We start from the raw sequence: 142,252 nt of genomic DNA, 5'->3' as shown, positions 1-142,252 counted from the left end.
ACTGTCACTCACCTTGGGACCTTTCCCTGGTTTTGGTCAACACGTGAACTTCACACCCTAATCCCATCTAGACCAATACATTGTCATCAGTTCTTGTTGACTACTTCCATATCATCAATCCCAACTCCCACGCGGCTCTTGAGACAAAATCACCTCCAAAATGAACTCGGACGATGAATCCATTGACCAACAAGACCTCCTCAATCAGTTTCTCCAACCAATATCCTCCAATCCAATCTTTGATCCTCATGGATCAGCTCCGGCACTTAATCATTCAGCTTCACCAGTGAATGAAAAGACTTTGAAGTCTCCAGACGTTTCTGATCACGAAAGACTTATTAGTACAGTTTTAAATTTAACTCCGGGATACATTTCAGAATTTCATTTGGAATTGGACTCAGAGGAAGATGATTCAGGATCCAGTTCCGATTCCAGCTCCAAGATCGAGATATGTAATGCTCCTTGCATTGTAAAGGCTTCTGCATTGGTAAAAGACCTGGTTCACTCCAAGGACCAGAAGCCTCATATTTCACCAGACCCAGTTGCTCAGCGCCATTGTGTCGATTGGCTTCTTGAGTGTTCTGAAAGCCTGCAACAAAGCATCATGCAATCAAGGAATGGTAAGCTTTCACATTGTTGAATGAGATATTAATTCAATATGCTGATGTTGATTCACTCATAGCACATGACAATGTTTCACTTGAGAAGAACACTGAGAAAACAACTGATAACAAGGAAACCAGTAAGTAGTTTCTATGCTTCCTGGATTTCATCTACCTGTATTTCTAATGATACAGTTTTACAGAGGAGCAAAAGAAAATTGCTGCAACATCGTGGGCTACAGGAAAAGACAAGGATCCAAAAACCATGGGTAAGCAGGATTCCTTGCATCTTTAATTGATCTCAGAAAGACACAGACTGACCCAAAAGCCTTCTCCAAAATCAACAACTTCAGCAATATCTGATCAACATCAAACCACTTTACATTGTAATCAATCATCTCAAGACTTTCTTCATACTTCTAAGCACTCCAAGCACACCTCCAAAAACACAAGTGGACCAAAAGTCAATCACAAAGGACCAAACAAACCAATTGCTCCAACTGAAACCCATCAACCTGCGGTCAAAGAAGAACAATTGAAAAAGAATAAGCATCATAAGCGCCATTCTTGCGAAAAGAAGAAAAAAGAGCTGTTGTTAGAAGTGAAGGATGAGAAGCCACTGTTGGAGGAAAACAAAGATGTGGTGAAGTGGGATGAGACACTAGACTTTGCTGATGTAGTCAAGAAGTTGAAGTCTTCTCAAGGAGGTTAGTTTCTTCATTCCAGATTTGTTTATAAAAATTGCCAGACTGAATTTTATTGGACTGCTTGATGTTTTAACCAGGGGCTAAGAAGAAAAAGCACTCAGCAGCAAAATCAACTTCATCACACAATGTTCGAAAATCTGATAGATTAATCCTAAAGAAACCAGAAAGGGCAAAAGAAGTCAAACAGAGTCATCAATCAGGTTGTGGGCGCACTGTTAATTTTGCAGGCGCGCCAAGGCGTGTTTTTGTGTAATTTTTCGCGCCGAGGCGCCACTTGGCGCGCCCGGCGCGTTTTCTTACAAAAAAACATTGCCAACAACGGAAATGGTGTTTGTACAATGTCATTTAGTCTATGTTTGTATTGTTAGAGCCATCTACCACCACAAACTTACCTTTTGGAGGTGAGAAAAGCTAAAAAGAGCTGTCTCCAAAGCTCACAGCAAGGATCCAGGTCTCCAATATTGGTGACAGGACGTAGAACACCAAAGATCCGGTGTGTTGTTTGGTAGGGCGCGCCGACCCCAATTTTGGGGATTTCTTCTACACCTGGGCGCGCCGCGGCGCGCCTACAAATCGGCGCGCCAAAGCGCGTTTTTTGCACCGCGCCCACAACCTGAGTCATCAAGCAAAGAAGAAATCAAAAAAAGCTGTTGAAGAATCTTCTGAACATACTGAGTCAGAGTCCAATGAAGGTACCCCTGGAACCGACAGTAGTGAGAAAACCACTATTTGTATTTACACTTCCTACAATGTGGTGATCAATTTAAGGGATCAATCAAAGAATTCATATTTAGTAGTTTACCAGTTTATTAGAAAAGTTTAGCAGTGTAGAAAATTCAAAATGGAGGTTTTTGGATCAATTGAAGCCCTTATAGGCTTATGTATTGGTCATCGGGTTATCATTACATCATTTTATTTCACATTACTTATTAAGATCATTATATTTCATTCACAAAGTTATTACAAAAAGACAGAAAGAAAAACATAAGAAAAATTCAAAAATGTAGGTATACAGGTTGGTAAATGGTTTTTAGGGTATTAATAATAAAGTTATGGGTATTATGAGGTTGGAATATGAAAGAACAACATTATCTTATACTGTAACAATTTTAATCTTGACAGTTGATAAGAGGAAACAGAAGTTATTAGAGAAAAGGTACTTTTTTGAAGTTGGTAAACAAGAGGTATACGTGTAGTTTGCATATGTAATGGTGGTAATAGTGAAATTTAAGGTTGCCAAGAGGATTTTCCGGGATTTTGGAGGCTGTAGAGGATGATTTCATATTACATGAGCAAGAAAAAGAGAGTAGCAGCTGTGAAAAGTGAAGAAAATGGGTGAATTTTGTCAAAAATGAAGGTTTTCAGCTTATTACACATGTCAAATGACGTCAGATAGGGTTGGTAGATAGCTCATTCAACACAGAAGAGTGGATTACATAATGTAAAAGCTTTAAACTAATAGTAGCGGAGGTTTATGTAAAATGTTATAAGACAAATAAGAAATTGGTGTGAATCTTGAATTTACAGTCACAAGTCAACATGTAACACTAAAAACCTTAACTTCACAACTCAATATCTTACTCATCACTCATCAAAAAGAGGTCATATGGGTGTCATAAATGATCAGTAACACAAGGGCTACAAGATGCACTTTAGTAATCAAAAATTGGACCTCATCTGAAAAAAATCGTAATCTCAAAATTTGGTTTTCAGCTAGTTTACAAGGAAAAAATCACCTGTATTCATCATGAGAAGTGCTGTACATCATATTATTGTGTCATTGATCAATTTTAGTTGTGAAAATTACATCATCTATTAGTAACAAAATCATTACATTGCGTCATCATATGGTTTTTAGGGATTTTTGGGCAGATTTGATTGGTTTTGAGGCTGTTGACCATTGTAAAAGTTGGAATACATTGTTATATATACTTGGAGATGATTCTGGGACTGTTGTTCCCCTTTTTGCTTTATCATTTACGCAGTTACTATTTTGTTTATCATCATAAACTTATTTTAATAGTACCTGGTCACTTAAATACGCCCTTTATTATAGCTATACAGAGAAATTTACTTTAGTATTATAGTCAAAAAGACTTATTGGGAATAATATCATAAAGATATTGCTTATTTTTCTTCAGTTATCATTTGGGAATAACACTATAGCAGTGTTGATAGTAATAAAAATTGTGCTTTTGAAGTTAAAATACGTGTAAAAGTTATATTTCTCTGGTGCCTTATCTGTACTCAATACAACAGCGCCTTTTCCTGATTGTGTTGTTTTAGAAGAGCAGTTCTAGACAACTTCTACTAGTCATTATATTAGTAGATTATCCTCTTCCAGCTCTGTATAACCCTTGTTGGGTTATAAGCTCTACAATGATCTTTTTTTTCCAGGAAGAGAAGGCAATGTCAGTATCTCGATCAAAGAAAAAAACAACAACCCCAGTCCTAATTTGGAATAAAGGACAACAAGCAAACTCAGATGCCGACAAAACTTTCTCATTTATTGTGAATCATAATGATGCTACACCCAAGGATTTCAAGGAGCTAGCCCTTCCCAAACTCAACAAAATGCTTCAAAATCTGACCAATTACATCAAGTGATTCACGGCAGATCATTTCACTTGGTATGGTATGGACCGAACTAGTGCTCAAATGATCAAGAAGTGGAACATTGAAGAACCTAGTGGTTTCAAGAAATTTATTGACTTTTTAAATTTACATGGTGATGGTGATGATCATTGGCCTTGTATTTGGCTATCTATGATGGATCCTGGCGCTGCTGAACAAAAAAAAATTCTAGAGAAAAAGCAAGAAGATCGAGTTCAAGCATTTTTGACTAAGGATGGTAATTTGATGGGTCGTGATTGGTTGGATTCATCACAACCAACTATGAGACTCTCAGAAGCAATACAAGAAATCTGTTTAACACATTCAGGTCACGGTGGTTCAGCAGTTGATCATGCATGATATGTTGATCCTAGAAATTCAACTTTCTGGTTCAGATTGACTCCCGACAGACTTGAGGTGTGGGCCAAAACCTGGGTAGGCTTACTTATATTCATCTTTAGATCAAATGAATACTAACTTGATTTGTTACCTTGACCAAACACAGATTGATCACCTAAAGTTGAGAAAAAACAATATTGATGCTGATACTCCACCTAAAACTCCAATGTTCAAGACTTGACTACGTGGTAAGGAACCTTTGGACAATGTTGGACCAATCACAGCTGTCTCAGCTCAATCAACCTCTGATACACAAGAAGATGTCTTCTTTGATGACACGCGAATGAATCAAGAGAGATATTGTGGCAAATTTGTGGATTTCTTAAAGTTTGCTTGTATTCAACCAGACAATGATAAGACTCAAACAACCCTGGACACCTTGGGATTGGATCATTGGAGTGCTTTCAAAAAAACCGAGTTCATGACCCCTATCTATCTTTCAGAGCAAGTTTTGACTATTAGTGCAGCTACTATACTTATCTTAGCATATCCTCTCTTTCAAAGTTGTGTCAGTGGGGATATTGAGCTTGGTGGATTTACCCCAATTGATGATTGATATGCTATTGATCCATGTCACCCAATTTATTCTATGTAAGTATAGAACCCATATATATAAAGTAATTAATTGATTCATTTTGTAGACTTGTGCACACTCTGCAAAGGAGTTTGGCCTTGTGAATATTATTAAATAAAAACCAGGGTTCATGTACAGTTGGGTGCTTCACAGCCTTCTTTGTCAGGTGTTTGTTTGTTTTATTTTTATTTCCAATTTTTACAAATGTGATCTTGGTGTAGTAAGAAGAAAGTTATTTCAAGCGGTCATAGTCTAGTCACTACATGCAAGGTGGTGACGCCTCAGGTGCGGGGTCGCGCTGACCTTGGATCAACCCCCCGCTTTTGCAAGACCCCCCCTTAGGTTTTGTGCGGCGTCACCGCAACCCCGCATCCGCGGGTCAGCACTTTGCAATGTGCATGTAGTGAGTGGTATAGGCTAGTGGCCAAGAAAGAATGTTCCTGGGTTCGAATCCCAGGCTTGGAGCATTTGATTCTGAAAGGAAAACTGGAGCTTTGGCTTGTCTCAGACCACATCAGTATCAAACCTCCAGGGTATCATTGATAGCCTTTGTATAACTTGAAGTATGCCCCATTCTTTTTAAGTTTTTCATTACATCCATCATCTCCTTACTTGCTGTGTATTTTTCATTCAACTCACATATTGTTTCTTTTTCAATCAAGTCCCAAAGGACAAAATTACTTCTTCCTTAGCCACCCTCACAAGTATTCAAACTTCATGGCTCTCAAATCAAGTTTGCTCAGTTATTGGAAATTGACAAGGCAGTGATATGAATATAAATTTTCACATATACAGGAGATTGAGAGAAACATGACTAAATATCGTATGACAAAAACAAACTTCACAAAAGAGGTAAAATTCTGAGATTAATTGATGAAACATAACCATATAAAATATGACAAAAACCGGCTTTGCAAAAGAAGTAAGATACCAAGACATGGAAAAGTGATTAAACTTGCCAGCAATATCACCAATTACTGTTGGATATTGAGATGATTCTGTGTAAAATTTCAGGTTGAAAACAAAGTTATTGTTGGTCAGTTTCATATGAGACACAACCAGAATTAAAACCCAAAAGTACCCACCCTAGGATGTTTCCCTCACAAGTAGACCAATCCTTGATACAAAGACCGCATCAATATTGGAGTGATGACCTCCAAGGCAGCCTCCTCTTCTGCGTTTTGGGCGGTGGTCAAGATTTGTGTACGACAAAGGTGATCTTTGATCACAGCAAAAGCCTTTTTGATTTGGTTGAAATCAGGACTGTAAGGAGGAAGGTAGAGGATCCAAACCCCCATTCAAGAGCACAACAACTCAATATTGCCACCATGATGGATTGATGCATTGTCCATGACAATGCAGCTGTTGTCTTGAGGCCATGGATTGGTCATCAGAAGCTGTATAGGAAGATGGTCAGCATTCATTCAAGTTGAGGTATGAGAGACTCTATCAAGAGCTCACCAGATAGTCGGTCAAGAATGTTCCAAAATCAGCTCAACATAGCAATCCTTCCTGTACCATCAAAGCAAGGCAACCACTGAGTGAGACCGCCGGTAATAAGCTATAACGGTTGGAGAATGTAGGCCGTAAAAGCCTTTTGGTGTGATGTCCATGTTTTGCTCTTCCACGCTTGCAATGCAAACTACGTTTTGCTACTGCACTCTCATCTGTATTCACACAAGAAGGAAGTCAGCTTGAAACGATGTATTCAATTGAAAGTCAGAGAACATACCCAAAAAGATCAATGTGCTGATAGGGATACCAGCCACAATGTGTAGATATTCTGATTGGATGTATCCAGATTGGTTTGGATGGACTGTGCGAGCAATCTTCAAAGTCAATGCAAGACAATCTCACACTTCAATTGCAAGCGCTGATATTGAGATGGTAGTCTGGTGAACTTCAAGAAGTTGCTTGGCCATCTCATCTAGATATAAAGTTGGATTGATATCAAGAATTTTGGCTATGAAGGTTCTGTGGTCGGCGGATAAGATTGTTGGAGCTCCACACTTCTTGTAGAAGTTGGGATCACAGATGACAGAGCGGGTGTTGTGGAAGAGTTTGGCTCCATCAAACAAAGGATTGATCTGAGATATCCAAGCGCAAGGTGAGGTTGATGGAAGGATAAGATTGTCCACTCATAAGCATTCCCATCTTTTTTTGCACACCACTTTCTGAAATGAACTTCCGCCAGGTCCTGCTTCACAACCCTATGAATCAGCTAAGATTCTTTCACAATAATCAGTATCAAATAATGAACCAATTACAGCCATTCCTTAATCAGTTGCTTGTCTTTGAAAACTTTTTTTTTCAACATTTTCAACAAAACACATATCTTTAAATCCTGTAATTAACTCCCAGTAGGTCTTGGACACAGGTACTCAGTTATGCTCTGGGATGGTTGTACAAGCTGGTTTTCAGAGGTTACTTGAGACATATTAAACTTCTTGGTAACTTCACTGAACCCCTTCCAAGACTAATGCTCTACAGAAATCTCAGGTTTTATTGGGTCTAACATAGATAATTCATTGCTACAAGCCCTTATTTTTGCACTCCAACCCTCCCACAGAGTATTCAAGCACTGTAGCAGGTATCCAAGACCCAAGAGCAGCTGACAACAAAACATTTAAAATATAAAAATTCTTCAAACTGTTAAGAAAAGCTTAAAAAAGTCATAAGTCAAGTAACCAATCAAGGAACATCTTTATGATTTAATATGTTTCCTAAATCTTCATTTAATTACTTACAAAAGTTTAAATCAAATTCATCATGAGCCAAAAGATGATCAAAATGAGGTTTTGTTCCCCAAGAAACTTGTTAAAGACTATGATACTTAATCCTATACATTTAAAAATGGAAACTCTATTAACATTTAATTGTTTTCAAACCCAATCATCCATACACAAGTTTTCCTCAGTTACATGATGTGTGTGTACCAAGCTCATTAATCTTCTGAAACTTTCAAATCCTCATTTCCCCGTTTTCTTTGTACAAAACATTCATCCCCTTTTGCAAAATAACAAAAAACACTTCAGTAAAAGAAATCAACTTTTTTATATCAATTTCCAAATCATCCATTTCAGAAAAAAAAAATCAAAAAAAAAGTAACATTCAAAAGAGAAAAACATTCAAAAGAGAAAAAGAGAAAAAAAAGTGTTTTATTGAAATTGCTTTGAAAAAAAATTTAAACCAAGAAAAAAAGAAAATGAAGAAAAACAAAAAACAAAAAACAAAACAGAAAAACTAAATATACTTGTATTCTAAATCTAAATTTCAAAAAAAAAACCTTATAAAACCTTTCTTCTTTTCAAACGCAACATCCGATTCAAATTCTTAAAGGCACCATTTCAAACACCCTAAAAAACCCATCCGTATCTTTAATGACCAAATGAATTCTTCTTTCACCTTCATCAACTTGACCTACCCCGACCCCCCCTGCGCCACCACTCCCATACCCCTGTCCAAGTCCAGTAACATGAACCGTACCATCATCACCTAAACTACCACCATCATACGTACAATTCATCCCATTACCTAAGATCAATTGAACTCTCTTCGAACTCAACGTATTCCAAACTTCTACCAATGTGTTCGAGAACCCAATCACATAAGGTGATGAATATGCCACCGAATTCGGTTTTCCATCCCAATTCATTATACAATCATATTTATCAATCAATGGATCTCCATGTTTATCTGCAAAGAATGCGAATTCTATACCAAAATCATTCGATTCAGTTTGAGCCGTTCTTTGTGGGGATCAACGAGAAAAAATCAATCACTTACCATCATAACATAATAAGAATTCATTTTCACCTAATCTAAACATTCCTAATGGTCTAGACTCATCACATCTTCTTTGTAATGAAACCAATCTAGGATCGATTTGTCGGATCTGATGAAAATCAGGTATACTTGCAGTCTTTAATGTATCTAAATTCATAATCTCAAATCCTCTTGCACAATGTATAGCTAATGTACTACGTAAATATTGAATGGCATATGATTCTGATGGAACGAAAAATTCCTACGAACGAAAAAAACCACAAAACCAAAAACCAAAACCAAAACCAAATCATTAGTGATTTCGTTTCTTAACTAGATTTTTCAATCATCATTAAGAACATCAACATTACTCAACTTTATAACCACGAAATGATTCAGATTTTTGTCCTCCAATCCCAAAGAAACCTCTAGAAGTTGTTGTCTTGGGTTTATCTGTATTCTTTACAGGTTCTAAAGCTTTAAAAACAGTTTGATTCACTCCTCCTTTCTTAACATCTACCATTGCCCCCCCACCACCAAAAAATCATCTTAGTTGTTTTTCAAACATATCTCTTGAGAATCAAGTCACATAAAACTTACAAATCACTAATGTCCTAGGTCCAACTTTCCCACACCTAAAAAACAAAACATCTTTATTCCCACTCAATCGACTAGCAATAGTCCCATTGCCTCCATTCCCACTTCCTCCATTCCCTCCATTTGTACCAGTGATTCCATTTTTCTTAGCTTGAGATAAACTATTTCTAGAAGGAACCAAACTTTCCAAAGGATAAGCCAATAAAATCTTTTCAGCCAAGACCAATAAGAATCCGAATTCTTGTAAAACTGCACATTGTGTGATTGATCTGATATGAATCACTTGTCTAACTGAACTTGGATCACTTCTTAATCCAATCCAAAGTCCATCATTACATCCGATTGCTACTAATTGTTTTCCATCACTAGATTTAAATGGAACTGAACATGTAGGTGTCTGAATTGAAACAAATTGAAAAAAAACGGTATGGTAAATCAGTACGTGTCAAGTGTATGGTTCATAGTGACAAGCTCCAAGACTTACACCGTGCATATTTGAAGCAAGTTCACTACCCGAGACCGACATGCTATTAGAAGATGCACCGACAGACGATCCAGGAGCATGAGCACCATTATTCAAAGACCCACTACCACTACCACTTCCTGCACCATTCGGATTTGATCCAGAAGGAAGATTGGAATTAGAACCAGAAGTATGAGTAGCAGCAAAAGTTTGATCGGTCATAGGATGTAAATCAAACACTTTGAAAGTTTCTAATATTTGGTTTCTCATTCCAATAGCTTCTTCAAATTTCGATTTCCAAGTTTGTCTGAGTCTTTCAGATTCAAGATAAATTACAATCGAATAGGGTTGTCGACCAAGTGAATGGATCGTCAATGGGAAAAGTAACGTTCGATCTTCTTGATTTGAATTCATTGAATTATAATTCACTTGATGATTTCCAGTGGGATCACTATTCCCTCTCTCTAATCCTTGACTACTACTTCCACCACCTCCTAGAGTCCCCGTAATATTTCGTAACCCTCTTGATTTTCGTTCACATGGTTCATTAAAGCCTGATACCCTCAGTAATTCTAACATGATCGGTTGTCTCCAGATTTGATATCTTACATTTGTGTCATCTACCTTTTTCATCTTGGTCATCAAGAAATAATGATCGAATAACATCACATTCAATTCGGTCCATTCTGACAGTCCGGTGCTACCTTCTGGTTTCCTCACAACTTTCCCACTATAGATCAACTGTCGATTGGGCGATAAGAGTTGCAGATCCTGACATATTGAGACCTGCTTGTCAGTGAAAGTCATGTGGGTATAGGTAAATTGTCAACTCACCGGCGTATCTTGCTTGACCACAATTTCATCATTCAGTCTAATCAGATTCAATTTAGCTTGTTGAAGTTCAACTGATAAATTTGCATCTTTACATTGTCGTTTGATCACTTCTATTGCCGTTTCAATATTCGAGCGATCTTCATGTCCTTCTGGTGTTTTCCTCAATAAGTTATCCAACAAAAGTATATATCGTTGTAATCGTACTGATGCTCGTAAATAATAATGTTTGAAATCAGCTCGCCTTGAACTTTGTTTGGGGATTTGCTAAAGAAAACTTAAAACATGTTAATTTCTCATGTTGCTCTTTCTTCAAGCAATTTGTCAAAGTGACCCTGCTTACGTTCAAAAGATCAGCCAATAAGGGGTTGTGCTTCTTCTCTTCATTAACTTCAACCTCTCCAAAGACATGATCATTTGTATACCGAATATAGTCATTACCCCATTCGAGAGCAGAGTTCAGGATCAGATCTCCAATTCCTTTGACAAGTGGATGTTGATCCTGTTGACGTGCGATCAAGGTTTGTAACAAGACTCGGTTATGGTCCCTGATCACTAGTACATTTGAAACCACTTTCTCTAAAAAGCTTTGTACTCGAGCCGGTGGAATAATAGAGACTGTTTTGATAGGATTAATAAAGAGCTACACAAAAAGCATTAGTTCTGAATTCAAAAGTGTAAAGCAAAGTCAAAAAGGATGAACCTTTTCAAACTCATCCAGATCTTGAACATAATCTTGTTCACCAGAGATAATTTCATAAATGATCGATTGACGGGCAATTTCCTTCGAATCTAAAGTTGACAGCAATTCCTTGGGTACAACCGAAGCCCAATCTTGCGTTTGGACTACCGTTGCTGGCTACAAACACAAACTTCACCACATCAGTATTTGACAACGCTGAGGTGAAGATTAGTACTGACAGCAGGTGTATCTGAGACCAAATTATTAGCCAGCAGACTAGTTGTGCGTCCCAATACCTAAATGATCCAACAAAATAACGAATTGTTCTCAACATCAAGACCAAGCTCTCATGAAGAACAGAGAGATAGGTACCCACCGAGTCTCGCTTTTTCCTCATCGGACAATCATAACTATAGCAAGCCCCAATGCCTTCAGATGAAGATCCAATCCCAATACTTTTACACCCAAACGAATAACACTTGGTCAAATTGGTCAAAACACCCTGTGGAAAATAATTCTCTTGACCCGATTGATTATTAGGCAATTCATCATCTGGAAACATATAAACTTCATCAATTTTATCATTCAAGACGATCTCCCGATTCAGGTTGTTCACTTCATGAAAAAATAACTCTGATAATAATTTCCGTGAAAGTGAGAGGGCTAATTTTCGATTCAAGGTGGCTTGTGTGGTGGATTTAGTGGATGGGTTGATGCGATTCAGACAATGTGTGATAGTAGACTGTTGAGCATGATACACAAATCATAAAAAGTCAGTCGCAATTCCTGTTGGAGTTGGATTCCAATCAAGTAAATGACTCACAACAGCCTCTCGACCGGTGAAAGCGAGGGGATATTCAATGCTACCTTTGATTTTAGTACCTTTGGGAACATTATCTTTCAAGAATTTTCCAATATGACTCATGAGAGCTAAATTGAAATTAGGATCCAAGTTGAGTTGTGAAGACCTTGATAGAGCTTCACTTCTAAATCCACTGGCTGAATGACTAACCAACCTTCGGCTTCGATCTACTGATAATCCTCCTAAATAGTTCTGTGATCCTTCATTGTGTCCTGATGCAGAATCTCGTGGGTTTCTTGAATTCGATTCTTGTTGGTCGTCCGGTCTTGAGTATTCAGTTGATGGTCTAGTAGTATAAATATGTAAAAGTGATTGAAGGTCATTATTGTCTTCATCTTCTCCCCCTCCCGTCAGTTTGGGACCATTCAAAAACATATCCCGATCAGCAACATTGATCGTTTTAAGTTGATTGTCAAGATCTTCTTGTGGAGGATGATCTACCGAAATGTATTCTGATTCATCTGCGTGGGGAAATTCTTCCGGACGATCCGGTGATGTGAAATGTATAGGTCGAGTTCCAATCCTAGTGGGAATGGAATGTGGACCAAGAGGTGAATCATAATCATAGGATTTGTTAGTATAAGTAACGTTTGTTCCCATGATAGGAGCCCGCTTTGACTGATATTGTGGGGAATGTGATGAATGTAAAGAATTGGTAGGTGACTGAAGATCGTGACTTGGACGATTAGGTGATTGTGAAGATGATGAGGTAGCTTGATTTGATGAACTTGGATGATAGGAATGAGGTAAGTGAGGAAAGGGCCTTGATGTAGCTGATATCGGTGTTGTAGGCGAAGGAGACAATTGTTCGATGTATTGTCCAGTACTGTTTGGCTGAAGGGTTGAGGCTACAGGAAAAGCGTGAATGGTATGAGCATCTGATGATGTATGAGTATGAGTCGAGTTTGATACATTAGAGCGAGGATTGGGCAAAGGACGTCGAAAGAAATTCAGAGGTGAGCTAGAGGATGAGAGGGATGATGATTGATTAGATCTTCGAGGATGTGAGGATGATGATGCTGATGATGAGGGTTCAGGAATAGATTCAGATCTTGAACGAGATGATAATGATTGATAATGAGTCGAGGTGGGATTTCGTGGAGGCAATGGAGGAAGTTGATTTGAATCATGATTAGGATGATAAGAATGTTGTTGGAGAGGTTCGATGTTATAATTGTTTGGTAATCGTGGAACTGGAGGTAAGTTTGGAATCCGAGAGACTGATTCAGATTTCGGATTGGATGAATGATGAGATTTGTTTGATGAGAAGACAGGCATTGAGATTTTTCGTTGAAATGGTCTGTTTGGAATCTTGGGTGGAAGAGGAGGAGGTGATTTTTGAGCTACTGGAAATGAGATTGATGAAGTGTTAGTAGGTTGATGGTGATTTGGTTCAGATGAGTTTGGACTTGGTGTTCTTGATGCATCCGTCTGTCTCATGGTCTCTTCAATTTCCTTTTTTGAATGTGATTTGAAGTGATTTGGTTTGATGTTGATTTAATGTTGATTTGATGATAAGAGAGATCAGAAGCCGTGAGATGAAGAATGAGTTGATTGAAAGTGGTCAAAGTGAAATCTAGATTTAAAGGGTTTCATGAAGATTGGTGAATTGAAGAAGAACGTACAAGGAGTAAACTATCGAGTGGATAGGAAGTAGAGTTTTGAATGGGTGGTAAAGAAGGACAAAGTGAAGTTGAAGCTGATTGATTGGTTAGTTGGTGATGGTTGAGATGGTGATGACGAATCGATTTCAAACAAAATGGTCAACAGGGTAAGTCAATCAGTTTCAAGATTCCAGTCATTCTCACTCTTCAGATTGGTAAATCTCAATTCCAGATTAGATTTCACAATTCACAGTCACACTCACAATGTTGATGATCATGAATCTGATGGTAGTTTTGATTGAATTCTTGGGTTGGATTTGATTCTGATTTGTTGGATGGTAAATGATGATGATATGATTTGCTTTCTTGATGATTCATGATGTTGAGTATGTGTGATGAGTCACTGGTTTGAATGAGAAAGTGTGAGATATCTTCTTGATGTTTATGTTGTCAACTTGTCAATGCTACTTGAATTCTCTTCAACTTTGATTCCTCGGAGTTTTCGATGGAATCTGATCTTGAACAGCAGGATCGCTGGTGCCCAAAACACATAACCTCAAAATTTCCCAGTTAACTTTCATACCTAGTATTTCAACCCCAGGTTTTGGGAGTGCCGTTAACTAAAATTTGGTAGTACAGCCGTTCCAAGAAAGGTTGACGTTGGTTTTGTTGAGTTTCTTCTTTTCACAAAGTTGAGCAATATGGCAGGAAGAGGTTCCTCCAATGACAATCTTGCATCCTTGTGACCATTCATCTCACATCTTTTGAAATACATCTGCTAAAGCCTTTATGATCGTTTGGCTTTCATGGCTAGCGGTGAGAACAACTTTTTCTAGATTTGACATTGTCAGGCTGTGGCACATCAGGTGCAGTTACAGCCAATTTGAAAATGATGAACCACTTTTGTTTGGGAAAAAAGTTGTTACCACAATGGTCAAAACCAACCAAAAAACAACTTTACAGGGTCTGCATTCTCTGAATTCTCAAAATTAGCCAAGAAACAAAACTCAGTCAATTTGCACCAAGATGCACTTTTCAAAAAGAAAATCAATCATTCTCAATTTGGCTGTAAGTTGATTCTAGAGAAAACTGACAATACCAATCACAGTCAAACCCATGCAATCACATAACTTTGGTGGAAGACTTTTGGTATGCATTTTGACAGATCATGCAATTCTGTTATCAATTTTGGCAGTCAAAAGCATCAAGATTCAGGTTTTTTTCTATGCATCATCACAGGTTATGCAACTGCACACAATACCTGAACCGCACCGCTGTGATCCGCTAATTCTCAATTTATTTGCAACGGTATGAATACCCACTACATGTCAAACACGCTCACGCACCGCTTGAAATGCCGACGCGCTACATGTCCAGCGCAGCGCGGCGGGTTTGAGACACACGCGCGCCCCGCTGCAGAGATTTTCCTGGCCTCAGAGCGTGAAGTGTGTACTATTCACAAATTTTTTATTTTTTTTATTAATATGGACATTTGAAGTAATACATACACAAAGAGCAATATAAGAGCCAAAGAAGATTAGGCAACCATGTTTTCTGCCAGACCGATAAAGAAAAGTTCAAGACATTGATAAACGAGTGACAACAAAACCAAGAAACAAGAGGAGGGGTGTAAAAAGACCGATACAAAAGGTCAAGGAACTTGTTGAACAAGTGAAAATACGACATATAAGTAAGAAACAAGAAGGACATTGACCAGGAAAGTATAACATAAATAGAATTCGAGCAACACCACCGGCGCCCCGCCCAAGATAGTGGCAGCGGAGCGCCCGCGGTGCGACTTTTACAGCGGTATTATCCGGCTGGCACCATAGCGGGTTTTGAGCCCTGCTACCGCTTGCTTCAGTACCCAAAAAAATGTAGCGGTTTTTCTATCCGCCCACTATAGCACATTGGCGCTGTGCTATGACTACATATAGCGCTCAATAGCGCATGGTCAGATCATAGCGTGTGGGCGGTTCATAGCGCCCTGGGGCGCTCATATAGCGCCTTGTATCTGGAACTTCTCCACCTAACCCTTTCAACCACCATCTATGTACTCAACACACCAATCAACGATCTCCTCCGAGTCCAATCATTCATCTAATCAACGATCTCATCCAATCATTCATCTACTCAACACACCGGTAATGTACCCAAGCAGTATTCACCTTCCATCCATCACCACCACCTAATCTTGCTACCAGATCACTTTGACGCCTCTCAGTCTGAGTACCATCCGATTCCGTGGACAATGTTGCTGTTTCCTGGTTGGTCGGAGCCATATAAAATGGCTTCAGGTAAGTTTTTCGAATTGACTAAGGCTATAGAACTCGCCTGTCTTTCTTTACTGAAACCTATCTTCATATTTAGACCAATTCCTTTCAATTCGATCTATAATCTCGACTTCATATTTAGACCAATTCCTTTCAATTCGATCTATAATCTCGATATATTTTCAACTTCAAATCATGTCTTTGAACTCACTCTTCCCGCCTAGTGCATCCTCTATTCGTAACCTTAGAACCCGTAGTCCTGTACGAGCTCGACCTGGGTGTGTTATCCATTCACCAGACTCCCGGCTGGCCCTCCGAGCACCCAGCGAGGACGAAGTCAGTGATTCACCTGATCATGAAGAGAACATCTCTTCGGCACCACCATCACCAACTCAAGCTGGTCCCTTGCAAGTCAAGAAGAAATTCTTGAAAGGGGCTGGGCATCCTTCACGCCGCGGCCAGGGCAAACGCAAAAGTACTGCATCACGTAACTCGTCAGCCTCATCTCCACTCTGCTCCCCAAAGCTTGTGAAGAGGAGAAAGGCTGCCAACTCTGTCCTTCAGGTATGTATACTTTTATCTACTTCATACCTTTTTCTAAATGTTTTGACATATTGATTTTTTCTGATTGATTTTCTGTTTGTATATAATAGGACTATGAAGTACCGGCCGGTCTTGATGTCAATCAAGATTCCGACGTGCAGTTTGAGCTTGAGCCTGGCGTAGTTTGTGCAGCCGGAGCTAGACGAGGTCACCTTGCCCGAGTTGCTAAGCTCCTTGAATACTTTGAGAAGCCGATCCATGTGACAGGAGAGGTATGTAATGACTTTCATCTTCAATCATCACATCTCTCCCATTCCTGTTGAGAGATTGCTAACGTTTTCAACAGGTTGGAGATGACCCTCGTAGGTATCGGTGTCGATGGTGTGGCGAGTATTACACTCGAGGCAAGCGCAGCCACTACAACCTATACACTCATCGAGATGGTGGTAAGGATCGACCACCTTGCCGGAGACGAAATCTCGCCATCCAAAGTGGTCATGACCTGCCTCCAACATGGAGGGAGCAGCAATCGGATATCGTTCAAGTAGGAAACAACAATTCCAACCACACACTCGACTTGTTTTTATCAAAAAGCTCATTCAGTGTTGAGCTTTTCAACACTGTCTTGGTGTTGTGGATTCTACGTCATGCATTACCTTTCTCACGATTCCATGACCCGGCCCTCCGAGCTGCCTTCAAGTTATCAAATCGATCAGCTAATCTTAGAGGAACCACTTGGGTGTCAGAGACAGCCAAAAGTATATACAAAGATCTTTCTTCAACTGTAATCAAACAACTTCAAGTAAGTGTCCACTTCTATCAACATCTTTCTCAAATCCCAGCATACTGATGTGATCCTGGTGTGATTTAAAGTCAAACAGAAGCAAGTTCTGTCTTATATATGATGTCTGGACGACCAAAGGTCGACGCAAGGCATTCATGGGAGTTTCTGCTACTTACATCGACGATGAGTGGATGTTCCAATCCAATCATCTCACTCTTAAATTGATTACCTGGCACCATTCTGGGCGTCTTCTCGCACAGCCAGTTGGTCGATTTCTAATCAGTCACGGGCTACATAAAAAAATAAGTATTTTCACCTTTTTTTGGTCTTATTTAATTTGATATCTCGATTTCCTCATAACTTGTCCTTCATTTAATATACAAGTGCTGACATGTATTGTTCCTTTTTTACATGCTTGCTCAGACAACAGATTCAGGTAGTAACAATAAGACCATGGCAACTGAGCTTTCGTCTATGTTTCAACACGCCGCAACTCCCGTTGATTGGGACTCGGACGGCCATCAGGTAAGATGCTACACACACAAGATTGGTCTTGTGGTTAAAGCGGGTCTCAAAGCTCTCGGTCTGAGTGCTGGACATTTCAAGCCGACCACCGAGCCTGGAGTCACCTTGCCAACACCGACTTTCACTCTCAACGAGGGTGACGACAATATCAACTTTGGCTCTTCTGGCGATGATGAAGACTTGAACAACTCTGACTCTGACGCATCAGACAGAATTTCAGAAGCTGGTCTAGATGATGGAAATGGTGATGAAACCGATGGAAGCATAGCTCGTGCAGTTGCTAAGGTAAGACCCTTTTCCCAGCTCTTTCACACCTTTGGAACAATCACTCATTTGACTCTGAGCTTACAATATAGGCCAAGAAATTCAATGGCTTGTGTACTAGAAGCTCAGCCAGGCGTCACGAATTTGTGGCCAAAGCTGAGCAAATGGGATACAAAGGACGTTCCCCTATTTCCGGGTGGGGGGTCCAATGGAATATTGATGTTGATTATCTTAAACGGTTATGTGATGCTCGGGACGTGAGTATCCTTCTTTACTTACCTATTTCATTCAATCTTTCTCATACTGATTTGGGTTTCCTTTTTTAGGTTATAGATTCTATTCTTCACAGCGATTGAAAGACGAAATATTATCAAGGGATTCAATTCACGGATGAAGATTGGGATTCAATTGAGAATCTTGTCAAGATTCTCGAGGTAAGTCTTTTGTTTTGATCTACATTTTGTTTTCACTGTCTTCTCATCTCTGATTCATTGTTTCCAGGTATTTGTCCATGCTACCAAGCGCATGGAAGGCAACTTCTCCTCTGGCTGTGTATTACTTGCAGAATACTCGCGCATTGTACACGAGGTTGACACCCTTAAAGATGCATGTGATGATCCTTACTTACAGAACATGCTTGGTGTGATGTTGACAAAACTTGAAGGCTATCAAGAAGAGGCCGTGGCCTCCGATGTAGTTGTTTTAGCTACTGTGCTCAACCCTCGTTTCCGTAAACGATTCTTTGATCTCAACTACCCCGATTCAGCTGTCCGAGCCAAGGAACTCTTCATCAATGCTTTTGAAAAAGCGTTGGCTGAGTGGCCTGAAGATCCGATCAATACCTCATCAGAAACATCGGAAATTAATCAGGATACCCCTAACCCTGCACCCATTCCGACTACTTCTTCACAATTTGACATCTTCACAACCGACGTCTCTACCCAGTCACCCTCTGATAAACGGCAAGAAGAACTTGGTGCCTACTTGGAAGGTGCTCACTTGTTGCAAGCAGGCGAGAACGAGCTTCTCTGGTGGAAGGTGAGCTCAATCATCTAATATCTTATTCTCACTCTTGTTCTTTTATTTTTTACTAACAGTATCTTCATCTATAGGAGCATGAGAAACACTTCCCAGTCCTTGCTACATTAGCTCGCGACTACCTTGCATTATCGGCCACCTCGTGCGCATGCGAGAGGACGTTCTCTTCGGCAGCCGATATTGCGGTGCCTGGGCGTGGGTCTCTATCAGCAAAATCAATCACCATGCTGGTTGGTGTTTGTGAATGGTTGAAAGCGAAGATTACTTTAGTTACCGGTAAATTTGTTGAAGCGTGTGCTTATGTTAATGCGTATGAGTCTGACCAACGCAAGGGCAAGGGCAAGGGTAAAAATTAGAGTTATCTGCTTTACTTCACCATTCTGATTAAACACGACCTTAAACCCCCCAAAAAAACTTGTCCTTTTTCATTCAATCTATCTTCTTACTGATAAACAGGAGTTCGTATCAGTTTTAATCAATGTTGTGTGCTTTTCTTTTTTGCTAGTTTCATAAAAAACAACAAAACTTAAAAAAAAAAATTATTTTTCCTTTTCTTACTTTTTTTATCACTTCTACGTCCCCACTCAGCCCTTGAGAGTATTTTATGCAATCAACACGGGCTTTTTTAAAAAAATTGCTCTTTTTGCCGCTTTATTTCGCTATCAAGCCAAAAAAAAATCAACAGCGGAGCGGAGCGTTCACTAAAGCCGCACCGCTCTCAGATCTCATAGCGATCTGTTTTCTATAGCGAAGCGGTAGTGCTTTCTTACATAGCGCAAAACCGCTCTGCCCGTAAATATTGGAAATTTAGCGGATCGGAGCGGAGCGCCGTGGGTGTTGATTCGAGGCAGGGAAATAGAAAAACAGTCAAGAGGAGAATGAACAACTAAACAACGGTCATAAAGTGAGAATAGAATGACCTTGAAATTCAATCTAGACATTGTGTTTCTTCTTCTTCAAGTTGGCAGCAAAGGAGGCGACGTAAGCAATCGCATTGGAAAATCGCCCAATTACAGGAATGTAGGACGGCGATGTCGGCAGCAGATGAAAAGGTACGTTCAACACAGCAGGAGGTGGCTGAAACCGAAAGGTAATCGCGGGCAATGGTTGCCAGAACTGGGAATTGTTCGGCAGCATTCTAATGGAATCAAGTTCAATGAAAATTAGATTGAGCCAAATAAAAAAGAAGAAAATATTAGACAACTTACCTCCCACCAAGTGAGTTCAGATTGCCCTGGTATGATCGGAACAGTGCCTTGTAAATAGATCTCAAGCTCAGATGATCTGACTGAGTCAGAAGATTGAAATGTAGCAGCCGAGGTAAAGATATCAAATTGATCAAATTGACTAGTGGAGCCTGAGGAGGAGGAGGCACCAGGAGGCGGGGTGGAAGGTGGAGTGACGGGCCAACCAGACAAGGCTTTTTGAAAAACAGCTTCTATACGTTCCCTCGCCGTCTCCGCATATTTGGGGTAGTGGAGGTCAAAGAAGCGAAGTCGGTACTTTGGGTTCATGACGGTAGCCAGGATAATCACTTCCAAGGATGCGGCTTCATCTTGGTATACGGAAAGCTTGAGCAGCATGGCGTCGATCATGTTGATCAAGGACGGAAAGTTTGACACATCACGTAATTGCTGGAGGACCTCAGTGACACGCAGGTACTCAGCCAGGAGGACTGACCCTGATGCAAAGTCACCCTCCATCCTCTTGGTAGAGAAGTGGAAGACCTAAGCATGTAGATGAGGAGATTGTGTTAGTTACCACTTTACGGAACATGAGTTAAAGAGAATAAAGAAACCTTACTTTCAAAACATTGCATAGTTCTTCAACCGCATCCCACTCCTCCATAGCCATCATCACACCTTGATAGTACCTCGTCTTTTGATCGGCGATGAGGATCGAATCAATAACCTGCAAAGTGAAATCGTACCCATGAATTTCATAAGAAATATAAGAGTGAAGGATTGAAAAGAAAGAAAAGACTTACATCACGAGCAGCCACCAGATTTGAAAACATTGCTAAGTCAATGTTCCAGCGGACCCCCCATCCCGCAATGGGGGCAGGACCATCATAGCCCATCTGAGCAGCTCGAGCTGCGAATTCACCACGGCGTGCATTGCTTCGAGTTAACAGCGCGTTGATATCCTTGAGCTGGTCGTTATGTTGAAGATTGGGTCAACACACTTGAACAGAACCGATGACAAGGTGAGCAGTTGAATTGGCTGACCTTGAGAGCTCCTTGTACAACTACACAAGTTCTAGCCAGAACATAATCATAATCATGACCATCTTCTACATCCGAGATGGAGTCATCACAAGGGTTTGATGAAGGCTGAGCATATATCTCGTCATCTGAATCATCAGTCTCACATACAACTTCAGTCATGTCATCATTCAGAACAATCGATGGAATCGGAATGGTAGTGTTAGGTGGAGTCGTGGGTTTGATATGTTCAGCAGCCAGTCCAATCAAGTTCAAGCCATGCTTGACAACAAGTCCAAGCTTATGGGCATAACATCGTACGTGATTCTTGCTCGAATCCCATTGGACTTTATCTTTGGACTCAGCAAACATTTCTTCCATCTCTTGGGCCATCGGGTTGTTGTTGGACCCTGAGTCTGTTGTTTGAGCTAGCATGTAAGAAGATAAAGTTCCAATTAGTTTTTTTTAAAAGTACAAGCAGACGCAGAAAGTTCACGTCAGCCCCGGGGCCCCACCCTGCGTGTATTACATATGCTGTAGTGATGTTCCTGGCCCCGGGGGCGACGTGAACTTTCTGCGTCTGCTTGTACAACAAGAAAATGAGAACAACTTATCTTTGTGTGAAGGTTATTACTAATCAAAAATCGTCCAACTGGCCGAGCCAGCAAAAAACCCATCTTGTTCCAGGCTACTAGCTTGAGAGTAAGGTGGACCGAACGATATTTCCAATTTTCGTCGATGAAATTCGCCGAGACGCCTATAAATGTGTACCAATTACCCTTGGTAGTCCAAATGTTGTGGACAAGGGAGACCTTCCCGGGATTATGCTACAATATGTCATAGAGGTCAGTGCTCAATAACGTTTAAGTCATAAGTGAATATGACCAGAAAAACTTACCAAGACCAGTTCTATCACAGATGAACTCAAGTTAAAGTAAAGCTCCTTGGCAATCCCAGCGGCCCAAGTCGGGGTCCTCAAGTCCGCTCGCCTATTGGCGAGCTTGAACGCCGCACGTAGAGGCGCATAATAGAACCGATTGAAGGGCAACGCATGCCACAAGATCCAGATGACTAAGACGGTGTTACAAAGCTCGACGCTGAAGGTTGCTTGAGAGAGGAAAGCATCAAGGGTAGGTTTCCCATTCAATTCGTTCAAGGCTTGGGCGTTTTCGGATTGATCCTGATCCCAAGTGTTAGGTAACTTGACGCCAGCTTGAATGGCACGAGATCGAGGAGGACAGGCAGCCCAACCTTTAGCTCCATCACGGTGAGCATACAGGTTATAGTGGCTACGGGCTCCACGGACAAAGCTGCCTTTACACCATCGACACTTGTAACTTTGAGGGTCGTTACCGGACTTTGAGTTACAAGTTGAAAGGAGAGATAGTTGTGAAATGGAGAAAAGGAAGAAAATCAAAAGATGAAACAAAACATTAGGAGATAGTGAACCAAAGCACTTACCTTGCCTTTAACGTGAGTCGGTGGAAAGTAATACTCCAATAGTTTGGAGACACGTTCCAATTGGGCACGCCGCACACCCGGAGTCTCGACTATCTTGATTTCTGATTCCTGGTCAACATCGATGACTTCAGGAACAGTTGCCTAGAGTGATCAGAGGTTTCTGGTCAGCAAACCCTTCACGATCTGAGGATTGAAACATCAAACTTACCTCAACTCGACCCTTCCTCAATTTTTTGGGAGGGCGTCGAGTTAAGCCAACTGAAGCTCCAGAACCACGGGGACTTCCTCGACGTTTGGCGACATGGACCTTCGCTTTCGACTTACACCCTTTCTTCTTATCCTTGGAAGGAACATGCAAGCTGCTATGGTCGGATTCATCAATCACTTCGTGATTGCTGATGCCATCGGAGGTATCCGATTCACCACTAGTAACCTTGTAAACGCTTTGATCATGGTCAGACTCGACAGGATCTTGATTAGGAGATGGCCGAACGGAGGCTATGCGTAAATCAGGAGATTGGGCAATGAAACCAGGCTTGGGTTGAGTCGGAGTTCTAGGACGCAGAGTAGGACCAGCTGAGGACGGAGCAAGGTAAGAACTTGGAGGTATCATCTTGAAGTCGAACTGTAGTAAAACGGATCAGATGGATGATTTTGGGATAAGAGGCAAGGGATTGTAAGGATTATATGATGATTAGTATATCGATTGAACGTCTTAGCAGAATTTTCAAAAGAGGGAAAATTGGCTGAAAAGGTAAAGGGGACTGGTGATGACTTACCAAATATATAAGATTGTGAACAAGAAGTTCTACCAGGGTCATGGAGTCGGCCATGACCCCAAAACCCGAGAGGGTGAACCCCCACATGAACAGCAAACGTTCTGACGCTGAAATCTTTTATCAATGTAAGCTATGAGAATGAGGTGAGATAACAGAAGTGTCAGCTCAAGCAGCAACAAAGAGACGAAAGAGAAAGATTGAGAAAAACTAACGAGTTTTTGAGGTGGAGGGAAGATTGATGGCGTGACTCAAGGAAAGAGCTTCCTTTCTGATACGAGATATCGAACAATATCTGAAAGGAGTTAACGGTTCCTTTGACGTAGAGAGAACTGAAGACAGAACTTACCCTATCTTGAGATGTATGTTGAGATGTGGTAAGGATTGATGGCGTGGTTTGTGGAAAGGTATTCCTTCCAGATATGAGATATCGAGCGATATCTGAAAGGAATGACCTGGTGGACGGAGGTAGAGGGTACTGACCCGCTGCATGCAAGATGTGACAGTCTGCAGCGTGGCGAGATTGACTGCCGCCCCACTAAATCCGCGCTCCCCTACATCCAAAAAAAATGGAGGGAAGCGCGGGCAGAGCGCAAAGACCCCCTACACCGGATTCCGGGTAGCGCAAGCGGGGCGTCCAGCCCCGCCACCGCCCTGCTTCCGCTTTTTCGGGCGGGACGCTTCAGGTATTGCTGCACAGGTTTGACTGTACATTTGTTTTATCTGCTGCACTGATGAGCTTTTCACAAATTTCCAATCGACCATTCTTGGAACAGCTGCATGTACATACATATATATGGAATATAGCTTTGAAGACCCCTACATACTTTCTATTGGCATCTATCATTTACCTAATGCCTTGTCTTGGCCATTGGCAATAAATTTGGTTGCTTGAGCAAGTTCCCATGTCTTGTCTGGCCTCTTTTCAACTGCTCAACCCCCCCACAGCCAGCATATTTGGCTTGGATGCAAAAACCCAGGGAGTTCTCAGATTTTGACTCCAAGGGAAGCTCCCACCAAGGATCCAATCCAAGGCAGCGGCAATGGCCAAAATTTGCCTTGGAGGTATTCCTTGGGTGCCCGTTTCCTTGGGGGGGCATGCAAGGACTCCTTGGACGTTTGTCAGAAGCCAATATAGTGTCAAAGAAGGTACAGATAGATGATGAGCTTCATTTTTGGGACTATCCTTGTGAGCCAGTTGTTGGGAGGTGAAAAGGTGTCCACAACAATGCAAATTGAAAAACAAAAGTGGTGCATCTGTCTTACGCAAACTTTGACCTGTGTAACTTTTGTGATACCAAGACACAATTACCAAAACAGTGCCAGATTACAATGTGCTTGCATCTGGCTGGTACCTAGAACAAGGGTTTCTGCTGTTGTATGAGCAACTGTCCTGGATATTGAGGATCAGCTAAAACTGAGGGATCAAACATAACTGGGTGAGTTCATGAAATCTTCGGCTAATCTCTGACTTGGGCTACACATTACAAAGGCAAAGCAGTTTGGGCATATTTTTGCTGTGATTGCAAGGCCTTCAGCCCCCCACAATGTCAAGAGGGATCTGATGCTCCTTGTGATCAGATAACTCAATGAGTGCCAGTGAATGTGAATAGTGTTACTCTGACTATCAACATGAGTCAATATTTATCTTCATTTACATCATTCCATTTCACAGTAGGTCATTCCGCAATCCCAAGCTTGATGGAAGATCTCAATGTCATTTTGATGGCCCAAGATCACAGGGATGTCCAGATGTATTTGAAGAGCATTGGAAGGAGTCAATCAAGTTTCTGATTAGAGTTTTTTTTGGAGAAAAGGAAAGTGGCCTGATGAAGGATGAAGATTGAGAACAAAATAGGTTTGTTTTCACAATTCTTATTAATAAACTTCATTTTCAAGAAAAAAATCACTTTCAAGATTTTCTATGCATGAAGTACATGCTTCACTTGCAAAAAATAGTGCGTCAAAATTCAATATCACAGGGAACTTATTTACAATCAAAATGAATTCCGTTCCATCAGAGGAGTTCCGCTAATTCAATGTGTGGTTTCAACTCGTCTTATTGAATTTGTATATTCCGTCTAAATTGTTTGATTAAGGTGATGATGAACCTTTATTAATGACTGCTAAGCCCATTTGGTTATTTGTAGCATCTGTTGCAAAATATACACCCTAAATAAAAGAGACACAAGTGGCATCAGTCACTCATTTCTCATCAAGAGAGAATTGCCTCAACTTACTTTCAAAAATGTATCACCAACGAGCCATTGTCTAGGTCCACCAATCTTACCAGAACTAATCCCGCTGATGCATCTTCCTGCTAAATTCCGACTAACAGGTTGAAAGGTCAAATCCACGGGTTTGATATCCCATGATACACCTCCAAAGGACAACGAAACGATAGACTTAGTAGTACATGGGATGGTATACCGACCTTTTCCATCACTTTTTGATCCAGGTATCTTTGCGTGAACTGCTTCTGCATCAGCTGGTGGTGCAACTATCAAAGTTGTTCCTGTATCTAAAATTCCTGTTCTACGTGTCAAGATTGTTACACCGTCTACCTTTACTTCTGACATCACCCCTTCCCAAAAACCTTTTGTATTGATGTTTGGGAATAGAGTTAGGTCTCCGGTGAACTTGGTGTTATCCACCCCCCCAAAAGTAGCTTGTCCTATTTAGATGATATAAAGGTTAGATATAGTTGATTCCTCCAATAATGAAAAACAAACACAAACCAATATTCTCCCCATCTGAAACTCTACCCAATGCGTATCCGATAAAAGCCCCTGGAAGTATTCCAGAATTTGACATGGCCTCAATGGGTGTAAGGACTTTTTGATTAGCGAGTAAACTTCTTCCGGTTCCCATCAATCCATCAAATGGACTATTGTGTTGGAAATAATTCGATAAGGACATGCAACTCAGTCAATATTCAAATCGGATTTGATATTGATGATCACATACACGTTTTTTCCGGCGAATTCCTTGCTTTCTGATTTAGCTCCTCCAAAGGCGTGATTTGTGAGGATCAAGCCTCCTATAATCAGGGTCTCTTCTACAATCACACCTTTGACTTTTCCTGTTCCTGAAACATGGATAGACCTCAGCTATTGAACAAGAAAACTGAAAAGCGATAAAATTGAAGTACCATAAGTGATTGTGAAATTATCGCTGGTAAGTCGAAGTGTGCTCGATTCACGGTTCAAAGTCGCATGATTGCAGCCTTTTCTCGAGTCATCAATATTGACGCATTCTGGAAGCTATGTGGTTCAATCAAAAAATCACATCAGAACCTTCTCACAAAGTTGAAGAATCGAGCAAAGAGGATGATCATCACTTACTGGAACCCATGTATCGGAAGAGCCTGAATCAAGGATTAGTTTGAATTTTGTGGGTGGAGTTCCAATCCCAATCTCAGCAAAGTATCCAACATCATTAGCTTCAATACTAAATCCAACAGAGTTTGCAGCGGTTGTTTCTCCGGGTGGAGTGATTTTTGAGTTTTTTTGTGCGAAGAAAGCACTTTCAGGATACCCTGCAAGTCTATCTTGTCTCGAAACCAGGCTCGATCTTCGTTGGGGATTTGACTCTTCAGAAGGAGGTCCATATATTTTCGCCCTCTTGCGTAAGTTTTCGATTAGTACTGTTTTATCAATGGGCATTTTTAAAAGACGGGCATGCCTCTGTAAAGCGTGATTAAGATGCTGTTGAAATTGGATTTCTGGATGAAGGTGCATATCACAGTGAGGTTTCTTTGGTCGATAGAGTGGGATGGTGAAAGGTTTCTGTTTGCTGAAAGAGTTCAGATTGATCGGATCTTCGGGTTGTCTGACGGCTTCGTGAGGTAAGAACTCAATGGTTTCAGCTGACTTTATTTCATTATTTGAGAGTGGACTGATAGATGGAACGGTCTCATTGCAGTTTGATTTGTTTTCTAAATTTCCTGGTGTGAAGTCCTCTGATTCAGTGATGACGTCGGGGTTGCTCGTAAGACCCATCCTGATAGAGATCTCCCTCTTTTGTTTCGAAGAAAGCGATCTTCTTTCTGGTGGGAAGTCTCCAGTCATGACATCAGGGTTGGCTGCAAGACCCATCCTGATAGAGATGTCCCTCTTTTGATGCGCGGAAAGTGATCTTTTTTCTGGTGTAAAGTCTCCAGTCATAACGTCGGGGTTGGCTGCAAGACCCATCCTGATAGAAATGTCCCTCTTGCGATTGGAGTTGGTGACCGTCTCTGCTTTTATTGACGTTGCTCGGCCTGAAATCGATATTTCAGCGCTGCCAGAAGCCATCACATTTTTTTGCAGCGATTCTTCATCTTGTACAAGAAATGAGTCTTTCCCCCTTGTGACATGATGTGAATCGGTGCCAATTGTGCCAGTCGTCAGGATAGCGGAGATAACAAAAATTAGTATCGGGGTAAATTTCGGCATGTGGACGAAAAGACCCTCTGGATTTGCAGTGGTAAGACTCTCCAACCTGGCCAGCCAAGGTAGACTAGGGATATGGCGATATCCGAGCAGATCAAAGTATGGACAACAGCGTACTTGTTAACAAACAGGTAAGATATTAGAACCACAGTCCGTCAGCGCCAAAACGAAAGCAAGGTGGTTCTAAGCAGAGAAATGTTGAAAAGGGGGCGAGGAAAAGATTTGGGGAACATTAAGTTTCGTTGAGATAGAGTTGAAAGCAGCATTCATCGAAACATAGCTCTTGGGCTATGTCACAACAGTTTCTTGGATAGATGGCCAGGTCGAGCCCCAAAGCGACCCAGTCGAATCTGGTGTTGGAGACAGACTTTGAGTCGATGGCGACCAACGCATCGAAAGCTCGATGCAGAGCAAACCAAGCGAGGAAATCAAGTTTAACTTTGACCCTCAACTGTAACACCGCCAACCCCTCGCCCCTCACATCAGGTTGTGGGCGCAAGATAAGATACAAAACGTGAGGTCGGCGCGCCTTTTGAGAAATCACACCGAACCTGGGGAATCTGAACCAAAGTTGGATTATGAATGGCTCAGGAGCACTTCTATGGGGGGTGTTTGGGACCAGATAAGCTGGCGAAACTGAGAGCGGTGTTTTTCCTCCCAGCAAGTCTGGCTCGCAGCGCTACGGAGCGCTACCAGCCAGGATAACGATAGCGTGGCGCGTAGAAAAACATATTAAGGGCACCCACTATATGGGTGCGATAACTAGGTGATTTAGCATAACTTTAACGCTACACCACGGGTCACGCTCACACCCGGCGTGTTTTTCGGGGCTTAGGGCATGGCTGGGGCCATGGCCTTACGCCCGATGCGCCCTGCCCTAGCAAAGCCCTGGTGAACAGCGGCAGGGCTTGGGCCAGGGCATGGCGTGAGCCCTAGGCCCCGCCCTGCCCGAAGCCGTGGCACCACATGGCATCAGGGCACCGGGTGTGAGCGTGAACCATGGGTCAACTCTTTGACAGGCCTGATATCGAACCAATCTCCAAATTTTTGATATCGGATTGATCTCAAGTTGAGATCGGTTCGATATCCACTGTGAACATCATTCAACTTCCCCACATTGGAAGAGGAAAATGATTAATAGTACAGTTTGTCATAAAAAGATCCAATACCGCTCACCTGAGCCTCAACACCCACACTACATATGTGCAGTACGCTAAGTAAATAGTTTTCTATCATGTACATACAGGTCTGCTCAGTTTTTTGCCCATCAGAATATATAAATCACATGTTATACCACATGTAACTTTTTTGACTTGGAGAAAATTGTCCCAAGAATTCACTACATATAATTCTGTAGCTGCTCAGGCAATATTTTTGAAGCTATTTCTTAGTAACAGAAAGGGTATTACATGCAGTTGACTTGATGAGATTACACCAAGACGTTGAGTCAGTGTATGTAGTCTATCTTTTGAATGCTTTTGTCAATCTGAAAAAAGTTACAGCATGTATTACATATGAATAACTCATCCTGCTGAGCAGATAACTGAGCAGAACTGTATGTACATGATAACCACCAATTCACTGAGCCTGCTACACATATGTAGTGTGGGTGGTATGGATCAGGTGTGGATTGATAGATCATTTTATGACAAATGATACTCCCAATCATTTTTTCCTGCCCACTTGGGGAGGTTGATTAATGTTTGCAGTGATCGAGACCTGATGATTAGGAAATGTGAATACATTTGACTTACATACAAAATACCAGGTATAAAAATACCATAGCAGTTAAAAGGTTTGGGCAAATCCCAAGGCTAAAAGCCAAGGGTGATAAATTGCTTAATAAACATGTATGTCCCTACAGGGTGGTAGCGGAAAAAATCACGAACACGATAAACAAAAAAAACAATAACAAAATATAAATGCAAAAGAGAATAAAAATATAAAAACTAGTTAAAAAATATCAAACGAACTAGCAACACACATATCTTAGAACAAACTAACATAGAACAATCAAAATAGAACTCTGAACACTGCCTACACAACTTTCTTTTTTTTTAAAAAAATATAGAATAAAGTGAAAACATGAGGAAAATAATAGTCATCTGATAATAAGGGAAGAAGCGCGGGTGGGCTTTGAAAAACCATCTGAATAGATGATAATAGAGTAAAAGAAGATAGAGAAAGTTGATAATGAAATGACAATGGGAATGAAAACGGTGAGTGGAAAGGTAAACAAGATATGACATCATATCTGTAAACCACATAAAGGGAAAACGTATCCAACCCGTTAGCACATGTACATATGTAAATTACAAACCGAGATATCCACATTCCCATCTGTTAATAAGCAAGTTACCAACTACTAGAAATGTGAGTACATTTGACTTACAAAATACCAGGTATAAAAATACCATAGCGGTTAAAAGGTTTGGGCGAATCCCAAGGCTAAAAGCCAAGGGTGATAAATTACTTGATAAACATGTATGTCCCTCTCCAACCCACCTATAAAAAGCCGTAAAGAAGAGTGGTGAAGTAGGAGAAGGACAAAAGAAAAAATTCAAAAATTAAAATCAATTAAACGTCAGCGTTGGACACCAAAAAATGTACGATGCTCAAAAATCCCCAACCAGAAAAACACATAAATAAGGCACAGAGACCCCTGTATATTTCTTTACACTGAAATAAGGAGTATAAAAACTTAAGCATAAAAGCTTCTTTTCACAACCACAGACATGAAAGAGTGTGATCAAATCTTTCTTCTTTAAACATAAAAAGAAGAAACACAAAACAAAACAAAACAAGCATGAGAGCTTAAAAAACCAGCTCTTACAAAAAAGAACACCTGAAACTTACTTTTTAAGAAAATTGAACTCTCGAACCAATGTGAGAAGAATGGCCAATGATATGATTTTGATTCTTGGGTAAATGCAAAGCCATGTGACCCCAAGCATACATTAAGAATGCTTCAGATGACCAACGACCGGCACTTTTGATAAAATCCATGTTGGCACCGGCCTGAGATAAAGCAGTTGCGCCTCCTGAACAAAGAGAATGACCTGAGAATGAAATGTCAAAGTAAACATGGAATTTTGAAAGAAACCATGATTGTGAAGGAGAAGAACCGTCTGAAGTAACAAAAAGTTTGGGAGAAGAAATGATTGAGTCGTCCCTAACACATAAATATGACTTGAGCAGTTTTATTGGACAAGCAGGAGAATTAAAAAACCCTTGAATAATCACAGGAGCTCCTAAAAATCAAGTGTCGCCTTTTGAATAAGGTAAATTAAATTGAATAAATTTCTTGCATTTTGAAAACTTTAAAGAAGATCGTAATATAATTTTTCTTGAATCTCTGAATTTTGAAGAATCCGGCACTGTAAACTCCCCTAATTGGTGAAGACCCCCAAAACCTATGCCTAACATGGCCAAAAACAATTTATCATCGAAAGATGAAGAGCAATTTGAGGTTACCATTTCCAAGTGAGAACCCGATAATGAATTCTTGCTAACGACTGGTTTTGAGAAATTTTTCATACAGAACTTTAAAGTATGTTTGACATCTTGATGCTTTGATCCACAAGTGATTGAAGGAAAATCCAGCCTAAAGATGTGATAAATCCCGATTAAATAAGCTCTAACTGATCTGGGAGAAATCATTCGGCTCATAAATGAAACAAAATCACATAAGTTGCGTTTATTTGGAATTAAAGGAATATTAAAATGAATACAAAACTTTGCAAAAGAGCAAAAACCTGATTTATATTTTTCTAAAGAAATTTTTGCGATAGTCAAATGTTGATCTTGACTGGAAATAAGTCTTAATTCATCTAAAGTAATATTCAACATCAGCTTCCTTGATCTTGTTGAGATTGAAGTAGGTTTGGATTTACCCATAATCGCGAAGAAGGGTCAAAAGATCCTAAATCCACTTCCTGAAATCCAGAAGAAAGAGACGGGTCAATGTTTAAATACAAGATCGACTCCGCGTTAATAGCATGACATAAAATATCAATCTTGTCAGGGGTTAGAATTTTTTGCTGGCAAGAAAGAGCGTCCACAGATGAGTTTGAGTCTCCTGCAATGTGCATTACCTTTACATCGACTCCTGCCTTAACCATTTGCTTGACACAATGACAAAACAACGGCTGAACGATTTGATTTGGAGCATGATTGCTGAAAAGGTCCACAACGTTCCAATTGTCGCAGTGGACAAATTTTTTTCTTGAACCACTCAATATCCCCTTGTCCACCGCTGAGATCACACCTAGTAACTCAGCCCAAAAAATATTTCGGAGAGGAGGAGGAAGAATGAAATAACAGCCAATCTTCAGGCCTGGTTCCCAAACCCCAATACCAAACATCGATGTGTCTGTGTAAAACACTGAATCCGCTTTGGAACAGCCCCAACGCAAAGATCTAAGCATTAATAAACCAGAACTGTTATTGAAATAGTCAATCAATCATCTTAAATCTTTTTGATTTTCTTTATTTAGCGGAATTTGTAAAAATCGGTGGGACTTGTTTCCCGATTTTTCATACAAACTCTGCGGTGCAGATCTACCCCAAGGCATCAATGTGCAGGCCCACAAAGCGTGACCTAGAAGTTTTTGCCAATCATTCAGAGAATGACTAGGTGCTGAAACAAATCGTTGAAGGGTCTTGATTAGATGAGCTTTCTTCTCCGGATGTAAAAACATAATCATTTTATCAGAATCAACCATCTGTCCTATAATCTCAAGAACCGGACCATGAAGTTGCTTCTTCCATATCCAAGGGATGCCTACAATATCAAATAAGGTGAGGAGTTTCACTTGATTTAACGGAATCAAATGATCTTTGAATTTAATGAAATCTTTTGATGACCCAACTGACCACACATTGTCCATCATATTGTTCATTTGTTTGATGTTGAAGACAAACTCAGCTATCCATAGCACCAAGGAAAATACTCCGCACCAAATGTAAGGCAAAGCAGAGGAGCCAAAAGTTAAATTATGACCCACCCTCTTTTTATTACCTTTAATTTTTAGAATTTGACAAATCTGGTATTGAAAGTGTAGAGGGATTATTCAAAAGGCATTCTCAATGCCGGATTTGAAGAGGACTACATCTCCGCACTCTTCTTTTTTGTCAATCAGGTAAGGGATGAAAGTTTTCAAAGAATTGAATGCAACCGGAATACTTTCCTTATCTATAAGATCATTAGGAGAGGGTTGTCCAGCACTCATGTTTGAGTATACTCGCATTTTGTTAGAATCTTTCTTGGAAACCATTAATAACGGAATAACTTTCATTCCTTCAAGTAAAATAGTGAATTCCTCCGAGTATCTTCCTTGTGAAACTTCCTCTTGACATTGAGACTCCAAAATTTCTTGATGAAGAAGGCATGATTTGTGATTTGGACCGTTCACAATGGTCAAAGAAGGAAGCAAAGAACATGGCCAGAATCTGAGTCTCAGACCTTTCAGGGCTGAATTTACAAAAGCACAATTAGGATGGTTCACCAATAAAGTCTCCAATTTGTTGACTTTGATTGGAGTAATTATTTTAAATAAAAAAGGGTACTGCTTAATAGTGAAGTCGGTGTCCTTATCAATAGATAACGGGGGTGCGTCTGCAAAAGGCCTTGCATACAAGCTCAATTTGATAGCTGGGGAAGATCCTACAGAACTGACTCTGTCCCAGGCGTAACCCCTCCAAAACTTTGGGGTTGAAAAATCTTTGTCGTTAGTTTCATTAGTCAAAGTTTCCCCTGGCCATCCCGCAATAGTATGGCTACCACAAGGATCCTGCAGACCAGTCCCATCAGACATGGTCACATCAACGGTGGCACGGCTAAGCTAAGTTAGCGCTTAGCGGTGCATTAGCTTAGCGATTTTTTGTCGCTAAGCTAGCGCTAAATCCTTAGCGCACTCAAGCTAAGCTAATCGAATTTTGATTTTTGCTTTAGCGGGTCTGCGCTAAGCTAAGCCAGGAGCTTAGCTATCAAAAAAATGCATGTTTTAAGTGCAAAAAAGGGCCTCTAAGCCGCTATTAGCGGTTTAGCGGCCAATCAATTGGCTTAGCGGGTGTCATTTTACGCCCGCTAAGCTAATGGCTTAGCGTTAGCGGAAATCCGCTAAGATTAGCGTTAGCGGATTTTTCCTTAGCGGCCTCTAGCTAAGCTAAGCCAAGGTGGCAAAAATCCTTAGCTTAGCTTAGCGAGCCACCGTTGGTCACATCCTCTATGATCTTGTCGGCAATTTTTAACGTTACAACGGTGGATGCGAGGGCATTTCTTGAGTTTGCAACCTGCACCAGGGAGGTTATGTGCAAAAAAAATTGCTCTTCCACTCTAAGACCCTCAGAGCCTTCCACCTCGTGAATACCTTTGTGTTTGAAGTTTGAGTTGTAATAGTTTGGCAATTGATGAGTTCTGGATGCATGCGCTTGATTCTGAGAATTTTGTCTCAGCCGTTGAGAAGCCATTTGCGGATGGGGATGAGAGCTTGATGAAGCCAAAGGAGGCTTTTCGTCGTAAGCCTTCTGCATGTACCGAGTTCTGATAGTACCCAAGCTCTGATGATTCCAATCAGCAAATGACACATCACGTCTGATTGCAAACTGAATTCTAAGAGCTGTGTCGTAATTAGCAACACAAGTCCAATCAGCCCTAAAACCATCAGACATAAATTCTTCCTTAATGAACGATGCATATTGAAGAAAAAAATTAATGACTATGTGGGAACACTTCTTGATACGCTTGCTGGAGAATTTCAAAGTAATAAAACCATTCTTGGGAATCCACCAAACTAATAGAAACCTTCTTGTTCTGAAACTCCAGATCTTTATCCTTTCCTGCGACCATAAGATTAGTCGCCATACCTTTCTTTTCCGCCAACAATTCACCTTTAATTTGTCGTAAGTCAATATATTTGCCTTGTAAGAGTTCTTTACACAAGTTAGATGGAAAATTAGGGGGTTTGGCTTGATCAATATAACCTTTGACCGCTTTTGCCAAGTGCGGAGCATAACCTCGGACTGCCTTCAAAAACGAGATAGCACTTTTGGAGCAATTTTCTCTTGAAGCTGGTCCTGAGTCCACTCTTTCCATCCATTCCCAATTTTTCTGGAACTTCTTTGTTTTAGCATCCAGCTTGTCGTCATTAGATGCTGAATCACTACCAACGCTCTTATCTTTTCCCTCTTTATTTTTAGAAACAAAAGGGGAAGGAGATTTAGACCGGTGCAATCGTTGACCGTCCAACATGTCATGCGCTTTTTGAGCATTGTTAATTAGCTCTTGAGTAAGGATTTGGACTTCATTTCTATTACTTCTTTGAGGAGATGATCTGTTACTCCTATCAACATTGGCCGGGAATGTTGGATTTGAATTAAGGTCAAAGACATAAACCTGTTCCTCATTAGATGTAAGGGGTCTAGTAGGAATGGGCCCTTCATTCTGATAGATTGGCCGGTCTGCAAGTCTGTCTTTTTCAATAAGATCTGATGCAAATTTTGACCATTGTTTAAACCAATTTTTCGATGAATATGGAACAATTTCAGCATAGGCCAATCAAACTTGAGACATCAATTTACCGTTGGAACCTCCAGCTGTTTCATATTCAGCTGATAAGGCTGCCAACTTTTTGGTAACCACTGCTGCAGCAACAAAGTCAAAACTGCCATGATCACTCATAGAGTTCTTTTTGTTAGCAGAGATTAATTTTTTGAGATAACGATTATTTGGATGAGTGAGTGAACTTCTCTTCTTTAAAAAACTGTCTGAATAGATGATAATAGAGTAAAAGAAGATAGAGAAAGTTGATAATGGAATGACGATGGGAATGAAAACGGTGAGTGGAAAGTTAAACAAGATTTGACATCATATCTGTAAACCACCTAAAGGGAAAACATATCTGACCTGTTAGCACATGTATGTATGTAAATTACGAACCAAGATATCCACATTCCCATCTGTTAATAAGCAAGTTACCAACTACCCATCTCCCCGCCGATATGTATAGCGATGAATTCAAGGCTTCTTTACTACCAGCTGAGTATTCAGAGCTGAAGATGAAGCACTCCATCTTACCAGAAAAGCTCACACGATCCAGCGGTCACCGGGCCGACTTCAATCAACGCCGAGAAAGGGCTAATGAACAACGTAACAGTCAACAGAGCTCTGGCGTTCCTCACACCTGCTGGGGCTGGTGAGGGCTGGTGATACCGACATAAAATTGATATTGACAATTTGTATATCAAATTGATATCAAATCAATATCAAATGGACATTGGGGAAGATGACCTCAAATTGATATCAGCACTGACCCGTGGTGTAAAATACAGACGTCCGTACAACTGCGTCAAGTCTTGCACCCCGCTTGTTCAAATCTAAGCAAGCCTGCGAGTTGATTTATCATAAGACTTGATGCATCCAATCCGTCCAAACTGCATTTTTCAAGACTTCAAACTTCAAAACTTCACACTTGAAGGCTTTAAATCTCAAATTTCAACCCTCAAAACCTCAACTTCAAAGTTTGAACTTCAAAATTCATCCTTGAAAGTCAGCATCAAGACATCACACTCCAAATCAAAAGAGTTGCTGACCACAAGCAACACAGTCTTGATCTATGTGTATAGAAGTATGAGGGTGTTAGAGAGGTGGAGGGAGCCTGTTGAAGAGGCAGTCAAAGACCAGTTGGTCATAATCCTGCTGCTCATCATTGTCATTTGAAGACTTCAAAAGGACATTGAGTTTTCTTTTCAAAGAACTTGTGGCAGACATTTCATGGATTTTTTGGATGAAAGTTATGAGAGATAAGGTATTTCATTTCAAAATCATACCACTGTGGATCTGTTTGATTCACAGTGATTTATTGTAGTTGAATCATATGTTACAGTGGTTACATCATTCCATAGTGGATTTCATGTGGTTACATCAACTTAGGTAAAACACACATGATTAAATTTTGTGCTCAGGAACACAAAATTTACAATAAATCACCCCCATGATAGTGAATGCTCTAAGCTTGGTAGCTCTAGCAGTAGTTGACAAAGTTCTTTGTGCAAAGATGGTAGCTCATAGTGTAATTTTTATTCACAGTGCCTCTTGGTGTTACAGGCCAAGATATATATTTTTGTGCCAAACATGAAAAATAATAGAAAAATAACTTGTGATTTAAAGGAGTGCCAAGAAAATGTTAAGCAATGTTGTAATCAATTGTAATTAAAAGGAAAAAGATATAAGAGAAAGGAAAAAAGAAAAATCTTGATTAGGGAAAGAGACCAAGAAAATCTCAATGATATTTCTTTCTGACTTTCTTCATGACTTCCTTCTTGGCAAAATCAATTACCTTGCCAACCTCTGCAGAATCCTTAGTCAGAGGGGTATCTTCACCCATCCATAATGTACTACAGACCAACATTTCAGTCATTTAAGGCTTCAATCCACCTTGCTTGTCAGTGCAAATCCCGCTAGCCACTGAGAATGATCTCTCTGGGGAAGATGGCACTGCTGGATTTGCAAGGTCAAGCTAATACAGATAGAACAGAATATTCACCCCCATGACACTGTGAAGCAATGATGATCAGTAAGGTGATCATAATGAATGACAATGTTGCAAAGAAGAATTGGACTTACTGTCAGCCCTGAGCCCTAATTACAGGACCACAGGCTAACAGTAACACAGGTAATATTATATCATTGTATAAATCCATAAGTACATCTCAAGGCTCAGTGTCAAGAGACACATAAACACATGTACATGATGTATTAAATACGTAACAAACCTAACCCAAGCGTCAACCACAAGTGAGACAAGAATCACACGCCAACCACAAGTTGACACTTGAACTGTGAATATATAAACCCCCCTTCTTCCCTTGATTCATCCCCCATCTTTTTAACACATCACAACTCAGAATCACATTATACTTGAAATCCTATTCAGAGGATCCTTGAGTACATGATTAGTTGTGTAGTCCAAAGACCAAACTTGAGCATTACAGGTTCCATTGCTGAACACCCCGGTATTGATTTCTACAAGCCTTGGACCATCATATCCTCTAAAAATAAACTGCAAAGCAGCAAAGCTTCCTCCCTTAGCCGGAGTCTAAATTAGCCTTCAGGATCTTTGGTTTGCAAAAGTGTAAATCCTGCCCCTTGCAGTCTCACAAGGTTAGAGCATACTAGCTCTTTATTGCCCTTGATCTCTTTCTCTCTTCCTTAAATCCTCTTCTTAGAGGTCAACTAGCTCTAGTCTTCACTTGGGTGTATCACATGAAGGATGTGCTTTACCTTTATCACCAAATTCTTAGTGCAGAGTACGCCAAACAGGCACATACTCCTCACACTTACCCTCCACCAATCCAAATCATGTTGAGGATTGTTGACATTCAGTGATTTCATTGGATAAATTCCTTGAATGTATTGCTCAAGCTTGTTGAGGTTATTTTTGGTTGAAACTTCATTATAGAACTCAAAGAAATCTGGAGAGAACATTTTGGGAGGCAGATCACCTTGTACTGAAGAGGTGGTGACTGGTTCCAGTGAGTCTTGAGCTTCAGCTGCTTGATGCTCACACTTGGATGTGAATGATACTTGCAGTGAGGCATTGGCTTGGATGTGTTCAGGAGAGCCCTCTCTAAAGGCACAAGAAAAGAATTGCACATGTAACCTGGGGTGAAAAACAGCGGCAAGACCTAAGGTATCACAGGTGAGTGCCTCTTCAAGATACAGTTTGATCTTCTCTAGCATGATGTCAACCATTGGGTAAAGAGGGAAATTCAAGCGCATTGTCTTCAATTGATTGTACATGGACAAATTAACCTGTACATACTTTACCAGCACCATACACCCTGTAGATATATTGCCTTCCATCTCACAAGTTAATATCTTGTAAGGCTATGAGGTAGATATCCAGGAGTCAGTATAGAATTTGAAGTTTTGATGTTGAAAGACTTACAGTGAGAATATCAAGCATATCTCTCATTGCTTGCCAATATGCAGCTGAAAAACTACTGCTTTCAAGTAACCATGCTTCTTATCATCCTTTCTTGCATGGCCCCTCTTGCAGTGGACATCAGCTAAATCCTCCTTCACCACTCCATCAATCAACTGCAGAATAAATTTCTTTGGTCAGCACATCACTTCACAATAAAAGTTTCTGAGTATTGATAGAAAACTTACATCCCAAGCCTCCCACATAAGGTCCCATTGCTCAGCACAAATACCCCAGCATATCCCATGTCCGGATAAGAGGGCCTTGAAGGGAGGCAACTTGTCTTGCTTGTGTTGGGCATTAGCTCTTTCATGTTGTTGATTGAAGTTGGCACAATGGCCACTAGATCAAGTGAGATTTTTGTTCATGGTGTCCATCTAGTTATCAATCACAACCAAATAAATTAAATCAGTGACTTAAAGTAAACCAGGACTGGGGATGATTGAAACTACTCATGTCTTCATTTAGCTGTTTCAGGCATAAGGTTGTCTAGCCTATCAAGGCATCACATTATTTCCTGGACCCAGGATGCTTAAATCCATAATTGCTGTGTAGGATTTGGTTTGAAGTCAAGATGTGCAGAGGATATAGGAGGATATTCCACCTCAAAAGCCACCTCTGAATTGTCAATTCAACCATTCAAAGTTTGATGGTTGACAGTACCCAAAGGCACACTGTATTGGACTGTGGTTATGTGGAAACTTAACCCTAGAGTAGGGTAAGTTTCTCCCAACACATACAAGGGAAAATGTTGCATTGAAAATCTCTTCACATTTTCATGTTACAGCTGCCCAAAGGCACAACAGTATATTCAGAGAGCCTTGAGTAGAACATGCAGGGTTCAAAAGTCAACTTGTCTCAACTTGGATATACTGTGCAGGTCACGTTTGAAGGATTTCCATATTTGTCTATCTATTATAAGTGACTGTGTGGATGCTTGATGTGATAATGTTGCAAGGCAAATGGCACCATGCATCTTGTCCTAAAGGCTCACAGTAGGATATGTTGAGGTACGAGTAGATTACTTGGTTTAGTTTCAAAGAATGTTACATTGATACAAACAGGTTCTTAAATCGTGAAAACGAAAAAGACTGGAGGAGCCACCAGGGCGGATTAGGCCGTTGTAAAGGGATACAAGTCACATAGTACATCAACAGATTTACAATTACAGATGACTATTAATTTCTTGGAGATTGACTACAATACTACTTATCCTTTAGAAGAGACCTTTTTGAGAGCCGCCATTCCCATCTCATCGTGGGTTGCATCGGTCGCAAAATACACATTCTAACAACAAAAGATGGTGCCAAAAAGATGATGCGGGTTGAGTGATACGACAAAGTTGGGCTTTAAGGGAATCTGATAGTAAGAACTTGGAAGACTGACTTTCAGAAATGTATCACCAAGCAACCATTGATTAGGTCCTCCAACTGTACCTGAACTGATTGCACTGATACAATTTGCAGATAAATCGGTCGTTGTGGGTTGAAAGGTCAAGTCCACCGGATTGATTTCGAACGGAACTCCACCAAAACTTAATGCTACCTTGGCTTTGCTGGTGCAAGGAATAAAAAATCCTCCTTTTCCATCGCTCGATGCCCCAGGTATATGGGCGTGTAATGCTTGAGCGTCAGCTGGGGGCGCGACGATCAAAGTGGTGCCAGTATCGAGGATTCCTGTTCTCTGTCTTAGTACGACTTGACCATCTACCATGATGCTCGCCATTTCTCCTTCCCAAAATCCCTTTTTGTTGACATTAGGAAACATAGTGAGATTCCCCGAGAATTTGGTCTGATCCACGCCACCAAAGGTCGCCTGACCTACATATTGCAATAATGCGATCATCGAGATTCAACTCAAATCTCCTTGTTGAATGATTATAATGACGTAAACACACCTATGTTTTGATTGTCAGAGACTCGACCCAAGGAATAACCAATGAACGCTCCAGAAATAATTCCAGCTTTGGCCATGGCTTCGATCGGCGTTATGACTTTTTGACTGGATAGGGAACTTTTAGCAGTTCCCATCAAACCATCGAATGGGCTATAACTCAAAAGTATTCTATCAACGAGCGGTCCAACTTTCAAGACATATTCGAAGAAAAACCGACATAGTTGAACCAGCAAATTCATTGCTTGCTGAAGTGACGCCACCAAAAGTGTGATGTTGGAGCAGCAGACCTCCAATGGTGATGTCTTCTTGCACAAGCAACCCTTGAACATTTCCGGTACCTTTTCCAACATTTGGTAAAAGTATCAGTTGAAGATTAGATCATACTAGGCTCAAATTGAAATATGACACACCGTAGCTAACGTTAAATTTGGTGTCAGTAATATGAAGGGTACTGGAATCGACATTCAAAGCTGGGTGATTACATCCCAGAGCCGGGTTTTTTGAATTTCGGCACTGTGGAAGCTAAAAGAGACCCATGCGCAGACAAAAGCAAGGCATCATTCAGCTACGCCATGTGTATAGTAAGCTGAAAGATTGAATGATTCTGACCATAACCCATGTATCAGCTGAGCCTGAATCGAGGATGACTCTGAATTTCTTGGGAGGAGTTCCGATGTAAATTTCGGCCAAGTAGCCAACATCATTAGCTTCGATGCTAAGCCCTATCGAGTTTTTAGCGGTCGGATGATCGGCAGTAGTAATAGTCGAATTATTTAACGCATGAAAAGACGATTCAGGAAAGCCATTTGGCTTGACTTGTGCAAGTGGTAGTGGATGATCTCTTCGACGGAGACTTGATTGATCGAAAGGTAGTGACAAGCTCTCCACTCTCTTTCGCATATTTTCCACCAGTTCCGCATCATCGAGCGACGTGTTCAAGAAATTTGCGTGCCTTTGCAATGCGTGATTTAAATGCTGTTGGAATCGAATCTGTGGGTGGACATCGTCGTCATAATTAAACGTCTTGGGTCGATAGAGAGGTAGAGTGAAGGTCTTCTGTTCTTCTGATGAGACGGAGCTTAGCTGAGATAAGCTTAAAGGTTGGCTGTAGGTAAATTCCAATGCTTCAGAGAGCTTTGCGTCAGTGTCGGAGTGATCATTAAAAGGATGTCTATCGGACTGTGAGGGCTTCATTCGATGTTTTGTATGAATGTCTTCAGTAAGAACATCGGGTTTCTCTGTAGAACCTCTGGGAAGATCCCCTGAGTACAAGTCGAGTGATCGCTTCCGGAAACGATGAATGTTCGGGTCCTTGGTATCCTGGACCTCTCGTATAGGATCTCTTTTACTGTGATACGACGAGGATGGCCATCGATGGACGAGTCCTAGCAGCTTGCCAGTTATAAAAGCGAACAGTTTGCTTTCAGTACGTTTTGGAGGTATGTCGAACCTGTTATGTACGTGCCCAGATAGGAAGCTCTGTCTTTCATTGGTGTGTCGGATGATTGAGAGCCGAGGTAAACCACCTTCGAGATCTTTACCGTATGAGAGGACGTTGGATGGTACATCGCCCTTTTGATCTTGAGGTCTCAGAGTGGATAACGGGGGTGACAGTCTTCCAGTCGCACTGACATGATCCGATTTCGCTTTGCTTTGGATTGAAAATCTTCTTTCCCTTCCCCAAAACAGAGGCTGGCGTGCGTTGTTCGACCCAAAATTTCTTTGGTGACGAAAAGATATCCCAGGCGGCGAGGGATCAGGAATCACATCTGCAAGTGTTCTGTTGACAAAAAGGAAGATGGCCAGCAGAGTCGACCTGATCATTTGCGCAGGTACCTTGCCTTTAGCTTGTCCGGTGATATTATGAACGTAAGTCGGCCAACCTGCAAAAATCACCTGCCAATATCTTATTATTATGCTTTAATATATGAAAGAAGAGAAGGTATGAGTATGAAGGAACATGTGAATAAAACCGTAATCTGTAAATCAAAGGAACTCCAGCACCGCGAAGGAGGCAGGAAAAGTGTTTACCTTTTATGCAGCTCGGAAATATCAGGGACTCGTCGTCACGACCCGTTGCAATCCTGTTTATTCGAAAGACACCGTTATCAGGGATGGAGGCGATGCCCAAAATGGAGGAATCTTGATTTAATGGTGAAAGCGGGTCCTTGAGATTATCGACCGAAGTAGAAGAGCGATGTACTTGCAAAGTACACGGCGGCTTCCAATTATTCTTGGTTTGTGGCACTGCCAAAAGGATACAATTGTCTCGCTCGGTGGAATTCAATTCCCTACAAAAATGAATAATGATATGGATAATGAAGGGACTGTTCATCCAAAGAAGGGTGACTATCATATGTGGCACCGCTCTTAGCCATAGTAGATTCCGTTATGGTGCCCGATAGATCACGTCTGTTCATGATTTGAATGTGGACCGGCGAGGCAATAATCAGGGGGAAGCGGATGCATTACCTGGATATAATTTTGAAGTCTTGAAGTTTGCAAACAACGGTTGCCCTTCCTCCAGCAACCTAGACGTCGATTGACCTCGTTTTGACGCCAAAATGATGTTTTGATCCATATCGGATTGGCCCCTTACCATTTGTTGAGCCCTGGTGTCGACGAACAAACATGTTGTTGATCCGAACGGGGAAACATGTAGCTCTTAATACACAGTCCTCCTCAGCACTTGAAGTTTGGTGCAAGCGGCCTGTATGAAAAAGGTAAATTGAAAAAGTCCCTCTCTCAGAAAAAGGTCGATTTCACGAGCTGTAAGGGGGTGCGGAAGGCATTGCGTGGACTCACCGGCCGGCCGCTTGGATGCGAGATACAAGGCAGTTGGCGATCTCGATCACCGCACATTGTTTTTTCATCAAGCTCCACATCGAGATAACAAATGCTGACTTCGAAGCTCGAAACCAGCTTGCGATGCGTTCCTCTATGTAGACTCTAGGCTGATCGACTGGTCTAAAGAGAGTCAGGATCACTATACATAGACCCAAGAGTAAAGACGAGACTCCGAGTCAGGGAGAGAAAGAAAGTAAAACACCCTCACCTTCTCTCATTGACCGTTCTCTCCAAGTGTTCAGTCGACTCGGATTAGCCAATGATATCTTCAAGCTATCGATCATATCATTGCTGGCGAATTCTGGGTAATCAAACATTTCATTTGGTTATCAATTTAGTTGATGACCAATGACCATGTATGACTCGGTACCGCATCTCTTGTGAACTCGATGTATGCGGCACTTGATGTCATCTCTAATTGACCAGTGATATCATATAAAGGTAATCAAGAATCATCAAAGATTCAGACCAGCATTCTCAAGAAATGGAAATCGATGAACCGTTCGATACATTCAAACAAAGACAAAGACGTAGGATCATACCCATGGGACTTTCTTATGAAGAACACCACCATGAGTCACTGAATCGTCAAGATACTCATGAACAGGTGAGTAGGACAATTATGGCAAGACCTTTACTTCTCTGTCTGTCTATTTTCTTCTACATTGCAAAATGCTGGCTTTTCAAGATAGGATATGTCTCATACGCCTTCAACGCCGTTGACACCCTTTGATGGAATTGTTTAGAGCTTGTAACATATTTTCAAACATTCTGAAGAGATAGTCTGGACGTGATCAATGATCCTGATAATGAAGAACTTATACTGATTCGATCTCCGCTTATGCAACCAGATATCTCAAAGCAACACAACAAGTGCCAAGCGTAAGTATACTGCTTGAGCTCCATTGTCCTTCTCTGGAGATTGAGCATCGACACATTGGAATTGTATGTCCCCTCAGGACCGTCACAGGCTCCTACGAGAAAAGCGAGCGCAAAACGCATGAAGTCAAAGTCATTTGATAGTGAAAGGCTTACTTCAAAACCCTTAAAGCGCCGATTATTACGGTTTAGTTCATTAGGCATCAGAAGGCCTCCTGCAGCGTCGGTGGGTGCTCATCATCGTCCGGAACCAGAGGTATTAAATTCATCTTCACAAGACCAACAACCAAATGATGAACAAATCTCGCAACCTATACTTCATCAAGGTTTAATGCGACACACCGTACCAGTGACTTTAGTACCACACAAAGAACTGATTCCAATCTCAAAACTCTCTCTCAGTTCAAAAGATTATACTTATCTACAAACTCTTGCACCACTCGCTTTCTATCGCGAAGAAAGGTATAATTGGGGTCATGTTAAGCTTACTAACCTCCGAACCAGATCACAATTTCCATGTCTCAAAATGACTTCCCAAGCCTTTCCTCAAGAACCTACAAGACGACGTGCTGAGTCAGCGTATTCTACTTTCCATTCAATGTGTCCCAAAAAAAATTCTGATATCTGTTTGTTTTTTCCTCAATACAAAGCCATAAATCCATCTCCAACAAATCAGCTCCAAGGGGAAGATTCAATGCTTTGACGCGTTTGAAAAAAAATCCCGTGATCTTGCCAAAGTGTAAGAACGTGCGGCCACGACGTGGAGGCTCAGTCTTGATGCGATGTCCAAAGCCACTCAGATTCATTGGCGACAGTAATGTTAAAAAATCTCAACTTGAATCAGCCGATTCTTTGAACAAGAGACAACTTAAAGTCACGTCCAGTCTCACCAGACCATCGACAATCCGCGACGATCAGATACTTGCAACTTCAACCGCTTCTCCCGTCCAGATCACCTCACCTGTAAGCCTTGCCAATATAAGCACGGAGATGGAGCAACAAGTGGCCAAGAATATAAAACTTCCCGATGAATGCAACAATGTCAATGGTTGCTCTGTGTCTATTCCTTCATCAGATGATATCCCCTTAGCTAGGCATGTAGATTTTCAAGTTGAGAGATCACTCCAACCCACTCCTCGTCATCTCTCCGAGATATCAACACACAAAAACCCAGCTCAATCCTCCACCCTGGCCGTTCCGCTTTCACTTTCGAACGTAACTTCAAACCATAGTCAAGTATCACAATCTGGTAAGGAAGTTTATCCTTTCACACCATAAAGAGTTCAAATCCTCTTATTACCCGAACGCTAATCTCTTTCCATGTTTCTAATGTCCTCAACAGAACCCAAACCTTCAAAGTTGAACCATACTCAATCTTATTTTGGACAATTACTTCATCACTTAAGTGATATTTCTTCCGTCCAACAATTCTTTTCAAACCATCGTACCTTTACGTCAAATAAAGCAACAAGTTTGACTGTTCCACCTGAAAAAAAATGGACCATCATCAAATCAGAAATCAAGGCGAGAATCGATACTGAAGAATGTCAAAAAAATTTTGTTTCTGAACCGACCAAGTCTTTCACGAGAGAAATCAGTCCTTTTCTAGAGAATTATCGGCCGAATGATACAGTTGATCAGGTTTCTGGTATTCCTGATGCGTTACATATTGCTGAACAGAACGAAATAAGAGATATATCTATCTTTTCAGATTCTGAAGTCTCGGAAGATAAAGTAGATGGTGCCACCACATATATCACTCCCGATGCCAGGGTACATAAAGATGATAAGGATACTGAACGTGTTGCTGAGACTCAATCTAGTGATTCCTCATTACTGCCTAATCGTCTTCCGATACTCGAATCATCAACACTCGACTCATCACTAGCTCAACGACCCAAAGCCCATGAAGTTCATGAAGAAAACCTTATCCAAAGCTACACTAGTGTCTCATCTTCAAATGGAGAAGAATCGAAGACGTCTCCTAGTTCGATCCTTGCACCTGAAACCCCACCTATAACACCTAGATATGATCCATCAACTCATCTTATGACAAACCCACCAAATTCGAATGATTCAATATGGTCATCTTTAGGAATAAACTCAATATCATCACCAAGTAAAAATAAAAAATTAACCAGATTATCTAGTGATCAATCTTTAATTGATTTTAAGAATTCAATATCATCCAAATCTATGTCTACAATTTCAAAACAATCAATTAAACCTCATCCTTTTTTAGGTAAGAGATTATTCTATTGATTAATAAAAATGATGTCGATTTTTTTTTGATCAACTTGACAAATTATTCTGATTGATAGGTAAAAAATGTCAAATTCGAAATAAAACTCTTCAAAAATCTCCTAAACTTAAGATCTGTATTAATGGAATACAATCTTTTAAAAGAAAAGGAAGATTGATTGGTAATATCCCAAGTTATTTTGCTGGTCAACATTATTAAAATAACATTCTATTTTCAACACTCAATTAAAAAGTGAAATCTTAATACCTTGAGCCTTCAGTATACAAAAAAAAACATTTTTTAATTTTAAAGTGTAATATTATTTGTTGAGAAGAGATTATGTGTATCATTATCATTATCATTATCAAGTTTATTAAGCATGTGTATGTAAAATTAATTTAAAAAAGTGAAAAAAGTCCAACTTGAGAATCTGTCGAAACCCATTAGCATCATTAAATCGAAAGTGATCCGATGATTGTTAACTAATAATCAGTCGAATCCTTCAAGATTTCTTTTTATTTCTGGTCAGAAACCAAAACATGTAAAAGTGCATCATTCAATTCATAAGGAATTATAAATCTTTCAGTATACAAGGCTTTGTTGTTCTACAATTCTTGATTTAGGTTCATCAAGTCTATAAATCGAATTTTAATAAATTCAAGTTGATGATTTATTAATAAATTCAGTTACACTTTCAAGAAACTCTTTTGGTTTTTGAGCATGAACTAAAAAACCAAACCAAAAAAACCCACATTCAATTCTCAAACGATCATTCAAAAAAAGAGCAGAACACTATAAACTTACCCCAATGACCAACATCAAATTCGATAAGTTGATGATTAGGAAACAATTTCTTCATAGGATCCAATGAATGACGATTAATATATTTAGATGATTTACCTTTAATAAACATAGTAGGGTTTTGATATGTAGAAATTGGTGTTGGATTAGTAGTCAGATCGTATGGAAAATCTCCTACTTCATTACTTGTGATTTGTTGGGTTAAAGCTTCTAGTGATAATTGGATTTGATATTGATGATTAAGTTTTTTTAAATTAGTTAAAAGGAATTGACGAATCTCGATTTCCTAAAAAAAAAAAGTCACCAATCAATCAAAAATCATCAGTTTTACAAAAAACCAAGTTATTGATAGTTTTATAAAATTCACTTTTTCAAATCGACTTAAAATTTCATCTGCTTCTTTTCTCGTTCCAACTTTCCTTAAATTAATTTCTTTCATTCCATTTAAATAAGTTTTAAATTCATCTGAAATTTTTCCTTTCATTGGAGAAATATCCACAACGATTAATTTCTTAATCGTAGTTGAACCATTAGGATTCAAAGCTACTGTCATGGCTACTTTACCACCCCTTTAGAAAGGAAAATTCAACAAAAAAAATCAAATGATAAGTTGTCATGAATTTGTTTTCAACTTTTTTAAACGAATTTAACTTACATTGAATGACCAATTAAATTCACATTCTTTAGTTGGTTTTCATTAATAAAGGCTTCAATATCAGAAGCGTAATCATCATAAGTTGTGTTTCCAATCGTAGCAGGACTTTCACCATGATTCCTTTGATCCTAACCCGAAAAAAAAAACCAAAAACCCAAAACCCATAAGTAAGAATAAACTATTTGATGAATCATTTTTTTTCTCAAACTCAACTAAAACAAATACTTCACGATTGGTATTCTGAGAGATCCTTTTAGCTAAAGTTCTCCAATTCTGACGTGAACCGAATAAACCATGTAAGATGATAATAGGATCTTCAATAATTGATTTCTTGATGATTTGATCTGATTGTAATTCACCAGTTGGTAAGAAATGATCAAAAGCTAATGAGACTGGTTTAAGATTCTTGTTGGATGAATAGAATGATCTTTTAATGATTGGTTTTGATTTGAATGATGATGATGAGATGAATGGTTTTGTGAATGAATAGTTCCTTGAAGTAATCAGACTTAACATCTTTTCTTGATGAGTTGATGCAATTCACATTTCCGATCAACTCATGATGGCATCCTGAATGAGAATACAGTCCGACGAGCTGACCCGGTCCGATCCTACTACTACTTCTAGCTGTACTGTTACCCACCCAAACTTGAAGACTTCTTACCATCGAACCATCAAACTCAACCAAATCCACAAAATGAGATCACCCATCAACATTAGAACATTAAGAGACATAGCAAGACGTGAAGAATTCGAAAAAACTGAAGTACTAAGAAAAGCTTATCTATACGTATCAAGAAACGAAACCTTACCAGTCAAAGTATGTCTCTAACTCTTATCACCAAAAACAATCAATCAATTGATTTATATTTTCGATCTTTTCCGTTCAAAAAGATTAGAGCTCAAGCTCAATTATCTTTAAATAATTTACCTTCAAATTCTCATCCAACTAAAATTCATGAACGTTGTATAGTTTCAGGTAAAGGTCGTGGTGTGATTGCTAAACTAGGACTTTGTAGAGTCAGTTTTCTTTTTTCATACATTCGAATTCAAACCCAAATCTAATCTAACACTTGTTTTCTTTTTTTGGTTGAAATAGCATCAACTTAAATTAAAAGCAACTAGAGATAAATGGATGGGATTTGAAAAAGCAATTTGGTAATCAAATCAAAAACCTAGCTCTTTACTTTTTCCCCAGTTGGTTTCCCCGATCAAGTTGTGTCAATTCGATTCAAAACAAAAACTTCATAAATAGTTTGATTATAATCTCTTTTCTATTTGTTCAAATCAGATTTGTCTACATATTCGCCTTTGTTCGTTTTATATATCCTCAATCTTCAATTTGTTCACCAATAGTACGTAATAAAAAAAGTATGATTCCATGATAAAATACCAGACAATTGCCATTCCAGTGCCGTAATGGTAGTCTCTTCTCTCGAAGGACCTCCCCAACCACTTGAACATCTATACCTCCAGCCTGATGACAAGCCGAAGTTAGACTCTTTCCATAGACCGTGACGCAAGATCACTGAGGGATCTCTCAAAGCAAATCTAACCTCGTCATAGATATAAACACACATGTCCACAAGACCAGCATATAATTTTGTATTATATAATCAAAAAACTAAATAAAACAATTCAACCAAACCAAACAAATAAAAACCAATGCCAAATAATATATATAGTAATAGTCAACTTTGGAAAAAAAATCTCACAAACAAACATAAAAATAAAACACACATAAAGAATAAATCAATTCACTAAGAGGAAAAAAATATTTTTGAATAAACTTTTAACTTTTAACAAACGAACAAAAGAACTTAAGAAAAGGAATATAAAGTGATTTCTTTTTCTTTTTTCTTTTTGAAGATTTCTTATACATAGTTTTTTGGGGTGTCCTTCTTATCTTTTGTCTTTTGAAGTTCTTTTGTATATAATAATTCTTTATAAACTATCGAAATTCAAACAAGATACCCAAACCCCTATGTATCAACTCGAATCCGTTCAAACTAAACAAATCCAATCAAAACCAAAACCAAAACCTTTTCAAATCTATGCAAATCCAAATCTCTCTCAAAAAAAAGACAAGAATAAATTCTCAACTTACAAAAGGTATCATATTTTCCCAATCTTGTATAGATTTCTTATACATTGCAATATTCCCATCAGCCAAATCCGAAAAAAGTTCTTTTAATTCTTGTCTTTTACCAGATTGAAAGATCGAATGTTCTTTCAAAACTTCTTCATTAAATCCATCTGACGTTTCATGTGCAGCAGTCACTGCATCTTGAAGCTATTCCAATAAAATCAAATCAAATCAGTTTCAATTCTTCTCTTTCCGGGTTCTTCCTTTCTTCTACCCAAACAAGAAATTCAATCCATTCAAACTTACATCTTTAATCTTACTATCTAATCTATGAATCTTAGCTTCTCGACTCGTATCAGCTTCAGAACCTCTAAAAAGTTCAATCTTATCTTTCAAATATGAACTTAAACCTAATCCTCCATATCCTGCTGCAATTCGATCTCGTTCATTACTAATGTTAGATAGATATGCTGAAAGATCTTCGAAATCTAATTGTTTTTGATCCCTTAATTTTAATACGTTTCTAAAACTATCTGAATAATGAATAAGTGAAACTAATTTATGAAGTAATGGGGTAGTAGTCGCTGTGTTCTAGGGAAAAAAACCAACATATCATTTTCTTAGTCTTTTTTGACATACATTAGTTAAAAGAGATATTGAGTGCGTAATCTACTTACTAAGTCTCTTAGACCAATACTGTAATCGAGTAAAGCGGTTTCAAATCTTGATAAAGGTTCAGTGATACCAGACTCAAGAAACCCAAGTCCTTGAACAGATGCAGCTAATTCTTCATAATCACCAGCCAAATCTATTGATCAAAAAGTTTTGAAACCAAATCACAAAGAAGTAAAAAGATATAGTCATGAGTTTTACATAGAGTTGAAAATCTCAAAAAACAAACCAAGACTCTAGAAATAAAAAAAAATGTCACTCTACTTTCACACTTCATCAAACGTACCAGTGATCCGATTCCTAGACCTTCCTTCAATCCTTTCAATAGCTCCAAGTCTTTCTTCAAACCGATCTAACCCTTCACGAATCTCAAGAAACCGTTCGTCCGGTTTCCTAACTTTCGAAAACGCATTCAATAACGTATCTGAAGCCATCTCTAATAAAGAACTAGTAGGTTCAGACGTAGGTGGATGTGCCAAATGAGTATGCATATCTACATTCCATTGAGTCGATTCGATAAAACATCGTAATAATCTTGATCTTGATAAGATCGGATGTCTAGCTAATCTTTGTAGAAATCTTTCTAAGCTATCAAAAATCATGAAAGTTTAGATCAAGTGTTGGTTTTTAGCGGTTAGGTATTGGGATTGGGTCTTACCCATGTCTACGTCTTTCAACAAAGTCTGCACTAAACCGATCGCCAGTGACATACTCTATAAAACACAATCAAATTGGAAAAATAAGGTAAACAAATCAGTTATAGATACCAAAACACAGAGATTAGGGAATGGTATCAGAGGTACATACTCAATCTAGATTTGTCTGGTAGTGGAGGTACGACAGCAGCAGGAAAGTCTTTAACAAGATGATCATGAAGAAATACAAAGTCTTGAAACCTCCTTCTTGCAGATGGAGACTTGGATTGATAAATTGGAATATCAGTCTATATCGAGTGAACATAAGCAAAAAAAAAAGGATCGAATAAAAAACAAAAAAAAACATGAGTCTTAATCAAATCCAAAAGAACTCAAAGATTTCTAGTAATGATAAAACCAAAATCGTACCTTAGCTGTTACCAAATACGAAACAAAAGTATCCTTAGTTCCTTCAAGTTCACGAACTGGATGTTTAACTTCTACATCTAAATATCCTTCTCTAAGAGGTATAGATGGTGAAGAAAGTTCTCCAGTAGATCTTCTTCTTCTCAAAGACGATGATGATTCGTCTTCTTCTTCTGTTGATTTCCTTGGTGAATATGAATTACGATCAGATCCAAGTGGCATACTTGAACTTAATAAATGTGTCAAGTTTTCATCGGTGTCATCTTCAAATGTAGTTTCTTTTGTTTCATGATTCTTGTACGTCTTTGTACTCGCTTCGCTTGGTTCTTCGGTTGCTGGTGTGTCCCATGCTACTGATGAGAACATATCTTCTTGTAGCATGATGCTTGATTTGATGTAGTTTTATCTCTCGACCACAACTTATGATTGGATTCGAGGTCAGTCACCGTCCAGTTGGTCTGGTTTTGAAATCCGATTGATATTGAAGTTGTTTGAAGTGGATACAATGATAAGGATTTAGTTGAGAATACTTGAGGTTTCTTGAGCTTGGTGTGTTGAGTCAGAGTCAGTGTGAGTCAGTGAGAGTCTGAGTGTGCTTTGTGTGTTTTCAGATCAAATTCAACAAAACAATTTAAATTAAACTGTAGTTTCAAAACCAAAACTGCAGTTCTGAACTTCTGGATGCAAAAAAAACAGCATCCAAGCTGAACTACAACCCGATCTCAAAGACAGGTCTTTGTAAAGCTTGTGAAGCTATAAAAATGCTTTGGGATCATCTCAACAAGTCCAAAATCATAACAACCATGGACCGTCTCAAAAATGGTAGAAACGTGCAGTTTGGCTTGCTTACTTCCAGTTCCAGACACTTATATTTTTTGAGGAAAGCTTACTGGAATTCCTTCAACATAGAACTTACCATACCTAGGAGCAGGAGCAATATATCCTTGTCAAGAGGATCGTGTTGGATGATGAACAGGTCAATTATATGAAGTACTGAACACAGAGAACTTCAAAACTCCATGGCTCTTGAACATGTGGCTTTGAGGTAAATCACCCTTGACCCCACAGGGAAGTGGCATTCAGAGTAGGGCAAAATATATGTCATGGCCTTTGCCACACCAAAAGCAAGTAAAGCTTCAAGGCTTTGAAACATTAGATATGAACAGGAATGAACAAACATCTTTGAAACCCTTCATCAAACTTACTATCCAGCTGCCATTGCCCAGTTTAAATGGGTCATATAAGTGAAGATGCCAAAGCTCTCTCACTTGATGTTTTTCAAAACAATTACCCATGATTATACCACCAAAGCAAGCAAAGTCTATGAAGCCTAATGATGAGTCATATGTTGTAGGTTCCAATACTCAAACATCTCTTGCTATGATATTGTACAAAATATCTACCTTTGTATCTGACTCTGATCTGACTCCAGATAGGTTTTGTGCATTCCTTCAATCTTGAGGTCAACATTAGGATTAAAGTTTGTTTCAAGAGATTCTTGGCTGTCATTGAAGACAACCGGCAAAATTGGGCCAGTTCTGTTGAGTTTGTGTCAAGAGAGTTGATAGTTGAAATTGTCTTAAAAGACAAGTTTATTGGCGATTAGTTTATGTCACTCATTTGTACCACAGATATTCAACTTCTCTCGACAGTTGAAGTTTCGGTTGAGTGTTCAAGTGTTTTTGTTAACTGACTATTACTGGAGAGGCAATCGTCATAAAAGGTTGCAAGCATCTTCCGTGCCAAGCTCAACTCCTAAGGAACCAAGGAACCCTGCACAAAATGTTTGGCTAGGACCGAGCTCAAATACCACGAGTCCTGATTTGATGTGAAGCAAAAGGCTCATGTCTTGAAAATGTCCTCTCTCTCTTACCGAGCGAAAATATTAGGATAAAAAGGATAGAATGATATCAATAGAATAAAATATAAAACGCTAAAGCAATGACAAAGCAAAGAAGTAAAAAGATTTAACTTTTTCTGAAACAACTTTGAAAAAAGAGTAATAAGAGGATTGAAGATATAAATTTCTCAAAGCCAGTTCTAAAAAAAGGATGATTTCTAACAAAAAAAATAAACGTCAACACCATGAGATTAATGGTAGTGATTTGTCCAAGATATTTCAATTCTTGTTTGTACTACTGACTGCACTGATTATCTTTCTCAAAAGAACGAGAAGGACAAGGTACGCATACGTATAACAAAAATACATAAGATGTGTCCACTGGTCATGATTAATCAAGCTCTACACCTTTCACCCATGCTAACGAGAGGAAAACACACATAACACAATCATTTCCTAAAAACAAAGGTGATGTCAATATTCAACACCCATAGAGCAGAAAAGGTGATATCGACATACTTGACAATGACCTCAAACTTCCCGAAGTCGACGGAGCTCATAGCCCAGATAGCTGACAAACCTTCGGCGATAGATGCAAACGGTTGGATCACAACTGCACAAGGAATATGGATCATGATTCTCCACCATTTTTGGCCGTAGTCCAATTCTTGGAATAGTAATCCCCAAAGGTATAGCCAATAGAAAGTCACGAAGCAGAAATCGGCACACGTAGCGATCCAGAGTGGTGTCAATGATTTATCGATCAACAAGAAAGGTATGTTGATGACTGTGACGGCAAGTGTAAAGACACCGACGATCCATAAGTTGACAGCTAAATGTGGTAATCCGTATCTATTCGATCAAAGAGTGACGTCAATGTGTGTTCTGCGCCAGATGGGAGAGCAAGGACCCTCTCGTCTTCCTATGACTTACAATCCTTCAATGTCTCGAATGCCCATGAACCAACGTCGACGTTGTTTCAAGAAATCACGAAGTGTGGTAGGCGACTGTTCACGCACGATCCCATGCACACGCCCACAAGTGAACCCTCTTCTCCAGGCGTCTTGAGAGAATTCGAAATCTTCCGCAAGTCTACAAGGACACATTTGACTTAGCAGCTGTCTTCTCGGTCCAAAGTGCAGTAACGGATGCAAAACTCACGAGCCAAAATCCCAGGTACATTCATTCTCCATCTCCCCATTAGTCATCAAGAACGAACCATGGACACCAAAGACCGGTCGGTGAATGCAGGTATTTTGAAAATGAAATCGAGCCAAATCATCTCCCACACGGATTCCATCAGCAACGGTGAAGTACCAGTTTTCCCAATAACCTTCACCGTTATAAAGAATGATTCCTTGACCGAAATGATGCGGTGTCTGGTGTACACATCAGAGCTTTGTCAACTCTCTGTCGAAGATCCCTCAAATCTTCAAGGCAACACTCACATATCTGATGAATTCCAAACAACGTCGTAAACTCTCACCGTCAGTTACTGATTCTTCGTCCATGTGTAAGATCCAATCGTAAACTCCGAGAGATACATGGTACCGGAAGTAGTCCAAGGCTCGAGCTTTGTATTTGGCTTTACCCAACGGCGATACATACGCTTTGGGACAGACGATGTTTTGCAAGTCGGGATACACGTACGGTTCATCGGTAAGGACGATGACTTTCACTGCATCAAATAATGGATTGTTAGACGTTGCGGAACCTCTTACAAAGATGGTGACAAAAACAGACAAGTTACTAACCAGCTGGATGATACTTCTCCAAGAGCAATAACTTGTTGTAACCACGTCTTACTGCATTCTCATTAGACCCCTTAGTGACAAGTAGAATGAAGAAGTTCCGGATATACTCTCTCATAACTGGCTTCTTGTCCATCGTTGCTTGGCTGGGTGCGAGATCGGGGGTACAGAAACCAGCAAAAGCAAAGAGACAGTTGGGTACCGACATAACCCACAAAAATCTCCACAAAGTAGAGAACTGGTAAGAAAAAGAACGGAATTAGCATTGGATACACGTCGATGATTGATGGTAAACTGTAAATAAACTTACTGTAAAGGCATCGTATGTCCAGGTTCCTGTTGGGTGATAAATGATCCACACGGTGGTCACCAGAGGAATCACGACGATATGGATCATCCAAGTGTACTGTTGAAAAGTAAGAAGCTTAGCAGTCCGAACCGCCTCGGCATCACGACTCATATCGGAAGTCCATCGGGTCGAATGAAGTTGACTGATCACATCAGGATCAGTGGGGTCTGGAATCGGAGGTCGAGTGGTGGGTGTCCGCCAGTTCATGATGGTATGGAGACCTTTGCGGGTGGCCTTGTACTTGGTGACAGAAGTAGTACCGATATAGCGGACAGTATTGCCGGGGGCAGTAAGGATTGCGTTTCCGAGAGCCCGTACCATCTTGGCTGGTAAAGCTCCAGCGGTGCTCGGTTTACTAACAAACAGTCCGTCCCAGATCCATTTACCGAGTTTGAGGCCGATACGATCAAGTACATGATATCCTACCCAGGCAATGAAGATGTTGAAAAGCAAACAGATGATGTAGGTAGGCATGACCATATCCCAATAGCTACGTCCCATAGAGTTGAAATAGATGATTAACGGAGGCATGATGCTGTAAAGAGTGATGAATTGCATCAAGTAAAATCCGTAAGATACTTTGCCAAGCCAAGTGAAGACACCCCAACTAGCAAACCATTGCATGGCGTGACTGATTTCGACCCAGGCCAGGATACAGAGTGGTGGAAGCCAATTTGACATAAACATATACTGTGGCCAGGTAAGACTCTGATCCCATCCGAACTTCCCATCGTAAACCGTGATGTCGCCCATAGCGTTGTTGGCGGGAGTAGCAACGTTGGTTCCTCCAGCGATCATCGCAAGAGCAAGAGCCATGACAGCAAGTTCGACCAGCATAGTCGGTTTCCAGTGATCTTGCAGCTTGCGGATGAAACCAGCAGCGTGTAGGTCACCAAGCCACAGTCCCAAAACATAAAGCATATTCGGACTGTTGACAAACCAAAGAGCGACGCAGACAACAAAATAGATCATGTAACGACCAACCCAGGCAACTTGGGCAACGACAGCAGCAAGGATGTAGACGAGGACGGAACCCCAGAACTGATCGTATGTCGTCCAGAGAGCTGAGCCGACACTTAGCATGTATTGATGTCCTCGATTTGTGAAGAGATCAAGACAGAATTGCAGGAATCCCCAGAAGGAGCCGATTTGATTCCAGGTAGGTTCCCATAGAGAGGAGGGTGCTAGAATCTGTGCAGCTTGGATGGGTTTTTGACCGAGAATGCCAGTTGAAGCAATTTGCCATTGGATAAAACCTACGACAATAGCTGGGAACGCAAGACGGATCGATCGGCGAAACAGAGAAGAAGAAAGAGACAACCATCTAGGACCGGTCCACTTGGCAGCGACTGCACCGGGGATCGGTGTTCCATGCGAGTCTTTGGGAACAATGGGACGAGTGAAAGCCGATCTCAAGAAGGAATGCGCTAGAACACGACCACCGAGAAGGAAATACATGCCGACAGCCAGTTGACCATTTCGTAGGAGACCTTCAACACTACCTTGGCTAAGGGTGTCAGGGTGAGATTGAGCCCAAGTAAGATCGCTGTAGTGATGAGTGAAGATCACCAATGAAGCCAAGCCTCGAATGCCGTCGATCCACTCCAAACGATTCTGTCGACTGACTACAACAGGAGGTGGACTGACAATACCCTCAGCAGGGGCGGCGGGTGCTTTTTTCTCATCCATGGCGGGGCTGGAGGGGGGGATGGGAACATAAGAGGGTCTGGGGCCTTTAAGGTCTTCAGTGATCTCCTTCGTCGGGTAATTCCCTTGCGCGTATTTCTCATCGACGTAATTACCACCATCATGACTTCCATTATCGCTTGTTCGCCACTCGTGATTGAGCGCTGTACGCGAGGAATTATAGGGTAGACCAGGTACAAACCCGGCATCGGTTCCAATGGTAGAGGCTCGTCCAGATTCAAGCCCATCGGCATTGTAAGCACCTTGACGGTATCGTCCATAGGATTGAGAGGATGGCGAGAATGCGTCAGTAGGCATATAGCCTGACTGGCTCGGTTGGCCGTTCGTATAGACATCGTACCCATCAGACTAAGAAAGAAGCAAGTTAGTACCTGGAAAATATCAGGAACAATGATATGATTGAAAAGCTCACCTCTCGATGAGGGTTTCCGTAACCACTCTCAGCACTGCCATCCTTGCCAGCCGGATGATTCATTCGATGAGCACTGGGTGACCGAGACTCTACTTTCGTGCGGTCCCCGCTTGAATGCGACTCGACCGAATGCCGATCTAGATCATCTGGTTGAGCCATCATGGGGCTTCCAGGTTCGCTCATACCCATGGCACCGCCACCAGATGGATCGTTCCTAGGGGCGTAAGCATTGAAGCCACCAAAAGAGCTGAAGTTTTCGGATGTAGGGACGGTGGGTAATGAGTGAAGGTTCTTCATTTCATCAGCGCGTCTAGCAGGAGCAGCTGATGCATTTCGGCTACCACCGGCGTCCATATAAGATTCGATTCGGGAATCGTCGGAGTACTCAGAAGTATAGGTGTTGCGGTTTGTAGGATTTAATGAGTCGTCCTGTTGATCAGGCGGATGATGAGAGTACATGACTGTCTAAACCGCCAGAGAGAGATGTGACGAAAGCCGGAGAAAGGACCACTGCAGGTGAAGAAGTCAAGTGCAGAAGATTGAACAGGGGATGGGGTTTTGAAGGTGTGTCGAGCGACGAGGGGGGAGTGGAGATATTTATGTGTAAGATAAAAGGGGGTAGAGATGAAGTGCGAGTAACACCAGGCAAAGGGAACGGAGTCACAGGAGGAATGGATGGATGAAGGTGGATAATCAAATGAGAGTCAGTGACCCGATCCGACCAATACTCTACTCGAAACACTTGCAGCCAGAGATGACTGAAGCTGAAGGATGAGCAGAAGAGACAGTAACCAATAACGTTCAAACGACAAGACGGATCTGGATCCGGTGGGTTGGGTTGACCGCAAGTAGAGAGAAATGTGAATCAAGATACTGACCAGGAACGGAAAGGCAGTGACAGTCCTTGATGGTTTCACTAGCTCGAAACCAATCGGATTCAAGGAACAGCAGATACTGCAGCTGGTAATAGACTTCGATTCGGTTCTCGATTCTCGCGGTCGTATTCTGATATTGTTTTGGATTGCTGAGGGCCTTTCTGTGATGTTTCGTGAGTGCTTGTTTCTGATGATGTTTTTTAAAATCGTAATCGAGTTGAAGACAGCGTCACCAGGTCAAAGCGAAGCAAAGGGCAGGTCAGTTCGAGCTGGATGATCGTGTAATTTAAAAAAGGTAAAGAACGAAATAGTGGAATCGATAAAAGTAAAGAGCTCTGATGGATGTGATCACTTCAGACTGCCAGGCACACTGATAGACTGAATAGTGATACCGAGAATGAGGTGAGATGAATCAAGAGAGGAAACAAATAGAGATAGAACAGCAAGGTGAGGGAGGTTGTACGAGTATAAAAGAGGGCACTTGATTGAGAAGAGTGAAACCACAGTTGACGAAAATGAGTTGAGATGAAGGAGAATTGGAGTTTTGAACTACCTATAAACGTTATAAATGCCAAAATGCCAATAAAGTGGTTTATGCCCTGACTGCGATTTATGTTGTATTTATGTACATATGAAATTAGGGACAAAATCAAGATAAAAATGGACCTCCTGTAGAGTCGAAGGGCATGGAAGAGTCCAAAGAGAAAAGTGTGTGATACAGCCCTGGGAAGAGTGGTTTACAGAGATTCAAATTCCAAATCGACTCACTTTGTTCACGACCTGTTCAGCTCCCACTGATTTCAAGAGATGACCGATTGAAATGTGATCTGTCTTCTTGGTAAAACGTTTACTTGAGGAGACTGCGATCTTTGAGTGTGTTTTGAAGAAAGAAAGACAAACCCAAAACTGCAGAGAGTTGAGCTCGGTCGAGTCTGTTACGGGTATGGTCCATGGACTGCGGTCAGCTAATAATTACATACAGAGTATGTACAAATGGATCGGTAAGCACTTCTCCTCTCGATAGACGCACGATGAATTGATGATCCACGCAAATACCCGTCAAGTTGATCAAGAAACTTTTCACTTTGACTTTCAAGTTTCTTGTGCTTCGATTTCACGCAGATATGAATAAGCAACCAAACTGCGGAGAGATGACAGCACAGTTGAGTGAGGCAAAAGGCACCGAGTGGAAAAGGTGGGAAAGAAGGATGAAGAAAGCAGATAAAGGGTTAAAGAGCGGCAGGTAAATTCAAAGAAACTGACCCTGATGACAGTCAAAGTATGATGATCAGGAGTCGGATCTTACCTTACCATCTAAAAACTCGTCTCGGTCTGTCTGATTCTGAGTAAGGAGAAACAGCTGATGGAAAAGATGACCAATCTGAGTGTTTTTATATGTGGCTTAGGATGCCATCTGATTCTGATAGACTTGGTTTGCTTGAATTGCAAATCAAACAGGGTACAGCACCTCGGTCATCATTTCTCAATCAATCGCTTCACGGGTGGACACTGGGCCGACCTGCTTCTCAACTCAAACACTTATCAGTTTGGCCACTATGATGATCACCATTTCAGTTGTATATCAAGTTCCGAGGATAAGTAGTTATCTTCAAATCAGATTCCTCCAAACCAAATTATTCCCTCAACAAATAACATCTTCATTCGTTTGTCAATTTCTTATCATCATGGGATTTTCATCGAGTGGCTTTGATAACAACCCGATTATTGCTCTTCATCCACATCTCGATAGACTTCAAATGCACATATATATATGAGTTGTTTCTATGAGCATGAAACCCAAATGAAAAACTCAATTTGTCTATTCTCTCGGTCGAGTTGATCATCACCGGCTCTCTATCCTTGAACAAACTTCAGTAGGACGATCTCGGAAAAAATGTATCCTGATCCAGAGAGATTGCGTTCCCTGGATGCCGGATTTTCAATCAAGCGAAAATTCCTCCTAACCTTCCACTGGTGTACTTGCTGCCACAGACATTAACTAATCACCAAGCCTGTCTATACATACAACACAATCGTGCTTGATGTAAATTGATCCACCCTTGGCCTTCTGAGGATAGACATACGACACCAGGCTCGATGGCTGGTAGTAGTACCAATGTGCCCTCACCTTCTCCGATTCTCTCCGAAAGCAACACCAAGCACACTGTCTAGACACCCAAACAATGCTTGCCGCAGGTATTCACATTGTGCTTCTGGCCAATCAATCCAGTCCATGACATCTCCCTCATCCTGAAATTGATCGGATTCTATCGATATCAATCAGCGCTTCTCTACCTCAAAGCTCGACTGAGCATCCGCACTAAGCTTAATCAGTCCTGAGACAAGTGGTGCAAGTATGACGACCACATGTACAAAAGAAGGGTAAATGAATTTGCTAGTAATGATAGCATAAGAAGCTGTAGGCTGGTTGTTGAAAAAAGATCAGAAAAAATCAAAGGTCAAATTTCAAGCTGAAAGCAATGAGACTCATAAGAGAAAGATCCAGTTTTTTTCTTTGTTTACCTCAAGAATTATTTCTTGATCTGACATCCATTGTGAGAAAATTCACAAATCACTGTACAACAGAAATGTGAGACTTTATGTTGAGGATAGTCATTTGAAGTTTTACTGACTCGTACGTTTTGCTTGTGGTTCATGGGTAGAAAAGCTTGATCTGGATTTGGCAGCCAAGCTTTGTTGAATGCGGGTAAATCATCATCGTCTCTTCGATGTGAATTAACTTTCCAAATGGACATTCGAGATATCTTTTGATTGAATAAGTGTATTTTGCAATGAGCTGATAGTGTGCGTGTGAAGAGGTATTGAGTATTTTGAAGGTGAAATTCTTTTGTTGAGAAAAATAAAAAAAATCGTTGTAGGAGAAAAGTACAACATAGCATGACATCTTTCATTCGAACCCTAGGGTTTTGTTGAGCTGTGTAAACAATTGATCACATGATTGTTTTTATTTTCATCTGAAAGCATCCTGCTCCTCTCTGAGATTATCCTGTAGGCTGTCCTTCATTACTTCAGAGGAAGTTGATGATGGGTCATGATCCCACAGAAATATAGTCCGCAGTCGCCTGTGACCAGGTGTGACCGGCGACTCGCGAGACCCATTCTCGCGTGCCAAGGCAAGTCCCGACGCTCAGGCGTCGAATGCGAATTACAAATTGATGAGCGTTTGAAGAAAAAAGAGCTGTCAGCAAACATACCATACGTGGCCATGATGTCATTGACGTTGACATGTTGTTTGACTTTTTATGAGCTTGACCGCTGTCAAACACAATGATGAGCAACTTTTTTTCCAGAAAGAGAGATTATTAATTTGGTCGAGCATGTTTCAATTCCCACAGAAGCGAAACGTCATACAAAGGATCGAAAAACACTCAATTCGAATAATTAGTTTGAATTTGCATGATTCTCTTGAAAGAAAAATAGGTGAATGGAAACTAGAGGACAACATCTTGTTTGGTTGCCAAAGAAGAGAGGAGGTAGTGTATGCAGATAATTATAAACATATTTATAAACAAGATGAAATTTAGGAGAACAAGTTGCGGTTTTGTGGTGATCTGATATGACAATGAGATTTAATGCATTAGAGAGGTAACAATCAGATGTATTAAATCAAAACAGTAATCTACAGAAAATGATTTTCCAAAGGTCAAAGGGTAGAAAAAGACAAAATTACAGCGTAATATTTAAGAAGTTTTCTTAGTTTTGTCATTTATTTGTTCTCCTGCTCCGGTTCCAGGAGCACTACCTGTACCATATAATACCAATTGACTGATTTGTGATTTAGCATCTGGTTGATTTGCTAGTGCTCGTTCATCTAGGATTGTAGATGTCCGAATGATTTCTCCGAATTCCTCAACTTCGAAAAGTCTCACTCGTCGCTCCCACGTCGCATCACCGGCTGCACCATATCCAGCCGATCCTGCAAAACAGTTCCAAACTCCATCGTGTCTTCTACATGTGTCAGTCAACTGTGAAGAAAATTGAAGTTAATGTCAGAAACCAGATGTACAAGTAGCATGCAGCCCAAAAAGCTAAGGAATTAGACATACGTGAGCATGGCCATTTGCAATAACTTTGACTTCAGTTTCTCCCGCCCCATCGGTGACATTCAAAACACCTCGCTCAAAAAATCCCACACCTTTACTTGGGCACATAGGTCCTTGCCTTTGATTACCATACACAAGTTCACCACCAGTCGCGGTATTCTTATCTGCCTTTTCATAGGCCTCTGGAAGTGGAATATGGAAAAACATGATAGCTGGAGGTTTTCGAATCTTGCGAGGTTTTTGTTGACGACGGACTAGCTTAGTAAGGTGAGGGCTCGGACTTCCGGCTGGGCGGTAAGGTCGTACAAGGGTTGGTTGATGTTCGGATTGGGTTCGGTACCAATCTATTTGGGATTCCTTTAACCAATCAAACTCTGTAGAAGCTCCCATGGCCATGCTCCAGAGTTGAGATACTGACAATGGACGATGATCCTGTATGGAGGCGAAAAATGGTATCAGTCAAGTTGCTCCGAGTGGGATTGACAACGGGCTACGAACATGAGAGTCGAGGAAGTAAAGTGTCAAGGCCTGAACTTGATCTGTCTGGCTACCATTGACACCCAACACATAATTTCCTACACCCATGTCCGATAATTCATCGACTTCTGGGAGACCCTCATCACCGATACCTGGAACACCCGGTCCCGCTTTACCAACAAAGTATGGCATTCGTTTCAAGACATACATCTGTTCTTCCTTGGCAAGAGCTTTATCGGAATCATGATCTCCAAACACCACAGTCCAAGGAACTTGCTTGTCGGCCATCAAATGACCTACCTTGACAAGGGTCGAAAGAGTATCAAACGTCTTGCCATCACCGTCCAATTGGTCACCTGATAAGACGACAAGGTCAGGCTTCTGTTTCTCCATCACATTTGTAAGCCATTTCACCGTGGATGCATCTGCGCCGTCTTTTTCACACGAGGGTAGTAGTTCTGCATTTTTGCATGTACCTCCGGAAGCACTGAGATGAAGGTCGGAGATCTGAAGTTGGAAGGATATTTGAAAATCAGTTCAGACTCGATGATACTATATAGGCTGAAAGCAAAAGGAATAAAAGCAAAAGATGACTGACTTGAAGTATTTTGAATTTCCCTTCTGAGTTAAAGAAAAGGTTCGGTGGAGGCGATGCTTTGACGTTCTCTCTTCGAACAATAATATCACATTGTATCTTGTCCATTGCGTTATCGGCCTTGAAGACCGGGCTACTGAGACGCTCGAAGCCCCACCAAGGTTTTGCTTCCGCTGGATTTCCCCAAATTACGTCTACCTCAATGATCGGTCGAGGTTGTACGGTGCCATTGTAAGTCGTTGATCGAGTGAAATAAAGTTGGGCAGGTTCGATCTTGGCAGGCCAAATACCAGTGCGCATGTTTTCGCCTGCTGGTTCCCAACCATCACGCTCAAGTTCGGCCTTCATCTCTTCAGTTTGTGCTTCAGAATCTTCAAGCACCCTCAGACCGGTGATAGGCTGAACACCTTGGACATGACCTGGTACGTAGGCTGTCTGCATTCGTCGATAATAAATCTCCGTGTAGTAATGTCCAACTCCTTTACTTAGATCACGTGGTACACGGACCCATTTGCCGTATAACGCTTTGTCCCTTGCCGACTGGGTCGGTTCGCAGAATGAGGGAAAAGCCCAAGGAGGAAACATGCAAGGCTTGACGGAGATGTGTGTGAGAGGAGAAGGGTCGAAGAGAAGTGGGTTCCAGTGATGAGGTGGAAGAGGCTGTTGCTCAGGTGGAGGTCTGTTGACTGAGAGCGCGGGTCGGTGAGTGTTGTTGGCTGAAGAAGACGCCGAGATAACGGCAGGTAGATTATCGGCAGCTGAGGAAACGTCATTGATGAGGCTGACGGTAGCATGCGATTGAGCTCCAAGTCCGGTTGGATCTTTGTTCGGTAATGCTGGCCCAATCCAAATCATCACAGCAAGCACGAAAGCAGCAGCAGTGGCCAGCAGGATATAAGACACCGAGTACTTGACTTTCTGGATTCGCTTGTAACGAGTTCCATCTTGAGCTGGTAGCAATAGCTCAGCGTCCTCCTCATCTTCGAGGTCTTGATCGAAGCTGGTTTGGCGATGAATTGGAGAAGAGGATCGAAAGGGCATTTCGAAGAACGCAGCTGAGGTTGATGAAGTTCGAAGCTGTTTAGTTTGTTGGTGGGCGATAGTATTAGAAGTGAATTGAGATGTTTGCTCTGCAGGCTCGGGAGATCAGGTATGACGACGTGGTAGACCGATCCAGCGGAAGTATGCGAGCCAAAATATAAAGTGTTGTGCTTTGAACGATCAAAGACTGGATTAAAGATCTTGAATCGCGAAACGAATTGAGCTGAGTGGAAACACGCTAGTGAATTTAAGCGCAAGTGTTTAGAAGTATAGGTGGCCTTGGTCTTGTCTCAGCTTGAATGGTTTATTTTTGGTTGACTTGGTAGCCATCCTTCGTGATTCACCTCATCGACAAAAGCCCGCATCAGTTCATGAGAGACTTAAACCAAAACAACTAATCCAATCATTTGAATTTCATTTCTCGTCGTCATACATTTGCTGGGCCGCCTCAAACCTTTTAGCCATCGCTTCACGGTAACCATCGTTATGACAGCTGCTGGACCAGACTGATGGTAGCATCTTGAAAATTAGATCGTGGTCAAACGTGCTCCACGTAAATTTCCTTTCCACATGTTCCTTCAGCATTTTGTCTCGGCGGCTTCATATATATCAACTTCAAACCAATTCGTTAAAGCGTTGAGGAGCTTAGTTAAGTTTGAGAATGTGGTCAATTGTTCAACCTTGCGAACTTCAAAGGACAGGAAAAATTGGAAGTTACCGTAATCATGCGTTTCCGGTATGTAAACCCATGTCTGAGGCATGTGGGACTTATTCCTCAATCTGGATTCCTTGCATGAGATTGGAATTTGAGTATAGCAAACCTTGAATCCTCATTTTCTAACCAACTACACTTTGAACGAAGCGGTAGGGTCCAGCACCTACTGTGTACCTTTCAATCACTCTGGCTAAACTTCCAATGCCTTGGCCTAGTCTTTTTGTTTTCTTGTCACTCAAATCCAATCTGGGAACTGGGAACTCTGAAGGTTGATGGAGAACCTGTGAGTCACAATCAGTGATATGTTGATTGGTGAGTTTTGCATATGGAGCCTCATCTTGCACTGGTTCTCAGAATGTACTAACCTTGGAGTGTTAACAGAAAAAAGGTTTAAAAATTTATATCACAGCTGTTCCAACAATGGTTGATTTATTTTTTCAAAAATTCTCTCCCATGCAAAACTCGTAATTCGGGTTTTACTGAGTTTTTTCTTTTCACAAGGTTGAGCAACATGGAACAAAGAGGATCCTTTTACAAAGATCATGTCTCCTTGTGACCATTCATCTGTAGATCTTTTGCCATATGTGTGTGGCCAAATCCCCTATGATCATTATTTAGCTTTCATGGCTAGGGGTGAGGACATCTCTTTCTCATTGGTTAGTAAGAGTTGACATAACCACTCCATGGCCAACATGCACATCAGGTGTGGCTAAGTTAATTCCAGGGGAAAATGGCAAAACTGGTTACAGTCATTTTGTCTGCTGCAATGATGCATTTCTCTGCAATTTTTGGATCAACCAGTCTTGGAATAGCTGTAGATAAATCAAAAAAACGATCCATATAAGCTTAACTGATCCCTTCTTGCAACATGTCCATGTCTGCTCTCAAAGAGGGGCTTATGACTAAAACCCCAGATCCGGCCTGAGCACAGCGGGATGTTCAAGCACTTTTGCTGTGACCCCCATTTTGAGGGCTCTGCTTATGCAACCTCACATAAAATTGAACACAGCCTGTTATAAGCCTTCTACACATGCTTGTGCCACTTTTAGCACAACTTTATTTGAGCAAAGTGGAATAGTTGAGCTGTTGTGTTCTTGTAAATCTAGGTCTTATTCAATACATGGCCATGTGCAGACTTGAACCATCCAGTATCACTTGATCTCGGAGTCCATCTTCCTTGTGACCTATAACATTAGAGATGCAAAAATTGGTACAAGAAGATACAGAAGATCATGAAGAAGAAGCTCCTCTCATATTTTGTGAGGTTGCATAATGTTTAGAGCCCTCAAAAAGGGGGTTGACACAAAATTGAATCCTGCTGTGCTCAGGCCAAACCCAAGGTTTAAGTCATAAGCCCCTCTTTGAGAGCAGACATGGCTGCAGAATCACCATACATGGCTATGAGGATACACTTGTACAATCAAATTTTTCAGAGCCAACTGTGTTACTCTTAAAACATGATTGTTCAAGCATATTGGATTACTCAAGCAAGTTTTGCCCCCAGAGTTTAGATGGACCACAGTGCAGAGCATGTGTTTATGACCCCCTACATCCAAAGATCAAGGTCGGGGGTCTGTTTCAGAGGTTGCACAAGTGGGGCACCACTGTAGATGATCTAGATCTACCACTTTGAAATCAAGTTCCAAAATTGTGATCACAATACTCAAGTCCATGTATGGTTCAAATACTTGGGCACTGGAATCAAGTCAAAGAATTTCAAATATATATGTAATCCCCTAAGCTAGAACAGGCTCAGACTGAGCTCATCTGATTGGGTCAGGTTCCAACAGACCAAGGCTCTTCCTTAGCCCATGTTCCTTGCATGGGATTGAAATTTTAGTACCGGAAATCATGTTTTCTTTTTGTTTTCTATCTTTTTTTTGCTCAGATGGTACACCTCTCCTTTTAAAATCTGTGCCCAGAACCTATATGGTCATCACACATGATATTGGGGGCCCATATCAAGTTTGCACACAAGGAGAGCCCCTCTTGAAGTCTCAAAGTCTGAGGGCTGACAATGTTAAATCCCAGTTGTGCAAGGTCCGCTGTAGAAATTTTGCATGTTTCTACATTGTCAAGAGCCTGCCCAACCTTGGCACTGTTGTGGAGTCTCTTACATATTTACAAGTTGTGCAAACATCAGCAATTCAATTTTTTCTGTTTCAAATTATCAACAGCTATAGCAGCTTCTGTATGGGTGTTGGTTGGAATTCAATTTGAAAAATCACTAGTATGACTCTTGATAGCTACAGAGGAGCTTGAAACCTGGAAAAATCAGACATCAACTTCCATTTGGGGAGAACTTAGTGATAGAATGTAAGAATATTTTATGCAATGAGAGCTTTTGTACATGATTTCCATGTGGTGTAAGATTTATAAGTTTCCTGCTTGAACTTCAAAATCAATTAGAAAACTCTATGCAAGCACCATATTCAAGAACCAAGCCGCTTGACTGAAATGTTGTAAGTCTCTTGCAAGCTTAAGGCTTAACTGTTTTCCTTTTTGAGAGAAGGCAATTCTTGAAACATTTGTTCTGCTCAAACGCTTAAAACACTGACTGAACTAGCTATAAGTATATGAGTATCACTTTGAGTACTCCTACAAGGAGATGGCCATCTGATTGGGCAAAGCACTTTGTTCTGTGTTTTGAGTGAGAGAACAAACATCCTGGGAGAAGATGAGGCAGAGGCTCAGTTCAGATAACAAACTTGCCAAATGATTGGAGATTTCCTCTTGGGATCAGAAATCAGCCTACAACAGGGAGATATTTGAGCACTGCCTTAATGCTCTCTTAATCTTGAAACAGAAAGAGATGAGGATATTAAGGGTATTCAAAACATGCATTGTAGACCAATCTCTTCACAGGCCAGTTGGTGAGCAGCAAGCTTTTTCTGTCCCCTCTCGCAGCCAACTGAGTTTTTAGGCAGATATCCAGATCCTATATTTGCACTTAGGGTATCATATCATTATGTTTTCATCAACTGACTCAAGGAATGGGTACATGATACCATCACTTCAAACATTATTCCACTTCCCCAAGTGGGCAGGAAAAAATGATTGGGAGTATGATTTGTCATAATATCACTCCAAACCTGAGCCATAACACCCATACTACATATGTTTTGCAGGCTCAGTGAATAGGTGGTTATCATGTACATACAGTCCTGCTCAGTTATCTGCTCATCAGGATAAGTGATTCAGATGTAATACATGCTGTAACTTTTTTCAGATTGACAAAAGCATTCAGAAGATTGACTACATACACTGACTCAACATGTTGGTGTAATCTCATCAACTCAACTGCATGTAGCACCCTTTCTGTTACTAAGAAATAACTCCAACAATATTGCCTGAGCAGCTACAGAATTATATGCAGTGAACTTTTGGGACAATTCTTTTGAAGTCAAAAAAGTTACATGTGGTATAACATGTGATTTATTTATTTTGATGGGCAAAAAACTGGGAAGACCTGTATGTACATGATAGACAGCTATTTACTTAGAGCATCCACACTTGTTTGCGGTTGTTAACTTGGTCAAGTGCGGTAACAAACACTACATTAAGTAAAAAGTTACTTAACTCAAGCAAATTTCGCACTCGTTTGCATTAGCCGCGCTGTAACTTTTATAACTTTACAGATAACGCGTGTGCTCCACACCGGTCATGCAGTAAGGTAAAGTTTTGATTTTTTGAGTACAAATCACCTGCTTTCATCGCAAGTTTTCATATGATAAAGCACCGTCCTCTTCTTTGCACTGGAGGACTGAATATACTTTCAAACCCTCCATCTACACATGAGGATCCAATATCATCTCGTTCATCTACTTGATCAATAGATCTTGATTTAAAAGGACAAAGTCAACATGACTTTTGACTTTGTTCAGCTACTCGATACATGAATTCCACTTAAAAAACAAAGGCTTTGCTACGTTGAGAAAGCTTTTAATGAGTGTGAATACACATAATGATTTTGTAAAAGATTTAAAGGTTTAAAACTAGGAAATAACAATGAACAATCTTGTAAACAGATCTAAACTTTTTTCAATTTTTGATTTGTAGCACTTGATCTTAAAAGTCCTCCAATGATTAGTCTTTTAATGTTAATTTTCTCATATATTGACCTCTACATAGCTATATGAATCTTGATATTCTTCATTTTCATCCGAATGGTTTGAAGTCGAGTTGAAGATATCTGATTAACCTATTTTAATTGAAAAAGGACAGAAAAATTGACAATGGAAAAGACATTGATCAGTGTTGAGAATTCTCGAGTTGATTCATGTGACTGACTTTGTTGTAAGTTAGGTGAAAAGGAGGTGTTGGTTGTTGACTTTGGTGTTGGAGGTCGGGTTGATTTTTGTCTTTGGAGTTGAGTTGCCGTGAACAAGTCGTGATGCGGCGTAATTGTATGAGGCACGCAAGGAGATTGCTCTTGTCCATACTCACAGATGTCAAGAATACAGATTAGGAATTCGCGAAGTTCCTTCCTAAAGGGGAATAAGAACCCGAAGAGGAACTTGTAGAGCTCCTAAGATTATGTAAGCTCGTCTGTTTACATAAGATCTCGAGCAGAGCTCTCAGCCGGAGAGAATTCCTACCAAGGAGTGTTATAAGAAGGGAATGGTGACCTACAACCTTTTGTCCCTCCTTCCCTTCGCGCGCTCTTGTTTTCTTGATTCCTCTTGTCTCCTGAGACTACTACCAATAGTCTCGACAGACTCAAGTCTTAAATTTCAATTTCCATCCCTCCCTCCCTTACTCAGTGGACTACCATGGATAATAGGACAGCAGTTCGGGGTATATCACTAACCCCTCACTTCATGCTCTTCCTGTTTATCCTGTAGTCTCATCTAGGTGTCGGCACTCCCTAACCCCTTGTTGCAAATAATTAGGTATCAATCAGCTGCCCTACGTGGCTTCTTCAATAAAGCCTGTATTTGCACTTCGTAGGGTTAGGAAGACCCCCCCACCCAAACACTTGTAGAGTATACAAGCGTACACTTAGCAACACTGTAGTAAAGAAATAAAGAAAGAAGTAGGCGTATCAAAGAGGATACGAAGTAATTGATTAGAAATCTTAAAAGTTCTAATAAATGACAACCCATAGTTAATCACAAAGTAACTAGGGTTAATAGCTCCCTATTGAGTCTGAAAGGAAGTAAGAGATATGGATGTGTGATACCGCATGCGTTAGCCAATCGGTTAATTTACCGATTGGCTAACGCAAAACGATCAAAAATTAAGTACCGCAGGGCTAATTTTCCACCGGTGTGGAAAATACCCTGCGGTTGCGGTAAATTTAACCTTACCGCACCCGAGTTACCGCACGAGTGCGGATGCTCTTAGCTTGCTACACATATGTGGTGTGGGTGTTATGGCTCAGGTGTGAAGTATTGGATCCTTTTATGACAAACTGTACTATTGATCATTTTACTCTTTCAACTTGAGGAATTTACACTCTTCACTACAAGAAAGATAATATTTTCTGGGCAGAAAATTAAATTATTGATACACAAAAATATTGAGAGGCCAGGAGGAGAGCAAAAAATGAATAAAAATATGCATCTTGTTCCCTGCGTTGAGAACTTCACTCTGCATATTTTTCCGTATTTTTACAGTCCATATTGATAAGTGTACTAACAATAAACCTTCACAATCATCCAATTACAACCTGTAACAAGCACTGAAATTGGGCTCATTAGTGTTTAGAGAAACTTTTGATTTCTGAAAATACTCATAACTTTTTCAATTACGGTCCAAAACGCTTGATTTTGGGTGCATTGGTAAGCTGGAATTGTCCTCCAAATAGTTCATAATAGGACCACACAGCATGCTGGTCTGCTAAAAAAGATATCATCTTTTTTATACATTTGTACATACAGATCCATAGAATGATTGTCATACTAGCTACATAGTTCTTGATCTTATGAAAGTTTGAGAGGAAGAGTTCAGCTTTCTAATGCACTTAAAATTGAGTGTTTTGAGGCAGATTTGACAAAGTTATAGGTGTTTTCTGAAATCAAAAGTTTCTCTAAACACTAATGAGCCAAATTTCAGTGCTTGTTACAGGTTGTAATTGGATGATTATGAAGGTTTATTGTTAGTACACTTATCAATATGGACTGTAAAAATATGGAAAAATATGGAGAGTGAAGCTCTCACCGCAGGGAACAAGATGCATATTTTTATTTATTTTTTGCCCTTCTCCTGGCCTCTCAATATTTTTGTGTATCAATAATTTAATTTTCTGCCCAGAAAATATTATATTTTGTGTAGTGTAAATGGCTCAGAACACGGTTGGACCTATCATGTTGGTGCAGAACGTAAGCACCATTCTCCAATCTTACAGGTATGCAGACCTGAGACTAACCTAATCACAAACAAGATAGAGAAAGATAAACAACTAAACGAAAAGAATCAAGATAGAAGTCTAGAAGTGAATATACCTAATATTACGGAGGAAAAGATAAGGTAAAGTGTGAGATGATTTTGTAAGCTTTATAAAGCTTGAGACACAAGTGATCTAATGGAAATCTATCAGCAGGAAGGTATTCAGTAATGATAATCATGAAACACACTGAAAGATAATGAGACACTTTATACTCTATTTCCAAAAGATAGGGAAAGAGAGTAAGAACATGGGACAAAGAGAAAACAAGTATATATCTAAACATCAACTATGAAAAACAGTTTGAAAAGATCATCTGGATAGTTGGTTGGGATTGATCTATATCACAGTAAAGCACAATACGTGATGTCGTCTTAGATGAGAAAAAAATAGAAACCATGATAACAATACCAACACATGACTTAAGCCAAAACCCGCTACTAAGCTACACTTGACCTCAGTCTTGATTGGCTTTCAACACACAGTGCATGTTATTTGTTGTGCTTTGGTATGGGGAGAATATTGGGACAGGGCTTCAGTATCTTATTACAATCTACTGATGTCTGATCCTGAGAGGACATCTCATTGGCTGGTAGTTCTGTACTCTGAACTGAGCCTCTACTTCCTTCCTTGCAAGTTTTCAGTTTTTGGATCATTGAAGTATGTAATGACAGTGTTTAGTGGTCTTTATCAAAACAATTGCAACAAAGAAAGGGCAAAACAAGTAGAGTGTTGGAAGTTTTCATTGTGCGTGCAGAAAAGTTCCCTTGTGTTGGACGAAAAATGTATTGGAAGAAAATGACTTGCCTAATTAATAACTCCCAGCTTGAACACACCATACATTATGTACAGGTTTCAAATCAAAGGGTTTTGTTCAAGAACTGAATACTGGTTTTGTAACAGATAAGCTTTTGACTTGGATTATTGGCATTCCAACTAAGCAAAATCAAGAAAAGCAATACTGACTTGGTGATTTTGTTTCAGTGAGGAGGTCATCATTTGTAGGAGATTTTTGGACCTGTACAGTAGTGTTTGAAATGAACGCCTTTGATATTAAAATTTAATGAGAACAGTGATTCCTGAAAATTCAGATTTATTTTCCTATACCATTCAATACTATCTTAACTGATCTTCCAAAGCATACATCCTCAATATCTCTGTGAATTGAACAGAATATAGACTGATCATGTCCAGGAACCACCTCATACCACATTCTTCTCCTTCTTCCATCTTGCTTTTCATTCTCATAGCAATCTGGATTCCATTTACACATGGAAACATGAGGACTTTGACAAAGGATATAGCATCCAAAGGTCTTGATTCAGACTATGGATCACAAGATATCCCTCATGATGGTTATCAATGGGCACAATTGCCTTCCAAAGAAGTTCATCAAAGTGGGATAATCTTTGGAAAACACAGGAAAACAGTTGCTGCCCCAGAAGCTAAAGGCCTAGATGATTCTCAACACTCTGACCCACATTCAGAATCTTCTTTCATGAAAATACCACATTCAAAAATGAAAGCTATGGCTCATCCTGACAACATGTCCAATAACCATGGAGATAGGACAATCAATGGAGGAGAACTGACAAATGATGGTTTGAACCAAAGTTCAAGGCTGTCTACTTGGGCAAACAAAGAATTTCTTGAAGTTTCAAGGTTGGAAAATAGAGAATCTTGGTCACCTTTGAAATCCGCCCTTACCCCAGTTCTACCAGAAGCTTTGAACTCTTTATCTTGGGTAGCACATTCATCATCCAAGGAAACCAACAGATATATCCAGAATTTAGGAGAGAAGAGGGATACCCTGAATCTGTTCCCAGTGCAAGGCTTAGAGTCCACTGAAAAATCTTACCAAAGCTCAGAACTTCCACACAAGGGAATACTAGATTTGAATGAAATTCCATATGTTGATGGAGAGGATATTGAGAATCATGTGGATTTGTCAAAGAATTATGATGAAGAAAGAAGAACAAACATGTTGGACAGTCTCATCATTTCAATCCCTGACTTTTTTACGCATATCCCAAGTGAAGAACTTGCATGTGCCTCCCAAACAGTTGCACAGAAACTTGTAGACTTGATCATGAAACCTTTGAAGCGTACACTGAAACCATTTGAGCTTACAGAAGCAGAAAAGATCTGGCATCCTAGGACTGTTCTACCTTTTGTTTATTTTGTGATATCACATGATCCACAATCTCAGATTTCACAAAGGGCAATGAACCTTGTTGCAATTGTCTTTTCAGCCTACCATCAAATGTTCTTGTTACCTCATATGGAGATAAAATATGATGATTTGGCCAGATTTTTGGTTTGGACTACAGATATCTTTCATCAAATCACGAATCCCAGTCTTGTCTTTAGTTTGTCAAAGGAAAAAGAAGAAGAGCAGGCAAGGATTATTGGTTCAACACACCATTTACACCCAGTGGCTCGAGTAATACTAGTACTGCATGCACCTCAAAGTTTCAATCAAAGAATATTTTCCCCAAAGCACAATTGTTCCATATATTTCAGCACTTCATTTATTGGTGAATGGGAGAAAGACATGCAGAAACAGAAATGTAAAATCAATATCACACCAGTGGGTAGTCTCTGGAGCAAATGGGACAGTAAATCACACCAGATAATATCACACCAAGGGGAATTAGAAGGAGAATATCTGGATCAGCTTGAACCTGTTGGACATCTTGGAAATTTCAGAGACCGTTCAGAACCAACAATCTTGAAAAATATGCTGAAGGTTGAAATTACATGTGGAGGTTACCAATTGAGCCTTGGTTTTTCATATTTGATGGCTTCAATCACACACAGTGACTGGAAGATATGGGAGGTGAATAGAAATGATAGTACCTGTAAGATCCTTCTTGCATTCCTCAATCAAAGAGATGATGTCACATCAAAGCTTTTTTGGAAAAGCTTTTTGGATTATAGGACCAACAAAAGAGAAATCAGTGAATCAATGAAGTTTTATAGAGCCAACAAAATAACAAAAAAACAAAAAAACATGGCTGGATGAATAATCCAAATTGATTCCAGAAGGTATCTTCATAAGTTATACCTCAAGTGATTTAAGAAGAGGAAATTGTGTGATTGCTGTCATGTGTAGCTATTCAAAGAGATGGGATCTAAAATTTCTGGTTTTTATATTGACCTATCACTAATGCATTGACCCGGCCCTGACCCGGAGATTCTCAGCTCGCCCGAGACCAAGCCAGCTTCAAACCGGGTCGACCCGGTCCGGTAGCTCAAACTCAATGTGCGCTTTGAAAGGAACAAATAACTCACAAAATTGACGCCGGGCAGGCTCAAATCCTGAATCGGGCTTCAGATACCTTTGTAAAAGACTCGTATGGCAGCAATAGTGAATAATAATTTGACTAAATGAAGAAATGATATCATTTTCTGTGGAAATTGCAGATCATTTCACCAAAACTTGCCTGTTTTCCTATCAACGGGCCGGACCGGGTCAGCCCGATCTTCCTTGGAGCCGCGCCGAGACCCGGTCGACCCGGTCCCGGTCCCGGGGCCAACCCGGTTTTTCTGGGCCGGGTCGGTGCATTACCTATCACAACTCATAAGCATGTATTACATTATATATGAATTTACCTGCTCCCATGCATGGATTACATCATAGTGCACCTTGCAGTTGGTTCAATTTTGAAGGAGGTAGGGGCTTGAATTTATTTTCCCTGCGTTGAAGATTGATACTAATGTATATTTACTTGTGACTTGTAGTCTTGCTCATCATTAGTAATAAGCATTGAGTCACTGTCTATAAAAGATCAGTGGTATTGAGTTATAAAAATTAATTGGTGTTAAGCATTGGACTAATATATATGGAACTATTTTCAGTGTCAAATAAATCATGAGTCTTTCTGGAGTCCATTCTCAAGACAGAAGGGTGACATATACACAGAGTATATCACGCAGATGGTTAGACAATATGTGAACTGTTGATACCTATGAGACACATATTTTGGGCAGGTCAGAGAGAAGGAAAATTCCCTCTCATCTCACTCTCCATGCTGCTTGTCAGCCTGAGTTTCCAAATGTAGTTAAAATAGAAAATTTAAGCTGAATAATATGTGCAGAATGTATCTTTCCAGAGTTGTACAACTGTATAGCAACTCTTGAAATTTATTTTTTGATTATTGGTAGGTAACTGAAACTGATTATATTTGTTAGTCATAAATATCTTAGGTACAGAATTTATACTGCTGCCAGGATGCTAATTAAGTACACTTACTTGAATGCCTTCTAAGGTGAACACAAGATTTTGTGGTTATGCCTTGGGCCACACTTTAGTGTTTCATGACCAAGGAGTCATCAAAAAAGAGAGAGACTTTAGTTGACTAGACAACACTTGACAATCTTTGAATAATTCTCAAAGGAGAAAAGATAAAAGAAGAAGAACAATATCTTTTAAGAGATGAAAGAAGGCCTTTACAATGAAACAAGTCTATGTAGTGAGATTTTATTCAAAAGCAAAGAGTTTTTCATGAAGGTACAAGATAGGACACAAAATTTCAAATCATGATTGAGTTTAAAATCAAATGATGGTTTTTTGTAATGTAATGTAATAATGGAATGATTTTCTTGCTTGTTGGCCAAGAATGACTTGTATTTAAATGATGAGCTTTGATCTATGTGGTGGTGATTAAGTATGTTTCTCCAGGGTTTGAATACATTTATCTAGGGTAGTTCTTCAATGATATACTGTGTTTCTTTCAAAGGGCTGGTTGCTATTGTTTTATCCTTAACCTTCCTGAACAGGGTTTTCTTATATCACTCAACCCTTGCCTGGTTGATTAATCATATAATGATGACAGATATGTTCTCAGCTCTTTCTAATTATTGAATGTAATTTTACAATTGAAATAACTAATGTTTTAGAAAATGTACTTTTGAAAATGATACCTTTCTTGAACATTGAGTTTGTTTAGTTTCTATTTTACGCTGTTGCAACTTGAGTGATAGGGATGTGTATTCTTTCTATGTATCCTGTTTTTATATTTGTAGGCTGGTTATTTGGATTGTCAGTAACCTGGAGGTTCTGCTCTGAAGAACCTCTCACTGACACGGCTGACACTGCTAGCTGAAAATCCCACAAGAAAGTTTCTAGACATCCTTCTTTTCCTCTTTGAGAAAAAAACCCACCCACCACGCTGGCGGTTGAGAAGTACAACCCCTGAGGCCTATCCTTGACCCGCAGGCAGATCCTGGGTTTTCCTTTATATACTGAACCTACTGAGCAGTCTTATGTTTTCAAACCTTCTTGGTCAACAACCAAAAGTACTGTGAGGTCCAGGAGTCTGTGTCTATGTCTGATCTTTGTATACTCAAGCTGCGACTACAGTCATTCAAGCTTTAAAAAGATTTTAAGTGATCAATATCCATCAATATTGAATATTGATAGAATTTCAAGGATGTTTTATCAACATTAGAATATATATTGATAATGATCAGAAAATGGCAGCTGGATTTACATCACAAGTACGGTACATTCAGATGTATCCTTCATTATGCAGATGTGTTTCATACAAATTTACAGAAAATATGATTGGATTAAATACCATATTAGGGGAGCTCAGGTCAACAAGTTTTGCAGCTTTGACCGGAAAACAAAATCTCAAATTCATAAATCTTTGTGTAAATTTCATGAATTTGGTATTTCTTTAACATTGTCCCAAATTTTTCTGAGCAGCAAATTTACACAAATCTACAGCAATAAGAAAACTCAAAAAACTATAAAACAAAAAACACTAGACCAACAATGTGAGGTGAAAAAGCAAAGAAAGGTGTCAAAACTGAGACAATAAGTAGCTAGCAAACACCCACAAAAGAAAACATATTATGGATCAATGGCTTCTTGAGCAAGTTGATTGCTGTTGACCACTGCTCACCATGTTGTTTCAAAAAAACAGGAGATCTTTTCACCACCATGTCAGTATCCTTTTAGCACATTGAGGTGCACACACAGAGAGTGTGAAGACAAATTTGGTTGCATCTAGACTGAGATTGTTGTTGAGCCCCCTTTGTGAATCAACATTTGGTAATAGGATTTGTGGCATCCTTTGTCAGCAGCTGGGGTCAACTGAGTGTCAATGTCTCAATTGACAAGGGGAAGACATACCAGTTGTGGTGACATTTTTAACAGGTCTCTTGAGTGTCTATAAAGAGTCCTTGGTGTGTGCACACTGACGTGCTACAAGGCTACAGACACGGTGTACATACAGCACAGTACCGTAAAAAGGTTTCCCCAAATTTTAAGGAAACACCTTGAAAATCTTGACCTGATGCTCTGAGCCCCCCTACATATTTGAAACTAAAAGATGTCTGCAAATATGATACAACAGGTAGATAATATGGCCATTCGAGCACAAAATTGCCCTTCAAGTTTGGATCGTAGGACAATAGGTGCCTTCAAACTAGGGAAAAGTTGAAATGTTGAACAGAAAAATTGGGAACCGTGTACAGTCTAACCCGCGCTAATGCATAATTTGGGGAGACTCACTTTCCTATGCAATTAGACGGGTTATGCTTTTTGACCTACACCCCCAAAATGCATAAAAATATGCATTTAGATTTTGGGGTGTATTGCATAGAATTATGCATTAGTACGGTTATTGTATTACCCCACCCATATGGGACAAGAGAGGGTGAAGGTGGGAAAACTTCAGTAAGAAAGTGTTTAATTTTGAGGACATTTGTTGTCTATTTAGTACGATATGTACAGAAAGAAACAAAAACAATTGTTTTCAAGAACATGCTTTATCAAGTACAATGTGTTACAAAAAACAGTCAACAAACAATAACTTTTGAGGACTTGTGCTTATTTGGTACGACATGTACAAAAAGAAAGAAATTGAAGTATTTTTGAAGGCTATTGATAATCAAGTGTTAGATATAGTCACACGTTGGAAGAAATCAGTTATTGCCACTTGTTTTTTGTTACCAAAAAACAGCTCGGACTCAAGCATCTCGGCATACTTCTGCAAAGAGTTGTCCAATTTGAGACCAGAAGCTGTACCAGTGCCCTCTATGTGAGCTAATTCCTTGTTTTCAGTAGCAGACATGATGAAAAAAGATGCAAATTGATCTAAGGGAGCCGAAGATCGTGTGAGGTGGGTGATATCACTTTGCTGATCATTCCAAAGCACAACTGCTGTTGCTTTTTGTCAGTATCACCACCACATCACTGGGTTTGACCTATGCAATACCGCTTCCAAGATATAATTTTTTTTGCTTTGACCCTATGCATCATGCAATATGCAATTAAAATCTTGTTTTGGCCCGCACCAGCGTGGTGGAGACCAAAACCTATGCATTTTGGCTGGATATGCATATGCGCGGGTATACAACAGCGCGGGTTAGACTGTAATTACAATACAAGCAATACAACGCTGTAGTGCAATCACAAAGTTAGACTTTGTATTTGGAGGGGGCCTCCCTCATAGGGCTTCACAGTTTTGAAGCAGTAAAAAGGCGTGTAATGAAAAACTATGATTTCACTATAGCGTTGTATCGCTTGTATTGTAATTACACGGTTCCCAATTTTTCTGTTCAACATTTCAACTTTTCCCTAGTTTGAAGGCACCTAATGTACATACGATCTGATGCTGTGGGCGTATGCATGTGAAGTTTTGTAAGTCGCCAAAACTCGCCAAAACTCCCGGACAAGCTGGCGGAGAAAGAGTGGAAAGCCAATCTTCGCGTCAGCGTGTGACTGTAACTCGCGAGAAAATGGATTGTGATCAGCAAGCTCTACACATTTTTTGTTCTATCCGAGTGAGTTAAGTCGCGCACTTGGTAAGGCTTGAAAATGACCTTATCTCTTCCTTCTTAGGCTTGAGGTCTTCTATACTGCAATCTTCCTTTTCACCTGTCTTGGCAGGTTTCCGTGGATCCCGCGGATCTTGCGGAAAGCTGCTTTCATCGTGCGCGCTGGTTATGCTTATATGTCATGCAAAACAACACGGTGCTTTGCACAAGAACCACGTTAAAAGGCGGAAAGAGGCTATGGGATAGGGTTGGTTGTATAGATCAGTCTGTGGTAGGCTTCAAAGAAGATCTGTTGACAGAGCTCGTACAATTCGGAGAAAAGCGGACAAACGCCATGCGGAGTTCGACTTGGCTTTCTCCCGCCGGGAGCCATGTCATCCAAAAGGATCAAGCCATTTTGAGGGATGTAAATGCGCCTTCAAACTAGTCCGATCTCGTCACTCGACCGGCGATCAAGGCGCCGTTTAGGAACAGTATACACATACCGTACCTACCACATCTTTTGGCTTCTCTCTCTCGACACACCCCGATGGCCAGATCCCTCATGGCTGCTATGGCAGTATCTTGCATCATGGGCCGATGAATATATAGCGCAGCGAGTGTGAAGAAAAAAACAAGCTGAATGATATTTAACAGATCTCAGAGGTGCAGTGTACCGAGTTTTTCTGCCATTCTTCTGGTCTCCATGAAAGCCGTGTTGGACGAATGTTGTAGTGTCAAATGAGTTAATCCGTAGATCTTTTGGTCTTTTACCTTTCTTGGACTGGTGGATTCATCTGCATCCTGGGTTCAATCACATCATGTATGTCTTACTCTTGGGCCGATTTTGGACTCGAAAAAAGGATCATCGAGATGCTTGTGTCAGATGGCGATTGAAAATCCTTACACGATTGCAATTGCTAGCATATACAAAGTTGTGGAAAGAAAAGGAAGACTTGATGAGCTTGAATCACAACGTGTAGAGTCCGATCGAGATGGGAACACCGGTGATTGGGAGAGAGATGATCGAGAGATTGAGGATTTAGACGAAGAGAAATAAGGATGATCAGCCCGAGCCCCGAAGAAGCCCCCCGATCGAGTACCCGACGGGTACCCCGATAGGTCCGGTCTTCGGGAAGAGGCTCTGAGACCCAAGATGGCCGGGGATCCCCGACCATCGGTCTTCGGGCGTGGTTCTGGGTAAAACATCGGATTTCCGGGTTATCCGGCGGATAATTGCATATAGGGGGTTTAACAAAAATATCTACTTATAGACGTGTATTGTAGATAAAAGTAGATGAGAGGGTCCAAGAGGACAGAAGGAAAAAAGAAAACAAGGCATAGGCATATAGGCATATAAAATCTTACTAAAGATTTAGAAAAACAAAGTGCTGGAAAGTTTACTTTCCTACTCGTCATCAACAACAAATAAAGGTCCAAACAAACGGTACCAATCTTTAAGACATAAGAGTACCTCCACATTCAAAGAGGAAAGAGAAGCACGCTGGGGGCTCAAGATGTTCTTACTTTTACTAAAAACACCCTCGGAGGGAGTGCTAGTAGCTGGGATGGCTAGAAATATCTTGGCCATCTTAGCCAGGCCAGGATAGATCTCCTGGCGAGATTTCCAAAAAGACAAAACATCGGTTTCACGCGGTTCGGGTAGCTCGCACAAGTATCGATTGATTTCAGTACCAATGGATTGATCACGAAGATTGTCTCGTTCGCCGTAGATGGCATTTTCGAAGTACTGAGCAGTCGAAGAGTTCGAAGAGGTCAAAGGTACGTTTGAGGTCACTGGAACTTCAGGTGCAGCGTACTCATACTTCTGCGCTTCGATTTCGAACATTGATCTGATGTCTTGAGTGAATAGGTCATAATCACTCAAGATCAACTCTTGCTCCTGTTTTGAAAGTTATGAAAATATCATCAGTACATAGTAGAATTGGTGTGTTATCTTTGACTTAGACTTACTTGAAAATAAAGAAGTTTGAAGCGTGGGTCAAGTATAGTAGCACAGATCGGGCCAGGTTTCGTTATGACCTTCTTGAAGTAATCTTCGAGCTTTGCAATCATTTTCTTCGAGGCAGGAACCAATTGATCGTGATCGTACTTCTGAGACACCTGATTGACCAAAGTTGAATAAAGTTAGGAGACTTGATCTAACGAGTTATTAAGATAATGAGATACTGACCAATTTGAGACCTTGAATCACCGCCACGTACATAGGCACCACTTGTTGCATCGTCGGATACTTTGATCAACAAAGAAGATCAGTTGCCGCGCTGAGTGGTTCTAAGAAATTGCACATCTGTTGTACGTAGTCCCACTCAGCAGGTAACAAAGCAAATTTCTTGAAATCTCGACCCTTGCAGAATTCATCACAAGCTGAACGTAAACGGAGAAGCCTTAAGAACATGTAATAGGACGAATTCCAACGAGTGGGAACATCGGGGACCAGTCGATTCACAATACCATGACGACTCTTCTGAGTAGATTGTACTTCTTCACTGTTTTTGTCTTGCATCATGTAATTAACATCTTCTTCATCTTGAGGGTTGTTAGCACGGGGAGCAGGAGGTTCAATATGATCGGTATCGGAATCAAGTGTGTTGGCAAGGTGTCGCACCGCCGTGACAACATTAGCAAAGGCCTGAGCTCGTTGTGGACTAGATCGGGTTAACTTCACAAGGCCGTGGCATCGGGCATAGATAGTCTTGAGGTTGAATTGAAGCACATCTGGAGGATCGACGAGGTTCCGGACATCCATTGAGCTCGTTGGATGTTCTTCCAAGTCGGTCACCTCACCAAATTCCTTGAGGCCTTCCTTGGCCGCGAGGTTGATTACATGTGCCACACATCCATGTACTTGAGTCGAGTGATCGAAAGTGATTTCAGGGAACAATCCAAGCTTTCGGCCAATCGCGGCGTTCGTACCAACGTTGTCCGCGGTCATCGCAGACAACTTTTGAGTGACATCGAATTTCTTCAAGTAGTCGAATATGATATGGGCAAAAGTCTCTGCATCATGAGCACCTACATATACATAGATAATAAATAAATTTAAAAAAAGCAAAAGAGAAAAGTATATAGATTGAATGTTAAATACATAGAAATAAAATCAATCATTGATTAAATCGAACTCACCCTTAATCTCAGCAATACCAAGAGTGATATCGGTCAACTTCCACTCATCCGTGATAAAATGCCCAGTAAGTGACATGAATGGGACATTGTTTGGAGAGGTCCAAGCATCTTGAGTTATAGCTATAGCGGGAGTTGAAGATAAGTACTGCTTCTTTATGTATTCCTCGTAATAGTAATAGATTTTGCGAGTATGTTGAGCAAGCGAATGGCGTTTGGTGAGCATTCCGTTAACTTGGTAGTTACAAAGCGTCAAGAGTTCTCGATAAGAGTTTCGATCCACAATAGAGAAAGCAAGGTCGCAGTCGGCCACAAAATACGAGACAGCAGTCATCAAACTAGTTGCATCAAGTTTGCGCTGTAATACCACATCATTAGTGTTAAGGAAAGTTAAACAAAGATAAACAATAAGACTTACCATGTGATCAGTCTTCACCTTCTTGAAAGCAGCAAGAATGTTGCTTTGATTAGGAAGATTAGCATCACGGATTCCGTGCTTGGACTCGAGATGATTCTTCATCGACTTAGTACTACCCGTCTCATCACGCTTCAATTCGGCACCACATTTCGATCCGTCAGGCTTGATAACACCACATCTGTTAACGTTACGTTTTCGGAGCTTGACGAAGTGAAGCCAGACGTAGCTTGCTGGACGAACAGCAGATGCTATAATCTTGGTGGTGGAGGTATTAGCAGTATCTGGTTCAGTGGTTAAATCCACAGTAGTGATAGCAGATTGCGATGAAACACTACTCGTGTTGGTAATCTGAGACATGATTTAGTATTTACGGAGTTTTTGAAAGCTGATAGAAAGCTAGAAAAGGGAAATATAAGGGTCAAGAAGTGAAAAATAAGGGTTCAAAAGGAATCTTTGATGACGAGCTGTCTGAGGAAAGATCAAAGGGCACAGGGTGACCAGGTGGAAATAGGAGGGAGCTTTGTAAACCTAGTTTATAACCGTAGTAACCTAGTTTGTTCGTATATGTTTTCTTTGAGGTTAGTATTGGAGTGTGCAGGCTAATCAAAAAGTCATGAAGTCGACGAATAGAACAATCAGTCGAGCTTCATCGTGTCATATTAGCAGTATCTGGTCAGGTGCAGGCAGCAATTGATGTTAAATATCTCATAGACCGCCGGATATAGGCTAATTTCCCCGGTCCGGTGTTCAAACCCTGGGCAAATCGCACTTTTTGGCTCAGGCGCCGGGTATCCGGCGGATTACTCGTTCGGGCCCCGGGCAGCCTTTTTTTACAAAAAAAACTCGATCGGGGGCTTCGAAACGGGCTGAAAGAGTTCCTCTACCCGTCGGTTCGGGGGCCGGGCTGCCCACTACCCGACGGATAGTCTTCGGGGCTCGGGCTGAAAGGATGAGGTTGAAGTGGAGTGGGTGGCGCAATTGGAAGAATTCAGAAGTAAACAATAACAAAACTAAAGAAAGCATCGTAGAGAAGGAGATCAAGAACAAGAGTGAAAAATCGACCGATAACCCCACATGGATCGCAATTCTGGAGTCTCGTCTAAATGTGGGCTTGAATGCTTTGAGAAAACTTTGTTGAGATGGACACAAATCCAGAAAAGTTATAAGAAGAGGCGCCGAAGGATCAGTGAAGCAGTGAAATGGATTTGAGTCGGGAAAAGACGATCAAGGTCAAGAGTGAAATGGTAAGCTTGGTTCCTCAGATTGTTTATCTTCACTTCAACTTTTGATATCTTCATCACTGTTGATGATGAATTGATTACGGGATCATTGAAATCATGGATGGATGCGGTGGTCATCAAGATCTCAACCACAACATTATTATTAAAGTATACATACTCACATTTCAAGATCAATAAGGTGCTTATGCTTATAATCCTTCCGTACTTTCTTCGACTCACCAATCCTATCACCTCATCACAGCCTCACCATCTATAGTTTTTTTATCTCTTTTTCGGTTTCTTTCGGTCGATATTCTTCCTGAACTTCACTTGAATTCAGTTTGCTATCTTTTCCTTCTTTCTTCTCCTGCATCCAGATCCTTTCAAAGTTTTGAAGACCTTTGACGGTGTTTGTTTCTGCAAACTGACTCAATTCGACACCAATACTCAGTTTGTCCGAGTGAGCAACTTCTAACTCAGTTTACCATCTGCAATACTCTTCTTTGTTCGTCTTCCTGTCCCACACCCAATCACCCACCTCTACAGACAAGACCAGAGCTATCAATCTGCTTCTAGTTCTAAAATCTGGACTTAAATAAAGCATGTGCAATGTGCAAAAGAAGGCAAATTCAAGAAAGACAGTTTGATGTTGGGCTGCATCACAGTCTCAATCATCGCTTGATTACCCCTCCCAACGGTCCGCCAGCCATCACAATTATTATCATTTCTCATTGTCCTGGCTTGTGATTGTGATCTAGCCTAACGTCTGACTCGGCTGGTTGCTTGAGATCTAGCTCCCCAACGTCCAACTTCCCTCATATTTCCATCTCACTCTCATCTTCATCTCCTTCGATTCGACTAACATTCAACTTTGACTCCAGAAAACTTGCCCCTCTTATCGATTCCCATTGGTCAGTCTCTTAAGCTTGCCTGTCTCTCGATTGTCTTTTTCGACTTCTTCACTTATCTCCCTCGACCGCTCTTCAGGCCATCCCGCCTTCTCGCTGTCATTCAAACCCTTCGCTTCTGGTCCGTCCTATCCTTAGCTGCTTTCTCTTTGCTGCTCAAAACAATCTTCTCACCCTGCGCCTCGTCTATTTCTGTGTTGGCTTCCCCCTTACACCCCTCGCTTGACAGAACCTATCACTGACCCTCTTTTCTCCCCTGCCAAACTCCCCTCTTCTTCATATAGCCTTTTGCGTCAGCTAAGCTTTTACAACCCAATACGGTCTCGTGATTGGATTTCTTTCAGCCCTCGCCATCTCAACCAGATCCTTCAAATCCCTGTCAACCACTTCCTAGCATTCTTCGTGGACCCTTTGATCCCCGTGTAGCTGATTGTGGTCCAATCCAGAGGTAACCTTGTGGGAGACTCGGTATGTGTTTTTTCTCGTTGTTTTATCCATTTGATGATCACGGTGAATGTGATTCAGGAACCAGATAGGACTTCTGTCTTGAGAGGGAAACTTGAGTTGTCCGAATCGAATACTTTCGGACCCTGCCTTAACTCACCTCTGCTTTTGACCACTCTCTCCCCATGTATCATATCCTGTTATAGCTTTGAGTGCGCATACATCCACCACTCGCCTTGACTTACCATCCAACAGCTGCCAATTTATCGATCGAAGCTTAAGTTCCTCAAAAGCTCAAGACTCTACCCTCATCGAACCTAAATATCATATACTTCAACTACGCTTGACTCTACTGCATATCCTCACCAAGATCACGTATCCCATTTTCGCATCAAGGCAATTTCAGTATGACTACTACCAGCCCAACCGAAGCCCCATTTACCGCTCCACACCCTGTTGACCAAACAGAGGTCACTTTTGACATGTCTAAACGAAGAAAAGGCGTGTGCAAGTTTTTCAATTCCCAGAAAGGTTTTGGGTACGTAATTCATGCGCTTCATTGCTAGCATGCCAAAGCTGACGTGTATGATGTGCTTTTCAAAACCGTGACTGCGACGACCATCTGGTTTTTGACCCCTGCTACCCAAACTGACATTTAACTGACATGAAGGTTCATCAACGACGATCATCCTGATGAGTTAGGGAACCAGGAAGGTTAGCTCTCCGACGCTAACGAACCAGTGCGAAAAACAAAAGCTAATCACTCAGAACCTTGAACGATCCTTAGTGTTTGTTCATTATACTTCTATTGGCGGTAAAGGCGGTTTTCGGTCATTGGCCGAAGTAAGTCGCCTCATCCCATTGCACTGAATTAGCGGATGGACCTTTGCTGATAAAATTGATATCTTATTTGACAGGGAGAGGAAGTGAGTTGCTTCACACTACGTTGACCAGCGTGTGTTCTGACTTTTTTCGTCTATCAAGGTTGAATACGTCGTATCCCCTGGTCACAAAGGTTTCCAAGCTACCGAAGTCACTGGGCCGTCGGGTGAGTCATATTTATCATCTTCCCGCAACACGGGAAACCTCTTGCACTTGTCCGACCCCATGACGCCGTCCAAGACTTGATGAGCACTCATCTTATACCCGCGGTCTTTTTGATCAGCAGAGTTTTTCAAAGCCTTGTGTTCATGGGCTTGAATCAGTGTGTTTGGTATCTTTTATATGTGACTACAATACTGAGGTTGTCTGTTTTTTCTGTGTCTCTTATTCTGTAACCTCGTGTGCCAATATTGTGGGTTGGTCTCTGTTTCGTTTTTGGTACCCATCTGTTTTGTCCAACGTCGAAACGAATCCTTCTCTCGACGAACTTCAACACATCACCTCATATGTCAAACTCTGCAAATTTCGTCGAACTCGTGCGATACACGCCCATCTCAGGTCGTGCGGTACAAGGTGATGTCAAATCAAAGCTGCCCAAGACGCCAACTTTTGTCCCGTATCCTCTAGGAATCATGCGTTAGTCATAGTCAATTTCTCGCCAGAGTCAAACATGCTTCCGTCATCTATCGCTGATGCGTATCGTCATCCATGACTCCTCTTTTGATTTACTGTGCATCTGTAGCGGCAACATACGCTATTGGAGCTGGTTCTCCTTATATGCAAGGCGAGCCATACATGTCTCCTCACCCTGGAAGCGTCTACGCTGGATCACCCTACGCTTCGCAGGTATTCTACCTGCCTTCCCCCGTGGGCGTATTCCCCGCTGGCCACTCTCCAAGTCTAGGGGCCATGGCTCCCTATCCCAACGTTCAAAGTCCGCATACAAATATGCGATCCCCGACAGTTCCGTTCACGCACAATCAACATGGTCAAATGTCCATGGCACTCTCTCCTCAAAATCCCTCCGGCGGTTTTGGATTTGGAAGTCCTTCGATGACTTACGGATTTGGCGCTACAGGATCAAACGTGTTGGGACATAGTACTGGAAGCACTGGTGATATGCGTTCACCAGTGGCTGGATTAAGTGCCACTAGCGGTACCTTTCCCTCGCAAGCTCAATCGGCTTTCGGTGGCGGGGCAAATACCGGCTTGGGTCTTAGGGCTGATTCGGGAGCCGGAGAAAGTGCCGGAAGACATGTTCGGGAGGACCGTAGAGGAAGTCATTCAGGCGCAGGTGCCTCCGGCCTCGGTGGATATCCTACTCCTTCTTTGGTCTATTCATCAGCAGGGCAAGGGGCGTTTTGAGCTTCAAATCGGATGGGTTTTCGAGTCTTCATTTCCTTTCTCGTGCCTTTTTTCAAAATTATCACATTGTCTTTTTCATTCGGCCATCCGACACCAGGATAGAGTTGTTGATTGTTTACCTTGAACCTCGAACTCGGTCGATTACCAGTGTCATAGCGCACCAGTGTCGACGTGGGTCCCAATCTTCACGTAGTGATTGTATCTTTACCACTGCTTATGTAAGATCATGTATCCGCAATGGTGCTGAGATGATCGCAGCGTACCTCTGCTATGATTGTGCTATCTTACGTGTTTTATCAAGAAAGAAATCCTTCTACAGTACCATCTTACCTAGTGTTTTCTTTACCTAAATAATGTGTTTTTGTTTCCTTCTGAGCATCATTTCACAGTGGTCATGTGTCCGATTGTACTGCCGTGTATCTTGTTCAATCAATAACATCAACAATCTACTTTGTCCCATTTGTGTCAAACCAGAGGTTTCTCCATTGAGGAATCAAGCTACTCTGCAAACATGAAAACTACAAGTGCATAAGCAAGGTAGACTAGACATTATGAAGCGTTCATGAGGATATTTTTGTCGAGGATTTTTACTGATATGATGTGCTTTGCTATTGATATGAATCGTGGTTTCCATCGTGCAGAACCCACATGCGTGCAGTCACGTATTCTTAGGTGCACCTTGGCGCCCCCTTTTCATAAAAATTGACCATGAGAGTGCGCTGTGTGCCTTTGTTTTTTCCAAACCCTCATGAAGTTCCAAGATGTGGTATTCTTGTCTAACCAAGAACATCTTTGAAGTGTCTTGCTTAACTGGATACCACACTATCCAAACACACTAAAAGCAAGAAGACTAGTTATCCTAGAATGACACAGGTACCTGGCTGGAACCAATTTTCTCTTGGTGTAAAACTCTTTTTGTTTGTGGTTAGAAAGTGGACTTGGGTTCATGCTTGGTTTCATGTAGGACTTGAGATCCTCCAGTTGCATGACAATCTATGCATCAGCCTGATGTAATGCCAGGCAATGCCCCCCTAGCTTTCAACTTATTGACCAAGGCTAAGCCCAAGGGGAAGTTCAAGAGTGGATAGTGGCACTGGAGAGTGTTTGGCCCCACAAATCAACTAGCCTCAGCTTTTGACAAAATGTGGGCCTTTGGCACAGTTTTAGAACCACACCCATAACCTCATCCATACCTTACATTTTCAAAGGTCATCATATCAAAAGGTATTGAAGCTTATATGGTGCTGTAAGCCATCATTATCAACTTGTAGTGAGATGATAGAAAGAGATGTGACTTATCCAACGTCAATCAAGATACATAGTGACTGTCCTTTTGATATCCCAAAGTGTAATTGAAACAAGAAGCAAATTTAGGTTGTCAATTTTGAACATAGAAGAGAGAAGCTGTGTAGAAAGGTTTTCACTGGTTGACAACATCTCAGCGCTATAAGCATATCTTGTTAAAGCATCGGTGAATGGCTATGAAAGCATGTAAAGTTATAACAACCTTGTTACTGTATTGTAAGGTTTGAGACCATACAAGTCAGTTGGAAGTCAATTGCTGTGGATGTAGGGACGCTTAGTCAGAAAGTGACGTAAATGATCAGAGGGAAGAGCCCAGCTTTTTTGAAAAGCTGACAACGTCATACAGACATCATACATTAAGGTGATTTCCATGAGTATAATCTGGTATCACATCCCAGATATTTATAATAAGGCTTCGGGCTAAAAATTCAAGAACCAACGAAGGGGACGCAGACCAACAAAGAAAACTTTCTAACATTATACTTTCGGCTTCAAAATGAACTCATCCAACCATCAAATTTCCATTACCAGGATACCAAACATGATTGCAAGAACAGCTTTGATGGGCGAGTTGAGTTTACAAGAATGTGATGTTTCAGATTCAGCAGTCCTACAAAATAATCTCAAGATCAGATCAAGAATATCTTTTCCAAAATTGATAAACAAAAACTTCTTTGAAATACGTACTGTTTAGCTAAAATCTCGGCTTCAGAATTTACCTTTCCTTTCTTTCCTGATGTTGAGTCATGAGAAGAGGAATTATTTGAAGATGTGCTACTCGAAGAAGAACTTTGAGAATTGGATGTCACGTTTGAAGATTGAATAATACTGCTGGATCCATTGGTTTTTGAGGAATCGCCGGAGGAGATTGAGGGAGCTAGAGCAAGACCTTTCCTGTGCACAGGTTGAACAGCACTGTAGGAACCATTGGGTTTCGAGGATTCGCCGGAGGAGATTGCGGGGGGTTGGGCATCCGAACCTGTTTTAGCGCCAGTTGACGAAACAGGACTGGTCCTATTACCACTTGCAGATTCGACACGTCCGTCTTGAGAATTTTTGACAGCTCCCGCTGTGTTATTCGAAGTCGATGATACATTTTGAGAAGCTGAAGAGTTCATGGAGCTAGATGTATTTGTGGCCGAAATGGTCGAGTTTGAAGTCATATTTGATCCCAACACACTACTATTGTTGGACAAAGAGGCAGGGCTGTCTGTCAAGCTGCTAGAGGAATTAGATGAGGTAAGGTTAGTTGATGGTTCTAACATCGAATTTTCTGAGCTGGCATTCTTGTTAGCTGTGTTGTTCAAACTTGAAGAGTTCATCGGACTTGATGAATTTGTAGCCGAGATGTTTGGATATGAAGTGGCATTTGAACCTAACCCAGTGCTATTGTTGGACAAGGAAGGTGAGCTGTCTGTCAAGTTGCTAGAGGAATTAGATGTGTTGTTCAAGAGTGATGAAGCGTTGTTCGAAGTCGAAGAGTTCATTGGACTAGATGAATTTGTAGCTGAGATCTTTGGAAAGGAAGTCGCATTCAGACCCGATACATTCCTGTTATTGCTTGAGGAAGACGGGCTGTCTGTCAAGTTGCTTGAGGAATTAGCTGATGTTAGATTATTTGATGCCCCCATCACTGCAGAACTAGCATTTTTATCAGCGGTGTTGTTCAAAGTTGATGAAGCGTTGTTCGAAGTCGAAGAGTTCATTGGACTGGATGAATTTGTAGCTGAGATGTTTGGAAATGAAGTCGAGTCATCATTGTCCAGGTCATCATCACCCCTTGTCAAGTTTCCAGAAGAATCGGCTGAGGTCAGGTCAGTTGATGAAGCCGACACTTGAGAGCTGGAGTTTTTGCTGGAAACAGACGATGTGTTTTGAGCCGATGCGCTACTCTCGTTGGTGATCGAACTGGTTCCGCCTGAAATTCCCAAGCCAGTAATATTCTTCTGATCTCTTGGCTCAATAGACCAGGGTCCGCGTGAAACGATTGAAGTGAACGAGCAAAATACGGTGACCAAAGTTCCTAGAGCGCGAGGTGAGAATTTATACATTTTGATAGATGGGTAGGATGTGCAAAAAACGTGAGTTGATCTGCCCGGCAGTATTTACAAATGGATAGATCTTGGAATAAGACTGAAACGGGCTATTATTCTGCGAGATGACTGAGAGTTGAATATAAGTACAAGGAAATGATTATTTGATGAAGATATATGCACGTCGCGTTGGAAGAAACCTGACTAAAAAACTAAAGGCTTTATATTCCTTCATGAAAAGGCTGCGATTTTATAGGGGCAAGATTCAAACAATTGTGTCAGTAGTTATGGATAATAGCCAGGCATCGCGTAAGGAAGGCCAGGTCACCTACGCTCAGCATTTCCTTGACATAGAGCTAGGCGCACAGATATGACAGTTGCCCATCTGCTAGCAGTGGCATGCATGAGTGTGTCGAGGTGAGGTAGCAAAGACCTTGGAGCTCGACTAACAACTGCAGCTCGCATTCTTTTGAGCCCTTATAGATCCGCCTGGCCATAGTGCTCACCTTACGGCGACACACGCCAACTACTTCGGAGCATACAATCTGCTTTCGACATATCCGTCTTCAGCAGTTATGTATCTTCCAACACTGCTGGAATGACGGGACCATTGATATGATCCGATTACCATGAATGATCAGAACCCGCGCACGATTATGAGAATTACTCAAAATCGTGATCCAGCTTGAGAGCCCTGACGGAAACTTCAAGGTTAGATCAACAGAGCGTCCATTTTGGGTCTATATATGGACAAGCATAGGTTCAATTTCATTTCGAGTTCAACTCTTCTAAAAAGTGATGACGGGAGTTGTGACAATTCACAATAAATAGGTTGTAGCATGGGGCTATGACGGCCAAGCATAAAAGGTAAAAATGCAATGGGGATAACACTAGATGCAAGAGGCGTAAGACAAGATTGAAGATCTCATTGCCCGATTGGCGTAGATGGAGTCTTAAGGATTCAGTTGGCTCGATCTTTTTCCAAAGCATCCAATGCCATTCATAATTTAGAAAGAAGAATTCCCAAAACAAACGTGTTACATTGTACCATTGTTACATGAACGATTCGAGGCAATAGTGTTATGAAACCTACCTGAAGAGTATCATGATTCGTAGCTCGTACAATAAGGGACATAGTAAAGGAAAACTCGCGCGTCTTGAGTAAAAAAAATGACCACTGCTCAGGTGAAGAAATAAATTGTCTGTCCTTATTGATATGCTCTTTTTTGCTCTCTTCAACTTCTCAACAAAGGACAAGAAGGGGTAAAATTCCTGAGGTTCGGAGAAATTATAAGTTTAATCAAGTATTGAAAATAAAGTGTGGTTCTAAAGTAAGACAGCAGATCCGGCAACAGTGAAGGCAACAGTGAAGATTGCGTTCAAAGGAGAAATGAAACCAGTAGATCTAAAAGATGAAAATAACGAAGTTAGAATGTGTTTCCAAAAGGATTTATTGAGCGAAAATACTTACGCTCCGCTTTCGCTAGAACCGTCAGGAGAGGTTTCGTTAGAACTTGAACCAGAACCTGAGGGGGTTCCATCAGGAGATGTGGTGGAGTTCACGCTGCTAGCGTCAACACATCCTGTGCAAGCTGGTATCAAGGAAGATAAAATGATGATCAGCTTCTTACTCGAGATCGAATCATCTTCATGTTAGAAAATGAATCAAAGGCTTACTAGCTTCTCCGGTGGAAAGACCGGTGCAAGAGTAAGCGCCATCATCGTTGGTGCACACTACAAAAATTTGACATGGAACATGGGATGCGTTAGAAAAAAGGATGGTACGTCTTCGGTACAACAACAGAAGGAGGAAATTTACCATATGATGAAGCAGAGCTCCTTCCGTAAGCGATTGTGCAGGTTTGGGTAGTGTTAGGAGAAGTAGCATTGAGTTGACAGTTGTGGGCGACTGAACAAAATATCACAAGTTGAGCTGAAGGCTAAAGTCAATGAATCAAGAGATGAGACTAACTCTTTGGACCTGTGCAACCACCGGTACAAACGATAGCGGGGTTTTTATCGCAAGCTAGAGAGAAATTACAGCATCCATTAGACCGGGACACACACAAAGAATAAGGGAAACGGATAGACTTACAAGCATGAGTGGTGTTTGCCTCAGCGTACTCCTGGCATTTCATGGTAGGTGATACGTCGGTGCCGGTTGATGCATTGCCGGATCCGGGGGTAGAGGTGAGATTCTTGTCCATAGGAGCAGTCCATGGGTTAGAAGAACCGGCACCAGTAGCGTTGGTCGGGTAGTCAGATTGTTCTTGGGCATCTGGCTTGGCTGCTGGTGGGGCATCTTGCTTGGTCTCGCCGGTTGAGCCACCGGTGGGGTAAGAAACGCCTTCAGCAGGAGGAGCTTGATCTTTCGAGTCGTCTTTAGGTCCCTTGGCCAAAGGAGAAGATACGGCAGGTTGATCTTTTTTGCCGTCATTGTTCATAGCGCCACCCCAGGTAGGGTAATCGGGGTTTTCGGTACCTTGGTTCTTAACGTCAGCTGGAGGTGGAGTCCATGTAGGCTTGGTGTCAGGTTTGTCCATAGGCTTGGGGTCGGTCTTGTCCATAGGTTTGGGGTCGGTCTTGTCCATAGGCTTGGGGTCGGTCTTGTCCATGGGCTTGGGTGGAGCTTGATCGCTGGAGCTTTCAGTAGGATAATTTTCGGAGGAATGGTCAACGTTCTCTAAGGCAGCGTTAGGGTAAGAGATCCCGCCATCACGTCGAGCGAAAGACGAGGCACAACTGGAAGAAGAGACGTAGATGGCGAAGACGCAGAAAGCAACAAAACTTGAACGCATGCTGAATATATTTTAGATAGATACTTGATTAAAAGAATATGATAGTCCGAACGACAGGTGTAGAGTGGATAAAGTTTGATATATTAAGAGCGAAATGAGTAGTGGCTGGAAGTGAATGAATCTGAAGTTAGATGGTGTCTGATTGAGAATTGTTTGGGAGATAAACAAGAAATGTGTAATCCGCAGGTAGATTTGTTACAGATTAGTGATGACAAAAGCGGAGTAGATGAAGGGAAAGTCCGAACGAGGGAAGCTGGAAATATTGAAGGAGTGACTTTATAGATTGTAAGTCGCAAATCGAGAAGAAGTTCAATGTTGAGTTGAGCTGTGGTGGTACTGGTGTATGTGGAATGTTGTTTGTAATAAGAAAGCGTGGATGCTTGCAAATGAACGCCTGCAATCAGACCGAGATACGATTAAATTCCAATGATTTCAAACACGAATTCAGAATCACACAAGGCTTTTGGCTTAAAGTGTTCAAGTCGAGTTCAATTTCTGATGAATATAGAACGGGGAAGAAATTCTTCAAGAATGTCGTCAGATTCGGCTGCAGTTGTTTTGACCCTTTATGTGAGATTTCTTCTTTGTCCTTCTCTTATTTGAGTCAAGGGAGGCAGTGGGCTTGCCTTAATTTCTTTCAGCCGAAGCTCCACCTCGCAGTTTCAAACAGATTTATTCGATTCCCTCAATCACATCAGCAGCCGATCGAAATACTGTCTGTACTTAATTACACACATACATACGGTCATACCACAATCTTTTGGTGACAGGGAAATATGTAAGGGCAAGTATAAGCTTAAAACAGTCTAAACTCCAGATATCTTTTGCCTTCTTCGTTTGGGGCATCAATTTACATACTGCAATAGACTGCACTCATGTGAATGATGATTATAGATATGACCCTACTGATTTCGAGAATTGGACCATGGCGTCAAAGTGAGAGCACTGCCACAGAGGAATGATACGCTCTGCGCACCACTACTTTGGCGAGCTGACAACGACCCATCAGGTGTGGAAACAGTGACAATGATTTCACTTGAGTTTCATGCAGGTCGCCCTCGGTATGGGTATATATACCAAAGTAGGAGAAAGTCAATCGCGATGAATACAAAGTGAAAACTGATTTTCCTTCCTCTTTAGCGCATGTACCCCGCGGCAACATTTGTCAACGGGAAGGTGCAGACTATTAAAGAACCTTATCCACAACACCATCAATGGAATCTTGAAGGTATGGATCAAACTTCCGGGTAGAACTTCCGTAAGGCTGGGACGCCTGATTCACAGTGGATGGACAGGTTCAAGGCTCAGTGGATGTCCGTGACAGAACAATAGATGCGAGACGGGTATCATGATCGATCCTGATCATCTCGTTTCTGGATAGAAGCAAGCACTTTTCGGTCTTGTTCATCTAAGCTAAATATCGCAGCTTTATACGGTGCAAACCATCGTCGAATCTATTTTCTCGTGGCAAGGGCCAAACCCATCAACCTAATCAGTGTGCATTCAAAGAGATCCTTGCAATTTTAAAAAAATACTCACCGGTGAAAAGACAGTTTCTCTATCATTGTTACCAAAATCAGCGAACAAAACGCCCCAAACCCCGATACCTGAATTGATGTGATAACACCGAAATATAAAACAAAATGGTCCAGGGTTTTAACTGAAGCAGAGACATCGTGTATTTCATCAAAGAAGAAAACCGACCTAATGAAAGTGTGACGCCTAAGAATTGAGCACCCCTTTGCCAACGTTCAGGTTGAGCAAGATGAATTGGAATAGGTTTCGTGGATCTTCCAGCATATAATGATCGATTAGTCACATCATTTGGAAAACTTTGAGGTAATAAATTATAAAGAGGTCGAGCTGGGATCTCTTTATTATTTTCGCTATTTGAAGTTGATCGTTCCTTTGTTTAAAAAGTTCAGGCGTAAAGGATCTTAAGTTTCTACTGAGTTTGAGTGAGTTGATCGTATTGTTTGAAAGTGCTTACCATCCATGGAAGACAAATCTGGGTAAAACACGAAGGAGCGTTGGAGTGAAAAATTTGACATTCTACGGCGTTCAAAACACAGGTACCGTACTGCGGGGCCCAACTAACATATCGCCGAGACTCGGGGACACCGCATGATCCAGAACCGGATCCATCCACGCGTCCATTCAGACCGGGTGCGTCCGACCCGGACCGCCATGGCTCAAGAGAAGTTTACTCTTCAAGTCATGTTTGTTTTTTGATCATTCTGATTGACGACATCATTGAGATGGCAAGCCCTGTTTTATGTTCTCATCAAATTCCTCAAGGCCTGTATGTCTTTTTGGTTGCTTATCACCAAACATCAGCTTTCATATCATCCTGATCATTTATATAGTTGAAATTATTGAACCAGCATGATACTTGATCTGAGCAAGCCATCTTTGATAAAAGCTTCAAAGCCTTTTGATACAATCTTGCTTTGTTGATATGCTCTCTTTTGGTTTTTATTTATTATGATCCAAAGTTTTGAATGGTAAGTATCGTGTAACATCAATTTGTATTTGATAACCAAACAGCCAGACAGGCAGAGAATGAATCAACAGACTTCCACAAACTTTATTGCAAAATGTTCTTTTGAAAGGAAAAGATTTTACAAATACTCAGACTCTAAAGACTATCTCAAATCCTTGTCATCTTGCTTTAAAACTCATAGCCACTCCTAAACCCAACACCAAAAATCATGTCACTTAGTTGGAAAATCTCATAGGCTTAATCAATGATTCCTTTATCTCAGTCCAGTGTACTTTACACTCCATGAAGTGGAAGTAATAGAACACCTAATATCATTGTGTGTTACCTCTGGATAAAATGTCCTGGAAGGCCCTGAAAAAGTGTGATGAAATCAAAGGTGCAACTTGACAATAAAAACCTGTGATGATGGTCCAAATCCAATTGAATGGAAAGGATAAATTCCATGTGAAAAGCAGAACACTAGGTCCTTGGGAGAAAACCCAAAGTTAGAAGCCAAAGAAATCAGCAATAAAAACATGCATGAATTCATCTGTTCAGAGATCAAAGGAATGTAAGATAAAATGGTTGAAATCCCTGTTCCCTTAGTAGGAAAAACAAAAAACTGAATGAATAAGATATACCAGATTTATTATCCTTTGCTCACTATTGAATGAAATTCATCAAGAAACAGATTATAGACTGCTTGTATGACTTATAATTTAATTTCCGGGTGATTCAACTAAACATGTTCTTAGTGATCTTTTTTGGGTGCATTATGATTCTGTCTCCCTTGTGTTCTCTAGGTGTTGAAAATGAGCTATGGGTTTTCCAAAAATTACAAACAGAAATGAGGTTAGTTCAAGGAAATTGATACTTAAGTTTGGAAACTGTGGATAGGGATTCAATGAACTTTGACCAATGGTGCAACTGCATAAATAAAGAGAGGTGTTGATATGAGAACACCCACATTTGAAATAAATCCCCATGATAGAAGCTGAAAATTCATTCACAGTCAACCCTGTACTATCCGGTACACCTGGTGGAAGCCCTTGGTACCAGGTCTGACAGGCTAACAGATTTCAGATTTTGAGAAGAAAAAAAGGAAATTGATGAACAACATCAACTTCAAAACAATCTTTAGGCCAGGTTGTTTTAAACTGGGTTCCTCTGGAAGTGATTCAGCTTGTACAAGCAATATATAGATGCAGCCAACTTGTAAAGACTTGAGAAATATTCTGAAGCTTTCTGAAGCTGAATTTCCCAGAATGCAAAACCACATTGTGGTTCATTGGCAAAAATGCTTACAATACACTTTTCTTGTAGGTGACATGGTAAACAAAGAATATAACATTGTGGGTTGGCAAACAGGCTTACCAAGCTGTAGGGCAGTCCTGGTGCCACCACATTTTGCCATCTTGCCTCACAAATCAAGTAAATCAAAGTCACTCCCTCTCCTTGCAGGTATGAAGTTGGCTCAGCTTGTGAGGCAAGAGGGAGGGACTTCCATGGGTTTAGCTTTCAGTGATTTTACCAAAGAGCTACAGATATGGGAGTCAAGATATCCTGGCAACTCATCATCATGCAGATCCAAGTTGTAATAAGAATTCAGATTGGCAATCACATCTTTCAAAATCCAAGCACTTGATCACTATCCAATTTCCATTTCAATGACTCAAACAGCTGCATTTTCAATCACTCCGCTTGATGTCCAACTTGATTAACATTCAGGATATTGCACCACCTTTCCTGCTTCCTGAACTGGAATCAGAGTTTACAAAGAAAAACATAAATTTCAAAAACTGGCTTCAGAATATTTCTGAACTTGAAGCCTTTAAAAACTTCTTACAGTCATTTCTGTCTATATACAGAGGCTTGTGCAAGCTGTAAACCTTCCAGAAGAATCTAGCCTAAGGAAAACCAGCTTCAAGGAAGCTTTCAGGTTGGCGTCATTTATCAATTCCCATAGAAAATACAAATCTCTCAACATGCCTTGAATCAAGTCTTTTTAAGCCAGAATTATGACAGATGATCAGAAGAGGAAGATATGTGAGAATTACACACAGTGTCCAAAGATAGAGCAATAAGATCCAGCTAATTGGGCAAAACATATGTTCAATCTTTTCAAGATACCTGGTCAAACTACAATCTCAGACATCCTCAAGAAAAAAGAGAATTATCTGCAGATGAGCCCAGTGGAACTCCCATTTAAGCAACACAGGGTGGCTCACCATCCCGAGAATTACACTTGACTGAACTTGCCAACTGTTTGCTCCAATGCAAAAACAATGAAACTTGTCTGACCATTCCACTTATCCAGGCCAAGCCAAAACATTTGCAGAGCACATGAATTCTGATGGCAAACTAGTTGTTTTGAATGGTTGGCTTGCAAGCTTTCAAGCACAACACAGTTTTCAAAGTGTAAAGACACATGGTGGATCAGGCTCAGCAGAGTTTGTGGCAGTTGAACAAAGTCTACCCCTACCAGATTTAGCAGGCTGAAGTTTTCAGAGAACCGGTAGCACAGGGTTGACTGTATTGAAAAGAATGAAGGTTGATCAACAAAACAAATTTGAATGTTTTGAAGTCCAAGAAACCCACTGCCCATCTAAATTTCAAAGAGGTACAAGGTAATATTTGTCAGTCCTTGTTTTCCTGTTTTTTTTGGTCATCCATCTTCTTGCACACATTGTAATTTCTTGATCAAAAGTCTTCCAGTTCCTTTGGTCATTCTGTTGGTGTGACAAGGTCTTTTCACCTTGAGGCTCTTTTTTCAGTGGCTTTATCTATGTTGATAGGTCCACAACAAAGCTGAATTAATTCAAAGATAGTATTGAATTGTACAATAAAAGCACTTTGTCCTCATTTGGAAAGAATCATATTCACTGCAAATTTGCTTTCAAAAAAAATATCTCCCCAATTATTCCTTCCAAAAGCACTTTAGCTATGTTTGTTGACTCTACTTTTCAACAAAATTACTTTGAACTCAATTTTTGACAATTTATATTCATGCCAATTTTCTGCCAAAAAGATGTCTATGTTTTTTCCTTTCAAAGGCACTTTGGTTGCATTCACCAATCCTGATTTCCAAGGCTTAACACTGTCAAGTTGTTGCCACAGAATGTTTATCTATCAATATTATGTCTGCCCAAGGATCAAGGTCAACAAAAGCACTAGCTTCCAAGTTCAGAGTATGAGATAGGATGTTTCCTCAGTAACAATAATACCCAGCTTCTCATTGCAATGATCACGCATCCAAGGGTGTTAAGGAAAAAACATTGTCTAAGGGGTTTGCCAATATCCAAAGAGACCAAGCCCTTGGTCATAATCATAACTTTCCTACTTGACCTTTTTTTCATGTCAAGTTTGATTCATTATTTGTTTTATGTCCTAGCACTGTTCACAAACATAGAGTAGTTGTTCAACATTGGTATTGCTTTACGTATTTGTGTTACTAATACTTCCCAGTCCTCTGTTTGAATAGACTTTGATTGTTCCCCTACCACACTTTACTTTGTTTCTAATGCCCAGAATGTATGGCTTTGCTTCAAACATTTCATGTAATGAAGAGCCCCTTTGGAAAGTGTCTGTGTGGTCCACAAATCCTTGGCCAATCTTTGAATGCTATGTTGAGTCATTTGTGGTCAATTTATCTGAGTTGAATTCTGATTAAGCTCAATGGCAGTCAACCAATCCTTTGTGACTGACAAGCCTTTTGAAATTTGTAGATATCTGATTATCAAGCCTAAACATTTGGAATTGATGCCATCATTGGTTTATTCTATGTGTAGGGTCAAAACAGAGGTGGTGGTAACATATTCATACCCAATGTCTTTCTCCTCTCAAGAACCTGGGTGTCTGTCATGAGAAACGTGACTTGCAGAGGAAAATAAATCTGTTTTACAACCTGATTCATATGTGATTTGTTATTATTCCTGTTAGCAGTGATAGAGAAATAGGGCTTATTCTAAAGCAAAAGTACATCTTGAGAGATACTTAACTAAATCAGACTTAGTACTGGTGACAAAATGTGAGCAAGTGGATAATGACATTGTTAAATGTTGTGTCTTACAATAAATTTGCACTGGAGTGTGAGATTCAGCCATGAAATTTGAAGCATGATTGGGCCTTTGTTATATTTGGTTTTTCATGAGGTTTGCCTTGTGAATCTGGAGATGAGGTCAGGGCAACATGACTAATTTTGAACAATGGTAAGCACGGTAAAAGGACAAGTGTAGTCTATGGCTCTGACAGATTTCTCAAGGGGAACGGTTTGGTTGAGAGTGGCAATGGGAAGATAAGCCACTTGACCTGAGTGGTTCATGAACTCAACAAAAGTAGAGAAATTCATGTCAATCAGTCGTGTGGAATAGATGTGCAGGTGACCTATTGCGGGCATGCACGCCAGTTCTCTGGTACGTCATCAAAATTATCAAATATAATGTGCTTATATGAAACCAAGCTAGCTTGGTGCAAACTGGGAAACTGGGAGAACGTGGGAAAGTTCCAAACACAGCCAAAAACAAAAACTGGGAAACTGGGAAAAAAATCCCAGTTTTAACTTTGTATCCCCTAAATGTATCGTGGTTTATCCGTGCATTGATGCTATACGGTACTACGCTAGAGAAGTGAAGGCCGCAGTTTTGAATATCTCGATTTTTCTCGGTCACACTACGTCGCCATTACCTCTATTCTCACCTGTAGTTAACACTCTACGTGCCACTAGTTGGCTATCCACGCATACAAAGTTCTTATACACAGAGTGATTCGCTCTTTGATTTATCATCTAGCCTCGCCAGTCTCGTTCGCTCAATCCGGTGTAGGCAAGACTTATAAAGTCAGATTTGTCACTTGCCCGCCGAGAGGGATTTGGTCAGCTTAAGGATTTACTACAAGGCCGACTCTGTCAGACTATATGTATAAGGTTAAAACTCCTCCCCAAAGAGCCGGTTAAAGGTTGTGGATCAAAAATATCTGAAAGTGACAAGAGAAATCTAACGCTTTACACAATTTGGCATCAAAGTCCTTAACTTGTGATATGAGGAGATTGAAAATTTCAATTATCGTGATATTTGAGAACCTCCACTTGTTAAAACCAATTTCAGAGTTGACCATCGTGTATTCCTGCAATTAAAGTCATGTGCGGTCTTAGCTAAAGACACCTTCTTCAAATGTGAGTTTTCGAATTTTGACAGTCTCTGGAAACACATTTGATTGCAACGACAAAGCTCTGATATCAATCTTTTCGAATGTGGAGCTCCAAAAGTTTTGTTTTTTTGGGAGTCATTCTATAAAATTTGAATCTCCGAACTTATTATTGCGAATGCGAACGTATGACCTATTGCGAATGTATGATCTCGATCTTTCAAGCTCGTGATCATGATCCGTAGTGGGATATAAGGTTAAATGATAGATTGTAATTGAGAAGTGGAGGCCAAGTCTGGCCAATCGAAGTCTTTGTTTACAATTTTTAAAGATGAGATAACTTTGCACTACAATCAGATGTGAGAATCTGAAAGCAGGGTTTTAAGCAGGCAGACAATACTATAACAGGTCAAGTGCGTGCGTCTAACTCAACAAAAGTCTCATCTTACTTCTATAGGACGCGAATCTACTGACTGTCAACTTATTCATCCAATTTCACCTTTATGATGATGGTCTTGAAGTATCTTGAGATGCTGAAGTCAGATTGGATCGGGTATGTTGAAGCTTTTGGGCTTATCGGGATTGATTTCTTTGAGAATGATGCCCAGTGATTCATCTCCAGAAATCCCAATCTGACGCTGTGTGAAAGGGTTTTACAATATAGTCCGAGTTTGATGAGATATTTAGTTTTCAGGGGTATCTGCTACATACTGAGAATAAGGAAATCGGATCAAACTAAAGAAGGAAGTTTGTAAAGTCAAACCAATGGATAAGCCTTCAAATTCCTTTATCACTAAAGTAGAAATTGAATTTACCCAGCTAGTCAATATATGTAAAAATCAATGATTGACTTGGCATTAGTGTAAGCGGTGGTAGTACATACAGAGAATGATGATGATGATGGTATTGTTGTTAAAGAATGATGATGGTAATACAAATACTTTGGAAAATGAGGTGAGTTTGAGTTTCTTGAAAGCTTTTGATGACAAACAATCCGCTTCCCGCTTTTACCGTCTTTTTGACTTCTCTCTCTCTGTCTTTCTGTCTGTCTGTCTTTACGTTGAAATCGAGGTTGACTTCATCTTCTATCATTCATTCATCCATCGATCCATAAAGATATCTCTTTTCTTAATTTCGAGTTTGATTGAGTACACAAATCCAGATTGGATGAAAGTCAGCTTTACCAATCTCCTAGTTCTGCCTTGCTTCTTTCTCCATAACCTTTCGAGATTAGTTTTGGATCGCGAGTCTCTGATTGGCTTTTGACCTTGGAGCTTACCTTTTGTTTACATGACCTTTTCACTCAGAGTCATTTCATCTTGAACTTGTGACGTTCGCGGACGTTCGTTGTCTTGTTCTACCCACAAAACCTTGTATACCTACAACCCTGAATGAGCTTCGAAATCCTCAATACCTTACAACCCACTGCTTCTGGCCATGCGGCTCAGATGCTATTGGGTCCTACGATCCTCGGATCGCTTCTAGGCATCTTCACATTTGGGATTCTCTCTTGCTTGTTTTTCTCCTATGTCACCGGTCCTCTTTACCATCACGATGCTTGTTTCATTCGAGTTTGTGTTTGGCTAGTTTGGCTTACAGCCTTAATCAGCGCTTTTCTCAACGCCATCGAGAATTATTCATATGGCGTATCACAATCAAGAGATTATAGTACTCTCAGATATCCTATACTGTCTGATTGTTTGGTGACCGTCCCTCAAGCAATGTGCGCACTCATCGTTCAACTTTACCTCGCACGCCGGGCTACCTCAGTAAGCATCTTTCCATTCGCTTTTGATTTCTATAAATTAATGGTTGACGAATAATAAACCTCATTGACGCGTTACATCCTTCCACTTTTGTATCCTTGTGTCGATAATTCAGCTAATAAAGAGTAGATTGAGAAAGTACACTCTTCGTGGACTACTGTTTACTTTGATACTTGAGTCATGGGCATTTTCAGTGGTTCAGGTGGTCTTATCATGTACGTATATCTTGAACTCTTTCATCATTTTGATCTCACGTCTGATCTTCGAAAACTGAAATATTCAAACATTTCTTTTTCTCATGACACACGAAAAATTATTCATCGAAATTCATTTTCATACGTATGTGATGAATATTCGAATGATTTTATTCATAAGTTCACGACCGGCAAGGGGACACTCAAGCTCTAAAAGTCAGCTTTGCTTCGTCTTTGGCATGTTTCCCAATTATTTGAAGATTTCCAACTCATTAGCCGGTCAAGTCTGATGCACAACCGACTTCATCTTTTTGAATATCTCTGGCACTCCTCGATATGATCTGATGCGTTGCTAGCCTCTAACTCTCAACTTGGCCAGCGCTGTAAGTGGTTCAAATAACTCCTCATTCAATTTTTGACACCTTACTGACATATTCCCCTTGATACATCACAACAGACATGGCTATGGAGCAATGCCATTGCAGAAGTATGCGTAAGTCCAAGAAAATTTATCAGGCCTCTTGTGTTCCACAATCTCATCCGATTGATGAATCATCCCACATGTTAGGTCACTACGGTCATCTGTCTAAGTTTACGCTCAAAGTTGTCAAAAAGCGATAATCAACTCACTAACGTGGTACTCGCCAAGGTATGTTCCCCTGTTCTTTTCAGTCGCAGTTCATTTACCCATCAAGATGTTGTCTTATCAACCTGAACGGGACGAGTCCAGGATCAAGATGATAGAATTCCTAAAACTAACATTTCTTTTCTTTCGCCCACTCTAACATCACTTTCACTATTGTAATGGTAATGTGGGACCAAACCAAAAAAACTTTAGCTAATCCGGCTCGCCATCTACTCGGCTTCTATAACCTGTTTTGTTGCTGTGGGAGGAGGTTAGTACTCATTTCCATCCAAGAAACACCTCACTGGGATTAAATTGACTGACCGTTGAACCGAAAATATCGTTGAACCACTTGAACCACTTTGCTCTCTGACCCATGACTGGATGACTCGACTTGGCTTTTTGTTTATCTCTTACTATTCGAAACAACTGCATTTGTGCCATTGGGAACACTCCAACAAAACTGCCTGGTTGTCCACATCTGTACAACACGAACTCGAATATCAATACCAGCTATATGCGCGACAATTGCGATCAATCCGCAAAGCCCTTCGGTGAACTTGTCGATCGCTTTCACATGTCAGTGTATATCTTCTCTTTGACTCTGCGTTTGTTCATCCATCCCCAAAGTGATGGAAATGAGTCCGCGTTGAATATCGCTGCAGATCCATCGCGTGCCATTCACGTCTTCATGTAATTCTATGCGCGGTCTTCAACCAAAGGGCACTCCAAGCTGATGTTGCGTTTTCTTCCCATTTTTGATCCACAGCCATTTTGCCTGGATTGTATGGAATCGTGTTCATTGTCACTCTAATGATTCGGGAGCAACTCCGTTCCGATCTAGAGGGAGGGCCTTCTGCTCATCCGGAATTGATGGAGCAGATACACATTCATAGAGAAGGTCACCTTGACTCATCAAACGGAGTCACTTTCCAACCTATCTCTCCAACCACACATGTCCAAGACAAATCTCCACACTCTTCTCCAGTGACCTTCTCACCTCCTTGGCCAAAAATCCAATCTTCCTCACCTTCACCAGGTTTTTTAAATCTCAGAGCCAGAATTCTAGGATTCTGTGTTACCAGACCTGATAGTTCTTTTAACATCCCAAGAAGGTTTCAAAGACTTGGATCTCTGTTCTGATTCTTTCTGGATTAAAACTTCAAGGAAACCATTTTCTGATATACCAATTTTACAGCTAATTGGAATCAAAGTTAACAATCATTCACCTCGGAGATTTAATCTGGCTTGATCACTTCTATTTGTATTACATATCAAATCAAGAGGAAGCTTCTTTAATAATCTTCCTTAAACTTTCTTCTTCTTTTAATTCACATCAACTTAATCCTACTTTCCTTCTCTCTAAGAGGTATTTTCTTTTCTTTTCTTGTATTTTCATTTTCTTTAAATTATCCACTAGGCAAATGCATGTTCCATATACAACTCCTTTAATACCATATTTATCTGTCTCCAACACAACTAATTAATATATTAATCTACTCCTGTCATTCTCTTCCTATTGATTCATGGAATATAACTTACTTTATCTGGCACTAGAACGGTGGCACTGCCAAGGAATGTTTAGGCAGAATGGAAGCTAATGAACAGAGATCAAATTATTGATGCCTATCTCGTGAGATGTGAAAAAGAGACAAATCATAGCATCTACTGGAACAGACCAGTGAGGAGTGAGAAAATGCTAAACATAACACTGAGAGACAGTGGCTGGGAGGAAGGTCATAGAAAATATAATGCCATGCATATACTTACAACTTGCAATGAGACATTAAGCAAAACAAAAATAAAATATTGCAATAAGAAGAAAAGAACCAAATTTTAAAGGAAAGAGAGGCATTGAAAATCATTATCTAAAGGTCTTGTACTAAGTGTCTTGGAACCCACATGATACTGAATAATTAGAAATCATCATAGGAACACATAGAAACTAACTGAATATTGAGTTTCTTTTTGACTGGTTTCTATGTGTTCCTATGTTTCTTTATAAATATTAAGTCTAGTGTTGGGTCCAGACCTTTAGATGAAACTTAATAGAGAAATTCAACCAACTAAAAATGAATTAGTAAGAAACTTTGAGACCAAGATAGTATTTACTTTTTTGGTGGATAGGGATGGTGGGCAGGTGACAAAAAATGACTAGGTAGAAAAAGATTTGAAAGAAGGAAAACTGTGTCTAAAATGAGTTAAAGTTAAAGATGCTAAGAAGATTTCTTGATGAGATGAGAATCAGGATACAGGAAATCTTTCAGGATCAACTTGCTTGACTGGAAACTTCTTGCTCAGTTTTTCTTTTGCCTTCAACTCCTGGATTTGATGTTGATTTGGGACACAAGATGCCCCATTGTGTTACTTACAATTCCTGGACACTTTTATTGGAAGGTCTGGTGGTGAAATCTCAAGCTTATGGAAAGAATTGAAAAACTAGCAATCATTTTTGTCAGTCATCTATGGTATATTACATCATGTGAATAGTCATCTACCAACCTGTGATTTCCCAGCAATGGATGAAATTCCATATTTGAATAATATAATTGAATAATATAATTGTATTTTCAGAGCAATAGTGGTTTGTAAATGTCTTCAAAAACCAGTACAGATACACTTGTATGCATGAGTACACACATAAGTGAAAAGTGGATAGTTCTCAAAACAAACTATTTACCTCCCTAGTAACTTTGATCCCAAGTGGCCACTTGATTTCTCAAAACAGAAATCTGACAAGTCTTTGATTCAGTGTGAATCATTACTTATAATGGGTCAATCCTTATGTACACTGGTAGAAACATACTAGTTTTTCTGAGAATCTTGCATCAAAGTTTTGCAATCCAAATTGGAATAAAAGAGGATATGATTTACGTGGAATCAAAGTGTACTTTCAAATCCCCCACACTAGAAAATTTGGATACAGTGAAGTGCAAAGAGTTTAAATCATCTACTTGAAAAATCCATTTTGGCTTCAATAGTAACTCAGCTTGATTTCTATATTGGAAAGAAAAACAAACCACTATAAAGTATGCAGTCTCAAGGTGCAATAGCAAGTAGAAACTGCTCAACATGTATTCATGTAGAAAGATGTGTTGGAGAAACTATGAAGTCTGTCCACTCTCTAAATCAACCCACCTCTACTTTTGTGAATGCACAATACTGTGTGTTTCTGTTTGTCAAACTTGCTTGGTACAAGGGGAAAAAAGAATAAAGCAGGGTTTGGTTATATGGTACAATGGTTCATAAGCTAGTGGCTGTGGGTTAATTTCTCAATTGGACTTCTGGGTAACTTGCGCTGGCTGTCTATACAGTAAAGACCTTTGACCATTGTAAGAGTGCCAAAATGTGGTGCTGTATGTGGATTCTGTTTGTCTTCAGATCTGAGGTGTTTGTCCATCCATGGAAAATCTAAAATGTGTGGTGCCCAAGCTTGAGGGATGCCTTTTGAGATAGAGCGTGGCCTTTTTTTAGTTTAGACGCGGTTCATACTCTAAATGTGTTGAGAAGTTGTTATGCTCGTCACTAGCAACAAAACGCGCTGAGGGTAAGAAAGATTTGAGTGCAATTGAATGTGATGCTGTTTGATTTGGCCTGCTTAATGCATACAATAGACTATCTAGATCAGATAGAAGTGACGAAAGAAAGTGAGATTGGAACTTTTAAGATCTCTTGATATTCGATGTAAAAACTAGACAAATATTGAAAGATGGTTTTTTCATAGAGCAAATGAAGTATCATAGATAAAAGATATCTTGAACGTCTTGAGGCTAAAGGGGTATTTGGTTTGACTGAAAAAGGTTTAAATTGATAGTTAACTTCGGGTTCGAAAGCCCGGAACGAAGAAAAGGGTTTGAGGAGTTAACTCACAAAGATCGAATTGGAGGAGGTAATGATACCATCCTGTTAATTGACTCTAGGCGTGAATCAGCGACTCTCTGTGGACAGGCCATAGATTACAACCCATTTCCACCTGTCCGATCAGGGTTTTGTACTGTTTTTGACCGGCAACACCATTTGGATCTTTATTGGTGTATTCCTCTGCACACGTCGAAGGTTGGTCACCTACACCCCCCACATCATCAGATTGGAAGACATAAATTTAGGTCAGAAGGAGAAAAAAGGGCAAACAAGAAGTTTTCAAGCAAAGGAAAGAAAAAGACAGATATCCATAAAACTACTCAACATTTCAAACGGCACAAGGTGTTTTCACCCCATTGGTCGGCATAAAAGTGTGTGTTCCATTCCTTTGCCTCACAATTCGTCGCTATAGCTACGCCTGCACAAAAACCGGCAGCAGTGGAAGCAGGGTTTTCGGGATTATATTGTCTTCCATCATAACCGCAGACCAAGCATGCATCAGTGACGAAGATTAAGCAAGCGATGAGGAGGACTATCAATAATGGATGTGTTGACATAGTGGACATTGTAGTGTATAGAGTCAAGGAGAGGATGAAGTTCTTGAAATGCACTGTAGCCGCGTAGACGGCACTGATTTTATACTCATCATCAAGACCTTGCGTTGACTCAGGGTAAAACACTTTGGTCTCTTTTGGTTCAGTCACCGTCAGTGGTTGGAAGAAGAAGCTGTAGAAACCATACAATAAGCAGAGTCGATGGAATCGGAAATCGGGCGTTCACAAAGACCCTTCAGTAAACCCAATAGGGTTCCTCGCGACGAGGCGTCGTGCCGCTCAAAGCCAACTGCTTCTGGCCACGCGGCTCAGATGCTATGTATTGGGTCCTACCATCCTCGGATCGCTTCTAGGCATCTTCACATTTGGGGATCCCTCTTGCTTGCTTTTCTCCTATGTCACCGGTCCTCTTTACCATCACGATGCTTGTTTCATTCGAGTTTGTGTTTGGCTAGTTTGGCTTACAGCCTTAGTCAGCGCTTTTCTCAACGCCATCCAGAATTATTCATATGGCGTATCACAATGCCCAAGCTTGGAACTCCGCTTTTGGAGGCTTCCAGGAGTGGTACAATCAAATGACTAGATATTTTTGGAAATCCTTGAGAACAATCTGGATTGCTCCGTGATTTTGGCCCAAGAGAAAGTCAGACTTTCTGCCACTCTGCAAAACAGAAGAAATATACAATGAGGGCATGTTAAATAGATAATTCAAGAAAGCAAACAAAGCAGATTTCTTCAAAAGATATAATAAATTGGCCACTGATCTGATGGATGTTCGCACTGCTCAGCCTCCTGAAACCTCAAATGCTAATCCTCCTAGGCTTTCATTATATGCACCATAGTCACCATCACCACTACATTTCCAAAAAAATCCTTGAATCTTTGGCTACCTAAACCACAGGGGTGGTTCTGTGTTGCAAGTTTGCACATTCTGAAATATCCCCTTTGATGTAGGTTGATGAAATGTGATGAGTTGAAGACAAAGTACAGAGTCCATTGGGGGTTGCATGTAGGGTTATACCACAAAAAATAACAACATCCTCATTGCTCTTTGGGAGGAATTCCAATATTTTTATCAAGAGATAAAATGTAATAACCATTCACATCCTCAAGATAGAATCAAGGAACAATTGAGACTGTAGACAAAGTATTCGGTAGACTGGTTAGGAAGCCAGCTTAGACTCACCCAAACCAAGAGAACATCCGGACAAGCTCGGGCTCATATCTGTATCTGTTGATGAGCTAGATCCCTTCTCTCTGTGGCAATTGAAGAATGGGGTTGATATTGCACAAGAACTACCGACCCGAGCAGCTCACACAGTTCCTCCACATCAAGGCTCTGAAAACACCAATTAGCTCACATAACTCACAAAGCCACAAACACATACAGATATTATACATCTAGAACGAGATAGGATATATCACAACTTGGTGCGTGATTCTGAACCCAGCGAGGGAACTGTTGCAGCTAGCTGGGTACCAACTGCAAGACAGCGCTGTTTATGCCTCCATCCAACGTCGCTCGCAAGCTTATCCTCTCTGGGTGAGGTCCAGACTTCGACCACAGCGTCGTGAACGCCATCGGCTTCATTGAATTTACTAGTAAAGTACAAACCAGTACGCCGTACAGAAAACTCTTGAATCTCATTTGGATTAGGTGGTGTCAGGAAGCGAACCGAATAAACGAGAGTCGGGAACCAAAGTTGATCACTTTATGGAAACACACCATCAGTATCCTTGCCATCAAAACATTTCTAGCAAATTAGACAACACAAACCTTGGATGATCCTTCCCATCTTCTACAGGTAAGAGTTGAGCAAAGTTTCTAAACATATCACAAAGGTAACAAAGTAAAGCAGGTTGATCGAAAACATTTGAATCTTTATCTAAAAACTCATGCCAAGCTGCCCATTCAATTGGCTGGGTGGCACTCTGGATCATTGGTTGTTTGTGTTTAATTGCCAAATCTTCACTCCATTGAACTTGAGTTGAAAATTTGAAGGCGCGTGCGAACGGGGTTTGCAGAGTCAGAGTAGGATGAGTGATTAGCGGGCACAAGACAGAGTGTCCTGATTGTAACGTCATCCTGTTAGAGCGGTCCAAAGAAGGAACCAAGTATGTCACTTTACACGCTGAGTACCTTTCGGTTTGAGGCCACGGAATTTGGAGGATATGACATTATTCAAAACTTACGGCTTGATGCTCGCTTCACATGCCCTGGAAGTCGAAGGCTCGTTCTGAGAGACTTGGGCGGTCGATCTGCTTTGAAATAAAACTTGCGCCACCACGTTTTTCCGCTGGTTTTGAAACGATGCTACTTCTATGGTTGACCAATTCCGGCCTGCACGAATGATGTGAATGTGGAATTGAATGGGTCCAATGGTGGATCGGTTAAGAAAATGTGCTGTGATGTGGACAGGCACAAGTTGATCATATCCGCCTGAAGATTGTTCAGATTGAGATTGGACGGCGGCTTTCATAATCATGGCAAGAACATATCCACCGTGCGGCGCTACAATGACATACCAAAAACTTAGTCAGCCTCAACCTGTTGAAACTGGTTATGAGACCAAGGATATAACTCTACATCATCCCATTCAAACTTCCACCTAGCAATCGACAGATTGATCATTGATATGGAGGCTCTTACCACTTGCACCAGTCCATTGATCATCTACCTCGCCTTCATAAATATAGCCAACCTCGTGGTGTTTTCGAGCGAAACGAATAGCTGACAATGAAGAATTGATTGGAGCCATCGACTTTAAGGACTTCGGGTGTTCAAGATGGGCCTCAATCCTTCATCTGCAATCAGATTCACGCGATCACACTCACACCTCATGTGTGGCTTGTCTTGTCCGAGAAATATCCGACCCGAATAGCCTCGGGATCTGCGGGTACCTAAACTTTCAGTGTATCTTATTCTTTTCTGATCGTCAGCGCAAATTGTTGACATGCCCAACGCATCTTCAAAGTTGAGATCTCAGTGTGACTGAGAAATACATATTGGGTGTAAGTTTCTGCAATTGAGTTGCTCTCAGTGGAAGTCGATTAGATGTGAGCTCAAGTCTTTACGGCCACCAGTCATTGCCTGATCAGCTCAAGCTACAAACACTGCAGCTAGAATCCATACGGTCATTCGAACGACAAAAAACGGCTTTCAATTCATCAGGTTTATAGGCGAGCATGAGTGTGCTAGATACAAGAGTATTGGCACATTGCTAGATCTGTGACACGGGATATGTTACAGCATATTGCGATGATGATGCTAAGCGGACAAAATTCACTTGGGCCACAGTGAGGTCGAGAAAGCATGCTTAGAGGTTCTATCCATGGTATCATAGTGAGTGTCTCCGAGTTGGTTGATATGATTGCTAAGTGAGCATGGATTGAATTTGACGTCGATGAATGGCATCGAGAATGATGATTGTCATTGAGCGATCTTGAAACAGTTATCATCAGCCTTTCGGCTCTGCCTCTTTATGCGTTAAGCTGTTTCCGGTCCGCTGATAAGGGCGATCAAATTTAGAGAACGTATTTGAAAGGCTACCTGACTCCACCTCATGAGAAGTCTGTGAGGCCTCCAACTTTGAGCTTTCTCCCACTGTTTTTGACGCTGAGGGTGTTTCATCGATTCGCTGGTGCCCTATTCCCCCAGTAAGATTTCCACAAGACGAGAAGAAGTAACAAGTTGATCAGTAGAATTAACCATATAGCTGATGTAGTTGCGAAAGGTTCGCATTACTCGACGACTAGCCGAATTCAAGATTATGGACTCAACACTCTAGCTTATCGTTTGAGCGCATTCCTATCCTGGCCTGCTCCCTTCGACGTTGATTGATATCTTTCTTGGCAAAGTATAGACCACCACCTCCGGCGACACTGAGCATGTGAAAAAGTCATGGGACCGAAGCAGAATCAGCTCTGAAATATGAAGAGATATCAGGATAGAGAATTAGACCATATTTGTTCAACTCACATTAACAGACCCCATCCCAGAGCCATTGATCCTGGTGTGTTCATCTTTTCTTTGCAAATCCAACTTGATGGTGGTTTCCAAGTTGAGGCAGCTTCAAACTTAACTTGATTTCGGATTTCGTACGGATGCGGGTCCGGCCCGTGGGTATGACGTTTTCTTCGAGACGGTGCTCGTTGCTCAGTAGTGACCAGTACCCTTCGGCGCTTACTGTAGCGGGACCGGCCCATCCATCATCATCAAAAACCAAACTCACATTGCTCGAGAGTTGTACTTCCAGATAGATATAATTGTAAACAAACGCCTCGCACTTGACTTTCCAGCCTCACCAAGGACGGCCGCCCATAAGCGCTTCCCTATCGCTCTCATCTTTCTCTACGGGACCGGCGGTGACCTCATAGCACTAGCATGCCCGGCTTCCGGCCCAACAAGGTGCTCGGCTGGATTGTACCAGGCCTGATGATCAGCTTTATCACATTTGGTTCACGATTGGTATTCAAAGAGTTATGTCAGGCGCCATTTTAGACTTCCGGAGTGCTCCAGCGGTGTTGAAGCCTCTTGCCTACTCAGGTCCCTTTATCATTCATTTTCTCGAAATGAAATTGCTGGGAAGTTGAGTGTTTTAACCGCATTGCCCCATCTTTTACCATAGATCTTAAAATGAGTTTCTGAAGTGCGCACACCAAAAATCAGGAATTTATCAAGCTACTTTCACTATCGCATTCACTCTCACGGTAGCCCTTTATCTTTGGATACTTTTCCAACCGCGAACACATTCCAGCCCTCCCAAACAGATACCGGAAGCAATCAAGCAGAAACTGATTGTGAGAACAACCCAAATCACTTCGTTTTTGACCCTTCCTAAATAAACCCAAAGCTATATTGTGCTGTATATGCTGCTTTCAACGCTTGAGCTCTTTAACTAATCGAATCTGATGTATTCCAAAATCAAATTTTGTTCGATCAGGTTTACGAAACGTCCGATTCTTCGGGGACTCCATCGATCTGTAATATATGTCAGGGTCGCCTGAGGCCGCTCCGTTCTCGTCACTGCCTTGACTGTGGAACATGCAAGTATGTGATGGTCATTTCTAAAATCTACATAGTTGGTGATATGAATGACGACCTTACATTGTCACTGCATACTTAACGTGCGCTTAGGACTGGGTTTGATCACCATTGTGTGTGGTTTGCTCATTGTATCACTTCCACTACTACCCTCAAGCCATTCATCCAAATTCTCGTCCTCGCTCCAATGGTCATTCTCCTGGGCGCTGTACCAGCGATGCCAATTATTCGATGGCAATTGAAAGAGGTAGTCCGACTCACCTGGTCTGAAGGCCCGAGCGGAGAATTCTTGCGTACAATCTGGTGGAGTAGATGGTGGGGATGGGCAGGTGGTCCAGGTTGGAGGTGAGAGATGTGATGCTTTGTCCTTGCCGTTGAGGAAGATCGAGCTGCATTTCTAGACCAGAAATCTGACAAGTATCTGGCTCATTACATGTGTATTTTCTTGTGTTCGCTGTCCAAAACTGAAATTCTTGCGAAAGGTATGCTGGTGGTGTTGGTCTTGGGTACTGGCACTACCACTGGATCCGAAGTCAATACGAACCTGGCTCTCAGACAGATGAAATAGACATGGAATTTAAAAGCTTGCGTCAACCGACGCTGTCCTTGCTCATTCTCCTTGCTTTTGCAGTGCTAGTCTCTCTCGTTGCCCTGTTAATGCTTATGACGATCATTCGCGATACTGTGTTCCGGGGAAGAAATACAATTGATATAGAACGTTCAAGACGATGGACGTCAAGGGGTGACCATACATCGACATCATGGGACCCTAGAGTTAAATTGTGGATTCCTGATGAAAGTAGTGTTGGACAAGGTAAAGTGGTACGAATCGATCCTGAAGAAGATGTGTTCAATAATGGGCCAACTCAGAACTGGCAGGATTTGATGGGAGCTCAAATATGGGAGTGGTTTGGTAAGCTGGACGCAATTTATTTTACCTTCCTCATTTTGCAGGCTGCGTTATGTAGGAGAGCAAGGCAATCTTTGGTACTCATCGATTTACATTCTGATCTCGTATGATCTGATAGTCCCCTGGATGACATCTTCTCCATCAAACACACCCGGATGTGAAGGAATAGAGTGGCGCATTAGTTCCGAATGGATGCATAAATTGAGAGCAAGGGAAACATTGGAGTCACCCATATCTATCTGATGAATCATGGGATGAATGTGTTTGGATGATGGTGTCGCGCTCCTTCTGGAACTGATCTGCCTGGACTGATTTCCGCTGATGTAATCTTATCAGAATTAGACGGTAACAATCACTATAGATTTATCATTATCGGAAGATTCAATCTCTTGACACAGATGAAACTCGAAGTCATGTCATGTTGGAAATTTAAAAGTGACGCAAATTGCGGAGAGGCTTTTTGCTACGAGTGCAAGAACTTATTTGAAGTGTCACTGGGGCCAAAGGTCATCTGTCAATTTCCTACTTACTATTGCGACGCTCCAGTAAAAAAGCCTGGTTGTTGGGGACCAGAATGCACACCGGATGTTAAGTCTTATGCCCGCTGAGCTATCACTTCATATTGGGTGGCTGCAGTGAAAAGAAAACTCATTCAAACATTCAACTCAGGTGGAGCCATTCGACCTCTCAGGATCGAAATGCTCCTTGTGTATACTCACACATCTGTTTAGTAAGAGACGACTCTTGTATTTGCCTCGGTAGCACCAAATTCGAGATCGAGTTAGCCAATGGCTCTCAATGCGGCACCAGATCCTCTAATGATTGGAAAGGATATTGCATTGGAAGAAAAATAATAAACCTGAATAAGATACTTTGACAAAGAGGTACAGAAAATGAATCAAAGTGATCACCAGATGCGGTACAAATTCTTTGTAATCATGTAACAATTTTCATAAAATTAAAGCTGAGAAATTATCCAGAGAAAAAATATATTGTCCTCTGTCAACTATCTAACTAAACGCGTTTGGTTCCTTGTGAGATCACTTCCAAAAGCCAGTTTCAGATATCAAAGACATGATACCGATATCCTATTGGCACTCGAATCCCGCTGGACATCCACCACCTCCTTGAGTCGCATGTGCATCCAGCTCACCTGACATCTTGTCTTTTGTCATCATATGCATGCTTTCCTCGTTTTCCGGCTTGCTGTTGATTGTCAAATTTTTCTGTTCAATAATGTTGATAGCTGGGATCCCTTGTTTGATTCTCATAAGGAATTCCACGAGGCTTTCGTAACTTCCAAATAACATCAGGAAAAAGCCACCCCCCTGGCCATCAAGTTTGCCCAAGACAGGAATGAATCTACTACCGAACCCATCGAGACCTGGTGCACCAGAACCAAGCTCCTTTTGACGGAATGCACCAGAAAATCCAAATTCATCATCACTTTCGTCGAATTCATCGTCTTTGTCGAATCCGTCAGAACCACCACTGCCTAGGATAATCATACCCAATTCATCATCATCATCAATGCCCATACCACCAGTAGAGCCACCAAATCCATTAACTCCAATTCCAAACTCCTCAAAACCACTGTCGTTGTATTCATCTTCACCTTTTCTGAATCCAAAAGATCCAACTCCTGCCCCACCACCTCCCCCACCACCTCCTACAAAATTTTCAAATCCTGTACCAGCTCCTTCTCCGAATCCAAAAAAATCGGCTCCTCCCCCAGCTCCTCCTCCGAATCCAAAAAATTCATCTCCTCCCCAACCACCACCTCCAAATGATCCAAAACCTCCACCACCTCCAAATGATCCAAAACCTCCACCACCTCCAAATGATCCAAAACCTCCACCACCTCCATGTTTCCTACGGTGGCCAGAACCATGTTTATGATGCCCATGCCCATGTCTATGTTTATGATGCCCATGCCCATGCCTATGTTTATGATGCCCATGCCCATGTCTATGTTTATGATGCCCATGCCCATGCCTATGTTTATGATGCCCATGCCCATGCCTATGTTTATGATGCCCATGCCCATGCCTATGTTTATGCCCATGCCCATGCCTATGTTTATGATGTCGAGAACATCTACCTTTGTGCTTGTGACTACAAGAACGATGTCCTCTGTGATGTTTCTTTCGTCTGTGCCTGTGAGGGTGCCTATGGTGGCGATGGTGCCGATGTTTTCTGTGTCTACGCCTACGACCCGGGCGTGAGCGATGATGGTGGTGTTTGTGTCCCTTGCGGTGACCTGACACGAGATACCCCTCGATTCATTAGATTTTCCTGATCATCGTCATCCTACCTCGATAGAAGAAGAAAAAGCTTACCTTTATGTCTCTTTGAAAGTTGGTTTAGGTGCTCGCCAGATAACTGATGCACAAGGCCATATGTGACGGCCTTTGACACAAAAGTATCAGATGAAACAAAAGCATCATGCGTGCTTTTCATCCATAGCAGGCGTGATGAATACCAAGATCGGTTTCGGTCAAAGACATAGTAAGCTAGATAGTTTTCCGAACAGAGATGCTGAGAAACACACCTGGAAGGCTCTACAGTACCAGTCGAGACCAAATCGCCAGCGGATGATCTGGTGCTATTAATCGAAGCAACTATTCCAAGTTTATGGGTCAGCTCAATAAGTATGCGAGTCAAGCTGCAATAGACCTACAACATAACAAAACGATTATTGATGTTAAACGACTGAAAGATAACATGTCCACAACTGCCAGCGAATGGACAGTTTGATGCAAATAGAATCGCTCTCTTTGTGATCTCAAACTAAATGTTGTGATTATGATTGGAGAGGAAGTCTGAAATGAAGATAAAGAGGGATAATGTGGGAATAGAACAATCACGACTTGATAGCCATCTTTAAGAAGAAATCTCGTCAAGTTTTCTCATCAATTCATCAGGTTGTCTGGACTGTGAAGTCTCATTTTTAGTAAAGGCAGTGTTGCAAATCCTCATGAAGGGAAAGTAACGGGCATTTGATCACAGTAGTCTTGCAACTTGATTGATAACTTCTTTTCAGAATTAAAATACCGTCATAGACAATAAATTGAAGCGCTCGATCCTCTCCGGCTTCGAGGGAAGAGATGGCGCATCGATTAAAGTTGGCGTTGAATGTTGTTGTATCGTTTTTAGGTTGCGAATTGTTTTGTGTCAAATAATTCCCTTCGGCCCCTCGTCGGATCGCAACAGTTGAAGAAACGGCTATGAGAACAGATCGTGAAGATCATGATAACATCTTCATTTGATGTGAAGCGACCATGTAGCTGGGAATTGTGAAGTGACCTCAAAGATTCCTTGATTGATGAGATACAATGCAAGTGGCGAACAAGAATTCGCACAGATCCAATCCTTTGACCGAGGACTTGTTTATGAAGTTGTAGTTGTCAATGCGACCATGCGATTTCACATTCCAGTGATCTGACTTTGATACAATTGAACACCGCCAGTCCAGGTTTGTCGCTTCACACAAACTTCAAGACCCAAGTTTGCAACGGAACATTACCATGTTTATGGCGAATGGCTTGACAATTCTCTCTACCTTGATCGAATCCGAAGAATGCCTCCATTGAGCGCATGGGGTTACTGACACTAGTCATACGTCATCGCTTTACTCCATCTACCCCGTGCCATCCAAGGCAAGAGGTCATAGTGAAAGCCCAACCGACGTAACATCACGTCCGCGCAAAAAGCGCTACATGGATCGATCGCTTCTGGAAAGGAGTAGCGGGCATCCTATAGAAGGAAAGTCCAGCATTCGGCTAGGTTTGAGTATGATAAGTCAAATACGGTGACTTGATCGCAAAATTTTGGCATGTATGCAGGGATTTTGAGAGCAGAGGGCGAACACAAAAAGTTTAATTGATTGAAACCATACCATGATTCAATGATGTTTTACAAAAGCTTGACCAACGGGGAATGGGTGACAAGCTTTTCTGATCTGACTGTACAACATTGCAAAAACGATAGACCTAATGTTGACAACACGTGAGCTGGCAAGGATTGTCCAGCTACTAGAATACATGGTATGTACAGGAAAGATAAGATGAAAAGCTTGGCGGATGAAAATGGGAACACTTGAAGTCCATTCAGTGATCAATGTCTTCCCCTATTATCGAGATCGCAAGATCCCAAAATCGTGCACATGGGAATCATTAGTCAACAATGCTACGGACTAGATAAAAATGAATTGGCGCAAATGCGTCGAGGTACTCACATCCTCTGCCGATTGTATTCTTCAAGTCGGCCTCGGTTACTACCTTGGATGCGGAGAAATATCCTAAACAGAATTCCACGTGTCAATACAACCCTCTCGTAAAACTCATATTTGATGCCGACTCACCCGCCGCAATCTTAGCATCGATCTCCACCATTGAATCGGATGGAATCAAGTGATCTGGAATATCTTTGCGAACCAAGATTGGGATACCGGATTCGACAATGGCCTGTCACGATAGAGCCCATATTAAATATACGTGAATCGGACATGTGTGACTGCATGTCAATGGATACATGGGTGAGCAACTTACATCATGTTTCATGTCACTCATAGAACACATCACATCAATCTTTTTAATCCCAAGCCAATGCAGCACATCGGGCATCAAGGCTATATATAAAACAGTCTCGTTTCAGTTGGACTAGAAAGTGTGTCCAGATATCTGGAATGTTTACCCTGAAATCGCATGTCTTTGACACCAGCTATTGACTCGGTCCGTTGGAAATACATTGCGGCGGAATCACCCCCTCGTTTTCGTGCATTATATACCAAATATTTCGTCACTGGCCGGATGTATATTTCCGAGTCAGCTTTCAAGATCTAGGCAGGACGCGAAACAACATAGCTCTGGGAAGTTTGTCACCTTCGCCCAGTGCTCGACCTTCCTTTCGAAAGTAGATCACCACACCACTTCCTCCTCTCTGTGCGCATTTGATGGCCTCTTCGATTCCGTATAACAGATACGGCCGACATGTGCAGATCTGATCAAATCAAAAATCGCTAGTGAGATCGATGAATCAGGCGAAAAGACGGCTGAAAAGTGACCTACAGAGCTGCCAAACACATCACTTCCGTTACACTCATCGTGCACACGGAGTGTCAACTCTTTTGTAGGGTCGCTTACAAAATTTGGATCGCCAAAAATGTAGACTGTGAGACCGCCGATCGGTGGCAGATACGTTTTGAGATCATTTCGAGTCAAAAGCTCGGGGTACATTCCACCAGTGTCCTCAAATAATGCTCGGCGAAGAAGACCTTCGGAAATACCTATCAATCACAGCACAATTGTCAGTCAGATAGGCTTCACAAATCTTCGACTTTCGATTCATTGCCCCGAACCAATTTTCTGCGCTACTTACCAAAGCGAGCCGCAACACCAGGCAAATTCCACTTCAAATCCAAAGTAGATAAACCATAGCAGCCCAAAAACCCCTTAGTAAATTCTATCACGAACGGCCGAGGCACTCGAAATATCTCAAGATGAACCTACCACAGGCTCCACCGCAGCTTTCGTTACAGCTACTTCGACACCCGCTTTCTTTGAAGTCTCGCGCTGTCGATCTTCTACGGACATCTGATCCCAATTACCACCGGCAGCTGCGATTGACGTCTTAGCAGCCGTCTCTGCCCATTCACCAGGAGATTTGCTGATGATCTTCCCATCAATTAGCAATCTACCATCCGCTACAGCTTCATCTAGTTCGGCCAGCTTTAGATGGGCTTTGGTGCATGCCACTGGGATGGAAATAGTCAGACATGCTAGGATTATGGTAGAGTAGATCAATTTCAACAGACCGGTCGGACGAATATCGACTCCGGCATCAAAGTGAGCTTTGAATATCTGGGGAGTCAAATGCCCCCATGGATCCATGCTCACAATCCTGGAGGCATCAAACCAAGAGGGATTTGGATCAACGCTAAAGGGTGGTTCAGTCTTTCGAAGAGAAGAGAAAACCAGGCATGTCATCTTAGCAAGGGTCATTTGTAATGTCCGAGGATAGTCCTTTACATACGTTGGTGAAGTCTGGGCGGTGATTGGGATTAATGGCTCCGATTGCGGTTGCTAAGGCTTTATAAATACAGTACGAGCTTTGATCGCGCAGGTGAGATCCAAGAAGTTCAGTCAGATTTGGAACAGACCCTCGACGAAAAACGCTTGACTTGACGCTGTCTGGCATTATTTTGATGCTAGAATTCTGGTACTCACCCTGAATATGCACCAATGGCGTTTCTGTTGAGTGATAGTGTTGAATAAGCTAATAAAACTTTGGAATTATGATTCTATGGACCCACCTAATCTTGAGACTGTTGGGATGCCTGCTGGCTACCACGGGGCCACGTTTTTGAGGATCGGGATTGCCCCAATCTAATGGGATTGGATGTATTCCCGTCTGGCCGGGGTAGGCTGGGTCAAATGAAGTTGATGAAGAAAGGATTTTCATCAGTTGATCTGCCACAGGAACAGGACAAGCAGGGTCACAAGTTTGGGATATACGCATGAAGTCGTCTACGTACTGGTCAGGATGACACGTTGAGGATACACCGTAGATGGTTTGAGTAAAGAAAGTGCGGAGGGGGATGCATAGGGCCCGGGGGAAGAAGCGGCTTCTGATTTCATCCAATCCGAGAAACGCAGCTTTTCTCGTACACTTCCTTCGTCTTCATATTGACTTGCAGGCCTGGCGAAACTTGATTGGGAACCAGGCGTGGTTTGAGAGTTAGGAATAGGAATCGCCGTGGGCATAGGGCGGACTGGAGTGCCGTCAAAAGAACTATGGTTATCATGAGTTGAAGCATGAGTTGGGATTTGTTGATGAGAATGCGTTTGAAAATGAGCAGGGGTTGCTACGCCCAAAGTCTCGAGCTGTAAATAAAGGAAGATGGAAGGGTTAATGACTCGATGAACGCAGATTCCCGCATTGCAGTGACGAAGTAGATACTGACTTTGAGCTCAAGAGATAATTGCGATTCCTTCAAGCTTCTGACTTCAGCGACCAAGGTCTGTAAAAGTTCCGTTGTTTCGGACGCACTGCCAGTGTTGACGACGGACATTTGGTCAATGGCGGAGAGGAGATAGCTGGTGGCTTAACCGCTCAAGAATGCTTTCCTATCGAGGATTGTTTGAGGTTTCGAAAGAAAACGATACTATGAGAGTTTGGCGAGCTGATGACCGATCAACCAAACAGGACACTACAGTGGGGCCGTGCTGAGTCTCGAACCCAAGCCCTCTACGTCACCGAACAAGAGTGGAGTCTGGCACTCTCACTGTAACTCACATGTATCGGTACTCGAGTTTGGATCAGCGGCAACTGATCATGAGTCGACTCAGTGCTGCATCCCTGCTTGTGATTGGTATTACCAAATCACATGCATGATTTTTTGAAGCCATCTTCTATATCTCGCGAATCGTGATATTTATTGCGCTTCAGAGAAGAAATGACGCGAGATGGACAAAAGTTAATGAGGCAAAAAACTAGTGAAGCTCAACATACAAGGTCTGAATAATAAGAGAAAGCGTCTTACAGGCTGCATATTTGTGCCAATGGATTAAAGTCTCACAATCGAAAAGAAGGCTAAAAGTCGGAAGTGACTTCGAAGTTGCGTGTCAGACTCAAACTATGTAAACAACAACCATGATAAGTACTTCACCTTTTAAAGAGCTTTGCTCACCAGTGCCACTACGATCCGGGGTGTTTCACGAATTTGCTCTTTGCTGATTCAAAAGAAATGATTCTAGAAATATGCTCAGAATATGGCCGTTCAGTTGTGACAAATCATAAAGAAATGATATATTTCAATGCCTAGATTGCCAGTGTTTGGCATGCCATCAGGCTTGAAATCATTCTCTGAGACTCAATGACAACATATATATATTGTATATATATTCCAACTTTATAGAACACACATCATCACTATCAAGAAAAGAAACTAAATAAAGCCAGCTGTGCCAGAGGATTGAAAGGAACATTTGACTGCAGGGAACCTTTGGAAATGATTACGCAATATCTCAATCTTATGCGAAAGATCAACAAAAAAGCATAACAAAAAACCGTGCCGGTAAAATCTGATATCATTACATTGCTTCTCTGTAAGCTTGCGCGGCCAGACTGGCATTGCACGCCATAGCCACGTCACCCTGTCCTGCCTGTATACCAAGAAGAAAGGTCGGGTATATTATATCACGTTCTGGAACATAAGTTGGGTCAAGGAGCTATGTAAAAGAGATGTTGTTGAATGATCAATTGAGTGTTGTATCATCATCAACGCAAGCATAGAATCACAACTTACCAAGCCAAACGGTGTTGTATAGTGGTCACAAATGGTGTCGTCACTATATACTTGAGCCTTGAACATCGAGTCATAGGCTGAATTCATCCGGGCTAGCGTGACGGAAGGTGCTATAGGTCGACCTTGCTTGCTGTGAGGCAGAGAGATTTTGTGCGGAGACGTTAAAAATATCCGAGTCATCAAATCAATTGGATACAATATTACATACTCCGTACGACCTCCAAGTGTGATTTCCTTGCTATCAAGTGGCTGGACCTGATAAGGAGACATTGATGGAGTCCGGTGGAGTCAGTCCGGTTGCTTCAAATGAAGGTATGATTGAACTCACTACACAAGTACGGCAAATGGTACATGCCGGGAAACTCGGATCATACAGGAAAGCGATCGCACTATTTGAAATCGGTCGACAAAGAATGTTAATGAGTGAGAAGAGGTCACAAAATCAATCACTTTGGGATCAAGATCATGAAGGCTAGTCAGATTCAGAGCGTTGACTGACCAAACACAGTCGCTCGCGAGTCCTGTCTGTCTAACATATCTGGAAACCGAGCAGGTCATCGGTTGTTCGCCTGTTGTCGGTTGGTCGGTCGTAGGATCATTGGAAGCTTGGTTCGTCTGTTTCTTCGTCTTCCTTTTTACAAAAGAAGTAGAGGAGACCTTGACAGATGCGGAGGATCGCGCCGATAATCTGTCATGGGCGATGGCTTGACCAAAGATGAGGAAGATTTGAAGAAAAACCAGAAGCAATAATATGTTCTTCATATCTTGAGATGAGAAGGGGTCAATATCTATGATTGTTGTATCTGGACAGGGGAACCGGTCCAGGAGTATACAGGATATGGATAGCGAGTGGGTGTTGCCAGCTTCCAGGTGGTAGAAGGACGGTGTCTTACTTATATCCTCTGCCCCCAGATTTAAGACGAAGGTGAGAAAGGAAATTGATTTTGCATTTCATGGATTATGATGCGCACGTAATCCAAGATTTGAACGACCAACCTCTACCAATCTTGACCTCGACAAACACGCTGCTTCTCGCACGCTTTGTTAAGGGGGACCTGAGGATTCTGTCCCGAACCAACTTTTCGAGTTTAGTCACGTGACCACCTCCGTGACTGCGCAAGCAGTCATCCACCCCATTATCCTAACAACTTTCATCAAATCGTTTTCCTCTTTCTCACTTTTTCTCTCACTTCCTCTCATCGTTCACCTTCTGTCGCGTCTCAGATGGACGAAGGACCCCCTGATCCGGAGATCCAGGAAGGATCAATCGTACGGGACGACGCGTCGACTTATGACGACGCGATGGACGCGTTAGTTGCGTCAGACCTGACGGGTCAAACGACGGTAACGACGCCTAAATCACGTCAAACACCCCCCAAGACCCTCGATAGGGTCGTTCTACCCCCTCAGGCGTTCACTGGTCCTGTCTCGAGCACGCCAGCTTCGCTGGAAGGCTCAAGGAAGCGACATCGACAACGTGCGCCTTCCCCAAGCCCTCTCGACGAAGCAGAGGACATCACCGGGACCCCTCCATCGGTTCGTATCGGTCGATTGTTTCCGGGAAGCCCACCCTCTACAGCTAAGCCGTTAGGAGTCTTGGTCCAGAGACTGCTGGACATATCCAAAGCAGCTCTGGTTCCCAAGTCCAAACGAGCCAAATCTGTCAACGTAGACGTTGAATCAGCAGCCGATGTCTTGGTGATTGCCGGCTTGATCCAAGAACAAGCCAGCATCATGGAAGCACGACGAGTGGTTTTTGACCCCACTCGACAAAGTGCCCCAGCACCTACCTCATCCTCACTTGCACCGGAAGCTCAATTCGAGTTTCGAAGTGAAACTCTATCGGCGAAAGTCGACACCCTGGCTGCACAGGTTGCCAAACTGATCACGGCTATCGACCCGGAACAGCAGCCGCGACAACAACAACAACAAAAACAAACGACAGGCACATATGCCTTAGCCGCATCAAAACATGCACCGAAAAACACTCAGGCGCCCTCACCACACCAACAGAGCCAACGAGCTCAACAAAAACATAATGTTCGTCCAAAGACAGAGGCGTCAATTACCCTGATTCAACAGGACCCGAAAAATGTTTCGGGTGGGGGAAAAACCATCCCAGAGCTCATAAAGAGTCTCAACGCTGTTCTCAAAGAGAACAACATCAAAGTGACTATGAATGATGAGTCCACCATTGTGGTACGCAACATTCATAGACACCCTTCCAACGACTTGGTGATATACTTAGAATCACAAAAACAAGTCCAAGCATTGCGAGGCCAGGTGGAATGCTGGCTTCCAAAGGTCTCACCGAACCTCGCCATAAAACAAGAGGTACATTCCGTGATTGTTCACGGAATACCTACAACCTTCAACCCATCTCGTCCAGAGGACATTGAGCTCCTAAAAACAAGCAACGGTGATCTACTCGATAGCGCCCTCTTTGTGAGGTGGTTAAAGAAAGATATGGCTGATGACTCAGCAAAACGTCACTCGTCCCTGCTGATTGGTTTCAAAACACTCAGTGAAGCCACCCTTGATGCACGCACAAAAGTGTGGCAAGGGAGGGGCCGCCACCGGACAGAACTTAGCGGGCCTCCTCCAACTCGGTGTTTTAACTGCCTGGGAGTAGGACACACGGCATCTGCTTGTAAAATAGCTCCTATGTGTCCATACTGTTCAGGTAACCACCACACACACAATTGCCCTATTAAAGGTACCACAGCAATGAAATGTATTGCCTGTGCACGCGGAAAAGTGAAAGCAGACCCCAGTGCCAATCTTCCGCGCCTGTTCAAGGAAAACCATGCGGATTTCCTGCACCACCCATTTTCCCCCACGTGCCCAGTGAGAATTGCGAGTCAATTCCCGCCTCATAACCCCAGCTCCTCGCCATATATCCAAGTGGTTGCCCAAGCAAACTCAGCTCAAACTCAATGTTAGAACATCAGATGATGGAAAAACTCAAAATTGACAATTCAGCCAGCGTTCTACAATTGAACTGCAAGGATTCCAAATATGTTACTCATTCTTTATTTAATTCAAATTTAACTTCCAAATTTTCCATTCTTTCAATTCAAGAACCGTATGTCAACCCTATTGATAACCTACCACTCAATATGTCCAATTGGACTCTCGTCTGTCCAACTCCACAATCTCTTGAGGAAGAGGACAGACCTCGAGCCTGCCTTTATATTCGGCAAGACTTGAATCCAATCATCAATCCAATATTCTCATCTTCGAGAAACCTGGCAGCAAGTGTAATCACTATACAAGGCTATACTGTATTGATAGCTAGTGTTTATAACCCTCAAAAAACCCTGGACGGCTTTGAAGCTTTCGTCGACATGCTCAAAACCGCTCCATTGACAACCCAACTTCTTCCAACAATCTGTACCACCAATGCTAACCTCCACTCCCCCTTGTGGAATCCGAGCCACAGTAAACTAAACGACAAAGACGCCAAAAAGTTGATTGACATGCTCACAGACTGGGGCCTTAGTCTGCGGTCTCCAAAAGGTATTCCAACCTTCGGAGTGAGATCAATGAACACCGAAGGAACCTCAATTGACCAAGTATGGGTTGTTGGAATACTTACGCTAACATCATATAAATCTAGCTGTATTCCTTGTCTTTCTCATAACTGATGTGCTTACCATCCTAGTTCACTTCTATCATTAGCTGATCATCTCATGTTTTCTCACCGGATCATTTGATCCTCGATCTGTTGTCTATTTTGTTCTCATCGGATCCTATGATCCTTGACTTTGTATCTACGCAGTTGTTACATAAAACTTACGTAACGAACTTTGTTTATAAACCACCTAGAGCAGCACTAGGAAAGGGTTTCTTCTTCACCCTTTCCGCATTTCATTTATGTGCTCTAGGAAGGTCTTTCTTTTCTTAGACTGTGTCTTTTTCTCTATGTAGTTGCTTCATGAAATACTAAGGTCTTTACCCTTTCCGCATTTCATTTATGTGCTCTAGTTGATCGCAACAGGTTATGAGACCCATCTCTACCAACTGCTAAAACTTTAAATACTCCAAAGCTTATCTTGAAAGCTTATCTTGAATCTTGCACGTCTCCACAAGGGTCCTTGGATACATTAGTATACCACGTATTTCTCGAAACTCTCGAACCTTCTTCCTGATCACATTCAAATACTTTGAACCTTCTTCATCGATTAAACTGCATCACATCCGGCGCTGGATTTCCCGATCCTTTACACCTGTGTCATCTATCCTCCTACCTCTCTTGCAATCTACCCACCGTTACTTCGCTGTCTCTCACCCACTATGGCAACCGCTAATACCACCGAAACCAACAAACTGTCTGGTATCACCGCCCTCAAACCGCCTGGCGAAGACTCGAATTACCTCGACTGGGAGTTTGCGATTGACTCCTACCTTGTAGATGCAAAACTTACCTATGTCTTACAGGAAGTTGATCCCAAGACTAAACCGATCACCTGGAACAATGATAATGCTCGAGTCTGCACTCTGATCATCCATGCTGTTGATGATGTGAATTATCAATACTTGAAACCTCATCGACGTAATGCGGCTGCCATGTGGAAAGCTCTACGCATTGCCCATGAAGATTCTACTTCCGGTGGTCGCATGCTTGTTCTTAACTCTCTCATTACCTCCAAAATGGGAGATGTTGACCTAGACTCACACCTCCAATCCATGAACCGGCTGTTTGAGAAACTCACATCGCTTATCACTGAAGATCATCCCCTTACCGCGGATGATATCTTCTCAACCTCCCTCATCAACTCTCTGCCCAATGATTGGGCTCACGTAGTCACTCCGTTAATGCAACAAACGCGGGTTGACTCAGCTTCCGTCATTCGTGCAATCAAAAACGAACAAATTCGTCGGCAATCTCAGGGATCATCTATATCCATCTCTAAGGCCTCAAAGGCCAACTCCAAACCATTCAAATCAAATAATTCGTCGTCTCATCGCTCCAATGATAAACGTCCTAAAAACACCAAATTATGCTCATTCTGTAAACGGACAAATCACAACTTCGAAACCTGCTGGGCCTTTGATAAGCTGTTGGCTGAACGGAACTCTTCCTCATCTTCGGACATCAAATCATCCAACAATTCTCGACCTTCACAGCAGCCCTCGAAAGCAGGGAAAACCTCCGTTGTTTCCCTTGATTTCAGTGATTTGTCGGATGATGATGAATCCCCGGTTCAAGTAAAGTTTGCTTCCACTGATGTCGCTTGTGTGTCACGTTTCCGGGAATGGAACATTGACTCAGGATGTTCATCCACAATGACGCCCCACTCATCTTCACTCTCCCAATTAACGCCTTCAACTCGATCAATCCACCTTGCGGACAACTCAGTCATTCATGCGACTCACTCTGGAAAAGCTGAACTCGCGATCTCTGGTCTTACCTCACACAGATCGCTTCTTGTTCCTGATCTTCAAGAACCTCTCCTTTCGGTTTCTTCCCTCTGTGATGATGGATATACTGTGGTCTTCACAAAGGACGGCTGTCATATTCATCTAGCAGATAGTGTTGTGCTTAAAACAACACCAGTTGGAAACGGCGTTCGTCGTGGAAATCTGTATTATCTCCCCGAGAAGGTTGATATGTCCTTATCCGCCTCATGTTTTGCCAGTAAAGCTGATGTTAGTCTGTTTGACTGGCACAATCGCTTAGGCCACATTGGACTCCGCCCTTTGAAAGCCTTACTCAAGTCTCATGACATCAAGCCATCGGTTCTTAACAAAATTGAGGTTCAACGATGTGATACATGTGTGAAAAGTAAAATGTTTCGTATGAATTTTCATTCCCGAAGTCCATATCGCTCCTCAAAACCCGGTGATCTCATTCATTCCGATGTAGCTACTTGTGAAACCTCTTCACGAGAGGGATTCAAATACTTTGTTACTTTTATCGATGATTACTCCAAATACACTGTTGTATATCCTCTCAAAATGAAATCCGAAGTTTTTACATGTTTTAAATCATTTTGTTCCAGTTTCTTGAACCTCACGTCTCTCAACGTTAAAGCTTTACGAACCGACAATGGAGGAGAGTACTTGAGTAAAGTGATGGAATCGTATCTCTTAGAACATGGCATTGCTCACAACCCTGGCCCTCCCCATTCTCCTGAACTCAGCGGTGTTTCTGAGCGTACCAATCAAACAATTGGAAATCATATTCGTTGTTCTCTAATAAGCGCAGGGATGCCAAAGAGCTTCTGGGCTGACTCTCTTCGTTATCTTCTTGATACCATCAACTCAATCCCATGCCATACCCCCGCAGGGTTTCGCTCTCCCAACTCTATCTTATCTCTGCCTGAAACTCCTCTCTCAAATTTATTTCCGTTTGGTTGTCAAGCGTACTACAAAGTACCTGAGGCTAACCGAAGGAAGCTCGATCCTAAAGCTAATATTGCTGTCTTACTCTCGTATCTTCCGGATGGAAGTGGTTATCGCCTTTGGGACCTACGTCATAAAAAGGTAGTGAAGTCTAGAGATGTCTTGTTTTGACATGACATTTTTCCCTACTCCTCTTCAATCTCACTGCCTTCCTCTTGTGTTCTCGAGGCCGACATCCCTTGGCCATCTAATTTTACACCATCTGTGTCCCCTCCTCTCACCGAAGGTCAGCGACGTGCTCTTCGTGAGCGCCGTCTCTCAAATTCTATACACGCACCTCGACGTCGGCCGATCAAAACTCCCGATCCGTCACCTCCAGCTTTGCCTGATCTTCCTCCCGCTACTCCTCCCCCTGCTCCGATCATATCTGTTAACTCGTCGCCACTCATTCCTCCTGTTTCGACTCCAGAACAACATTCACCAGAGCCACCCCGTGATCAAATAGAGCCTCTCCCACCTACACAACCTACGGTTGTTCCTGTTAGATCTCCTCCTCGTGGGTCACCTCTGCCCAAGTCAACTGCGTCTCAGGCTCCTAATCCGACTACCTCTTCACTGCCATCTGTACATGCTCCGGTTTCAAGGCCAACTAAACGAAGAGCCTCCAAACCATCTGTCCCTGCCACTCGTCAATTGACTCGAACATCTAAACCTCCTGACAGATTAGGTAACTGGGCTGGTCTGGCTGATGGAAAAGAAGCTGACATTGATACTCCTCGCACATGGAAACAACTCCTGCGCTCACCGAACAAAGACCGCTGGTTGAAGGCTGCGGACGCCGAATTTTCATCTCTCATTGGCATGCAAACATGGAAGCTGGTACCTCGACCTGCCAAACGCAACGTTATTAAGTCCAAATGGGTTTTTAAGGTGAAACAAAAAATTGATGGCACTTTGGATAAGCTGAAAGCTCGCCTGGTTGCCATGGGCTACTCACAGGTTGCCGGTATTGACTACTCAGAAATCTTCTCACCTACTACTTGGTTAGAAACACTTCGCCTCATCTTCTCTCTTCTCGCTATCAAGAAATGGTCTGGTCGGCAGATTGACATAAAATCGGCCTTCCTCAACTCCCTTCTTGATGGTCCGATCCTCATGACTCAACCCGAAGGTTACGAAGATCCGAATTTTCCTGACTGGGTGTGTGAGCTACAACGCTCTCTATATGGACTCAAACAGTCACCTCGCCTGTGGAATGCAGAACTGCATAAATTCCTTATCACCCTCAATCTGGTACAATCCAAATATGACCCCACTCTCTATTATCGTTTGGTGTCCGGGAAACTTGTTGGGGCTGTTGCTGTTCATGTTGACGATCTTGCAATTGTAGGCAAGGATTCTTTTGTCAAAGAAATCATCGATGCTGTGTCCAAGAAATTCGAGATCTCATCGAACAAAGAACTCACCCATTTTCTATCCCTTGACATCAGTCGAGATATTCCTGATCGGAAGGTATTTCTCTCACAAGCTCACTATATTCGTGACATCACTCAACAATTTCTGCCTATGAACTCTCATGTGGTCAAAACTCCAACCAATGCGTTGTTTAAAGACCTCAAGCCGCGTACAGAGAACGAGTCAAAATCTCCAGGGCACTATTCTAGTTTAATTGGTGCTCTCCTGTGGGTCGCGCAATGTACGAGGGCCGACATTTCGTTTGCAGTTAGTCGCCTGTCCCAGTTTCTGCGTGATCCTTCATCTGCTCACTGGGCGGCTGCCCTGCAAGTTCTTAACTACCTATCCTCAACTGCCGACTTGCGTCTCACTCTTGGTGGTTCTGCAACACTCTCCGGTTACTCTGACTCTGACTGGGCCGAGGATCGCCATGACAGGCGCTCGACCACGGGGTACACTTACCGTCTCGGAGTTGGACCGATCTCCTGGAAATCTCGTAAACAATCCACTGTTTCTCTATCAAGCACCGAAGCTGAGTACAAGGCAATGTCTGACTCGTGTCGGGAAGGCCTTTGGTTCAAACATCTACTAGCTGAACTCAACATTCACCCTCCTGCTGCTATTCCTCTACATGTTGACAACGAGGGGGCAGAAGCCCTCGCCAAAAATCCACAGCATCATTCCAGAACTAAACACATTCACACTCGGTTCCATTTTGTGCGTGAATGCGTCAAGAACGACGATATCACCATCCTTCATGTCTCGTCTAAGGATATGCTTGCCGATCTTCTGACAAAACCGCTACCGCGGGTCATGCTTGAACGCCATCGCACTATGTTTGGAATATTTTAATTTTTTTTTTCTCTCTCTTCCTTTCTCTATTATTTTTTTTCTTTTCTTCATTCTCTTCAGTGAAGTAGGCTGGACGCAAGGGGGGGTGTTGGAATACTTACGCTAACATCATATAAATCTAGCTGTATTCCTTGTCTTTCTCATAACTGATGTGCTTACCATCCTAGTTCACTTCTATCATTAGCTGATCATCTCATGTTTTCTCACCGGATCATTTGATCCTCGATCTGTTGTCTATTTTGTTCTCATCGGATCCTATGATCCTTGACTTTGTATCTACGCAGTTGTTACATAAAACTTACGTAACGAACTTTGTTTATAAACCACCTAGAGCAGCACTAGGAAAGGGTTTCTTCTTCACCCTTTCCGCATTTCATTTATGTGCTCTAGGTAGGTCTTTCTTTTCTTAGACTGTGTCTTTTTCTCTATGTAGTTGCTTCATGAAATACTAAGGTCTTTACCCTTTCCGCATTTCATTTATGTGCTCTAGTTGATCGCAACATGGGTCAACGAGGACTTCGACGACGCAACCATCACATGTTTCATAGACGAACAAGATATCACTAACCATCAATCAGACCACCAAGCACTCATCACCATCTTCTCCACGAGATTAGGCGATGAGACCATTTCCATTTCCCAATCCCGCGAAAGACAGAATTGGAATAAGGTAAATGCTGCTGACCTCAAAGGTGATCTAACATCCTCCCTTCCACAACTTCGCCCACTAGTAACACGAAACGAAATCGAAAACTTTGACGAATCACTACAAACCTCCATAATCAAAGCCTTAAACAAAAACTCACCCAAAAAAGCAGTGTACGGCAAGCACAAAGCTTGGTGGAGACCGGAGATCTTAGATCCGCTCCGCAAGGAGGCCTCACAACTTCGACGTTTATCAAAAAAGAACCGCACCGAAGAATCTCACAACGCCTACAAGAAAGCCCGTAACGCCTTCAACCATGCCATTGATAAGGCTAAGGAGAATTCTTGGAGACAATTCCTCTCCGGGGTTGATCACACCAACCTCTTCCAAGCCAAACGCATAGCATCAGGACGCAAAGCTTCTTCGTTAGTAAGTACCATCATCACGGAGGACGGAAAGACATGCTCTACCAACGAGGAAAAAGCGGAAGCGCTTTTCGCGGCCACGTGTGTAGCTACTGCGCCGTGCCGACTGGACAACACGAACCACCTGGACTTCCCACTGGCTGACCAGGACCGACCTACAGAGGCAACAACTCCCCCATTTCTGTCAATAATCACACACGAGAACCTAGCATCAATAATCAACGACATACCACCCAAGAAAGCGCCTGGAGGAGATGGAATCCAAAACTGGGTTTGGAAGCTCATCTGGGACAAGGTGAAGTCACATGTTAAATTTCTTTTTCGATGCATTACCATTACTGGCATTGTTCCTCGAGCATGGAAAAGAGCAGTTACGGTGATGATCCCAAAGCCAGGAAAACCGGATTACACCCAGGCATCAGCCTATCGACCAATCGCGCTTCTTGTGACGCTAAGCAAGATTTACGAAAAACTACTCACCACTCATCTATCTGGCTACGCCGAGAAACTCAAGATGCTCCACGAAGGACACTACGGAGGACGCCCCGACAGGTCTAGTCAGGAGGCCCTGGTCCACTTGATCTCGTGGATCAAGATGGAATGGTCAAAGGGTAAGGTTGTAGGCGCTCTGTTCGCAGACGTCAAATCAGCATTTCCCTCAGTACATCATCCACGACTACTCGACACACTCGAAAAGAAAGGGATCAGCACGCAGACACTCAATGTCATCTACGATTTCCTAACCGCACGCTCGACAGTTCTCACATTCAATGGGTTTGAATCAAAACCCTTCACACTTAGCCATGGGCTACCGCAAGGCTCACCTCTCTCGCCACTTCTATACCTTCTCTACAACTCTTTGCTCCTGGAGATAACTGACAAGATTTCCACAGCGTCGGCTTTAGGCTTCATCGACGACGTCACTGCCAGCATTAAATAGGTTCCCTGGTCGGAACATGACCTAGGCTGGGAATATCATTGAGAGAAGAATGGAGCATCACATCATCTCGCACTGCACATCTGAGCCATAAAGCATACACTACATATGTGCAAACATCTGAGTAAATCCTTAGCTATCAGCTACATACAGGTCCGCTCAGTTATCTGCTCATCTAGATAAGAAAATCATGTGTAATACATGCTGTAACTTTGTTCAGATTGAGACACACATTTCAAAATATTGACTACATATATCACAATGGCTACTCAGGCAATATTCATGGAACTGTGTAACAGTAGCAGAATGGGAATCTGATCACTAGGACCCATATTCCCATCTGGGAACCTCTTTAATGCTGGAAGTGCGTGGTGCTGTTATCGTCAGCAAGAGACACACACCAACTCGGCTCTCAGATGAGAACCCTCTCATATCGACAGCAGCAATGGGCACGTGACCATGGCGCCATTTTCGACACGAAGAAGACCTTCTGGGTCCTCTTCAGCCTCCAACAACACGAAATAACCCCCACGATCGATTTCGCCGATAGGAAAAAAATCGAACCTTCATCCTCAGCCAAGTGGCTTGGGGTAAAGATAGACAACAAACTGACCTTCAAACAACAACGCCTTGACGTGATAGCCAAGGGGCGACAACAGGCAGGCTTCCTCGCTGGGCTGTCAAAGACAGGATGGGGCATTCCGCCCAAACTTCTCAAGATACTCATGACGACGACAATCCACGCGGCAACAGATTATGGCGCAATGGCCTGGCTTCCTATGGAGCCACCTGTGTTTCTTGTAGGGCAGCTTACAGTCATTGACAACATCTGTGCTCGAGCCGCTCTGGGCGCCCTCAACACCACTCCGACAGTCTTTCTACGACATGATCTCCACCTCACACCTCCCAAAGCTCGCCTTCAGAGCAAAGCACTGAATTTCATGGCGCGCTCATTAGCTAAGTCCACCTCACACCCCTACTTTCACCTTGTCCAACAAGCACAACACTCGACCCCGAAGAGTCACAAAAATCCTTTCCACTCATTCTTCCAACACCCACTCCATAGCAGATTTGAGGAGTTCGTTGTCCAACTCCCCGTTGATCCAGCTTCGACTCTGATCAAGCCACCAAACTATTCGACAGTTATCCAAGAAAACGAAGACACAGCAAAAATGAACACGCTTCAACTCAAGCCGTCCACACAGAACCTACTGATATTCTCGGACGGCTTGAGAATCCCAACAAAAACCACGGCTGCGGCCGCATGGTGCGCTAACACCAAATCTTTCAAATCTGAACATCTAGGTCCAGCAAGATCCCATGGCATCTACCAAGCGGAATACCGTGGAGTCCAATTAGGTCTTACAATGGCTCTCGAACAGGCAACACAGAATACGCGAAGAACTACCATAGTCCTCGACAACCAAGGCGTAGTGAAAGACCTGCAATCAAACTCCTCCTCAGTCTCATCCCTCGATAATCGACACAAAACCTTCAAAATTCTCAAATGTTTGCATCAAGGATTCCCGCAAATGCGCATCACAATACGCTGGTGCCCAGGACACAAAGGGATACCAGGAAACAAAGAAGCGGACAAGATCGCTAACTCATTAGCTAAAAAATCACTCCCAGATAACTTTACTAACACTCCCAACACAGCAGCTTTCATCTCGGCTATCAACGAATGGAGAACTGAACAAGCTGCTTTTTTCGACAACAGAGAAACAAAGCGATTAGGACATAAGCCCAACCCTAAGAAACACCTCGATGGACTCTCAAAGCTTCTGAAGCACGAGGTCGCCACCATAACGCAAATCAGATCAGGCCACGTACCACTTCGATCATACTTAAACCGCTTTGTACAAGCTACTGACACTTTATGTGACTGCCAAGCAGGCATAGAAAATGTTGAACATTTTCTTTTCATTTGTCAATCTCACGAACAGTACCAGAACATACTCGAACACGCACTACATGAACATAAAGCTAAATTGGACAAGCGCATCCTATCAAACCCCAACTGCTTTCAACTGATCGCCAACTATTGCAACTCCACATGGAGGTTTGCTAACCGATGGACCTGGGCGAAAGCCATGGACCAACCACTACCGTCGAACAGACACCAACCATCAGAGTAATTTGTTCCTTTTTAAACTCCTTATTCTACCCCATACTTCATCGCCCTATTTTACCACGACAATACCATAAAACATGTATAATAGATGAAACAGCCAACAGCAACCCTTTCCCCTGACACAGCCAGAGGGGTTTTACAGGTGCTGGACATATTAAAGAGTGTTTGATAGCCTAACGGCTACAAAAACACTTAAAACAATGAAAAAAAAAAAAAAAAAGGGGGGACCTGTATTTTTCCACCCTTTTCTTTCCACCCGTTTTGTGGTGTAAAAAACTGGCGAGTGGAAAATTGCATACCCTGGGGGGTCATATGCAATTTTCCACCTTTTTACATTTTTTCTTGTGAGTGGAAAACAAGAGGTGGAAAAACTAGGGTGGAAAATTGCATCCTGAGCCCAGCAATATTGAATTTTACACTCAGATTCTTTCCACCAGATAATGAGTGTAAAATTTTTGGTGCGTAAAATTCCATATGAGCCACCTCGGATCGAATTTTACACCTATTTGTTTCCACCAACGTAGAAAATTACACCTTCCTTTTACACCCAAAGGGAAAAGCACAATAGCTATTGTCAATAAGTGGACTTATTGAACAAGTAATTAGGCAATCATCAATTAGATAACAGTTGTTTACAAATGCAAAAGTATTGCAACAATGACTATTATACTTAAATACCTGCGGTGGATAAATACCTTCCTTGCACTGAGGAGACAAACACATTTGAGATAATTTGAGACCAATTCCAAATATGTGTGAGGAGACAGACACATTTGAGAGACTTTGAGATAAATTGCAGATACGTGCAGTTTTTCCGCTAAGTCACCACCGTGTCCGGGTAGTGTTTGCTCGTTGACGAGCGCGCACAACTTCCCTTTCTGCCTCAAAGGGAGTTGGTGTGCACTTGTCGACAAGCAAACCCTACACGGACACGGTGTCACAAAGTTGCTTTGATGAGTGTAAAATTATAAGCATGGCACATGTGCTTACATATTTGCACTCCTCAACTTTACACTCCATATTGAGTGTAAGTCAGGTTGTGGGCGCGCTAGTATTTTTGTAGGCGGGCTGAGGCACATTTTTTTTAGTTTTTTTGCACCTAGGCACCACTTGGCGCGCCGGGCGTGTTTTCTTACAAAAAAAATTGCTGAAAGCCAAAAAGTCGCTTTCGTATTGTTATTTGTTCTATGTGTGTTTTGCTAGAGCTATCTACTACCGCCAAATTGCCTTTTTAAGGTGAGAAAAGCTGTCGTAAGAGCTCACAGCGAGTGTCTGAGTCTTCAATATTGGTGACAGGACATAGAAATCCTACAATTTGGTGTAATTCTTGAAAAGGCGCGCCCACAAATTGGCGCGCCAAAGGCGCATTATTTGCGCCGCGCCCACAACCTGAAGTGTAAGAGTCATTGAGTGTAAAATTAGACATTTAGGGCGCGTTCACTTAAGGAATTTTTTTACCAGAAATCACATTCTGTTTCTTTCTAATGCAAAAATGTAACATGCCCCACCAAATAGACATTTTAAATTTTGCAGAATGTGATTTCTCATCAGAATTTGCTTAAGTGAACGCACCCTTAAGGTCTATAGCAATTTTTACACTGTATTTTTTTACACTACATATTGAGTGTAAAAATAATGAGTGTAAAATTGTAGGTAGATGGAGCCACCCTACACTTTTACACACAAACATTTACATACAAAATCTTTGCACTCCAGGAATTTGGCCGGATTGAGTGTAAAAATGCATTTACACCCATGTAATCTACACTTTTACACTCATTATTCTAACTTAACACAAGTCCCAATTCTTGCAGGGGCTTTCTTACCTTTGCAAGCTTTGTGCCCTGGAGAGGGACTTGCAAATTATTGGCTGTTTTTGGTGTGCCAGCAGGGACCCAAAAGCCCCTACTCTTTTACAATCTTGCATCTTCTGTAGTTTGCGCAATGCACAATTTCTGAGTAGATAAAAATCTGCAGGACACTAAGGGCACGTTCACTTAAGCAATTTCTGGGAAGAAATCACATTCTGCAAAATTTCAAGTGTCTATTTGGTGGATCATGTTTCTTTTTTGGATTAAACAATTCACAGAATGTGATTTCTGCTCAGAATTTCCTTAAGTGAACGCGCCCTAAGATGAGCAACTTTGGTTTTTGAACAAAGTTGATCAATTGAGTATTGATCCTCTTGGAAGAGCAATAAGAATGGGTTATTCGGATTGTTTTTAAATTTTGTTTTAAAGGTACAGTCACGAAATTTCAAATTTCAAAATCTTTTCTTCATTTTTGAGAGAGCTCAGAGTGAGATACAAGAAATCTGAATAGACAGATCTGCAGACAATGCTTACAAGTATCTCCAGTTCAAATGAGCACGGGGGTTGATTGAGAGGAAGTGGGTGTTTTTTTGTTTTAAAAAAACCCCTCTGCCAAACTGTCATTTTAAAGGCCCTGCCGACACACTGGAGAAGGCCAATAATTCCTAAGTCCCTCTCCCAGACACCCGAGCTTGCGAGGAAAAGTGTCTGGGCCACAGAGGGACTTGGAAAAATCTTGTAACCCATTATAAAGTGCTTCAAGGAAAAGCACCTTGTGCTTTTGAAAAAGCATCAAAGGACAAGTTGAAAGCAACCTGTCCTTTGAAATGGATTATCAACCATGAAAGTTCAATTGTACACTCAGCTTTTCTCTTTGGGTGTAAAGCAAAGGTGTAATTTTTGAAATTGGTGGAAACAAATGGGTGTAAAATTCAATCTGAGTTGGCTCATATGGAATTTTATGCACAAATATTTTGACACTCACTATCTGGTGGAAAGAATCTGGGTAGAAAATTTGATATTGCTGGCTTCGAGATCCAATTTTCCACCCTAGTTTTTCCACCTCTCGTTTTTCACTCGCAAGAAAAAATGGAAAAAAGGTGGAAAATTGCATATGACCCCCCAGGGTATGCAATTTTCCACCCCTCGGGTTTTTACACCACAAAACGGGTGGAAAGAAAAGGGTGGAAAAATCTCCCACCCCTTTTTCAAGCTAAGATAAATCATAAGTTTATTGTCACGACTGACCAGAATCAAACATCAAAAAGAAATCATGTCTCAAGACTCAAACTTTGTAAACAACCACAAGATTTCACCTTTTAAAGAACTCTAACTCACCCCTACAATCCCGGGTTCTTCACCGACTTTCTCTTTATGGATTCACACAAAATGATTCGGAGGGATCATCCCTCCCTCACGGTCTCATCCATTATGACATCATAACAGCGGAAATGACTGTGCTCCATGCAGCTTTGAGCAGGGCTCTGCGTTGCGCGGGCCGCTACATAATGTCGCACCATGGGTCAGCCGACCGCCTGCGTGATACAACTAAAGGCGCTCAATTTCAAAATACAGACAGGCGGTCACCCGACTGGTTCCAGCAGCTGACATGGCCAGAGCTGTTGAACCATCATTTGATTGCCAGATGACCATTCTTGCTTGGGGCACTAAATTATGTCTGTCCTGAAAAATTGAGTATACAAAGCTGATCAACACGGCATTGGCAAAGGGAACAGGCGCACAACAGCTTGCTTTAGCTTTCACACAGAAAATTTTTGGCTCGTCATATTGCAAAAAGAGTGGATTCAGTTTAAGAAATTCTACTTGATAGATTCTATAGGCCAAAAACATGAATGAAAAATGCAATCACAATTTTCTGGGTTGAATACAATTGGTGTGATGATGCCCCATTTATTGACCCTCAAAAATCACTACTCACAAGTGCCACTTCATGTGTGCCTGCCAAGTTCATGTCTTCCAATGGCAAATTGAAGTCAAAGTTTGCTTTGATCTCTTCAAAAGTCCTCTCACCATTGGATAACTCAACATCTTTGCCATATACAAGTTTATAAAACCTTCATAAGAAAATCTCAGTTCAGCCAAAATGGTATGAATGAAAATTCAGGAGAAAGTATTTATGATGTTGTATCATTGCCATTTTTTGATTGCCACTGAATTGAGAGCTTCCCATATGGAGCTGGATCTTTTACCAATTTGGTATATTCATGCTGCTTCTCACCACTTTGTGTGCTTGATAATAAGAGTGGCAATAATTATCAGAATATTTAGATTTCTAATTCTGTTTGATTTTTGGGCAAGCGAGGGGAAGGGTGAAAGGGTGTTTGACCTTAAGGTTCATCATATGGCTCAGTGTTGGAATCAGTCACAAGTTGGCAGTTGGTGATTGGATATTTGAATGCTCTCACAATACATGCAACCATGTTCCATGTGTCCTTTGGTGAATTTATCACAGGTATCTTCTGCTTAAATATACATGGCTCACAATACATTGCTATGTTTCATGGATGATTAGATGGTTAATACAAGATCCAAGCATGCTCCATGCAGCCAGGCAAGCCGGGGTTGTGTTGTCAACCAAGGAATCATCCATATTGGTTTATGATGATTTTTCCTCACCCAAAAGAATGTATTGTCAGCCGTTTTCAGAACATCCCAAAAAGGGTTGAGACCTGGCTGTTGTTACATACATGATGGAGCACTACAAATGTGTTCATGCAAGGGCTTTTGTCAAGGCTGCCACTATACTATACTAAACTATACTGAGATTATTGGTATAGTATAGTTCAACTATACTGTACTTGAGCTATACTCAGTATAGTATAGTATCAACTATACTGTACTTGATAGTAAAACCATACTTAGATATACTATACTATACCTCAGGTTGTGGGTGCGGCCCAAAAAACATGCTTTGGCACACCAATTTATGGGTGCCTAGGTGTCAAAGAGATCTGCAAAATTGGGGTTGGTGTGCCTTTCCAAAAAGCACACCAGATCTTTGGAGTTTTATGTCCTATCCTTGCTGTGAGCTTTGAAGACAGCTTTTTTTAGCTTTTCTCTCCTCCAAAAGGTAATTTTGTGGTGGTAGATAGCTCTAGCAATACAAACTTAGAATAAATGACAATGTAAAAACAAAATTTTGGTTGTAGTTATTTTTTTTGTAAGAAAACACGTCCTGTGTGCCAAGTGGCGCCTTGGCGCAAAAAAATACAAAAAACACACCGCAGCGCGCCCACAATCTGAACTATACCATGCAGTATAGTTGAAAAAGCTGATGGAAAACATGTATAACCCTTGTCAAAGTATAGTTGATCAATCAATACTATACTGAGTATATTTGAGTAAAGTATAGTTCCAACTTACAATTCAAAATATACTATACCCAAATATGCCTATACTAGTATAGTATAGTGGCAGTGCACCCTTGCTTTTGTGAAGTCTCAGTTTGCTCATATCCGACTTCATGTGACTTCCTTACATCCCATTTTTGAAGTTCCTGCCCCATCAGAAGCACCAATGACTTGGTAAGTTTTGATTGAAGTATTGACAGCCCAAGACTTCCTTGAGGCTCATACCAAGAGTTATTCTCCCAAAGGCACATACAGAGGGGCAGCTGTGGAATTTGTCAGGGTGAATGTAGAGTCTCATGTTGTTTATTTCAATACTCATGAATTTATTCTAGGTTCAGCTTTGGTGCCTTGCCCAGCACAAGGGGTTTGAATTTAACTTTCCAGCTGTGTTTGCTATTGGCAACCGCCAGGTGCCCTGGCCTTTTTGGATGTTGGTACAAAAGATTTCTGCAAGAGAGCAATACAAGATACAGCAATTGGTAAGTGGGTTTGCCAAACTTTGTTTTGTGTTCCTCACCTGATTACCTGACATAGTATCATATAGCGTCTCTTCAACATTGCTATCACAAGTGAAAGAAATCCTGTGGTGCCAGATCTGAACCAATCAATCCTCAGGATGAGTATTTATATCAGGATGAGTATTATATCAGGATGAGTATTTATATCAGGATGAGTATTATATCAGGATGAGTATTGATATCAGGATGAGTATTGATAGATATTTTGCAAAACCCCTATCCATAAGCTTAACTCACCCAATTT

At 41.5% G+C, this 142,252-nt stretch overlaps 24 protein-coding genes across 24 annotated transcripts; 6 read left to right on the top strand and 18 right to left on the bottom strand.

Annotated features, from left to right (window-relative positions):
* Positions 1-8,220: 8,220 nt before the first annotated feature.
* Positions 8,221-12,695, bottom strand: MELLADRAFT_96384 (uncharacterized protein; the record flags this gene model as incomplete). Its single annotated transcript, XM_007407413.1, has 11 exons — positions 8,221-8,609; positions 8,682-8,922; positions 9,037-9,176; positions 9,261-9,654; positions 9,742-10,491; positions 10,555-10,818; positions 10,895-11,194; positions 11,255-11,410; positions 11,473-11,529; positions 11,610-11,975; positions 12,057-12,695. The coding sequence occupies 11 exons, from the start codon at positions 12,693-12,695 to the stop codon at positions 8,221-8,223; spliced, it is 3,696 nt and encodes a 1,231-aa protein (XP_007407475.1).
* A 12,966-nt stretch (positions 12,696-25,661) lies between these two features.
* MELLADRAFT_34644 (aspartic peptidase A1) lies at positions 25,662-27,232 on the bottom strand (the record flags this gene model as incomplete). Its single annotated transcript, XM_007407412.1, has 6 exons — positions 25,662-25,739; positions 25,808-26,235; positions 26,300-26,454; positions 26,535-26,655; positions 26,719-26,830; positions 26,912-27,232. 6 exons carry the CDS (start codon positions 27,230-27,232, stop codon positions 25,662-25,664), a joined length of 1,215 nt encoding a protein of 404 aa, XP_007407474.1.
* A 12,962-nt stretch (positions 27,233-40,194) lies between these two features.
* On the bottom strand, positions 40,195-41,781 carry MELLADRAFT_34629 (uncharacterized protein; the record flags this gene model as incomplete). The annotated part of the gene is made up of 6 exons (XM_007407411.1): positions 40,195-40,272; positions 40,372-40,805; positions 40,883-41,031; positions 41,099-41,219; positions 41,292-41,394; positions 41,497-41,781. 6 exons carry the CDS (start codon positions 41,779-41,781, stop codon positions 40,195-40,197), a joined length of 1,170 nt encoding a protein of 389 aa, XP_007407473.1.
* A 1,428-nt stretch (positions 41,782-43,209) lies between these two features.
* MELLADRAFT_115826 (uncharacterized protein) lies at positions 43,210-44,020 on the bottom strand (the record flags this gene model as incomplete). The annotated part of the gene is made up of 3 exons (XM_007407410.1): positions 43,210-43,591; positions 43,687-43,848; positions 43,937-44,020. One exon carries the CDS (start codon positions 43,481-43,483, stop codon positions 43,331-43,333), a length of 153 nt encoding a protein of 50 aa, XP_007407472.1.
* A 192-nt stretch (positions 44,021-44,212) lies between these two features.
* Positions 44,213-46,869, top strand: MELLADRAFT_61357 (uncharacterized protein; the record flags this gene model as incomplete). The annotated part of the gene is made up of 5 exons (XM_007407558.1): positions 44,213-44,335; positions 44,580-44,610; positions 44,688-45,069; positions 45,258-45,856; positions 45,950-46,869. 5 exons carry the CDS (start codon positions 44,213-44,215, stop codon positions 46,867-46,869), a joined length of 2,055 nt encoding a protein of 684 aa, XP_007407620.1.
* A 637-nt stretch (positions 46,870-47,506) lies between these two features.
* Positions 47,507-48,821, bottom strand: MELLADRAFT_96380 (alpha/beta hydrolase; the record flags this gene model as incomplete). The annotated part of the gene is made up of 5 exons (XM_007407409.1): positions 47,507-47,574; positions 47,654-47,936; positions 48,018-48,219; positions 48,306-48,433; positions 48,519-48,821. 5 exons carry the CDS (start codon positions 48,819-48,821, stop codon positions 47,507-47,509), a joined length of 984 nt encoding a protein of 327 aa, XP_007407471.1.
* Positions 48,822-49,002: 181 nt separating this feature from the next.
* Positions 49,003-49,467, top strand: MELLADRAFT_96379 (uncharacterized protein; the record flags this gene model as incomplete). The annotated part of the gene is made up of 3 exons (XM_007407559.1): positions 49,003-49,125; positions 49,200-49,325; positions 49,405-49,467. 3 exons carry the CDS (start codon positions 49,003-49,005, stop codon positions 49,465-49,467), a joined length of 312 nt encoding a protein of 103 aa, XP_007407621.1.
* Positions 49,468-50,403: 936 nt separating this feature from the next.
* MELLADRAFT_34568 (uncharacterized protein) lies at positions 50,404-52,346 on the bottom strand (the record flags this gene model as incomplete). Its single annotated transcript, XM_007407408.1, has 7 exons — positions 50,404-50,598; positions 50,698-50,982; positions 51,069-51,199; positions 51,350-51,651; positions 51,722-51,776; positions 51,871-52,006; positions 52,128-52,346. The coding sequence occupies 7 exons, from the start codon at positions 52,344-52,346 to the stop codon at positions 50,404-50,406; spliced, it is 1,323 nt and encodes a 440-aa protein (XP_007407470.1).
* Positions 52,347-53,967: 1,621 nt separating this feature from the next.
* MELLADRAFT_47571 (family 2 glycosyltransferase) lies at positions 53,968-57,753 on the bottom strand (the record flags this gene model as incomplete). Its single annotated transcript, XM_007407407.1, has 7 exons — positions 53,968-54,420; positions 54,484-54,816; positions 54,898-55,056; positions 55,126-55,343; positions 55,413-55,642; positions 55,719-55,953; positions 56,026-57,753. 7 exons carry the CDS (start codon positions 57,751-57,753, stop codon positions 54,414-54,416), a joined length of 2,910 nt encoding a protein of 969 aa, XP_007407469.1.
* Positions 57,754-60,001: 2,248 nt separating this feature from the next.
* MELLADRAFT_104401 (uncharacterized protein) lies at positions 60,002-60,618 on the top strand (the record flags this gene model as incomplete). Its single annotated transcript, XM_007407560.1, has 3 exons — positions 60,002-60,059; positions 60,181-60,301; positions 60,465-60,618. 3 exons carry the CDS (start codon positions 60,002-60,004, stop codon positions 60,616-60,618), a joined length of 333 nt encoding a protein of 110 aa, XP_007407622.1.
* A 134-nt stretch (positions 60,619-60,752) lies between these two features.
* Positions 60,753-62,306, bottom strand: MELLADRAFT_104400 (uncharacterized protein; the record flags this gene model as incomplete). Its single annotated transcript, XM_007407406.1, has 5 exons — positions 60,753-60,840; positions 61,187-61,308; positions 61,354-61,482; positions 61,692-61,823; positions 62,274-62,306. The coding sequence occupies 5 exons, from the start codon at positions 62,304-62,306 to the stop codon at positions 60,753-60,755; spliced, it is 504 nt and encodes a 167-aa protein (XP_007407468.1).
* A 148-nt stretch (positions 62,307-62,454) lies between these two features.
* Positions 62,455-65,235, bottom strand: MELLADRAFT_77196 (uncharacterized protein; the record flags this gene model as incomplete). Its single annotated transcript, XM_007407405.1, has 4 exons — positions 62,455-63,044; positions 63,126-63,554; positions 63,621-64,106; positions 64,198-65,235. 4 exons carry the CDS (start codon positions 65,233-65,235, stop codon positions 62,760-62,762), a joined length of 2,238 nt encoding a protein of 745 aa, XP_007407467.1.
* A 21,414-nt stretch (positions 65,236-86,649) lies between these two features.
* MELLADRAFT_104398 (uncharacterized protein) lies at positions 86,650-88,489 on the top strand (the record flags this gene model as incomplete). The annotated part of the gene is made up of 7 exons (XM_007407561.1): positions 86,650-86,780; positions 86,913-86,956; positions 87,030-87,085; positions 87,160-87,168; positions 87,227-87,290; positions 87,683-87,760; positions 87,867-88,489. 7 exons carry the CDS (start codon positions 86,650-86,652, stop codon positions 88,487-88,489), a joined length of 1,005 nt encoding a protein of 334 aa, XP_007407623.1.
* A 1,818-nt stretch (positions 88,490-90,307) lies between these two features.
* Positions 90,308-91,845, bottom strand: MELLADRAFT_104397 (uncharacterized protein; the record flags this gene model as incomplete). The annotated part of the gene is made up of 2 exons (XM_007407404.1): positions 90,308-90,404; positions 90,482-91,845. The coding sequence occupies 2 exons, from the start codon at positions 91,843-91,845 to the stop codon at positions 90,308-90,310; spliced, it is 1,461 nt and encodes a 486-aa protein (XP_007407466.1).
* Positions 91,846-92,844: 999 nt separating this feature from the next.
* On the bottom strand, positions 92,845-94,933 carry MELLADRAFT_77195 (uncharacterized protein; the record flags this gene model as incomplete). The annotated part of the gene is made up of 6 exons (XM_007407403.1): positions 92,845-93,232; positions 93,299-93,419; positions 93,505-93,561; positions 93,647-93,736; positions 93,800-93,853; positions 93,923-94,933. 6 exons carry the CDS (start codon positions 94,623-94,625, stop codon positions 93,154-93,156), a joined length of 1,104 nt encoding a protein of 367 aa, XP_007407465.1.
* An 878-nt stretch (positions 94,934-95,811) lies between these two features.
* MELLADRAFT_104395 (uncharacterized protein) lies at positions 95,812-96,814 on the bottom strand (the record flags this gene model as incomplete). The annotated part of the gene is made up of 5 exons (XM_007407402.1): positions 95,812-95,898; positions 96,165-96,232; positions 96,330-96,531; positions 96,616-96,718; positions 96,789-96,814. The coding sequence occupies 5 exons, from the start codon at positions 96,812-96,814 to the stop codon at positions 95,812-95,814; spliced, it is 486 nt and encodes a 161-aa protein (XP_007407464.1).
* A 6,826-nt stretch (positions 96,815-103,640) lies between these two features.
* MELLADRAFT_104394 (uncharacterized protein) lies at positions 103,641-105,977 on the top strand (the record flags this gene model as incomplete). Its single annotated transcript, XM_007407562.1, has 9 exons — positions 103,641-104,018; positions 104,131-104,230; positions 104,391-104,425; positions 104,566-104,592; positions 104,667-104,702; positions 104,778-104,858; positions 105,048-105,105; positions 105,348-105,413; positions 105,604-105,977. 9 exons carry the CDS (start codon positions 103,641-103,643, stop codon positions 105,975-105,977), a joined length of 1,155 nt encoding a protein of 384 aa, XP_007407624.1.
* A 2,773-nt stretch (positions 105,978-108,750) lies between these two features.
* MELLADRAFT_104393 (uncharacterized protein) lies at positions 108,751-109,261 on the bottom strand (the record flags this gene model as incomplete). Its single annotated transcript, XM_007407401.1, has 2 exons — positions 108,751-108,899; positions 109,021-109,261. The coding sequence occupies 2 exons, from the start codon at positions 109,259-109,261 to the stop codon at positions 108,751-108,753; spliced, it is 390 nt and encodes a 129-aa protein (XP_007407463.1).
* A 1,409-nt stretch (positions 109,262-110,670) lies between these two features.
* Positions 110,671-112,008, bottom strand: MELLADRAFT_104392 (uncharacterized protein; the record flags this gene model as incomplete). Its single annotated transcript, XM_007407400.1, has 4 exons — positions 110,671-110,959; positions 111,027-111,335; positions 111,443-111,761; positions 111,900-112,008. The coding sequence occupies 4 exons, from the start codon at positions 112,006-112,008 to the stop codon at positions 110,671-110,673; spliced, it is 1,026 nt and encodes a 341-aa protein (XP_007407462.1).
* A 699-nt stretch (positions 112,009-112,707) lies between these two features.
* MELLADRAFT_104391 (uncharacterized protein) lies at positions 112,708-113,594 on the bottom strand (the record flags this gene model as incomplete). The annotated part of the gene is made up of 4 exons (XM_007407399.1): positions 112,708-112,895; positions 113,031-113,131; positions 113,229-113,435; positions 113,482-113,594. The coding sequence occupies 4 exons, from the start codon at positions 113,592-113,594 to the stop codon at positions 112,708-112,710; spliced, it is 609 nt and encodes a 202-aa protein (XP_007407461.1).
* Positions 113,595-113,633: 39 nt separating this feature from the next.
* On the top strand, positions 113,634-115,446 carry MELLADRAFT_96369 (uncharacterized protein; the record flags this gene model as incomplete). Its single annotated transcript, XM_007407563.1, has 7 exons — positions 113,634-113,733; positions 113,796-113,837; positions 113,919-114,049; positions 114,193-114,299; positions 114,387-114,638; positions 114,776-115,206; positions 115,322-115,446. 7 exons carry the CDS (start codon positions 113,634-113,636, stop codon positions 115,444-115,446), a joined length of 1,188 nt encoding a protein of 395 aa, XP_007407625.1.
* Positions 115,447-116,291: 845 nt separating this feature from the next.
* MELLADRAFT_96368 (uncharacterized protein) lies at positions 116,292-117,663 on the bottom strand (the record flags this gene model as incomplete). The annotated part of the gene is made up of 2 exons (XM_007407398.1): positions 116,292-117,463; positions 117,543-117,663. 2 exons carry the CDS (start codon positions 117,661-117,663, stop codon positions 116,292-116,294), a joined length of 1,293 nt encoding a protein of 430 aa, XP_007407460.1.
* Positions 117,664-119,378: 1,715 nt separating this feature from the next.
* On the bottom strand, positions 119,379-121,841 carry MELLADRAFT_34614 (uncharacterized protein; the record flags this gene model as incomplete). Its single annotated transcript, XM_007407397.1, has 14 exons — positions 119,379-119,503; positions 119,567-119,669; positions 119,754-119,833; positions 119,899-120,006; positions 120,087-120,204; positions 120,273-120,490; positions 120,583-120,613; positions 120,714-120,787; positions 120,860-120,958; positions 121,019-121,157; positions 121,237-121,312; positions 121,431-121,454; positions 121,517-121,628; positions 121,739-121,841. 14 exons carry the CDS (start codon positions 121,839-121,841, stop codon positions 119,379-119,381), a joined length of 1,410 nt encoding a protein of 469 aa, XP_007407459.1.
* Positions 121,842-123,296: 1,455 nt separating this feature from the next.
* Positions 123,297-124,273, bottom strand: MELLADRAFT_104387 (uncharacterized protein; the record flags this gene model as incomplete). Its single annotated transcript, XM_007407396.1, has 5 exons — positions 123,297-123,434; positions 123,512-123,641; positions 123,720-123,766; positions 123,840-123,900; positions 124,011-124,273. 5 exons carry the CDS (start codon positions 124,271-124,273, stop codon positions 123,297-123,299), a joined length of 639 nt encoding a protein of 212 aa, XP_007407458.1.
* Positions 124,274-142,252: the final 17,979 nt, after the last annotated feature.

Source organism: Melampsora larici-populina (assembly GCF_000204055.1).
Source record: "Melampsora larici-populina 98AG31 unplaced genomic scaffold MELLAscaffold_9, whole genome shotgun sequence".
NCBI classification, from domain to species: Eukaryota; Fungi; Basidiomycota; class Pucciniomycetes; order Pucciniales; family Melampsoraceae; genus Melampsora; species Melampsora laricis-populina.
This window is presented reverse-complemented; position numbering and strand designations above follow the sequence as displayed.